The sequence below is a fragment of the Bombina bombina genome, chromosome 5 (assembly GCF_027579735.1).
Source record: "Bombina bombina isolate aBomBom1 chromosome 5, aBomBom1.pri, whole genome shotgun sequence".
NCBI lineage: Eukaryota > Metazoa > Chordata > Amphibia > Anura > Bombinatoridae > Bombina > Bombina bombina.
The window spans coordinates 530,977,697-531,121,875 of record NC_069503.1 but is presented as its reverse complement, the minus strand read 5'-3'; positions in this window follow the sequence as shown (position 1 = coordinate 531,121,875).

Genomic DNA, 144,179 nt, shown 5'->3' with positions numbered 1-144,179 from the left:
GGAGAGGAAAGATAGATTTGGGTATCATCAGCATACAAGTGTACTGGAATCCAAAGGAGGCTATAAGTTTTCCATGGCAGGATGTATAGCGAGAGAAAAGCAAGGGGCCCAAGACAGAGCCTTGCGGTACTCCAAGTGACAGAGGCATAGGATCACAAGATATGTTGTTAAAGGAAACTGAAAATTAGTGGTTTGACAGATATGATGCAAACCAGGAGAGGGCAGTGTCTCGGATGCCAAATGAATGTAGTATTTTTAGGAGGAGAAGATGGTCAACTGTGTCAAAAGCTGCGGACAGGTCAAGAAGATTTAGTAAGGAGTAATGGCCTTTTGCTTTAGCTGATAACAGGTCATTTGTTACTTTAGCAAGAGCGGTTTCTGTTGAGTGTTTAGGGCGGAAACCAGATTGTAGTGGATCAAGTAAGGAGTTAGTTGTGAGAAATTGAGTTAGCCGATTATAGACTAGTCGTTCCAATAATTTTGAAGCAAAGGGAAGTAAGGAAACTGGTCGATAGTTAGAAGGGGTGGAGGGGTCAAGGATTGGTATGATTAATGCATGTTTGAATGTGTCAGGAAATGTGCCAGCGGTGAGAGATTGGTTAAAGAGATGAGTTAGGGTAGGGGTTAGTGAAGCAGAGAGAGAGGGAATAAGTCATGAAAGAATAGGGTCAAGTGGGCAGGTTGTGAGATAAGCCAAGGATAGGAGTGCAGAGACTTCTTCCTCTGTTACAGGAGGGAAGTAGCATAGATTTTTGTTAATAGAAGGGGTGGGTAGGATTGCTGGGTTTAAGGGGTGTGAGGTGCAGATCTCTTTTCTAATGGTGTCAATTTTATTTTTGAAGTGATCAGCAATAATTTGAGCAGTGAGGTTGGTTGTGGGCGGGCGGGCGGACGTAGAAAGGAGTTAAAGGTTGAGAACAGCTTTCTGGGGCTGGATGCGTGAGATGACACAAGGGAGGAGAAATAGACTTGTTTGGCCAGGCTGAGCGCAGAGTTGTAGGACTTAAGGGTGAATTTATAATGCTGGAAATCAGCACAGGTGAGTGATTTCCTCCACTGCCATTCAGCAGCCCGTGAGCATCGCTGAATATTTCTGGTCTGTTTAGTGTGCCACAGTTGCCGTCGTGTAATTGATGTACGTCAAAGAGTGGAGGGTGCAGTTTTGTCAAGTGTTGATTTTATTGCCGAATTATACTGTAGATTCACGAGGTATGGACAAGAGAGCAGAGGACTCAGTTGAGTGGAAAAGTCTGTGAGATCCAAGTCATTTAAATTCCTGTAAGGTAGCAGTTTTTTGGGGGCTTGCAAAGATGTAGCAGGTAGAGTAAGAGAGAAAGTTAGTAGATGGTGGTCAGAGAGAGGAAAGGGGAGGTTAAGGGAGTTGGAAACAGCACAGAGATTTGTGAAGACCAGGTTTTTGGAGTTGCCTTCACAGTGTGTTGGAGATGTTTTCCATTGGGACAGGCCTAAAGAGGTGGTAATGGATAGAAGTTTAGAGGCAGCAGGCATGTTAGGATTATCAAGGGGTATGTTGAAGTCCCCTAAGATGAGAGAAGGGACATTAGAAGAGAGAAAATGTGGAAGCCAGACTTCAAAATTGTCCAGAAATTGTGATGCTGGGCCAGGGGGCCGATAGATAACTACAACACGAAGAGCTATAGGGGAGAAGAGACGGATGGCGTGAACTTCAAAAGATGAGAAGCAAAGAGAGGGGGGTGAAGGAATGCCATGAAAGGTACTGTGTGGAGACAAGAGAATTCCTCCTCCTCCTCCTTGTTTGTCTCCAGGCCTGGGAGTGTGACTGAAATGCAGGCCGCTATAGGACAGAGAGGCTACAGCAGTTGTGTTAGAGGAGGAAAGCCACGTTTCAGTGAGGGCTAACAGGTTAAGTGAACGTGAAATAAATAGGTCGTGAATAGATGTAAGCTTATTGCATACCGAGTGTGCATTCCAAATATATTTATATACCACTTCAATTCTTTGTTTTTTTTTTTTTATGCTATAAACTGTCAGCAGTCTAAGCAGTGAAAAAAAATCTTCGGTTGTACCTTCCAGCAATTCCTGACCTTTCACATAACATCTTGCATGTTGATGATCAAAGTAAAAAACTGTTTATTGAAATGAGCATCACCAATCGTATTAGAGGCATGTGAGCTCAGTTGTTTACTTTTGTTTTACTGATCAGTCAATAATCAGTGACCTAGCTCAATGTTTTAGTCTTGTTTTGCTGATCAGTCAATAAACAGTGACTGTTTGTGCTAGTGTCAAAATGGTAATGTTAAATCACATTTACAGTTTTAACACAATTGTTCTGAAAAAAACATTTTTTGAAAAATCATAATGAAAGTACACTGAAGATTAAACAAATGTTGTTTTAATTATTGTTGCTAGTCTATGCTAGTGGGATGAACAGGGGCGTTTTTAATAAAATGTATCATTTATTACTTTATTTATTGTTATAGATTTCACTGTTTCATATCGCAAACTCAAAGGTGGTGGGATGGTTTAAAAACACAAAACACTTATCACCTTTATAGGAAAACACATGCATGCACAAATAGAGGTTATAGTAAATACTATACACTGAAAACAGAGTAATCCAAGACTGGATTGGCCTATCAGGATACTGGGAGATTTCCCGGTGGGCCAGAGCTGGCTAGCTACAATTTAGGGTGGTGGTGCTACTGGTGAAACAATGCAATTGTATTGCCCCTCTTTTGTCCTCTGACCTAAAAGTATTAAGGTCACAAGATATTTGTTTGTAAGTTTTATCTACTAGACTATATACCATTTTAGTAGTTCTCCTTTGAATGGGTTCTAGGGTCTAGTCAATTCACACTGTAAGACAGAGTGACACACTGTTTTGAGTGTCTTCTCCAGATCACACTATGGATAACCATTTTCACACCCTAAAAGGGAGTCATGGATGAAATTGGGTTAGGTGTCTAAATAAGAACATTTAGCCATTTTTTTTATCTTACAAACTGATATAATTTTATTCTGAAAAAAAAAAATTGGGGAAGGAGTATCTCAGTAATCCCCTTGAGAAAAATGGTGCGTATGCATTTCAAGAACATAAAGGAAAATAGGGCTGGTCGTCCAATTTTTACACAGCTGCTTTTTTAAAGAAAAATTGTTTATTTCTGTTTGAGACATACATATGTAGAAAAAAAAGTGTGATAAACAATTGCAAGATGAAAGATACAGACGTAGTCCCCATTAGAGAAGTAGAGTCCATATAAAGCTCAAATAAGTGAGTCAATGGAAAGTTCAATAGGGAGCTAACTATATGGATCTTTTGAAGGGGGAGCAAGTAAAGTTCCATCATTGTGGGCCATACATTTTTACAATCTTTCTTTCCTTTTATAACATAATAAACTAGTAACAATAAACAATAAACAGTTGTAATCACCATGTATATTTGTTAATTCCTGGTCAAAGTATATTAGTTAGCATGTGTCTTCATCAAAGCAAGCACAATTTTTGCCTATGCCTTGTGGCGCTTAGTAGTAATTACGTCCAAGTCTAAAGTGTGAGGATCTATGATATCTTGCGAGGCCTATTGTCACCTTATACAGGTAGTGGACATTGTCTTGAATAGTCTATATATAGTAGGCCAGAGTATATAAAGGAGTCATGACATAGCTCTTAAGTGGGCCTGGAGTCCCATAGAAACACTATTTCTGCATGAGTATCTAGTTTGTTCAATAAAAGATAATGATATCTTTCTAGTTTAAGGTTGAGCTGTACCTCTTGTAGCCACATCGCTAATGTAGGAACTGAATCCTTTTTCCACATTCGTGGAATTAATTGATGTGCACTATTAATCATTATTTTCAATAATCTATAGTGTAATAGTGAATTGAGTTTAGGGTATTTGTGGAACAGGTATGTAATTGGGTCGTGTGGCATCGAAGTGCCAATGGTGTTCTGAATATATGGTATAATAGATGTCCAAAATGTTTGAATTTTGGGACAAGCCCACAAAATATGGAATAGCGTACCTTCTTCTCTACATGGTCTCCAGCAACAATTGGAGGAGCCAGGGAAAAGGTGTTTAAGTCTCTGTGGCGTGAGGTACCACCTGGTTAGTAGTTTTGTGTTAGTTTCTATAAGTTTAGCCGAGTGTGAAGACTTTTTTACAGCTAAGAAAATGGAATGCCAATCTGAATTTGGAATTAAAAATGGTAAATCTCTGTCCCAAGCCTTGGTAAATGATGGTAAATCGGTCTCAATTGGTGTTGTAAGAAGTTTATACGTACGGGATATAGTGTGGGAGTTGGGAGAGGTCAAACTACATAAAATCTTTGACTAGTTAAATGGATTTTGTGTGATGACTGGAAGTAGTGGTTGAGTTGGTGGTACCGGAACCACATATTAAAAAACCCGTCACCTAAAAGTTCTATAGAGTGTCTAGGTAATAAGTCACCACCTTCTGTCAGTGTATAGGCCGGTAATAACAGGTGAATGTCCTTAACACCTGTGGGAGTAAAGGTGAGTCCTGGTATAAAGCTATCATTCTGTAATATGAGCGTCAAAGGGGAGGGAATTGTGGACAGGTTAGGGTGCAGTTTAACTATCTCTATCCAAGTGTTAAGAGTCTCATATATGATTGGGTTATTAAGATACTTGGTTTTGGATCTGTTTATATCAGTCCAGCACAAGGATCCCAGCTGGGTGCAACCGGAGAGTTCATGTTCTAGTTTGACCCATTGTTTGTGATGATGCTCTTCAAACGAGCACCAATCTATAATTCTGGAAAGGAAAATAGTATTTCTATATTCGCGTATATTAGGGACCCCTAGGCCTCCCTGTATAGGGTTTCTGTATAGGGTTGACTTAGCTATCCTTGGTGGCTTAGTTTTCCAAATGTAGGCATTGATGATTGATTGGAGTTTTGGAATCATGGATTTTGGGAGAGGAATGGGTACTGTCTGTAAAATGTATAACATCTTAGGGAGTAGTGTCATTTTAGCTGCTCCTATTCTACCCAACCAAGATATAGATTTAGGGGACCAGTTCTCAGTGTTTGAAAGTATGTGTGATGTTAGAGTATCATAATTGAGTCTGATCAACTCTTCCAGAATGGGGGATAGATATATGCCTAAGTATTTGAATGATTGGGAATTGAATGTAAATGGGGCGATACTTTGGAGGGTCGTTAAGTCTGTCTGAGTAACACAAACTGGGAGGATGACTGATTTCTCGTAATTAACAGAAAAATTTGACGTCTCCATAGACCTTGAGAATTGAGTGGGCAGCTGCGAGTGAGCTCACAGGGTTTGTGAGCATCATGAGAAGATCATCAGCAAATAGGGCCAATTTATACTCTGAAGTTTTAATTTTGATGCCCTCTACTGAGCTTGAGGTGCGTAGAATAGTCGCCAGAATTTCCATAGAGAGAACAAACAGAAATGACGAAAGAGGGCAGCCTTGACGGGTGCCATTTTGAATTGGGAAGGGGTCAGATAAGAGGCCATTGACCTTGATTTTGGCTGTGGGGACAGTGTATAAAACGCTAATTTTGGATATGAATTCTTCAGGTAGGCCAAATTTGTGGAGAATACATGTCAAAAACGTCCAGTCTAGCCGGTCAAACGCATTTTCAGCGTCTGTGGAAATAAAAAGGGTCGAAATTTTCTGTCTGTGTGAGTAGTGAAGTAGGTGCAAAGCTTTAACTGTATTGTCCTTGGCTTCTCTTTGCGGGACAAACCCTGTTTGGTCATTATGAATCAGATATGGAAGTACTAAATTCAGACGATTAGCCAAGATCTTAGAAAAGATCTTGAGGTCTACATTCAGTAGTGATATAGGTCTGAAATTTGATGGCGAATCTGTTGTTTTACCCGGCTTGGGCAAAACTGTAATAAAAGCCTCCAGCATGCTTGATGGGAATGTGTGATTTGGGCCCATGGAATTAAAGAGGTTTAAAAGGTGGGGAGAGAGGGTCTGTTTATAAGTTTTGTAGTAAAGATTGCTGAAGCCATCCGGCCCGGGGCTTTTACCATTTTTAAGGGAATGGAGAGCCAAATCCAACTCCTGAGGAGTAATGGCCTGGCTTAAGAGCTGGGAATGTTCCCGGGTGGACCTGCAGAATTTGGTATAGGTATTTTTTGCATTTTTGGGAATGTTCCTCTATAGAGCGGGAAGGATGCAAATTATAAAGTTTATAGCTATTGTTTTAGAGCTTGAAGTCTTCGTGGATGCATTAACCTTTAGGGACTGTACATAAGTAGTGGATTGTTTACTTTTGAGGGCTCTATCTAGGAGTTTGCACGGTTTGTTCCCCTGTATGAAGTATTTTTGGCATAGAAGAAAAGCAGTATTCTGAGCTTTAATATCTAGAAGGTCATTAAGTTGGAGTCTATCCGCGTTTAACTTATTTAGGGTATCTAAGTCTGTAGGGTGTCCTTTGTGGGAGTAGTCTAATTTATTTATTTCTTGTGAGAGAGTGAGATATTTCTGTCTATTTTGTTTGTTTTTGATGGCTTTCTGCTTAATTAATATCCCTCTGAGGACACATTTGTGCGCTTCCCATGTAATAATTGGGGTAGATACACTAGGGGCATGGATGGTAAAGTATTCCTGGAGATCTTTCTCTACCTATGATGATACTATGGGGTCTGACAATAGTAATTCATCAAGCCTCCACAAAAATGGGTGTACTGGTATTGAGGGCCAGAAAAAGGAACTGCTAACAGCAGAGTGGTCTGTCCAGCTAATAGGAATAATACGAGAATGGCGTAAGTTTAATAGGGACAAGTTGTCGGCCATGATGTAATCAAGTCTAGAATAGGATTTTTTTGGATTAGAAAAAAACGTGTAATCCCTTTTCTGTGGATGCAAGTGTCGCCATGTGTCATGTAGGGTGAGTAGTGATAGATTGTTCCAAACAGAGTGTAGAGTAGTGCCCAGGAGTTTTAGAGTTTGGTTGGAACTGTCTAGCTTTGGGTCCAATGTAAAGTTAAAGTCCCCCGCCAACAACAGTGGCCCCTTTAGGTACATAAGTATGGAGTTAGTTGTGCGCTGAAAAAAGGGGGCTTGATTTGTGTTTGGGGCATAGATGTTTACAAGAGTTATTGGTTTCCCATATAATAGCCCATGTAAACCCAAATATCTCCCATCCTCATCTTGGTCTTTGTGTAGAAGTTCAAATGGGACCGATTTATGTATAAGTATACTAACTCCGTTGACTTTTTTCTTAGTGTTACTGCTATGGAAATGATTTGGGTAATGTGAAGAGAAGTATTTGGGTTTGCTGCCTTGTTTAAAATGGGTTTCCTGCAGGAACAGTATGCTGCCATTTATGGTGTAGGTCATGAAACGCTTTGGACCTTTTGAAAGGAGAATTTAAGCCTTTGGCATTGATTGTGAGTAAAGTAAACAGTTGGTCGGGAGTCTTTCGATTCATTATGTCAGTATATTATAGAATAGCTATAAGAGATGTCAAAAGAGAAGTCATGATCAAAAGAGATGTTCATTTTGTGTACTCTGTGAAGAAGTTTTACAAGGAATAACAATGCATAATACAACAAAATAACAATAAACATGTTAACAATAAGTATAACCTTTTTGAACAAATGGTGAACAAACAGATAACCCCGCTTGTATTAGCAAGGGTAATGATTAGATAGAGAATTTGTAACCTAGCATTATGGTTCATTTAAGTAACATAGAGTTCCTAGAAGGGGGCTAGTGGAGCCCCAGATTATAGTGGATCAGAAGTCTGTGTAGGCACAGTAATAAACTTTTAGTAAAAGGCATAATGCAACAATATTATTAAACATAAAGCTAGTTATATTAAATTGGGATTAAAGTCACCTGAAAGTCAAGAAAAGATCATATAAAACTAGTACATTGGATTGATCTCACCCGTTTTCTGTTGTGGATGCTGTAGTATTCTTCTGTCTTCGGAAGAGTTTCTAGGAATGCTTGTGTGACTTACATAGATTCAGGAGCTTTAGCGGCCATGCTGGCCTGGAGTTGTGGTATATCTTCTGCATAATCCGTGGCTCCTGGTGATGAGTCTGGATTTTCAAGCGGTTTAAAAAACCTGTTCACAGAAGCTGTTAAGCTATGATGACTTTTATGCACTCTATCTTGCTTTGCTTGTCTTTTTGGAGACATGTCTGGGCTGTAGAGAGTATATTTGCTTGTATAGCTGAGGCTCAGTTGCAGTAGTGTGCAGCACGGTGATTTAAAGCAAGAAAATATGCAGATAAAACAATATTCATGGATTGATCAGCTTTGCAATTATCAATATAAATCTGCCAAAACAACCAACAGCAAGGATTGATTTGATATATAGGCCCGAGAAGTATTAAATCACCCCATATAGAAGTGGATAAGTGCTGCTAATAGCTTTCAGGTGTTGGGCATAATAAAAAGCTGCAAGTTATGTGATCTATAGTGATAGAATAAGTATAACAGGCTTCATAAGCATGGTGATGTACAGCACCACACACTGATAAATCTCCTATGAATAAGTATATTAATTATTATTATTATTATTATCGGTTATTTGTAGAGCGCCAACAGATTCCGCAGCGCTGACATACAGTTTCACCATCATTGCAGCCTTACTTGGTAAGATTGATTGCCTATTCTGATGAAACATCACAGTGGGAGCTGATCCTGCTGAGACTTGATTAGGACATTGTAGGCCTAGAAAAGCCTGGATTCAGTTAGATGCAAAGTCAACGTTTCAGTCATGAAAAAACAGCCTCGGGCATCTTGAGGAGCAGTAGTGACCTTGGATGTCGTGCTGGAATTGATGCAGGCCTTTTTTCCCCGATTTTCAGCAATTTTTATGTTAGGCCCAAACTGAAGCCGGGGACTGTAGTAAACGGCCAGGGCCAGATCCGAACCGGAAGTGCGATCGCGTCTTTTTTTAGGCAAAAAAAGGGTCCCAAGGGTGAGGATTAGCCTTCAGATGTATTCATCCATACCTGGAGTGGGATCCTTGTGCCTAACACACCTTTTTAATTGTTTAATCTGGGGCTGCCTCAGGAGCTCACTCAAAGTGCAGCCATTCACCTCAACGGCTGGCTCCGCCCCCTACACAGCTGCTTTTTATTCCCAATCCGGCCCTGGAGTAATCTGATTTGTATTGGTCACATTATTTAATTTTTAAAGTGCGCCCCCTGCTCTCTGCTAACTTTCCTCTCCCTAGCCTAGTTTCCCTTTCCAGCAAACTCTGTTACGTTCTAGGGGAGACATCTTGCAACTTTAGAGAATTTGCTGATTTCAGCCCTGCAAATGTTGTCAAGGTATTTCACATCCAATGCTGGGCTGAGAGGTAGGTGAAAAATCCTGTACACACCTCTTTCCACTGACTTCTTTATTATAGAAAACATACGTGAATAATTTACAATTACAAACATTTACATAAATTGTTTTAAAATTGTGTTTCCAAAATGTGTGGGTTAAAATCATTAATTTCCCACGTTGCTAAGGGTTCTTGTTTGATCAATATTATGCTTTGGGTCCTTTACACAACTATAGATGACAGGATCTCTCACTTACGAAACACAATGCACAATTGCACAATAAACTTCAGACATGATCTCATTTTTACAAGGCCCCTCAGCAACCTCAAAAGTGTCTATGAATCTAAGCCCTAGAGGATAAGACACAGTGATAGGGGGCTTGATGGGGGTGAGAGAAAGGGCTCAGTGTCTACTCAATTCTTTACACCTATCTTGAACTGATGTACCAGCTGCAAAGCAGGAATATAGTCACTGCAGACAGAAATATATGTATTCTCCATAGGACCTATTTAATGGCCACACCACTCTGCTGTTTTTACTGATCATCCAACAAAATTTAAGCCAATATTATTTTTTGTTTGTTGCACAAATAATCATTTAAACTGTGTTTTGGAAAGCTTAAACAACATTTACAGTATCAATTTCAGAACATTTTATAATATTACAGTATTACTTAATCGCTGCTATGAGTATAAGTTAGTATGTTAATACATGTATACTGCTTTTAACGGACCAGACGTATTAGTAAAGTTATCTGATGGCCAACCAAGATAATACAAGTCCTCCAGTTTAAATAAGCTTAAAGTATTCAAACGAAATGCCAAAAGTACAATTATTTGGCAATGTGTGTATATGTTAACCAATATAAAGTAAAATTGGCTTTTAAATTGTTTGAGCCATACGTATTATTTGTGCTTCATTTGGCTCGTAATTCAAAGTGTTACCACAAAGTGAAAAGTATCTCACAATAGACAAGTATGACTCACTATCCGTAGTCTTCTAAGTTTAATAGATTCTTGGTTAAGAATTATTCACTAGTGGTAAGCGTGCTCACCTCCTCAGACGCCATCCGATGCAGCCATGCTTCACAATCCGTCCAAACACAGTGATGGCTCCGGAGCATCTTCAGGAGACACGCTAAAAGATGACATCACCAGGAATGGGGAGGAGCAGCCTCAGCTCCAAAATGTAAACAATGTAAGAGAAAGTCCACAGACGTCAAAAGAGGAAAAAAAACTACTTATTTGATGTGCATTAAAATAAACGCCAACAAGAAAGCAGTCACTAGAGCCAGCAAGTCCTAGAAGCGGACCAACAGTCTAAGCATTTTGTGCCACAACTGGCACTTCGTCAGGGCTGTACATGGTCCACTAAATAGAGTTACCACTGGCAGCAATGTTATATAGTTATCTGTGATTATTTAAACAAAAGCGAGATAAGTGCAAACTCTAATGTATTCATGTATTTTTAAATGTAATGGTATAGGCACTAATTAGTGCTGCCTAGTTAGAAATATGGAGATATATGCTTGATTATATCTTTATATATAAGAATACAATAGGTGTGGAGTGTGTTTCAAAAAGAGGTTAAAATTAATATCTTTATTGATAACCATAAAAATCTCTGTCAGAGAAAGAGGATCACATTCCTTCATACCCTCCTGCCAAATCGCTACTGCGTGAGATTATGTAATGAAACTGTATGCATGTGTATTAGATAAAGTATAACACCTGATAACACGCTAAGCACTTGAGAGCGAGAATGACCATTTGAAAGGGTTCTCTCTGTATAATTGACTTTTAGGAGCAAGAGTATCTAGAAGCAATAAACTAGACTTGCCAATCATCAATACTAAAACAACAGAGTATCCCCTCACATATATAACTTATGGCATAAGCCCCTGGCAACTTTTTAATATTTTTTTCCTGAAATTTCATTCCTTTGTATATGTCTGATTAGCGATTTGGCAGGAGGGTAATGAAGGAATGTGACCCTCTTTCTCTGACAGTACAAAGGGTTTGCACCTAAATCTTTTTTCTCTTCTTAAGAGATTTTTATGGTTATCAATAAAGATATTAATTTTAACCTCTTTTTGAAACACACTTCACACCTATTGTATTGTTATATATTACTATGCCCAATTTAGAATAGCGGAGTTAATATCCCTAAATTGTGTTGATTGTATTTTTATATCTAAATACATATTGATATTTAAATAGAAACATAACTTCAACTAGTCCTAGGCCAGGAATAAATATTACAAATAACAATACAGTTATAAAGTGAAACACTTCTACTGTTTGAAAACTTCAATATCTCAATAGAAAATATGCCTCAAAAAGCTTATTTTTTCCCTTGTACACCTTAATGCTGTAATGTCTGAGATCTTATCAACAGCTTCCAACAGTGGACTAGTTTCCATTGAGGTGGAAAAGTTTGGAAACTGTTTTTATCACCAGTTTCCAAACGTTACCACCTCAATGGAAACTAGCCCAGTGTTTTACCTGTTTGTGCTTTCAATGGAAACCTGGTGTAAATTTGTGCTTTTCAGCTTCTATTATTTTCTATGGGACGTGTAATTCTGTTTCGGCAGCCAAAGCTGTTAATAATGGAAAACGCACCCTCGTGAACTGTCGATAAACATAATGGCTTCCAGCAGCAGGTTTTTCATTTTACAACCTCGCGGAAACCCAATTGAGGTTCAATGGAAACAAGCCCTAAGTGTGCCCCCTTTTTGTTTAGGCTAAGTAGTTTTAGGGTGTGTATCCATGAACTACCCTTTCTGTGAGGAAGAGCTTATGCAAATTGCTCCTGAATCTACTACCCTTCAGCTTGAGATCATTACCCCTAATTCTGGAATTGTTCTTTTAATGAAAAATATTCACTATCTCAGCTTTATTATGCCCCTTAATATACTTGACAGTTACTATGATATATATTTCCTTCTTTCCTCCAAGCTATACCTATTTAGGTCATTGAACCTTTTTTGATAAGTTTTATTTTTAGACCATGTACCATTTTAGTAGCCCTCCTTTGTAAAAATTCCAATTTGTTTATATCCTTCTGGAGATATGGGGGCAGATTTATCAAGTATCGGGCGGACATGATCCGCTGTAGGCATTTATCATTGCACAAGCATTTCTAGTGAAATGCTTGTGCAATGCCGCCCCTGCACATTCGAGGCCAATCGGCTGCTAGCAGGGGGTGTCAATCATCCCGATCGTATCTGATCGGGATAATTGCTATCCGCAGCCTCAGAGGTGGAGGACGAGTTAAGGAGCAGTGGTCTTAAGACCGCTGCTTCTTAACTCCTGATTGCGGCAAGCCTGAAGGCTTGCACGGAATTAGAAGCATTTGGGGGTTGATAAATCAGCCCCATGGCCTCTAGAACCGTACACTGTACTTTAGTATTTATATGCCATGCATTTGCGTGCTGCACACACTGACATTTTCTGAAATATATTGCTTTTACTAAAGCTACAATAAACCAATTGCAATTTTACAAACACACGATGCTTATCATTTTCACTAGAAAATTGTCCTGCGGAGATCTATGGTGTTATTTTTAGCCTGGAAAGATGAAAGGTTTTGAACTTTAATAAATCCAGCTCAAACAACATTGTTGTGTCGCATGGATTTGTGAAACTATTGCTTAGATAGGTTTTATTTATTTATTTGCTTTATCTATAAACAGAAACTGACATACAGTTTTTCCAGCAGTATATTATTTTCAAAACTCCATCATTTATGAAAAAAGAAAACTGTTCTTGGCTTCATTATAGATTTTTCTTTTTTATTCTCTCTATTTTTTTTTGCTTGGGTCAATTTAATTTCAATGTGCTTGCAAATAATTATCTATCTCTGCCAAAGACAATCAGCTGTGACAGATGAGGAAAATTCATTTTTTTAAGAATCCTGGCTAACAAAAGAACACTAACAGTCACTAAAATCCACACAGTATGCTGATAATTCTTGTGGCTACAGGTAGGTCAAGGACGCATGAAATAAAAGAAGCCAGGATCTTGAATGAGTCAAAATGAGATCAAATTATTCAAAAACATAGAACAAGATCAACATCAGCTATTCAACACAATAAAGTATTTCTTGTTAGATTATTGTTTTTTTGTTTTTTTTTTATGAAATAATTTTTATTTATTTATTTCAGAGTTTTACAGTACAATCACAGTACCTTTGCAAGAAGAATTATTAGTTAGTTAACCTTCTATTTGATAATAAAGATTCAATTATTGTCAAGACATCACATAGTTTATGCAATAGTTCCCTGTCTTGTGTTACTTCTCATTTCCTCATAATACATAATGTATGGTTCCCAACTTTCAATGAATTGATTTTGTTTATGTAGTAGAGTTGCAGTTAGGCTACTCATATGATAATGATGTTCTAATTTTCGTAGTATATGTTAAATGATCGGGGTTCTGATCTCCATTATCTGGTGATGCTTAATCTGGTGACTGTACAGATCATTGCTGTTAGATTATTATGATGTGTAAGAATGTTCTCTATCGGAAAATGGAGGAGGGATTATTTTATTTTAAAAGAAATTCTCTTCTTTTACAAAAGTGTTTAGCTGCTATAAAATGGTTTAACACATAGGGCTAGATTACAGTTGGAGCGTAAAATAGCATTTATGCAAAGCCGTAAATTGCACTGGCGATATTGTGCTATCGTGAACCTTGTGTATGGAACTTTGGCATGGGATTACAAGTTGAAAGTAGAAACATCACTTGCTAGCGCCATTTATAGGTTTGCATATATTATCATGAGGGGTTTTTCTACAGTATTAAGTTTGTGCTACACCACTTACACACACAGATGTCTGCTTGTTCTGTGACATCATTAATTCAGGGGATAAGAACACGCTTTTTCAATTAAAACAGTTGAATTAAAACAAATTAATTAAAATGGTGACAACCATTAATGTGTTGGAAAAACGCTTAGAACAATTGCATATTAACACATCTACCTGTGCATATGCATATACAAAATGTATTTATAGGGTTAGCACAAGAAAGGACATCGGTCATTTTAATTTGATATACAACTTTAGCACAATTTACAATGATCGCTGGAGTGAGCCTGTGGTTGACACCTCAGCCATGTTTTTATGGACACCTGCGACTTATACATGCTGCAGGGTGTGAAGAGGGGAACAGGAATAGTCATCCCCAGCCTCAATATACGTGTGCTGAAACATGGGTAACTCAGAACACTGCTACTGAAACTAGTACACTGAGCAAACGTCATGTTGGAGACTACTACATAAACGTGTGTGCGCATTATGATCACATGTTAAACATGGCAGAGGCATTATATAGTTTTCAAACAAACAACTTTTTAGACATGCTAATCTTGAATAGAGGTTTATACTCTTACATTTGCTATATTTAAAAAAAGAAGTCATCTCTATGTAAATACATAGGCCACTATAGGGACAGTCTAGTAGAATAATTGCTCACATCCTACTAGACATTTTCATTTTGTATTATTACATTGAATTGGATTATTTTAAATATTTAAACATCATAGTGTTATGAATTAATAACAATATTTTGTTCAGATTGCAAGATATAGCCAAATATTTTTTTCTTTTATTAAAGGGACAGTGAACCGAAATTTTTTCTTCCGTGATTCAGATAGAGCATGCAATTTTAAGCAACTTTCTAATTTACTCCTATAATCAAATTGTCTTCATTCGCTTGGTATGTTTATTTGAAAATAGATGCCGTCCGATTTTTAGTGAACAACCTGAGTTGTCCTTGCTGATTGGACAGCACCAATAAACAAGTGCTGTCCATGGTTCTGAACCAAACATTTGCTGTCTCCTTAGATTAGATGCCTTCTTTTTCAAATAAAGATAGCATGAGAACGAAGAAAAAAATTATACCAGAAGTAAATTAGAACGTTGCTTAAAATTGCATGCTCTATCTAAATCATGAAGGAAAAAATTGGGTTCAGTGTCCCTTTAAGAAATAGATCTACACTGCAGCTGCTACAAATCAAACTGCAAACAGATAAAGGATGTACACTACGCTGTACCTTAAGTTGTTGTCATTAAAAATTTCCCATTATTATAAATAAATAAAGACATAGATGTATTATCATTTGGCCATTTATTTAAATATTTGTAGCACTGGCATATTTTAATTAATATACCAGTAAATAAGGTTACAGGACAGTGTTCACTTAGAAGTTCTAAGGGATTAAAGACTTACTGATTGTTACCAGCAAAACAGGAAAAATTACACTATAACTTATAAACACACAACAATTTCCTAATGGGAAATTGACCATCACAGGTCAAATTTTATTAAGACATTAAATATATATGTATATAAATATATAAAACTGATAAGTTAAACTATGATGGCGGCAACAGAGAGTTCTAACTAACATAGCACTACTGGAGGAAAGAGGCCAAAACAGAATCAGCAACAAAGTACCCTCTGCTCAAAGGAGATGCTATGAAAGATCATGTGACCTACCCACATAGGGGGGCTATCCACCCCTTCCGTCAGTTCAGCAATCTTTCCTCCTTTTTACCCTCTCCAGCATAACAGGCCCACAACCTCCCGCAGCCAGGGTGCAGAAGATTCTCCTCCAACGAAGGTTGTCTGACACTCAGCCAATCAAACCGGTTGATCAGAGATGGTAGAGTCATACATTACCACTATGGTCTTACACGGATTAGATTGACTAATTATACCAAAGCCATTGGCACCTATGAGAATGTTGATGAGCCACCATCAATACTAGGGAGGGAGGGAGGGCAGATGTCTCAGCTTCGGGTCCAGGTGGAGAAGAGGGCAAGGAGACTGTGGTTACAGCTTATAAGGTAAGGTGGGACCACTCCCTAACTCTAGCAACATTGTTGCAATTACCCTTCAACCAGTCCTCTTCTACTATCTCGCTCCCTACAACCTTAACCCTTAGCTCGCTATAGGCCCATACTGGTCCCTACACTGCCTAAAGGGAGTGTTGTGGGTTTCAATACCACCAAAACCAAGGCAAAAATGCTGTGTCCATTCTGTTGTGCAATATGCCATACTTCCTCCCTTAGGCTTTATGGTTAATATAAACTAGGCTTCTGCTAGAATCATTAGATGTAAGGAAATCTCAAGACAGTCCCAATAATGCTAGTGATCATGATTTCATTAAGCATATTTTTTCCTCTGATTTTTTATGTGTTTGGTAATCGTCTGTAGTTCTTATTTTGTGGTTTTAGAATCCATAAGCAGCATTTGTATGGAGTCTTTTGTTGTCTTCACTAATAAAGTATATGGTCATTATTAGCATCTGACATATGCATAATGTAATACAATTAATTTGCTTTTCTAACTGCACAACACTTTTCAATCAATCACAGTTTATTTTATTTTTAACAAAACACACATCAACCATAATTCAGTGAAATGTTTATTTTAACCAAAAATACAATTATCATCCCTATTAGCAGCCAATGAGAATTTAAAACACATTTCACTCATTGCACGAAGAAAAATATATAAATTGGACCACTTCCTTAAATCCCATTAGTCTTGAAAATTATTGCCATTTTGGCATCACGCTTTACCTTGGGAGAAAAGTGCTTGTGGCTGCCACAATTTATCTACCTAATGGGAAATTATGTCATGTGGAGTGACATCACAGATATTTTTCAACTTAACTGCGCAGAATGAGAAATCTGTTACGCAATGTCAAAAAAGAATTTCCGATATCAAAATGGAAGTTCAGTCATGGAAGAGGGACATACAAGTCTGGGACTTAGGCAAATATTGGTTGTAGGAGACTCTACTATTAGGAAGGTTCATAGGGTAATTTTTCATCCATATCCCTTAAATATAACAGTTTCCTGTCTTCCAGGGGCTCGTGTTAGGCATATTGTGTAGCGTATTTATAGATTGTTAGAGGGATCTGTGTCTGATCCTGCAGTCATGGTACATATTGGCACTAATGAAGAAATCAGCTGGAGATGGAGTGTCCTAAAAAATGACTTCAGGAAGTTAGGTAGAAAGTTTAAAGCAAGGACCGGACCTCCAAGGTGATATTTTCGGAGATATTACCAGTGCCATGTGCCAACCCAGCTAAGGTCAGTTAATTCCTGGTTAAAAACATGGTGTAAAATGAGGGGTTCCACTTTTTAGACAGGGGAAAACAGGGAAAAAAAAGCAGCACAGGGAAAACGAAAGACCAGCCCTATATTCTGGCCAATCTATATCTATATATCAATATCTATCTATCAATATCTATTTATCTATCTATCTATCAGTATCTATCTATCAATTTCTATCTATCAATATCTATCTATCAATATCTATCTATCTATCTATAAATTTTTATCTATCTATCAATATCTAGCTATCTATCAATCTATCTATCTATCTATCAATCAATATCTATATATCTATCAATATCTATCTCTCTATCAATATCTATCTATCAATATGTATCTATCTATCTATATATCTATCATCTATCTATCAATATCTATCTATCTATTTATCTGTCTGTATATCTATCAATCAATAGCTATCTATCAATATCTATCTACCTATCTATCAATATATATCTCTCTATCAATATCTATCAATCTATCTATCTATTTATCTAACTATCTCTCTCTCTTTATATATATATATATATATATATATATATATATATATATATATATATATATATATATATATATATACAGTATGTATATAAAAAAAATGTCATTCACAGGCAATAATAATTTTTATGTATTTAAGATGAATATACAAAGGTGCTTTGCTTGCAATAAATAATTTACGGCTAGATTTGGAGTTTTGTCGGTAACGACCCAAAAAACTAACGCCGGCTTTTTTCTAGCCGCACCAAAAAAATAACTCTGGTATTGAGAGTCCACATAAAGGCTGAGTTAGGCTCCAAAAAAGGAGCGTAGAGCATTTTTAACGCAGCTTCAACTCTCGATACCAGAGTTGCTTACGGACGCGGCCAGCCTCAAAAACGTGCTCGTGCACGATTCTCCCATAGGAAACAATGGGGCTGTTTGAGCTGAAAAAAAACCTAACACCTGCAAAAAAGCCGCGTTCAGCTCCTAACGCAGCCCCATTGTTTGCTATGCGGTAACACTTCCTACGTCTGCACCTAACACCCTAACATGTACCCCGAGTCTAAACACCCCTAACCTTACACTTATTAACCCCTAATCTGCCGCCCCCGCTATCGCCGACCCCTGCATATTATTATTAACCCCTAATCTGCCGCTCCATAAACCGCCGCTACTTACATTATCCCTATGTACCCCTAATCTGCTGCCCTAACATCGCCGACCCCTATATTATATTTATTAACCCCTAATCTGCCCCCCACAACGTCGCCTCCACCTGCCTACACTTATTAACCCCTAATCTGCCGACCGGACCTGAGCGCTACTATAATAAAGTTATTAACCCCTAATCCGCCTCACTAACCCTATAATAAATAGTATTAACCCCTAATCTGCCCTCCCTAACATCGCCGACACCTAACTTCAATTATTAACCCCTAATCTGCCGACCGGAGCTCACCGCTATTCTAATAAATGTATTAACCCCTAAAGCTAAGTCTAACACTAACACCCCCCTAAGTTAAATATAATTTTAATCTAACGAAATTAATTAACTCTTATTAAATAAATTATTCCTAATTAAAGCTAAATACTTACCTGTAAAATAAATCCTAATATAGCTACAATATAAATTAAAATTATATTAGAGCTATTTTAGGATTAATATTTATTTTACAGGTAACTTTGTATTTATTTTAACCAGGTACAATAGCTAAATTAGTTAAAATAATTACAAATTTACCTGTAAAAGAAATCCTAACCTAAGTTACAATTAAACCTAACACTATACTATCAATAAATTAATTAAATAAACTACCTACAATTAACCTAACACTACACTATCAATAAATTAATTAAATACAATTCCTACAAATAAATACAATTAAATAAACTTGCTAAAGTACAAAAAATAAAAAAGAACTAAGTTACAAAAAATAAAAAAATATTTACAAACATAAGAAAAATATTACAACAATTTTAAACTAATTACACCTACTCTAAGCCCCCTAATAAAATAACAAAGCCCCCCAAAATAAAAAAATGCCCTACCCTATTCTAAATAACTAAAGTTCAAAGCTCTTTTACCTTACCAGCCCTGAACAGGGCCCTTTGAGGGGCATGCCCCAAGAAATACAGCTCTTTTGCCTGTAAAAAAAAACATACAATACCCCCCCCAACATTACAACCCACCACCCACATACCCCTAATCTAACCCAAACCCCCCTTAAATAAACCTAACACTAAGCCCCTGAAGATCTTCCTACCTTATCTTCACCATACCAGGTTCACCAATCCGTCCTGAAGAGCTCCTCCGATGTCCTGATCCAAGCCCAAGCGGGGGCTGAAGAGGTCCATGATCCGGATGAAGTCTTCATCCAAGCGGGAGCTGAAGAGGTCCATGATCCGGATGAAGTCTTCTATCAACGGCATCTTCAATCTTCTTTCTTCCGGATCCATCTTGCAGACCTCCAAAGCGGAACATCCTGCTGGCCCGACGGACTAACGACGAATGACGGTTCCTTTAAGGGACGTCATCCAAGATGGCGTCCCTCGAATTCCGATTGGCTGATAGGATTCTATCAGCCAATCGGAATTAAGGTAGGAATATTCTGATTGGCTGATGGAATCAGCCAATCAGATTCAAGTTCAATCCGATTGGCTGATTCAATCAGCCAATCAGATTGAGCTCGCAATCTATTGGCTGTTCCGATCAGCCAATAGAATGCAAGCTCAATCTGATTGGCTGATTGGATCAGCCAATCGGATTGAACTTGATTCTGATTGGCTGATTCCATCAGCCAATCAGAATATTCCTATCTTAATTCTGATTGGCTGATAGAATCCTATCAGCCAATCGGAATTCGAGGGATGCCATCTTGGATGACGTCCCATAAAGGAACCGTCATTCGTCGTTAGTCCGTCGGGCCAGCAGGATGTTCCGCGTCGGAGGTCTGCAAGATGGATCCGGAAGAAAGAAGATTGAAGATGCCGTTGATAGAAGACTTCATCCGGATCATGGACCTCTTCAGCCCCCCGCTTGGGCTTGGATCAGGACATCGGAGGAGCTCTTCAGGACGGATCGGTGAACCTGGTATGGTGAAGATAAGGTAGGAAGATCTTCAGGGGCTTAGTGTTAGGTTTATTTAAGGGGGGTTTGGGTTAGATTAGGAGTATGTGGGTGGTGGGTTGTAATGTTGGGGGGGGCTATTGTATGTTTTTTTTACAGGCAAAAGAGCTGTATTTCTTGGGGCATGCCCCGCAAAGGGCCCTGTTCAGGGCTGGTAAGGTAAAAGAGCTTTGAACTTTAGTTATTTAGAATAGGGTAGGGCATTTTTTTATTTTGGGGGGCTTTGTTATTTTATTAGGGGGCTTAGAGTAGGTGTAATTAGTTTAAAATTGTTGTAATATTTTTCTTATGTTTGTAAATATTTTTTTATTTTTTGTAACTTAGTTCTTTTTTATTTTTTGTACTTTAGCAAGTTTATTTAATTGTATTTATTTGTAGGAATTGTATTTAATTAATTTATTGATAGTGTAGTGTTAGGTTAATTGTAGGTAGTTTATTTAATTAATTTATTGATAGTATAGTGTTAGGTTTAATTGTAACTTAGGTTAGGATTTCTTTTACAGGTAAATTTGTAATTATTTTAACTAATTTAGCTATTGTACCTGGTTAAAATAAATACAAAGTTACCTGTAAAATAAATATTAATCCTAAAATAGCTATAATATAATTATAATTTATATTGTAGCTATATTAGGATTTATTTTACAGGTAAGTATTTAGCTTTAAATAGGAATAATTTATTTAATAAGAGTTAATTAATTTCGTTAGATTAAAATTATATTTAATTTAGGGGGGTGTTAGTGTTAGGGTTAGACTTAGCTTTAGGGGTTAATACATTTATTAGAATAGCGGTGAGCTCCGGTCGGCAGATTAGGGGTTAATAATTGAAGTTAGGTGTCGGCGATGTTAGGGAGGGCAGATTAGGGGTTAATACTATTTATTATAGGGTTAGTGAGGTGGATTAGGGGTTAATAACTTTATTATAGTAGCGGTGTGGTCCGGTCGGCAGATTAGGGGTTAATAAGTGTAGGCAGGTGGAGGCGACGTTGAGGGGGGCAGATTAGGGGTTAATAAATATAATACAGGGGTCGGCGGTGTTAGGGGCAGCAGATTAGGGGTACATAAGGATAACGTAGGTGGCGGCGCTTTGCGGTCGGCAGATTAGGGGTTAATAAGTGTAGGTAGGTGGAGGCGACGTTGTGGGGGGCAGGTTAGGGGTTAATAAATATAATACAGGGGTCGGCGGTGTTAGGGGCAGCAGATTAGGGGTACATAAGGATAACGTAGGTGGCGGTCGGTAGATTAGGGGTTAAAAAAATTATTCGAGTGTCGGCGATGTGGGGGGACCTCGGTTTAGGGGTACATAGGTAGTTTATGGGTGTTAGTGTACTTTAGAGCACAGTAGTTAAGAGCTTTATAAACCGGCGTTAGCCAGAAAGCTCTTAACTACTGACTTTTTTCCTGCGGCTGGAGTTTTGTCGTTAGATGTCTAACGCTCACTTCAGAAACGACTCTAAATACCGGAGTTAGAAAAATCCCATTGAAAAGATAGGATACGCAATTGACGTAAGGGGATCTGCGGTATGGAAAAGTCGCGGCTGAAAAGTGAGCGTTAGACCCTATTTTGAGTGACTCCAAATACCGGCGGTAGCCTAAAACCAGCGTTAGGAGCCTCTAACGCTGGTTTTCACGGCTAACGCCAAACTCTAAATCTAGGCCTATGTTAAGTGCTTCAGTGTAAAATAAAATATCTAAAGGCAGCACAGCCGCCCTTTAGATATTTTTTTTACACTGAAGCACTCAACTACCTTATTTATTGCTATGGTCAAGGCTGCATGCACTATATATATATATATATATATATATATATATATATATATTCATCTTAAAACCATATAAAGTATTATTGCCTGTGCAGTGGATATTTCTACTCCCCTCGCCAACCCATTTGCCTACGCAATTTTATAAACGGAAATCTTTTTACCATTTGGATTATTAATTACACTAGCATCACTGTTTAACCTTAGTATAAAATACTGATGGTTGGAACAGAAATGTACAATGATTAAACAGGAATAAAATTAATACATTTGAAATAAGAAATTAACATATTTACAACTTGGACACACAATTTATAAATTATAAAGTATACATCAGTTTACTAATAAACATGTTTATGAAAAAAAGAGAACTGTGTTATTTGGAGATGGCTTCCTACTTAACCAATATCTTGGTTTAAAGTAATGGTAAATTCACCAAAGTCATTTTGCATAGTTTTAAAATTACTTTTAATTTTGATTATATCGATGTGATTATGTCAGAAACACAATATATCTTTTTAAGACCCCTTTTTATGAGGCTTCGTTACCTGCTTCAATTCAGAATTTCTTATTCATATGTTTTACAGGCAGCTGTTGTAACCAATAGAACCTGCACCATACGGCCTATGTAAGCTACTGCCAGGACGCTCCTGTCCTAGTAACTTGAATCTGTAGACAGTGAATCACTACGGTAAAGCAAGATTCCCTGTTTAAAACGCTCAAATAGTGTAGCAAACTGCGCTTGTGCAATTCTACTTCAAGCTGAGTCGGCTTCAAGTTAACAGCACAGGAGTCTGCTGACAGTAGCTTACATAGGGCGTATGATGCTTCTCCTATTGGCTGCAACAGCTGCCTGTCAAACAGAAGAATAAGAAATTCTGAAACAGAGGCAGCATTAAAGCAGGTTACAAAGCCTCATAAAAAGGGGGTCTTAAAAAATATATATTATGTTTCTGACATAATCACATTGATATGCTCCAAATGAAAAGTACCTTCAAACTATGCAAAATTTCTTTGGTAAATTTACCATCACTTTAAAGAGCTGTTGCACTGAGAGGTGATACCAGACCACACGCAAACATTTGATAAAGCTTAACATCAAGACGTGTCTACTTTATCCTATATTACATCTTCCTAATATTTTTAACCTTTGTTTTATGCACCATTTTCTTGCTCTGGGTAGAGTTCTGGGCATCTCAATAGGTCAATAGCCACTAGCAGGCACTTTATTTTTTTATTTTATTAAGTTTCAAGCAAATAATACAGTCAGCCACAAGGAGATGTAACAATAGGCATAGGCTAAAACAAGTGTCCCAAGATAATAATGGGACCATCGGCATATAATGAAATCAAACAAGGCAATAGGACACTTTAGCAGGCACCTTTTTATTCATATGTGATAATGGAGGGAAGAGCATAGAATCATCTAGCACCATTATAACCAGTACAGCGGTGCTGCTGCTACTTACTTGATGTGTGCTTGTGGCTGTGGCCTGCTGCTCCCTATGTGCCGGCCTGCTCCCTCTGTGTTGCGTGTGTTTGCATAGGCTCATGTGATGTCCCCCCTCCCACCATCTCAGCAGTGCTATTGCCTATTGGAGCAGAGTGGCCGCCTCTCTCACTATGACAGCTTGAAGCTTGAGCCTCTGTGTGCTCAAAAAGCAGGTTGCCCTGCTCCCTCACCTGCTCACCGTGCTGTGCTCTCTCTGCCAGGGCAGCCTACCAGTATTTTTCCCCGTATCCTGGCGGCCCATACCTGGCTTGTACTGGGCTGAATTTTCCCTTGGGTAAAATTTGTGTAGTAAGGATGGACTGCACCTGAATGAAGAGTCAATCCAAAAGACAAGCACCATGGGGAATTTCCAAATAATCTTCAATGATTAGGATAAGAATAAAATGGTGTAGTATATCACATGATATAACTTCAGGCAAAATGAGATAGAAGGGAAGTCTTTTATCTGCTGAAACTTGTGATTGAATAACTGGCTGCCATATTTGGGACACAATCACTTTAAGTGAAATATGGGACTCCCTTCTTGATCTATGCAATAACCTTTCTTCATATGAGGTGATCTGAATCTATTTGGAAAAGACTGGAATACTGAATTGCTTCATGTGGTAATAATGTATGACTGTTCTATTTTTTTAAATATTTTAAAGCAAATACATTCATTGTTGCTACAGTCTAATTACAGTTAGTACATTTAAAAGGGCACTTTGTATTTTAAACTCATATTCACAGTCCTGTGTAGTTTTAAGCTAGCCTTTTGTATGCTAAGTAATTTATTTCAGCTCAGATAAATTGGCATATAATTTGGTTGTTTGCATTAATAATATATATAATTCCTGATGTATATAATTGGAGTTATATAGGATCAATTGTGGCTAAGTAGCTTAATTGTACTGGTCTGAAAGTTAGCGACCCATACTTCGGTATTTCATTGTGGTGATGTAATGCAATTCAATTGTGAATAAGGTTAATTCTAAAGATACATTTGGTTTGATTTGTATAGAATATTGTAACAGTTTAACCCCTTAATGACCACAGCACTTTTCCATTTTCTGTCCGTTTGGGACCAAGGCTATTTTTACATTTTTGCGGTGTTTGTGTTTAGCTGTAATTTTCCTCTTACTCATTTACTGTACCCACACATATTATATACAGTTTTTCTCGCCATTAAATGGACTTTCTAAAGATACCATTATTTTCATCATATCTTATCATTTACTATAAAAAAAATATAAAATATGAGGAAAAAATGAAAAAAAACACACTTTTTCTAACTTTGACCCCCAAAATCTGTTACATATCTACACATCCATGCTAAAAAGTTTCTAAATTTTGTCTTGAGTTTAGAAATACCCAATGTTTACATGTTCTTTGCTTTTTTTGTAAGTTATAGGGCCATAATACAAGTAGCACTTTGCTATTTCCAAACCTTTTTTTTTTTTCAAAATTAGCGCTAGTTACATTAGAACACTAATATCTTTCAGGAATCTCTGAATATCCGTTGACATGTATATATTTTTTTTTAGTAGACAACCCAAAGTATTGATCTAGGCCCATTTTGGTATATTTTATGCCACCATTTTATCGCCAAATGCGATCAAATACAAAAAATCGTTCACTTTTTCACAAATTTTTTCACAAACGTTTGGTTTCTCACTGAAATTATTTACAAACAGCTTGTGCAATTATGGCATAAATGGTTGTAAATTCTTCTCTGGGATCCCCTTTGTTCAGAAATAGCAGACATATATGGCTTTGGCGTTGCTTTTTGGTAATTAGAAGGCCGCTAAATGCCGCTGCGCACCACACGTGTATTATGCCTAGCAGTGCAGGGGTTAATTAGGGAGTTTGTAGGGAGCTTGTAGGGTTAATTTTAGCTTTAGTGTAGTGTAGTAGACAACCCAAAGTATCGATCTAGGCCCATTTTGGTATATTTCATGCCACCATTTCCCCGCCAAATGCGATCAACTAAAAAAAATGTTCCCTTTTTCACAAACTTTTTCACAAACTCTAGGTTTCTCACTGAAATTATTTACAAACAGCTTGTGCAATTATGGCACAAAGGGTTGTAAATGCTTCTCTGGGATCCCCTTTGTTCAGAAATAGCAGACATATATGGCTTTGGTGTTGCTTTTTGGTAATTAGAAGGCCGCTAAATGCCACTGCGCACAACACGTGAATTATGCCCAGCAGTGAAGGGGTTAATTAGGTAGCTTGTAGGGAGCTTGCAGGGTTAATTTTAGCTTTAGTGTAGAGCTCAGCCTCCCACCTGAAACATCAGACCTCCTGATCCCTCCCAAACAGCTCTCTTCCCTCCCCCACCCCACAATTGTCCCCTCCATCTTAAGTACTGGCAGAAACTCTACCAGTACTAAAATAAAAGGTATATTTGGGCTTTTTTGTGTGTGTTTTTAGCATATTTACATATGCTGCTGTGTAGGATCCCCCATTAGCCCCCAACCTCACTGATCCCCCACAAAAAAGCTGTCTAACCCTCCCCCTCTGCCTTAATGGGCGCCATCTTGGGTACTGGCAGCTGTCTGCCAGTACCCAGTTTAGAAAAAAGTGTGTTTTTTTAAAAAAAAAAATCCCTTTTCTGTAGTGTAGCTCCCCCCCACCCCTCCAAGATCCCTTTGATTATTGTTTTATTTTTTAAGTATGCCCTTTTCCCCCACATATGTACTTGCAACTTTTCTGTAGTATAGCGGTTCCCACCCGCTCCCGCCAGTGCACGCGCCCACCCGCCGCCCCTGTGCACGTGCGCGTGCCCGTGCACGCACCCCTGTTGCCTCTGCCCCCGATCCCACCCCCCTCCACCTTACACGGCCCACCAATGGCTGCCCACCCGCCTCCCAAGTCGGCTCCCACCCACCAACGATACCGGCCATCGATGTCCGGTGCAGAGAGTGGCTCTCTCTGCATCGGATGGCCATGTAAGGTTATTGCAGGATGCCTCCATATCGAGGCATCTCTGCAATAACCGGAAAGCAGCTGGAAGCGATCAGGATTGCTTCCAGCTGCTTTCCACACCGAGGACGTGCAGGGTACGTCCTCAGGCGTTAACTGCCTTTTTTTGAGGATGTACCCTGCACATCCTTGGTCGTTAAGGGGTTAAGCTTGTATAGTTTGATTCATATCTGGTTTCTATAAATATAATTCAATGTGTTTATTACTGTAACTAACATAAAGAATTTAGGAATTTATATTAATTTTAATTGTTTCGTATATGCATTTTATTGGGGGTTTGTTTTAAAAAATAATTATTAAATATATTGTATTATAACCCGGCCATATACTGACATATTATTTGTAGGCACTGCAGTAGATATTATTAATATTTATCACATTGATATAATATATTTGCAGTAAATAGAGATTTAAAATATATATATTACATTTTTTTTTTTTAAAATTATAAAAAAATATTAATTTTTCATATTTCAAAATTAATATTAATATTTTTAAAATATTTTTTTCTTTCTTCTTATTGGTCAAAATTGTATTAGCGTTTTAATTTAACTAAATACTAAGCCAATATAATAATGTCTGTTACTAGAAGTGAATCAATTAATTCTATAGATAGTGTTGAAATATGTTCCCCAAAATCGTCAGGTAGAAACGCTGTACCCAAAAAAATTCTTTCGTGATTCAGATTGAGCATGAAATTTTAAGCAACTTTATAATTTACTACTATTATCAAATTTTCTTCATTCTTTTGGTATCTTTATTTGAAATGTAAGAATGTAAGTTTAGATACCGGCCCATTTTTGGTGAACGACCTGGGTTGTCCTTGCTGATTGGTGGATAAATTCATCCACCAATAAAAAAAGTGCTGTCCAGAGTACTAAAACCAAAAAAAAAGCTTAGATGCCTTCTTTTTCAAATAATGATAGCAAGAGAACAAAGAAAAATTGATAATAGGAGTAAATTAGAAAGTTGCTTAAAATTGCATGCTCTTTCTGAATTACAAAAGAAAAAAATTGGGTTCAGTGTCCCTTTAAAACAGAAGCGATTTCTCATCTTAAAAATAAATTAAATATTAAGGGAGAATTAGGCGCTAACATTAAGATGCTGAAGACTAAGGCCAAAAATATTGCAGATAATATATGGTGTGGCGAAAGTGAAAATATTTCAAGGGCTGTTAAAATTGGGCCAAACTCAAAAGCGAGGAAAACACAATGAAATAATTTTCAAAACTTGGGGCCTGCTCCTCTATGTGAACAATGAAATGTACAATAAAATAGAATTACAAAATTCACAATTGGAGCAACTGAGGGGTGAAAATTATTCCTTAAGGTAAGATGAGGAAGAGGCAGAACAAATCCAGGATAAAATTGATGAGTTTGCCCAAAACATGGCCACTTTACAAAAATATAACCAATGTTTAGTAGCTCAGGTAGAAGATTTGCATAAGGAACTCGCACAAAGCCAGAGAGAAGTGATTTAAAAAGGCTGTATTGTCATAATGAAAACCCCTCTATTAGCAATGAGGATAATGCAGATAAATCTAACTCCCTTAAAGAATACATCAGAAATGAACTGCAGACATTTAGGGAAGAATTTAAACAAAGGACCCCTATTGGGTCAGAAATTAACTTCCCACATAGACAATCACCTCATGTTTTAAATTCAGAGAACTGCTACACTTCAGAGGGGGAGGCCAGTGATTATAGTGAGTCAGAGGGCGGAGTCAGCTACCCAAATAGCCCACGTAGTAATAATGTACGCAAGGGGTCTCCCCATAGTGAATATAGGACAGATAGGGGGTGCTCCAGTCCCAAAAATAACGCCCCAAGATATGCCAAATAAGGTATATGACACCCCTAAAATAATTACTTTCTTAAGGGATTCAGTGCCTAAGTTTTCAACAAGGGAACCAATTCTATAATTGGCCACTTAGTGACTTATGAAAATGCTTTTTCCATTATGAATGTTACTAGTGAGCAGTCAAAAAATGAATTTTTGCCCTGGGTATTGGAGGGTAAACATCACAAATTCTTTGCTTCACTAAAGAAAATGAATATTCATTCCTGGGGTGAAACAAAAAATCAGTGCAGAAAAGAATTTGGGCAATATCGCACTAAAACCGCTGCGAAAATAACTGTATACGGTTTGAAATGTGGCGCGAATCAAAGCCCAATTAAATTCCTTTCTGTACTGAAAAGAGCATACAGTATGGCCGAAGACTACCCCATATTTGAAAGCTCAGAATTTGTAAATTTATTCTTTGAAGCATTGCCTGCGCACATCAAAATGAATTTAGCTAGAGATTTTGATGAGCACTGCTCACTGGACTGGCTGATCAAAGAGAGTACAAAGTTATACTCTATTCCGCAGTCCAGTGAACAGGGGGTTAAAAAGGAACCACGGCCCAGCCCCAATATTGTGGCAGAAACTAGGGTGTCACCTAGTCCCCTCAATTTGGAGTCTAACAAGAAAACCTATGCGTAGGTGGCCCGAGAAAACAGGCCATCCCCATAAAGTTTTAACTCTGCCCATCCCCCAACATGGGCTGAAGCGCAGAGAGACTATACTCAAAATGGGGGCATACCCAGGTAAATAATTATCCCCAAAGAGATGAAAACCCACAAGGTTATCAGTATCCCCATAAAAGTAAATACCAAAAGTGGCGAAAATACTCTCAGGGTAACCAGACACCCCAAGTAAATAGTGATCCCCAAAATATTAACGCTGAACAAGTTGAACCCCAAAGACAACCGCGTAAAAATAGGAGAAATAGCTATGATTCTGAGGGATCCCAAGGATCCAGGAATCAATACCCTGGGATATCAAAAAATCCGTCCATGGGTAAAGATAGCTTGTCCATTCAAGTAGACCAACTCAGTACGTGAGTTAGTCAATTATGTACACTATTTACTAATATGAGCCAAGCTTTTATGGCTCAGCACCCTAATAATCCTTTTTTAGGGGTACAGCTAGTGGCCAGCAGTGGGCCACAGGCACAGTCATAAATACTGCAGTATTACCTGAGAGAGGGGGGAAAGATTTACTAAATGGAATAATAAATGTCAATAATGGTACTAATCATTTTCTCCCTACAGACCGGAAATGGACGATTTAGCTGTGATGACGAGCAACCTCATCATGAAAGCACTAACAAATCTCTTCCTTTGCAGTATTCTCTTAACCTAATTTCAACAGATACAGTACACAGGAACCCTGTTGATCCTATTACAGAGGGATGGACTGGTAAGAATAAAGTTTCTTCTGCATCAGGTAACGTGGCAGATTCAGGTAACATGTGGTGAAGCCCACAGATGTGTGATAATGCCAATTTTATATATGAAATGGTAGAAACTGCAGGGAGATATTATATATTAGCTGAGCTCCAGGATTCAGTCTCCAACCCTATCATGGGATTAATTTATACTGGATCTCAGGCAACTATTTTATCCCACAGGTACTACACACAGCTAAATGAGCTAACACCCCACAAACCTAAAATAAAAGAATTTGATGGTTCACTAATAAGTGTTGAGGGTGACTCTCTAAAAGTCTACGGTAAGGCATGGTTAAAATTGAAACTGGGGAACAAGGTAATAAGACACCCTGTCATTATAGTGGATCTGGCAACTGATCCTTTAATAATTGGTAGTGATCTCCTGAAGCGATTAAGCACCATAATTAATTGCATAAATAATGTATTTTGATCACAAGTAAAAAGGCCAATTAATTATGAGCAATCCGGTGTATCTCGCACCCAACATAACTGTCACGTGGTGGAAGAGAAGCCAGATGCTGTGGAGATTCATTTCAGGAATAACTCTGTACCTGAAATCACTATCTTACAAATAGATGAGCAGACTCCTTTAAGTGGTTCTGATGGTAATACTTTTAAAATTTCACCTGGAAAGATAGCAAATATTTCCTTAGATGGTGATGTATTAACCATATCTCTCCACAAGGGGGATCATAAAATCCCTAAAGGGGGAGGCCACACTCAATACCTCGCAGGAATTGAGAGAGTTAAGGATGATCTATTTATCCATATGCACATGCATGACCTTGGTAAAACCAAATATGCTAAATTGAAATTAAAACAGGAAGCTAGCTATATAGGCGAAGGCTTATTTGCGCAGATAGCTGAACCTAAAGTGATTACATATCTTTCTCCCCAAGACCACTGTGTCCATGGCCTGGATGACAGGTCTGAAAGCTATAATGTCACAGCTAAATGCTTATTATCTATCTCCATAGGTAATAAATCAGCAAAGCACTTGTTTTTAGTTTTTAAATACTCCCCATAATCAAATATATGTTGGCAATGATCTCTTACATAGATATGCCATACAAATAGATTTGATTAACTCTTGCCTCTAGAGCAGGTTAAAGGGGGACCCTGAAGTATTTCAGGATGACAATGCTGCCCTGAATTCAAACCAGCATATGCCATCTGCTGTGAATATGCAGGTGTCTAACGATGTTATAATTCCTGCTGGGGCTGATAAATTCCTATTATCCTTACAGGTAAAGAGAGGTCAGAAATTAAAAACTTCTGAAACACTAATTTGCCTCTCTCCCATAGAATGCAAAATCTGGGTATAAAACCCATACTCCTATGGTAAATATTGGAACTATTCTAATACATGTCATTGTGCATAACATGATCCCACAGTATATAACCTTATCCAAGGGAACTACCATAGGATATGCGCTGGAATCAAGTTAACACACTTTTGGATTCCAGAATAATGTAATTGGGCTAATACCTGAAGGATACTTAACTGAAGGACAATTAATAGAACAAACCTTTGCATCTATGCCAGAGGGACTATTTACAATTCAGTCTATTTATCCCTTCAGCTCAGAGGAAGGCATCTGTAAAATTGATGAAGCCTCTCTAGTATTTGATCAGCCGATCAAAGAGCAAGAATACCCCAATACCCAGAGTCATGGGGACAATGTAAATTATAATCAAGGGGATCTTACCTCTAGGTTGGAAGAAGCCTATGAAATAGGACAGCCTGAAATCTTTCCAGGATTTCAGCAAATAGTCGAAGAGCAAATATCTTTAGCTAATGGCTGTTCCAGTGATGATGAACGCCGGCAGCTACGAGAACTCCTGATGGAGTACAAGGATATTTTTGCTAGGGATTCTTATGACTGTGGGACAACAGACTTACTCATTGCAAGGATCCAAACAGATCCCAATGCACCACCTGTCTTTGTTAAACAATACAGACTTCCGTTAGCCTCATATGATTCTCTTGCAGAAATCATAAGAAACTTGGAAGAGAGGGGTATTATCCGACAGGTGCATAGCTCTTATAGCAATCTTATTCTAGGTGTTCTTAAGCCCAATGGACAATGGCGTTTGTCTGCTGACTTAAGACAGCTAAACAAATGAGTATACATGTCTGGCTGGCCTGTGCCATACATTGACCAGTGCCTAGCACAGATGCAGGGATCTAAAATATTCACTGCCATTGATGGTGCACAGGGATATTGGACCATAAAGATACATGAAGAGGATCAGTATAAGCATGCATTCTCGTTCCAAAAGGTCCAGTATGCATTCCAAAGACTCCTGTTTGGATACATAAATTCAGGACATGAATTTGCTGTATTCATGCATAAGGATATGCCTGATGCACTGGAAAGGGGGATCTTATCTTATGTTGATGATGTTTTAATCAAAATCACAGACTTTGAAAAACACATCACAGAGCTTAAACACATCCTCAGCCAACTTAAAAGGGCAGGTGTCAAATTATCCCTTCAAAAAACTCAATGTTGCCCCACTCATGTAAACTTCTTGGGACATGAAGTTACCTCTGAAGGGTTAAATCCTCAGAAGAAAAAGGTGGAAGCTATAATAAATTCTAAGAACCCAACTAACTTAAAAGAATTGAGATCATTCCTAGGTATGACAAATTATTCTCGCAAATGTATTGATAATTATGCAGAATTTGCTAAACCACTACTACTCCTTCTAAAGAAAGATGTGAAATGGCACTGGAGTGAGGCTCAAGAGACAGCCATTAGAGAACTGAATAGAAAACTCACTCAAGCACCTTGCTTTGCGTACCCTGAAGGGGGTAAACCTTTCTACTTAGAGACAGGTTACACAGATATAAGCATGAGCGCTGTTTTGTACCAAAAGCATGATAATTAAGGCAAAGTCATTGCTTATTTGAGCAAAACTCTATCCCCAGTAGAAATAAAATTTAGCGGTTGCAAAAAAGCCCTCTTATCTACTGTATGGGCTCTACAAAATTTCCGCAGCTATATACAGGGCGAGAAAACTATTGTAGAAACAGCCCACCAGCCTTTGCTATATCTGCAAAGCTAGAGAATAAGAGATGGGATTTTGTTTAATAGCCACATAACAGCTTGGACTCTTTCCTTACAAGGTTGGCCTTTAGAAATTTGCTACAAGCAGAATAAAAAGAATCCAGTCGCACAGGGGCTTGCTGAGCTCCACAACTGTACTGCTAAAGATCATGGAGAAGAATTATCAGAAGATGATTTCCTGGAGGAACAATTGCTTTTCCCGTATAAAATATACAATGAGGACCATTGTCAAACATTACCTACGGGTATATGTTGATGGTTGTTCTTACCATGCCACTATTGATAATGAGCACAGATTAGTCACTGGCATTGGTATAACTTGGGCAAATGGATTCCCAAATATATCTATAGGTTTCAACATTGGACCAAGATCCAGCCAAGTTTCGGAACTAACTGCTGTTCTAAAAACAATTGAGATAGCTATTGAACACGGTATTCATGAATTTGTGATCATTACTGACTCAAATTACGTGCGTGACAGTTTTGTTGATTACCTGCCAACTTGGAAAAGAAATGGCAAGCAGAAAACCAACAACAAACTAGTCAAACATGGCAAGTTGTTCTGCAAGATTGACAATCTGGTAGTGACCAATGGGTTAACCATACACTGGAAGAAGACCAAGGGTCATTCCAGGGTTCTAGGTCCTGATAAGGAAGGCAATGATTCATTAGCCAAACAAGGAACCATAACTGGAGAAATCCTTAATATCGACCACTTAATGGGTGCAATTCTGGTAGAAACCATTATCAGAAACCAGGCTAAACAACAGAGTGGTCATAACTTGGTACAATGGAGTCAGGATTCTCCTAGTGAGGACCTGATCACTAGTCAAAAAGAAGACCCCATTGTAGGCATCTTCTATAAACACATAGAAGATCCTAAAAACAACCCCATCTCAAAAGATGATTGCATTGGTGAGGAAGATCTTAGAATCTTAATGAAGTCAAGATCACAATTCAAGTTACAGGATGGTTTGTTAATTAGAACCTCCAAAACTGGCATCCAGCAATGGGTAGTACCCACCAATTTCAGAGGTCTCATGCTTCAACATGCCCATGATGCTCCCACATCTGGCCATCGTGGTGCCAAATTAACATATGAAATATTGCATGACTACGCCTTTTGGCCACACATGTTGAAAGATGTTCAAACCTATTGTCAAGGTTGTTTAATCTGTCCACAGATCCAACCCACTGCACCAACACATAGAGAGCCATTGCAGAAAAGGGGGATGGTAATGCCATGGTCAGATATACAGATTGATTTTATTGGTCCAGTGACTAGGTCATCAAGAGGTAATAAATACATGTTGGCAGTAACGTGCCTATTCACTAAATGGGTAGAGTGCATCAGTGCACCTAACAATAGTGCTGAAACATGCGCAGCATTGCTTATCAACCACGTTTTTTTCCAGATTTGGTTTACCCCATCGAATCCGATTGGGGAACCCACTTCACTAGCGAAGTGATGACCAAAATGTGGAAAATACTAGGGGTCAAAAGAAAGCTCCATATTGCATATAGAGCTGCCTCAAGTGGTGGTGTAGAGTGTTACAACCAGTCCATTGTGAAAATCCTCAAAAAGTTTGTGAGTGAAACGGGTAAAGACTGGGATGTAAAATTATCTCTAGTCCTAATGGCATTAAGAGCAACTCCAAGTAGTGCTACCAAGATGTCACCTTTTGAGTTGATGACTGTTAGAAGAATGGTTCTACCTCAGCATCTACTGTACCATACATCAGACCAGAACTTGATAAACGCTGCCAATATGCATCAATATGTGCAGAACCTAAGGCCTAGATTTAGAGTTTGGCGGTAGCCGTGAAAACCAGCGTTAGAGGCTCCTAACGCTGGTTTTAGGATACCTCCGGTATTTGGAGTCACTCAAAAAAGGGTCTAACGCTCACTTTTCAGCCGCGACTTTTCCATACCGCAGATCCCCTTACGTAAATTGCGTATCCTATCTTTTCAATGGGATTTTTCTAACTCCGGTAATTAGAGTCGTGGCTGAAGTGAGCGTTAGAAATAAAACGACAAAACTCCAGCCGCAGAAAAAAGTCAGTAGTTAAGAGCTTTCTGGGCTAACGCCGGTTCATAAAGCTCTTAACTACTGTACTCTAAAGTACACTAACACCCATAAACTACCTATGTACCCCTAAACCCAGGTCCCCCCACATCGCCGCAACTCAATTAAATATTTTTAACCCCTAATCTGCCGACCGCCACCTACGTTATCCTTATGTACCCCTAATCTGCTGCCCCTAACACCGCCGACCCCTATATTATATTTATTAACCCCTAATCTGCCCCCCTCAACGTCGCCGCCAGCTACCTACACTTATTAACCCCTAATCTGCCATCCGCACGCCGCCGCCAGCTACATTATCCCTATGTACCCCTAATCTGCTGCACTAACATCGCCGACCCCTATATTATATTTATTAACCCCTAACCTGCCCCCCACAACGTCGCCGCCACCTACCTACAATAATTAACCCCTAATCTGCCGACCGCAAAGAGCCGCCAGCTACATTATAGCTATGTACCCCTAATCTGCTGCCCCTAACACCGCCGACCCCTATATTATATTTATTAACCCCTAACCTGCCCTCCCTAACATCGCCGACACCTAACTTCAATTATTAACCCCTAATCTGCCGACCGAATCTCGCCGCTATTCTAATAAATGTATTAACCCCTAAAGCTAAGTCTAACCCTAACACTAACACCCCCCTAAGTTAAATATAATTTTAATCTAACGAAATTAATTCACTCTTATTAAATAAATTATTCCTATTTAAAGCTAAATACTTACCTGTAAAATAAATCCTAATATAGCTACAACATAAATTATAATTATATTATAGCTATTTTACGATTAATATTTATTTTACAGGTAACTTTGTATTTATTTTAACCAGGTACAATAGCTATTAAATAGTTAAGAACTATTTAATAGCTAAAATAGTTAAAATAATTACAAATTTACCTGTAAAATAAATCCTAACCTAAGTTACAATTAAACCTAACACTACACTATCAATAAATTAATTAAATAAAATATCTACAATTACCTACAATTAAACCTAACACTACACTATCAATAAATAAATTAAATACAATACCTACAAATAACTACAATGAAATAAACTAACTAAAGTACAAAAAATAAAAAAGAACTAAGCTACAAAAAATAAAAAAATATTTACAAACATAAGAAAAATATTACAACAATTTTAAACTAATTACACCTACTCTAAGCCCCCTAATAAAATAACAAAGCCCCCCAAAATAAAAAAATGCCCTACCCTATTCTAAATTACTAAAGTTCAAAGCTCTTTTACCTTACCAGCCCTGAACAGGGCCCTTTGCGGGGCATGCCCCAAGAAGTTCAGCTCTTTTGCCTGTAAAAAAAACATACAATACCCCCCCACAATATTACAACCCACCACCCACATACCCCTAATCTAACCCAAACCCCCCTTAAATAAACCTAACACTAAGCCCCTGAAGATCATCCTACCTTGTCTTCACCATACCAGGTTCACCGATCCGTCCTGGCTCCAAAATCTTCATCCAACCCAAGCGGGGGCTGGCGATCCATCTTCCGGCGGCTGAAAAAGTCCAGAAGAGGCTCCAAAGTCTTCATCCTATCCGGGAAGAAGAGTAGATCCGGACCGGCAACCATCATCTTCCAAGCGGCATCTTCTACCTTCATCCGATGAGGACCGGCTCCATCCTGAAGACCTCCACCGCGGACCCATCTTCATCCGGCGACGTCCAACTGAAGAATGACGGTTCGGATCGGAACAGCCAATAGAATGCGAGCTCAATCTGATTGGATCAGCCAATCGGATTGAACTTGATTCTGATTGGCTGATTCCATCAGCCAATCAGAATATTTCTACCTTAATTCCGATTGGCTGATAGAATCCTATCAGCCAATCGGAATTCGAGGGACGCCATCTTGGATGACGTCCCTTAAAGGAACCGTCATTCTTCAGTTGGACGTTGCCGGATGAAGATGGGTCCACGGTGGAGGTCTTCAGGATGGAGCCGGTCCTCATCGGATGAAGATAGAAGATGCCGCTTGGAAGATGATGGTTGCCGGTCTGGATCTACTCTTCTTCCCGGATAGGATGAAGACTTTGGAGCCTCTTCTGGACCTCTTCAGCCGCCAGAAGATGGATCGCCAGCCCCCGCTTGGGTTGGATGAAGATTTTGGAGCCAGGACGGATCGTTGAACCTGGTATGGTGAAGACAAGGTAGGATGATCTTCAGGGGCTTAGTGTTAGGTTTATTTAAGGGGGGTTTGGGTTAGATTAGGGGTATGTGGGTGGTGGGTTGTAATGTTGGGGGGGGGTATTGTATGTTTTTTTTTTACAGGCAAAAGAGCGGAACTTCTTGGGGCATGCCCCGCAAAGGGCCCTGTTCAGGGCTGGTAAGGTAAAAGAGCTTTTAACTTTAGTAATTTAGAATAGGGTAGGGCATTTTTTATTTTGGGGGGCTTTGTTATTTTATTAGGGGGCTTAGAGTAGGTGTAATTAGTTTAAAATTGTTGTAAGATTTTCCTTATGTTTGTAAATATTTTTTTATTTTTTGTAACTTAGTTCTTTTTTATTTTTTGTACTTTAGTTAGTTTATTTCATTGTAGTTATTTGTAGATATTGTATTTAATTAATGTATTGATAGTGTAGTGTTAGGTTTAATTGTAGGTAATTGTAGATATTTTATTTAATTAATTTAATGATAGTGTAGTGTTAGGTTTAATTGTAACTTAGGTTAGGATTTATTTTACAGGTAATTTTGTTATTATTTTAACTAGGTAACTATTAAATAGTTATTAACTATTTAATAGCTATTGTACCTGGTTAAAATAATTACAAAGTTACCTGTAAAATAAATATTAATCCTAAAATAGCTATAATATAATTATAATTTATAGTGTAGCTATATTAGGATTTATTTTACAGGTAAGTATTTAGCTTTAAATAGGAATAATTTATTTAATAAGAGATAATTAATTTTGTTAGATGTAAATTATATTTAACTTAGGGGGGTGTTAGTGTTAGGGTTAGACTTAGTTTTAGGGGTTAATACATTTATTAGAATAGCGGTGAGCTCCAGTTGGCAGATTAGGGGTTAATAATTGAAGTTAGGTGTCGGCGATGTTAGAGAGGGCAGATTAGGGGTTAATACTATTTATTATAGGGTTAGTGAGGCGGATTAGGGGTTAATAACTTTATTATAATAGCGCTCAGGTCCGGTCGGCAGATTAGGGGTTAATAAGTGTAGGCAGGTGGAGGCGACGTTATGGGGGCAGATTAGGGGTTAATAAATATAATATAGGGGTCAGCGATGTTAGGGCAGCAGATTAGGGGTACATAGGGATAATGTAAGTAGCGGCGGTTTACGGAGCTGCAGATTAGGGGTTAATAATAATATGCAGGGGTCAGCGATAGCGGGGGCGGCAGATTAGGGGTTAATAAGTGTAAGGCTAGGGGTGTTTAGACTCGGGGTTCATGTTAGAGTGTTAGGTGCACACGTAGGAAGTGTTTCCGCATAGCAAACAATGGGGCTGCGTTAGGAGCTGAACGCAGCTTTTTTGCAGGTGTTAGGTTTTTTTTCAGCTCAAACAGCCCCATTGTTTCCTATGGGGGAATCGTGCACAAGCACGTTTTTGAGGCTGGCCGCGTCCGTAAGCAACTCTGGTATCGAGAGTTGAAGCTGTGTTAAATATGTTCTACGCTCCTTTTTTGGAGCCTAACGCAGCCTTTATGTGGACTCTCAATACCAGAGTTATTTTTATGGTGCGGCCAGAAAAAAGCCGGCGTTAGCTACGCGGGTCCTTACCGACAAAACTCTAAATCTAGCCGTAAGGAAGCACCTGCAATATGATTTTGCATTTGCTCAAAGGAACTTTTGCATTTGCTCAAAGGCTGCAACTGCCACTAAAACCTATTATGATCTCAAGACATCCAAAAAGGAATATGAAATAAATGACAAAGTTTATCTTTATAACTTTGGAAGAGATCAGGTTAAGGAGAAGAAATTTCTTCCATCATGGAAGGGTCCTTTTGTCGTTACTGACAAAATATCTCCAGTTGCCTATAAAATTAGGATACCCAAAAATTATACTTTTATGGATAAATGGGTCCATATTAATCAGTTGCGAGCGTACCATCCTAGATCCCAACTACAAGTCATAGAGGGAGAATGAAATGTCATATTCCCAAATGCACTAAAGAAATATTGTAGTTTAAATATGCCTAGCTAATGAGCATAAGGGATCAAAATTAAAAGACTCTCTTCATAGAAGGCTGTCTATAATGCATACTATCAACACACATTTAACAAGTACCACTGACTTTAAGCCAATTTAAATACATGTGTCCTACATCTATTTAAAATTGGAAGGGGGAATTATTTAAACATGTGACTTATTAATACTAATTAGAAATTAAGAAATTATGGTATGTTGAATAAAAATATATAAGTACTGTATGTTAAATGAACACTTTAAAATGATATATTAAGCTGTGGCAATAATTGATGGTGAAACTGCATTTCTGGTCATTTGCTGCCCCCTAGGGGATTAAAACTGGTATGACAGTCAAATAAATTAACTATTGGAACACATGCAGAGCCAGATGAGGCAATAAGGGAGGCGTCTCCCAAATAACCAATCAATGCTAAGCATCCGAAGGGCCAATCTAAAAGACAAGCATTTCCAAATAATCACCAATGATTAGGATAAGAAGGGTCTGGTATATCACATGATATAACCTCATGCAAAATGAGATAGAAGGGAAGTCTTTTATCTGCTGAAACTTGTGATTGAATAACTGGCTGCCATATTTGGGACACAATCACTTTAAGTGAAATCTGGGACTCCCTTCTTGATCTATGCAATAACCTTTCTTCATATGAGGTGATCTGAATCTATTTGGAAATGACTGGAATACTGAATTGGCTCATGTGGTAATTTATAACTGTTCTAGTTTTTAAATATTTTAAAGCAAATACATTCATTGTTGCTACAGTCTAATTACAGTTAGGACATTTAAAAGGGCACTTTGTATTTTAAACTCATATTCACAGTCCTGTGTAGTTTTAAGATAGTCTTTTGTATGCTAAGTAACTTATTTCAGCTCAGATAAATTGGCATATAATTTGGTTGTTTGCATTAATAATATATATAATTACTGATGTATATAATTGGAGTTATATAGGATCAATTGTGGCTAAGTAGCTTAATTGTACTGGTCTGAAAGTTAGTGGCCCATACTTTGGTATTTCATTGTGGTGATGTAATGCAATTCAATTGTGAATAAGGTTAATTCTAAAGATACATTTGGTTTGCTTTGTATAGAATATTGTAACAGTTTAAGCTTGTATAGTTTGATTCATAGCTGGTTTCTATAACTATAATTCAATGTGTTTATAACTTTAACTAATATAAAGAATTAAGGAATTTATATTAATTTTAATTGTTTCGTATATGTATTTTATTGGGGGTTTGTTTTAAAGAATCATTATTAAATATATTGTATTATAACAAGGCCATATACTGACAAACCAATAACCTTGTCTATTGCAGTCAGGTATTGAAATACAATACCTGAGTTGTGAATGTTTTTGTATGCTCAGGAAATTTCAAAGAGTGCTGACACAAGGCCATTAAAATAAACAAATAGGAGCTAGATTACAAGTGGAGAGCAAAAATATTAACACTATTGTGCTCGATCATTGCTCAATAGCGCTTTTATTTTTGCACTCGTAGTGCATGTTGAAAGTAAAATTTTATCACTTTATCACTTTAGCAAAAGTCTCTGGTGCTCTGACATCTGGATGTTGGATAGCTCGTTACTTCACATAATTTACTTCTGGTGGGGGGTGGTGCTGAAAAGCTAATATCAGCTATCTCTCCCTTAAAACCTCCGCTCAAGTAGTGGAGTTTTTAACTTACTTTTATACAATGGTTTTGCATTGATATAAAAGTTAAAAACACTGCATGCATACTACATACACATACATATATATGTATACACACATTCACATATATACATACACACAAATATAAACACAAATACATATACACCTTTGAGCCCTTTAAATACCAGTGCCTTGTCATAAACAATATCCCTTTAAATCAGTGTTAAAGCCTTTTTCCCAATAATAAATCTTTAATTTAAAATTAATATATATATATATAAATAGGAGTGAAATACCTAATTTTCATATATTTTGCTCATGTGTTTTGTTATGCATATTTGTAAGCGTTAACATTTTATGCCAGGTCTCCAAAAACGCAAAAATGTTCAGCTCTATTTTGTAATACTCTTGAGTGTAACATTTAACGAACCACTTGTAATATGTAAATAGCGCCCCCTGCACTATCCATTAAGCGTATAATGTGCGCTAAAATAGTGTCAACCGCATTGAGATTCTCTAGTTAAAAGATTTTAACATTTACTTGTAATACAAGATTGTGTGTTATTATTTGCACAGTTTCGCATATGATGGGGTCAATTTATTAAAGTCTGGTGGACATGATACGCTGTAGCATATCATCTCCGCCAGACATTGCTGAATGCGGACAGCATACGCTGTCCGTATTAAGCATTGCACAAGCAGTTCTAGTGAACTGTTTGTGCAATACCGCCCCCTGCAGATTCGCGGCCAAACTAGCAAGGGGTGTCAATCAGCCCGATTGTATAGGATCAGGCGGATTGCTGTACACAGCCTTAGAGGTGGCGTATGAGTTAAGGAGCAGCGGTCTATAGACCGCTGCTTCTTAACTCCTGTTTCCGGCGAGCCTAAAGGCTCACGCAGAAACAGGGTGAATTGGCCGAATTCGACCAATGATAAATTGACCCCGATAACTCACCCTAGGCTAAAGATGTATCTTCACTTGTAATCTAGCACTAAATGTTTTAATTAGGATTTAAACTTCTGTAACTTCTATAAATCAATCAATTGCCTCTTCTATATAAACCTTTAAAGGGACATGAAACCCAACATTTTTCTGTCATGATTCACATAGATCATACAGTTTTAAACAACTTTCCAAATTACTAATTTGCTTCATTCTCTTGGTATCATTTGTTGAAGCAGCAGTAATGCACTACTGGGAGCTAGCTGAAAGACCAGATCAACAGGCATATATGTGTAGCCACCAATCAGAAGCTTCTGATGCTACTTTTCAACAAAGGATACAAAGAGAATGCAACAAATTACATCATAGAAATCAATTAGAAAATTATTTAAAATTGCATGCTGTCTGAAAATTACACTCCTCAATGTTCATATTGTTTACTTGATACATTTTTTGTCATGTGGCTATGTGGGGGGTTTTGTGTATGTTTTTCTTCGTTAAAATTTGAGAAGCAATCTTATTGTTTGCTTTATTTGCTCTTCAAACAATCGTACATGTGTCATCTCTTATCAAGTTATATGCAAAGCTGACTTCAACAACTGCAGTAAAAGTTGCATACTCTATCTGAATCCTGAAAGAATAAAATTGGGTTTTATGTTCCTTTTAATACCATGTCCTTTTGTTCCTTAAAGGGACACTGAACCCATTTTTTTTCTTTCGTGATTCAGATAGAGCATTACATTTTAAGCAACTTTCTAATTTACTCCTATTATCAAATTTTCTTCATTCTCTTGGAATCTTTATTTGAAATGCAAGAATGTAAGTTTAGATGACGGCCCATTTTAGGTGAACAACCAGGGTTGTTCTTGCTGATTGGTGGATTAATTCATCTACCAATAAAAAAGTGCTGTCCAGAGTTCTGAATCCAAAAAATAAGCTTAGATTACTTATTTTTCAAATAAAGATGGCAAGAGAACGAAGAAAATTTGATAATAGGAGTAAATTAGCAAATTGCTTAAAATGTCATGCTCTATCTGAATCACAAAAGAAAAAAATTGGGTTCAGTGTCCTTTTAATTAAAGGGACATGAAACTTTTTTTTTTTTTCTTTCATGCTTCAGATAAATCATACAATTTTAAACAACTTTCCGATTTACTTCTATTATCTAATTTGCTTCATTTGCTTGGTATCCTTTGTTGAAAGAGCAGCAATGCACTACTGGGAGCTAACTGAAAGCCAATAACAAGAGGCATTGTGTAGTCAACAATCAGCAGCTTCTGAGCCTATCTAGGTATACTTTTAAAAAAAAAGGATACAAAGAGAATAAAACAAATTAGATAATAGAAATACATCGGAACATTGTTTAAAATTGCATGCTTTATCTGAATCATGATAGAACAAGTTTGGGTTTCATGTGCCTTTAACACCATGTCCTTTTGTTCCTTAAAGGGGCATGCAACCCAATTTTTTTCTTTCATGATTTAGATACCATACCATTTTAAACAACTTTCCATTTACTTCTATTATCTAATTTGCTTCATTCTCTTGATACCCTTTGTTAAAAAGAAGCATATCTAAATAGGAACAGTAACTGCTGATTTTTTGGCTGCACATAGATGCCTCGTATGATTGGCTCACCCATGTGCATTGCTATTTCTTCAACAAAGGATAACTGAAGAATGAAGCAAATTAAATAATAGAAGTAAATTGGAAAGATGTTTAAAATTGAAATCTATCTGAATAATGAAAGAAAATTTCTTTCGGTTTCATGTACCTTTAATTAAGCCCCTGCCCTATGAATCTATAAATAATAAGATTATAGGTTACAATCCTTACTTTTTATAACAAAATACATCGTTTAGCAATATGTATTAGCATCCTTCAACCAATGAGACACAAAGTATATGAAGCCAAATATATGATCTACCAACTGAAAAATATACTGCTTATTACATTCACTTGTTTTCTTTTCCCAACTACACTTGCAAATGTTTACCATGACTGAGATTCCATGTTGATTTTTGTTTCCAGTTAAAAACTACAAATAAAGCTTGAACAAATGTAGCCCTTTCTGCCTGGTTAACAACCATAATGTATTTTTAAAACATTTATTAAATTACAAGGCACTTGGCAAAAGACTGTAGTATGTGGGTTGAGCACCTAGCAATCTGCTTGTCAAGCTGGTTAAAAGTCTCAGATGAGTAACTCCACAGTTAATCAGAAAGCCATAATAATGATTTCTGGTTAATTAATATCAGGAATTAAACCATGCAGATCATTCAACGATGCATATTAAAATATTTAACTGCAAATATTCTGCCCAGATCAGAAAAAAACAGCCCTTCTTATCGTATACACTTGAAAGGCTATAACTCCCAGATTTGAAGTGTACATTAGTTTGTTTCAGTTTTGAAATAAAAAGTATTTCTGCAGTGTAAATGTCCTTGCAAAAATACTTCTAGCAATGATATCCCTAGTATCTTAAACCCTGCAGATAGGGTTCTCCACAAAAATACTGAACAATCTGTCAGTGACTGCGCATGATTGCAGGCAGGGGTCACACAATGCCTCCCAAAAAGTTCGATCTTAGACCCCACTATTGATTACACATGTTTTCTTTTTACAACTGAGCAGTCATTTTACACCTTGGCTGCCAGTGATATACAAATCAATAATTTAACCTCTTTAGCTGCCAGTAACATAAATAAAGTTGATTTGACCCACTTGACTGCCTCCCACCTCACTATTCATCTTTAACTTAAGGAAAAAATACCTGCCTCACCTTTTGCAGTTACAAGCACTGCAACAACCCTATACCAATTGCATTCTCCCCTGCTGCAGTCACCACCCTCCCACTCCCTGCAGCAGGGGAGAGTGCAATGGTATAGGGTTGTTGCAGTGCTTGTAACTGCAATATGTGAGGCAGGTATTTTTCCTTATGTTAAAGATGAATAGTGAGGTCGGAGAATGGTGCTGCAGTCACACCACCCTCCCACCCCTGCAGCAGGGGAGAGTGCATGGTAGGGTATTCTGTGTTATTTTGAGGTAGGGAAGAATTCATAAAAGTTTTTTTTTTTACAGCACCACATGCGTGCATGGGAGTTTAGCACTTGCATGCTAACAGTTGTGCTTGAGCATTAACTGCGCTAGAAGTAAGCTTTTTGCGCACGTCGGGTTGTGCTCATATTGACCTAGTTTACAGGTTGTGCACTAAACCCGGTACGTAAATAACACTAAAAATTTAGCGGTACCGCACTTTCTATAGCGCTGCCATTACAAGTTACAAAAAAAACTTCTTGTGCTGTGCGGTATGGTACGATAAGCTCCATACTGCACAAAAGCCAAGTCTTGACTTGTGGTGCTCGTGCACATTTTCCCCCATAGACATCAATGGAGAAAAAGATGGATGTCCGGTCTGGTGAGTAAATTTTTTGGGGTTTATTGTTAGTTTTTTTGTTTTCTGGGGGGTGTTTTTTTTTTATTAAGATTAGGGTTTTTTTTGTTCATGGGCACTAAAAGAGCTAATTGCACTTTTAAGGGCAATGCCCATACAAATGCCCCTTTAGAGGCAATGAGTAGATTAGTTTTTTTAGTTAGATCTTTTTTATTTTGGGGGATTGGGTGGGGGGGGGTTGTACTGTTAGGGGGCAATTTTTATGGCAATCCCCTTTTTTGTTTTTAAGAGGGTATTAGATTGGGAATATTCTTTATTTATTTTGGATAATGTAGTTTGTTTTTGCCTGTAATCTTAGCTTTTTTATTTTTTGTAATTTTAGCTTTTTCGTTTTAATTTAATCTAAAGTTTTTTTATTTTTATGTAATCTTAGGTTTTTTTACTGTAATGTTAGGAATTTTTATTTTAATGTAAAGTTAGGATTTTTTATTTTGATACTTTGTAATTAATTTTTATGGTAGATAGTCATTTTTATTTTATGTAATTGTATTTTAATTTTGGTTAAGTTAGGGGATGTTAGGTAAGGGGGCTTAGTTATTATATTATTACTTTGTATTGTGGGGATGGGTAGTTTAGGGGTTAATAGTTTAATGAGTTGTTTGCGTTGTGGGTGTGGCAGTTTAGGAGTTAATAGTGTAATTATGTTCTTTGTGTTGTGGGGGGGTTGGCGAATTAGGGGTTAATAACTTTATTAGGTAGTTTGTGATGTGGGGGTTGGCAGATTAGGGGTTAATAGTGTAAATAGGTAGATTGCATTGTGGGGGGTTGGTGGTTTAGGTATTAATATTTTTATCAGTTATTGCGTTGTTGAGGGATGGCGGTTTAAAGGTTAATAGGTTTATATAGTTTTTTGTTGTGGGGATGGTGGATTAGGGGTTAATAACTTTTATTAATAGTTGTGATGTGGTGGGATGGCAGGTATAGGGGTTTTGACGTGTTTTTTTTTTAGGTTAGGTAAGTCACTGGCAACTCCAGAAATGTGTATTTACAAACATTTTTGAACCTCGGCAGTTTATCCGATTTATGGCAGTATATGATCTGCCGGCACGGTTTATGTGATTTACCCGATGTGCAAGGTTAACTTACGGGCAATGAAGGTTTCAGCACTGGCACTGAAACCTATGCCGTATATGTAATCTTGCCCATTGCGAACCTAAAAGAAGAAGAAGGAATGTGGATAGGTTGCTCCTCCAACATGAGGCAATATGCATATTTACCCACATACACATATTTAGACACACATATATATATATATATATATATATATGCAGTATCTCTCTCTCTCTCTCTCTCTCTCTCTCTCTCTCTCTATATATATATATATATATATATATATATATATATATATATATACAGGTGGCCCTCGTTTTACAACGGTTCAATTTACACCGTTTCAGAATAACAACCTTTTTTTCCAGTCATGTGACTGCTATTGAAAAGCATTGAGAAGCAGTGCATTTATTAAAATAGCCAGTAGGTGGAGCTGTCCGCTTCTGTTGCAGCAAAGCCGTGCAAGCTGAAATTAATCAGTTTAACCAGACCTGAGCTATCGAGCAGATTTCAAAGGAACAAGATCTTCCTGTCTATAAATCAGTCCAGATTGGAATGCATAGAAAGAACTGTTTGCAGAAAAGTGCAAGTGAAGTTTGTGTTGTGTGATTGTTTTATTAGGTTTATAATGCTGTTTAGCAAATGTTTTTGTTCATTTAACTTAGTTTAATTATATATTCTGTGTTGTGTGATTATTTTATTAGGTTTATAATGCTGTTTAGCATTTAAAGTCTTCATTTCAAAGCTTTAAAAATAATGTATTAGGTGTTACTTATGTCAATTTTGAGAGGGGCCTGGAACCTATCTCCCTCACTTTCCATTGACTTACATTATAAACTGGGTTTCAATTTACAACGGTTTCGATTTACAATCATTCCTTCTGGAACCTAACCCCGGCGTAAACTGAGGGCTACCTGTATATATATATATATATATATATATATATATATACAGTATATATATAATGAGAACAACTCTGCTCTAAGTGGCCCTATGTTACAAGAGGCAGAGTTACCAAATGGAGCTATATCCATAATGCTCTCATCCAGAATGCCCTACTAACAACATTAAACATGAACAAGGCCATTAATCTAACCCTACCACATACATTTCTAAGAAATAAAGAGTGATTGACCTCTTGGTTATAGTCACATAAGGCTTACATGATTAAACGGACACACACTCATAAAACAGTGATTAAACGACCACTAAAATCAAAATTTTACGTTCATAATTCCCATAAACCATGCCATTAAAAAAACAAAAACAAAATTTTCAATATACTTCCATTATCAATATGTGCACACTTTCTGAGGCTCTAGCTCCTACTGAGCACAGTATATACGTATATGCATCTTGTGATTGGCTGATGACTGTCATATGATACAGGGGGACAGAAAATTGAATTAACTTTGAAATTTGCCAGAAAAAATTCTATTGCGGATTTCAAACCCCCTATAACAGTTATTAAATTATAATCTTGAACCTTGTTTTCAAATAGGCCCCAAAATATATATCTAGATTGCAACAAACTATTTAAAAAAATTTAGTCCCAGAAAAAAAAAATGTGTTTGCTTTATCTCTCTATGGGAACATGTATACTAATTATTATTCCTGTTTAGTGCAATATTTGTCTGTGCAATGTCATGTAGCACAGAACAGATTTCAAAACAAGATGTTTTATTAATGTGTCTTCTACACAGAAACATATTTTAAATGAAAGTTTGGATTTTTAGCAGATACAGTTTCTGCCTATTAATTTCAGAACCATATTCCAGGACAATTAATTCTGTCCATCTGTGCTTGGGTTTTGCTTCTGGCTGCAATATTTTAGACGATAAAATAATGTTTTTATGTCTTCTGTTAATTACCAGAATGAAGTTATGATAGCACACTCTAATGGATTTTATGGATCTTCAATGTCATATTTTATTCCGTGGTTTGTTAAAGGGCCATGAAACCCCAAAAAATTATTTTATGATTCAGATAAAACATACAACTTTAAACAAGTTTCAAATTTACGTCATTATGTTTGTATCCTTTGTTGAAGAAACAGTAATGCATATTTGGAGCTAGCTGAACACATTTTATGTGCCAATGACAAGAAGTTTATATGGGCAGCCACCAATCAGCAGCTAGCTCACAGTAGTGCATTGCAGCTCCTGAGCCTACCTAAGAATGCTTTTCAAGAAAGGATACCAATAGAACAAAACATAGGGTGCTGATTTAACAAGCCCCGAATCTGGCCATCTCGTCCTGTTTCTGCGCGAGCCTTCGGGCTTACCGGAAACAGGAGTTAAGAAACATCGGTCTTAAGACCCCTGCTCCTTAAAGGGACACTGAGCCCAATTTTTTTCTTCTGTGATTCAGATAGAGCATGAAATTTTAAGCAACTTTCTAATTTACTCCTATTATCAAATTTCCTTCATTCTCTTGGTATCTTTATTTTAAATGCAAGAATGTACGTTTAGATGCCGGCTCATTTTTGGTGAGCAACCTGTCCTTGCTGATACCAATAAAAAAGTGCTATCCAGAGTTCTGAACCCCAAAAAAAGCTTAGATGCCTTCTTTTTCAAATAAAGATAACAAGGGAACAAAGAAAAATTGATAATAGGAAATTAGAAAGTTGCTTAAAATTGCATGATCTATCTGAATCATGAAAGAAAAAATTTGGGTTTAGTGTCCCTTTAACTGTATCCGCCACCTCTGAGTGGCGTACAGCAATCAACCCGATCCTATATGATCAGGTTGATTGATACCCCATGCAGGCGGCCAATTAGCCGCAAATCTGTAGGGGGCGGCATTGCACAAGCAGTTCACCAGTGTATGATGTCTGCATTCAGCGATGTCTGGCGGACATGATACGCTGCATCATATCATGTCCGCCAGGCAATAATAAATCGGCCCCTAAAAGTAAATTGGAAAATTATGTGTTTCATGTCCCTTTAATGAAGTTCAGGGAAGAACTTGGCAAACTATTTTGAGTTCAATCATATAATACAATTTACTTAAGAAGAAAACAAAAGAAGCACCCCAAAAGTACATTTAAATCTCATAAAACAACCCTCCAATTTTCAAAAACATATTATAGGTGCCAACCATCCCTGATTGTCACAGGTAGAAAGCTCTTCTCCCTGTCCCTCTAGCAAGCTTAAAACGAAAGATAGTATCCAGCACAGAGACCCAAGAGGAGGGAGACCAAATGCAGGCAACTGCCAACCTGCCACAATTTGATAATACTCTCCACAGTCATTCTGTGAATGAATTGGCACGGAATGAATGTGGAGAGTATTATCAAATTGTGTATTTTTTAAGAGAAGTTAGCTCTAAGGAATTAATTTTTTGGGGTGACTTCATTTTATTATTTGTGAAAAGATCAAATTGAAAGAATAAAGAATAATTTTGAATATTTTAGTACGCCGGAATCAATTCTTAAGGAAACCTTTTTTAGAAATTGAACCAAGGTATAATCTTATATTTGTGGCATAAATTTATGGTATAAGCAGAGACCTATAGTCTAATTATGGATAAGTATTTATTTATTTATTATTTTTTAGAAACCCACAGCTTTTAGCACCATCTGAATTCAATTAATTTAATCTTGTACTAATATTTACTGCTTAGGAAGGAGGCAGTTACATTAGATTGGCTAGGTGGGAAGAGTCTAGCGCTTCACATCACAGTATTTTTAAAAGAGAATTTTTATTTAAAAGTTCATTTTTACAGAACGTCGTTCCTTGCTCTACTGAGCGGGTCTGGTTTTTCCTCAGCGCAGAATTATATAACATTAGTTTGTAAGTTTACTGCCCCTTTAATGCTAAATGGGCAGTGCAGCTTTAAAGGGACATGAAACCCAAACATTTTCTTTCATGATTCAGATAGAACATACCATTTTAAACATCTTTCTTATTTACTTCTATTATCTAATTTGTTTCATTCTCTTGTTATCATTTCTTGAAGGAGCAGCAATGCACTAATGGTTTCTAACTGAACACATGGGTGAGCCAATCACAATCGATATATATATATATATATATATATATATATATATATATATATATGCAGCCTCCAATCAACAGCTAGAACCTAGGTTCTCTGCTGCTCTTGAGCTTGCCTAGATAAACCTTTCAGCAAAGGATAACAAGAGAAGAAAGCAAATTAAATAATAGACGTAAATTGGAAAGCTGTTTAAAATGTTATTCCCTATCTGAATCATGAAAAAAAAAATTTGGGTTTCATGTCCCTTTAGGTCAGCTGAAAGGACTCTTAAATTCCTGACATCATGGTTGCCTTGGTTCCCCTGTACGCTTCCTTCCTCTTGCTGATTCAGACTGTTCTGTTCGGCTCCACACACTGAAAGTGTGACTAGACCTCCTGATCTGTGTGATCCCTATTATAGCTGTCCTAACATTGTTGGTATTTACACAATACAGGCATTGTATGGTAAGAACAATTTACTGGCTGTACCAGTAAAACACCAACTGGGTGGGAACCCTAGTTAGGAAGTTAGCACTTAGTGGTTTAGATTGTACAAAATCACATTATTTTAAAAACATTTATTTTGCAATACAGTGCTTAACTGCTCATATATGCTGTGAATTTCAATGTCTTTTTAAAGGGATATTAAACATTCTGGTTTTTTTTTGTTATTTTAGATTTAGCGCTGCAGAATCTGTTGGCGCTCTACAAATAACCGATAATAATAATAATAATAATAATAATTGTTGTAATACAAAAAAGCACATAGTGGTATATACTTAATATAAATCATTGCAATATATATTCTTCATCTATTTACTTACGCCTAGATTTAGAGTTTAGCGCTGGTTTTGGGCTACCGCTGGTATTTAGAGTCAGTCAGGAAAGGGTCTAACGCTCACTTTGCAGCCGCGACTTTTCCATACCGCAGATCCCCTTATGCCATTTGCATATCCTATCTTTTCAATGGGATCTTTCTAACGCTGGTATTTAGAGTCTTGGCTGAAGTGAGCGTTAGAAATCTAACGACAAAACTCCAGCCGCAGCAAAAAGCCAGGAGTTAAGAGCTTTCTGGGCTAACGCCGGTTCATAAAGCTCTTAACTACTGTGCTCTAAAGTACACTAACACCCATAAACTACCTATGTACCCCTAAACCGAGGCCCCCCACATCGCCGCCACTCTAATAAAATTTTTTAACCCCTAATCTGCCGACCGCACACCGCCGCAACCTACGTTATCCCTATGTACCCCTAATCTGCTGCCCCTAACACCGCCGACCCCTACATAATATTTATTAACCCCTAATCTGCCGCCCCCAACGTCGCCGCCACCTACTTACAATTATTAACCCCTAATCTGCCGACCGGACCTCACCGCTACTATAATAAAGTTATTAACCCCTAATCTGCCTCACTCCCGCCTCAATAACCCTATAATAAATAGTATTAACCCCTAATCTGCCCTCCCTAACATCACCGACACCAAACTTCAAGTATTAACCCCTAATCTGCCGACCGGACCTCACCGCTACTCTAATAAATTTATTAACCCCTAAAGCTAAGTCTAACCCTAACACTAACACCCCCCTAAGTTAAATATAAGTATTATCTAACGAAATAAATTAACTCTTATTAAATAAATTAATCCTATTTAAAGCTAAATACTTACCTGTAAAATAAACCCTAATATAGCTACAATATAAATTATAATTATATTGTAGCTATTTTATCATTTATATTTATTTTACAGGCAACTTTGTATTTATTTTAACCAGGTACAATAGCTATTAAATAGTTATTAACTATTTAATAGCTACCTAGCTAAAATAATTACAAAATTACCTGTAAAATAAATCCTAACCTAAGTTACAATTAAACCTAACACTACACTATCAATAAATTAATTAAATAAAATACCTACAATTATCTACAATTAAACCTAACACTACACTATCAATAAATTAATTAAATAAAATACCTACAATTATCTACAATTAAACCTAACACTACACTATCAATAAATAAATTAAATACAAATAAATACACTAACTAAAGTACAAAAAATAAAAAAAGAACTAAGTTACAAAAAATAAAAAAATATTTACAAACATTATAAAAATATTACAACAATTTTAAGCTAATTACACCTACTCTAAGCCCCCTAATAAAATAACAAAGCCCCCCAAAATAAAAAATGCCCTACCCTATTCTAAAATAAAAATAGAAAAGCTCTTTTACCTTACCAGCCTTTAAAAGGGCCTTTTGCGGGGCATGCCCCAAAGAATTCTGCTCTTTTGCCTGGAAAAAAAAACATACAATACCCCCCCCAACATTACAACCCACCACCCACATACCCCTAATCTAACCCAAACCCCCCTTAAATAAACCTAACACTAAGCCCCTGAAGATCTTCATACCTTGTCTTTACCACGCCGGGTATCACCAATCGGTCCAGAGGAGGCTTCGAAGTCTTCATCCAAGCCCAAGCGGGGGCTGAAGAGATCCATCATCGGGCTGAAGAGGTCCATCATCGGGCTGAAGAGGTCCATCATCGGGCTGAAGTCTTGATCCAAGAGGCGGCTGAAGAGGTCCATCATCGGGCTGAAGTCTTTATCCAAGCAGCGGCTTCAATCTTCTTTCTTCCGGATCCATCTTCCTCCCGCCGACGCGGAACATCCATCCTGCCCGAAGACTTCCCGACGAATGACGGTTCCTTTAAATGACGTCATCCAAGATGGCGTCCCTCGAATTCCGATTGGCTGATAGGATTCTATCAGCCAATCGGAATTAAGGTAGGAAAATTCTGATTGGCTGATGGAATCAGCCAATCAGATTCAAGTTCAATCCGATTGGCTGATCCAATCAGCCAATCAGATTGAGCTTGCATTCTATTGGCTGATCGGAACAGCCAATAGAATGCAAGCTCAATCTGATTGGCTGATTCCATCAGCCAATCAGAATTTTCCTACCTTAATTCCAATTGGCTGATAGAATCCTATCAGCCAATTGGAATTCGAGGGACGCCATCTTGGATGACGTCATTTAAAGGAACCGTCATTCGTCGGGAAGTCGTCGGGCAGGATGGATGTTCCACGTTGGCGGGATGAAGATGGATCCGTAAGAAAGAAGATTGAAGATGCCGCTTGATAGAAGACTTCAGCCCGATGATGGACCTCTTCAGCCGCTGCTTGGATCAAGACTTCAGCCCGATGATGGACCTCTTCAGCCCGATGATGGATCTCTTCAGCCCCCGCTTGGGCTTGGATGAAGACTTCGGAGCCTCCTCTGGACTGATCGGTGATACCCGGCGTGGTGAATACAAGGTAGGAAGATCTTCAGGGGCTTAGTGTTAGGTTTATTAAAGGGGGGTTTGGGTTAGATTAGGGGTATGTGGGTGGTGGGTTGTAATGTTGAGGGGGTTTTGTATGGGTTTTTTTCCAGGCAAAAGAGCAGAATTCTTTGGGGCATGCCCCGCAAAAGGCCCTTTTAAGGGCTGGTAAGGTAAAAGAGCTTTTCTATTTTTATTTTAGAATAGGGTAGGGCATTTTTTTATTTTGGGGGGCTTTGTTATTTTATTAGGGGGCTTAGAGTAGGTGTAATTAGCTTAAAATTGTTGTAATATTTTTATAATGTTTGTAAATATTTTTTTATTTTTTGTAACTTAGTTCTTTTTTTATTTTTTGTACTTTAGTTAGTGTATTTATTTGTATTTAATTTATTTATTGATAGTGTAGTGTTAGGTTTAATTGTAGATAATTGTAGGTATTTTATTTAATTAATTTATTGATTGATAGTGTAGTGTTAGGTTTAATTGTAACTTAGGTTAGGATTTATTTTACAGGTAATTTTGTAATTATTTTAACTAGGTAGCTATTAAATAGTTAATAACTATTTAATAGCTATTGTACCTGGTTAAAATAAATACAAAGTTGCCTGTAAAATAAATATTAATCCTAAAATAGCTACAATATAATTATTATTTATATTGTAGCTATATTAGGGTTTATTTTACAGGTAAGTATTTAGCTTTAAATAGGATTAATTTATTTAATAAGAGTTAATTTATTTTGTTAGATAATAATTATATTTAACTTAGGGGGGTTTTAGTGTTAGGGTTAGACTTAGCTTTAGGGGTTAATAAATTTATTAGAGTAGCGGTGAGGTCCGGTCGGCAGATTAGGGGTTAATACTTGAAGTTAGGTGTCGGTGATGTTAGGGAGGGCAGATTAGGGGTTAATACTATTTATTATAGGGTTTGCGAGGCGGGAGTGAGGCGGTTTAGGGGTTTATACATTTATTATAGTGGCGGCGAGGTCCGGTCAGCAGATTAGGGGTTAATAAGTGTAGGTAGGTAGCGGCGACGTTGGGGGCGGCAGATTAGGGGTTAATAAATATAATATAGGGGTCGGCGGTGTTATCGGCAGCAGATTAGGGGTACATAGGGATAATAAGAAAAAGAGAAGAGGCGCCAAATGGTGTGTATCGTTTTAACTTCAGCAGGCCAAAGCCCCCAAATCAATCTTACTTACAAAATTTCCAGCACTTGAGAAGTGCCACAAATGCCTTCTGAACTGTTAGCAGCCGTCCAGCTAGCTGTTTTTTACCAGTACTGCTTCAATATTGTGCTGTGTAAAACAAAAAACACAAAAGAGCCACAATAGTGTATATCAGTGTGATCACTATCAAAAGCGCAAATATTGAAATGTACTCACAGGATATGGGGCACTTGAGAAGTGCCACAAAGACCTCCTGGACACTTATCAGCTGTCCAGATCACTGCGTTCACCGGTATTCCTCTGGGCTAAATTGTTCAAGTCACAATGGCTCCAAAAAAGCACCTTGGGATTGCTTTCAGCTAGGTATAAATATCAGTGCATAAATGGCCAGTAAAATAAAATGCCAAAAATGCCGTGCTACTCGTATAATAAAAAAATGTTTATTAAAAACAATGTTACACAAGTGTAACATTGTTTTTAATAAACATTTTTTTATTATACGAGTAGCATGGCATTTTTGGCATTTTATTTTACTGGCCATTTATGCACTGATATTTATACCTAGCTGAAAGCAATCCCAAGGTGCTTTTTTGGAGCCATTGTGACTTGAACAATTTAGCCCAGAGGAATACCGGTGAACGCAGTGATCTGGACAGCTGATAAGTGTCCAGGAGGTCTTTGTGGCACTTCTCAAGTGCCCCATATCCTGTGAGTACATTTCAATATTTGCGCTTTTGATAGTGATCACACTGATACACACTATTGTGGCTCTTTTGTGTTTTTTGTTTTACACAGCACAATATTGAAGCAGTACTGGTAAAAAACAGCTAGCTGGACGGCTGCTAACAGTTCAGAAGGCATTTGTGGCACTTCTCAAGTGCTGGAAATTTTGTAAGTAAGATTCATTTGGGGGCTTTGGCCTGCTGAAGTTAAAACGATACACACCATTTGGCGCCTCTTCTCTTTTTCTTTTTAACAGAACCTGTGACTGCCAACATCGATCTGGAATGAGTCTGCTGCCTGGAGATTTGCAAAATATCTCTTAGAGTGTGGACTATCTTTGTTACAACTTATTAGGAGATAGTCATATCATTGTAGTATATTATATATTTATTAATTGCTTTGTCGTCTATCAATTTATATATATTTATATAGGTTGTTATATTGTGTATATACACGTTTTATTGCATTGATACATATCATAGCAAACAGTGACAGGTCTCACAATTATCACATTGTTGCAGTGCATATCACATCAATACTAGCAATATACTTGCAGCTAGTATTTGAGGGCGCCTCTGATTTCACTTTGTATTATAGTACATAGGGATAATGTAGGTTGCGGCGGTGTACAGAGCGGCAGATTAGGGGTTAATAATAATATGCAGGGGTCAGCAATAGCCGGGGCGGCAGATTAGGGGTTAATAAGTATAAGGTTAGGGGTGTTTAGACTCGGGGTACATGTTAGGGTGTTAGGTGCAGACTTAGGAAGTGTTTCCCCATAGGAAACAATGGGGCTGCGTTAGGAGCTGAACGCTGCTTTTTTGCAGGTGTTAGGTTTTTTTTCAGCTCAAACGGCCCCATTGTTTCCTATGGGGGAATCGTGCACGAGCACGTTTTTTTAAGCTGGCCGCGTCCGTAAGCACCGCTGGTATTGAGAGTTGCAGTGGCGGTAAATATGCTATACGCTCCCTTATTGGAGCCAAACGCAGCCCTTCTGTGAACTCTAAATACCAGCGGTATTTAAAAGGTGCGGGAGAAAAAAAGTATGCGTAGCTAACGCACCCCTTTGGCCGCAGAACTCTAAATCTAGCGGATAGATTTTACCTTTTATTTTTATTTTTTAGACTTCATTTGTGCAGTGTCCATTCCTTCCTGTTGCAGCCCTACAAGGAGGATGTGGTCTCTTCAGGAAGCTTATCTAGCATGATGTCATAAAACTTCCAAAGTAGGTTTAGTATTAAGTGAATAGACACATGGGGGCCGATTTACCAATGTCTGATGGACATGATACGCTGTCAGCATTTAACATTGCACAAGCAGTTCTGGTGGACTGCTTGGGCAATACCGCCCCCTGCAGATTCACAGCCAATCGGCCGCTAGCAGGGGGTGTCAATCAACCCGATCGTATAGGATCGGGCGGATTGATGTCCGCAGCCTCAGAGGCGGCAGACCAGTTAAGGAGCAGCAGTCTTAAGACTGCTGCTTCATAACTGCTGTTTCCGGCAAGCCTGAAGGCTCGCGCAGAAACAGGGGCATTAAAAATAATAAAGAATAATAAAGAATAAAACTTAGGTTTCCAAAATGTTTCACTCTTATCACACTGGGGATAGGTGCTACAGTGAGAAATTCTAAGTGCTAATTTTGCAAGAAAACAAGTAAGCAGTTTTACACAATCTCTTTTTTTATGTTTACTTTGGTTTAACATATTTTACGAAAGGAGCACTGTTTAATATTTCTTTAAAGCTAAATTTGCAGTACTGCTCATAATAAAAACCAGACTTGTGAAAATACCAACAGAAACTTCATAAAGTAAGATTAATCTTTAAGAGGAGGGTCTTTGATAACTTTAAGACATTTCATGTAACAAGAATAGTGTATAACATAATAATCAAAAAAACATCAGCTGTCCGTAACTAACATATATATGGGACTTTGAGTTGATGGAACTTTACAAATAGGGTATTTGAACAAGGAAGGTATATTATTATATCAAGAGCTTTATTTACTGAAGGTTGATATTTTGACTCCCTGGTAATAAATAGTTTTAAGGACAACTAGGATAAGTTTTAGACCTGGCTCTAAAGCTTTTTGGAGAAAAATAAGGCTGTCAGATAATAGCTGTAGACGTGTAGAAAGCTTACTTTGTAACGCCCAGATTAAGATCACAGAGATATCTCACCCTTGCAAGTATCCCCCCATGTTGACAATGTTTGCAGAGTGCTGCTGAGGTGTAGGTGGAAGGTCCCTGAAGCATAAGGTAGACTAGAGATCAGTAGGTGAACTGTAGACAGGTGGGAGTGCAGAATACAGCAGGGAATTGTTTATATGTAAGACTATCTGAGCAAGAGACATCACCAAGGTGGTAGACTTTAGAAAACCTTGGAGCTTTGCCAGGATCTAATTTCTTTGTAAGGAACAAACAGATGCAATTACCAATCACTGGCTGGGCAACCACTCAGGCTTTTTAAAGTGCTATCTGGTTTCATAATGTCACAGTCAAGGGCCAGATCTGTCACAGCTTTGCGCTGTGACAGTGGCCCCTCATTGGTATACCAAATTTTAACCAGTTACTCAACTCCCTCCAAAGCATTACACCACTATTCTAGTTTAAAAAATTTTCAAATAGATCACCGCCATAACATTATAGCATATTTTTGAGTTAGGAGCATTGGAGGAAAAGGCCTTCTAGATCAGCGGTAGCCAACCAGTGGTCCGTGGACCACTGTTGGTCCATGAGAAGATGTTGGTGGTCCTTGACACCATTAAGCAGGAATTAATCTCTTCTGATGGTGTCACCCCTGTCGCGCCGCATCTCCCTAAAGTGCCTCGCTGGACATCAGTGAAAACCGACGGAGAAGTTAAATTACAGTCTACGCACGTTGCGTAGTACTGCGCAACTTGCGTAGCTAGATTGTATTTTTATCTCCTCTCTTCTTTTTTTCCCACTTTCTGCCTCTCTGTTTCCAGCTTAAAAGTTGTCACTCACCCTTAATTTGTCATTTGGAAGTATTCTCTCATTTCTGTCATTCAATTAGTTAATTCCAAAAATTATTCTTAAAAATGTGTAAATATATACATAATGAAAACTTAGCTATGGTTATACTAGTTATGTACTGTATGTGTGTGTGTGTATATATATATATATATATATATATATGTATATATACAGTATATATATATATATATATATATATATATATATATATATATATATATATATATATATATATATATATATATATTCAAAATAGGACTGCACTCGCTGGATTTAAGCATAAAACTTATTTTATTTTATTGTGGTAACGTTTCAGAGTCCACAGACTCCTTCCTCAGACCAGTACAAACATGCAAGTGAACACAGTGCCTTATATATACAATAAGCCCCACCCATCTAACAATACCTGTGTGAATTGCGCCAAAAACATGGTTGTCATGGTGATGACCCCCTCAACCAAACAATATTGCCATACTACTAAGCTAATAAAATAGTAAAATATATAGAGCAGAAATACAAACATATCATTATAGCAATGTATATCTATGTAGACCAACATTTGCAGTATCAGGTTACACTGTGTTAACAATAATTCAGCACATGATTCATGTTATAAAGTCACATTAAGCATGGAACAATTGAGTCACAATAATCTATCCCTACTTTATAGCTAGTTGGTTACTTATATGAGTCTGTATGTGTCCATAATTGAGATTATTACACAGTCATCATATCACATATTGTTTAAATAAGCGTTACCCAGAATTGGAGAATCCTAGTAAATCTCAGCCACACAAAAGAATTTACGCATGGATCCATGGTGGTAACCAAGGAGGCCCACAGAGACAGAGACGTCTACGGAACTACAGATCAAGATATCTCAATACTATTGACAGTAGCTCAGGCTCTGATAATGAGACCGGGAACTACGAACAACGCCATCAAGACCAGGCACCCACACCATCACAGACACCTTTTTTAGGGGTAACCACAAGATCGGCAAACACAAGAGGTCGAGGCCGCACCCGCGGAGGGGGAACTACTGTAGGCAGAAGACCCCCCCTGCCACCAAGATGAAAAACCCTGATATAGTCATCAACCTTAGTCAAAGGACACTGGAAGAAGGTGAGATTAGTTTACTAAATAAGGGTCTCACATTTATCCCCACATTTACTAATGATGACTTTGAGAATTACTTGGATATACAAAGATTCCAAAGGAACCTCAAATTAAAGGAACACTTTAAGGATATATCCATAGAAAAGGAAATAAAGCAATTTAAACCTAAAAGCAAATTTGAACCCAAAACCTGTGGCTCAAGCATTAAAACCTACACCAGATTGATTGGTAATGACACTAAGGAGCTAGAGCAAATGAAACACAGACTTAACCTCAATAAAGCAGAAAGAATGGCACTAAAAACCTTGGCCAAAGACACAGACATTATCATACGCCCAGCGGACAAGGGAGGAGCAATCATAGTCATGGACTATGTACAGTATCGCAAGGAAATCTTAAGACAACTGGATGATCACCAGACCTATAAGAAATTAACCCGGGACCCAACGAATGAGTTCAAAAGGGATATAGACAGTACACTATTAGAAGCACACCAGATGAACTGGATCAACATTGATGAATACAACTTCTTGAGGACCACTCATCCGATTCATCCAATATTGTACACTTTACCGAAGATACATAAAGATCAACAGAATCCCCCAGGAAGACCAATTGTGTCAGCCAGAGGGTCCTTACTACAACCTATAGCACAGTTTGTTGATGCCCTTTTACAACCCCTTGTAAGATCTATGGACTCATATATTAGGGACTCAGGTGACCTCATTTCCATCCTCAACATGGTGGATAAAGTTGATGACAATGACTTATTAGTCACACTGGATGTAAGAAGCTTGTACACGGTCATTCCCCATAGGGAGGGACTTAAGGCAGTAGCAGTGGCGTTGACACGATTCCCATATGTGGGACCACCTATCTCTCTGATCCTGGACCTATTGGAAAAATGCTTAACCTTGAATTATTTCCGTTTTGAAAACACATTTTACCAGCAATTGACGGGGACAGCCATGGGATCGAACATGGCCCCGTCATATGCCAACTTGTATATGGAACAGTTTGAACGTGAAACCATTGACATCTATAATATCGACACAGTGAAACACTACAAAAGATACATTGACGATGTCTTTTTCATATGGCATGGCACAAAAGACACTTTGGTGGATTGGGTCACACACATAAATGCGCTTGAGACCCCAATCAAATTTGAACTTAAATACGATGGGAATTATATTGACTTTCTAGACCTTATGATTTACAAAAAACAAGGCACATTATGTACAACTCTCTACACTAAACCAACTGACCGGAATTCAATACTCGAAGCATCCAGTAACCACCCTCCCCACACCAGAAAAGCAATTATAAAGTCACAAATGATTAGAGTGTTAAGAAACAATACTGAAGCCAGCAATCGTGAAACACAATTAAACATGATGGCTGAAAAGTTCTTACAAAGGGGCTACAGTATGGAACTCATACAAAATCTTATTGCTGAGGTGGTCACTCATGGAATGAATCCGGTAGACCAACGGGAGCAGCCAAAGAGAGACAGGATGGTTTTCACCACAACCTTCAACAAAGGAAAGGACAAGATGGCTGATAATATCAGGAAGAGATGGGAGATCTTAACTACAGACCATACTCTACCATTTAAGCATATGGATCCTCCCATCATGGGTTACAGACGGGGAAGGAGCCTAAGAGACCTGCTCATGTCCACAGACCCCCAGCAGTGCTATAATAAACAACAATGGCTAAAGACTAAGAAAAAGGGTTGCTACAGGTGTCTGGGATGCACAACATGCAGTGGGATGATCACGTGTAAAGTCTTCAGACATCCACACACAACCCAGAAATATACAATAAAACATTTCATTACCTGTACAACCTCTCATGTTATTTATCTGCTCAGCTGTTGTTGTGGCCTATTTTATGTAGGAAAAACGACGGACAACGCAAGACTCAGGATGGCGAACCACAGATCAGCCATAAGGAGTGCCCTGGACAAAGGGGTATCGGACCAACCCGTGGCACGCCATTTCCTTATAGCCAAACATAAGGTAACGGACCTAAGATTCGTCTTGATTGACCACGTTCCACCACTTAAACGAGGAGGTGACAGGGACAAAGCCTTACTTCAGTGTGAAACGAGGTGGATACACAGACTTGGTACCCTACATCCTAAGGGCCTAAATATGTCTAACGATTGGCATTGCTTCCTCTGATAACAGTGTGGTGTGGTTATATACCACTGATCCCATACTTGTGAGGATTCACCCGTGGTGAATCACCCGCTATAGTGGGACACTTGATAGAGCTTGATATCCAACCAGGGATAGTCACTTGTAGCTCTGGGATACACACTAAGATGGACCACCTCGATCTTGACTATACATGAGGGTTGGAACACTAACCAGTGTGTTTCATGTTACACAATGTGATACACACTGGATTAGGTATCCGTGCCACTCATGAGTGTCTACTGTTGCCTTATCAGAGGTGGTTGAAACATGGGATTGAAGGGCACTTGGATAATGTTAGGGTACCATGACATCTCCACGAACCTAGTATGAATATAACTCTCATCTCTCTATGGAGTCACCTGTCACCATCATGAATGGAAGTCTATGACCACTATAATACCACCACCTTATAAAAGGAGTTAACACCTTATAATGACTTATGTATGGACCAGAACTAAACTAGATTACATGCCCTTCCTTGATTGCCAATTATGAATAGTGAACCAATGATATTATTTGAGGTTCAGCTATATGGACACAATGGTATCCAGACACAAGGAGGTAATACTGTTAAACGAATGTGATGCTAATAAGTATCCTGAGATATATACTCATTGTGTTAGTCTGTATCAGATATATGCTTAAAATTGGAGTAACAAGACAATATGCTACCTTATTTGATGAGGTATGTGGGATACAATAATGTGTTGGACCATGTTATGTTGCTTCTAGTGGAAGCCTTAGTTGTATCTGTATTTACATTTAGTTTTATCTTTATGTACATTTTTGTTTCTTTCTCATATGACCCATTTGCCACCACAGCTGCGGTAACCTAACAAGGGATTTATTACTAGAGCCTTAGCAACTACCCCACAATAGCTATATGGGTGACAATACACTTTAACTATGCACTATAAGTTGTGCACTATGTAAATTATTCCCCACCGGTGGAAGCCTTAATACCTTGCCCTTTTACATCTGTTGTAACCGTTCTGGTAACATTGGGTGAGCTACTGCTGTATTGTTACATGGCCACCTAACACTCACTAATGTGTTCAAATCACTCTGATAATACTGACAGGGCTTGAAGCTGTATAAACGCACCGCGGTTACCATGACTACAAGCAGTAGCGCAAGCCGGGTGACGTCAGCCGCATATGCTAATTAGCCATGCGGTTTGAGGAATTACACCACAGATGCCGGAGTTCACTGCACAGCATCTCTGAGACACATAACTTGGCACTTGACAGCAACACATCTTTTTGGCAGATCACTAATCAGACTGGGGATACTGGCATTTTTACATAAGGTATGTTCCTATACGGAGGTGTCTGCTATGAGTATCAGCAATAATCTAGATCTGTTATGACCTGACAAACATGATGCGTTTACAAAAGCAGTGGCAGAGATTTACTAGGATTCTCCAATTCTGGGTAACGCTTATTTAAACAATATGTGATATGATGACTGTGTAATAACCTCAATTATGGACACATACAGACTCATATAAGTAACCAACTAGCTATAAAGTAGGGATAGATTATTGTGACTCAATTGTTCCATGCTTAATGTGACTTTATAACATGAATCATGTGCTGAATTATTGTTAACACAGTGTAACCTGATACTGCAAATGTTGGTCTACATAGATATACATTGCTATAATGATATGTTTGTATTTCTGCTCTATATATTTTACTATTTTATTAGCTTAGTAGTATGGCAATATTGTTTGGTTGAGGGGGTCATCACCATGACAACCATGTTTTTGGCGCAATTCACACAGGTATTGTTAGATGGGTGGGGCTTATTGTATATATAAGGCACTGTGTTCACTTGCATGTTTGTACTGGTCTGAGGAAGGAGTCTGTGGACTCCGAAACGTTACCACAATAAAATAAGTTTTATGCTTAAATCCAGCGAGTGCAGTCCTATTTTGAAAATACTGTGAATATTACTGACCTGGCACCCTGGTTGATGACTGGAGGAGATTGAGAGTGCAGATACACATGGAGGATATATATATATATATATATATATATATATATATATATATACTGCATATAAATTATAGAGGTTTGTACTTTTAAAAAAAATTAATGTTAGTGGTCCACGGGATTCAGAATCGTGAGTTTAGTGGTCCCTAAGGTCTGAAAGGTTGGCAACCCCTGTTCTAGATCATACAGTTCTCATCTCAAAGTTTACAGGGTTGTTCATTCTGTATGCGGTACACAAAGCAAACCTACAAAACATTTGAGGTTGACACTTGACTCATGCACATTTTCAGTTTGAAAAAGGTTAAACCATTTTTTTAATGATGCTTAACAGTAGCTGTTACGTAATTGAATAATATTCCATATAGCCTTAATATACTTAACCTTTTATTGCCCCTCTTCTATTTACCCCCTTTTGTATTGAACTTTCTATTGCTAAATAAATTATCGTTCTTTACCAGGCCTGTACAGTAAGTTGCTTTGCTGAAAGAGACACATTCTATGCAGCTGTACAGTGTAAGTAAAATCAGTTGATTAACATAACCATTAATATGTTTAAGGTTTATCACGCACTGTGGAAATGCACATCTACTAGCACATAAAATTCGTCACTCTTTTTACGTCATCATCTGCCCACACAGATTAGTGAATCACAGTCTTTTAGCACATGTAATAAGCAGTCACTGCGTCACCATGGTAATTTATAAACACATTTGCCTAGTATGATTAACAGAGACTCATTCACTACATTATCTGAATCAACAGATATTGTATCTGATGGTTTATTTCTCATCACTGAATGTGACAGATTTTAACCTAGAATACATTTCTAAAAGGATATAAAACTAAGGCATTTTCTTTGATTTTATCTTTAATTTAAATAACAGGTTTTTGTGAGTGATTCACAATCCTGTAATGTAATGCAACAATTTCTCTAGTAGAATAGTTATGCCAGGGGCAAATATATTTTGGCTTAGGCAAACAAGGCACTTGCCTAGGGCATCAGATTGGAGGGGGGCAGCACATTTTTTGAGGTTATGCAATGGCTAATAAACTCTTCAAATGTTGTACTGGAGGAAAACTTTATTTAAAACTGTAAACACTGGTTGCTGATATTAAGATAGTTAACATTAAATAGACAAGAGTATTTTGCAGCTGAGAAGTCAAGAATGCAAATTTTCATGCACCTCACACTGTGACCCACCCCAAAACGTATGTATGTAAATTGCACACAATATCCACAAAATATTAAACATTGCATAACTGTGTTATTTATTCTAATGTAAAGGGACACATTTATCTTTATCTGAACCTGTCTGCCCAAGATTGCAAAATTTGGGGAACATATTTCTCATTACACAAGCAGATGTTCGTACAATGGCAACCACTGCTCTCACGCAATTGGTTGTCAATCACCCCGATCAGGTCAGTCCAAGGTGATTTTATTCCGCCAGCTCTGAGGTAGTGGAGAGGCCATAGAACGGTGTGGTATAAAACGATATAGGCATATGCCTTTTGATAAATCTGCCCCAAAGTTTAGGCGACACAGATACCTCAAAATTAGGAGTGGGTGGATGTTTTGCAAAATTTGAAATATGAAACTAATTTTATCACATTTGTTTGTTCGTTTCAAATTTAGAATATTTGCACAACATTCTAATATTTGTTTAATGTAATAGTATTTCTAATGCTCTCTTTAAATGTAATATTCGAATTATGCAATATTCGAAATACAAAAAATTGAATCAATATATTGGTATCTATTATGTATCATTTTACTAAATTTCCTACCATATGAACTATTGAACTTCTGAATATTATTTGTTAAATTGAATGTTACATTCAAAATTTAAAATGTGGATATTCGTTCTAATTAAGAAGATTCGAAAACTAACATAACATTCGAAATTCAGAAATAAAATTTTTGAAAAGAATTTTAAGGGTTTTTCATCCTTTCATCTTCAACATTTGTGTGTCTAAAACGAATATCCACGGGACTATTCATTCAACCAAACTAATTGTACTTTCCACACGTTTGCCAATCCCTACTCAATATGCAGGGTAATATATGAATAAGATCAAAAAATATTTAAGGTCATATTACAAGTGGAACGCTAAATATCGCTTGCATGCAAGTGATATTAGCGCTCCACTTTATAATACCAGTGCACAATAATGTGTGCTTGTATTACAAGTTAATAACGATTGCTAGGAAGCATTGCGCTCATGAGAGCACGCTGTCATAGGCTCCTATGGAAGCCTCATTCTGATGCCGTCATAGATGGCCTCAGAACCTTGCACAGCGAAGGAGATAAGTAGCGAAGCAATGGGAAGCATTTTTAAATATACACATATATGAATATATACATATATATTTATGTGTTAAAATGATCAGAGGGATCCCAATGATAAAAATAAAAAAAATATATATAAGGTAGAAAATAAAAAATGTCTGATAAGATGTGCAAATAATGTGAGAGAAAAAAAGTTGCCAAATATAAAATTTGCCCATTAGCGGGAGCGCAATAATTTAGCGCTCCACTTTTAATTTTGCCCTTAATGTTGTATTCCCATTGCCAGGCACCCATACCAAGCACACATCTCAAGACAATTTCACAACGTGTGACAGATTCCTAGGACAGTTATACAATGAAGAAGAAGAAGAAGAAGAAGAACAACAACAAAAAATTGGATTGTCTTGGGAAAATCAAGACAGTTAGCAAGTAGGTAAGAAGCTTTAGAGTATAACATTGTAAATGTAAAAGGAAAGTAGTTTTAAATTGCCTAAATAACTTTACATAGTGGATGGCCAAAGCCAGTCTCTCCCACGCCTGATTAATCCTTCTCAAATAAGGTTAACCCCTTTAGGGCTAGAATATGAGTTGAGTGCTATTTTGTCCTCCCGCTTGCCCATTATTTCGCTAGATGGAGGCTATTTGCGTGTGTCGGGTTACACTCGTATTAACGTATTAACAAAACCCAATGTGCATAAAAAGATAGACTTCACTAGGCTGTAATCGCTTTAACATATTCCCCCATAGACTTTAATGGAGCACGCAAACTGAAAAAATCTAACACCCATACTCACGCGCTAACACGATCGTGTTTATTCCAGTGCGCTAAACCCAACATGAATTATGAAAATCTGTATATATTTCTATATAATCTATATATACCTATACCTGTATATCTATTCTTATTTAAATGAACAGTATAAGATAAATATAGGAATATATGTTCAACAATAAAAAATACATTATTTTATATGTGAAGAACATCGGAATGTAAAATATGTGTAATGTGCATCGGGGTTCGCAACTTAGGACTAATGCGGTTGGGTTAACACTCATGAAGAATTACTATCTTCAATGCACGTTATTGAAATATTAAAAATAAACTACTAAAAAATATTATTAAAAATTATTTTAAATTATACATTTTGTAAATATTATGTTGCAAACTCCAATTTTACAATCCTTTGTTCTTCACATAGAAAATAATGTATTTTTTATTATTAAATATATTTTTTTATTATTATATTTACTGTTCATATAAAATAGATCTCTATAAGAATAGATATATACTGTAGGTATAGGTATATATACTATGGGGCCTATCTATCAAGCTCCGTATGGAGCTTGAAGGCTCGTGTTTCTGGCGAGCCTTCATAACCTGTCCGTCTGCTCTGAGGCAGAGGACATACCTAGGGAGGACGTGTAACGGCCATGCTCACCACCTCGTCTGCGCCACCACCGCCGTGCTGGTAAGAAGGAAAAGAACCAGTCATCCTCTCTGATCCATTGTCTGTGTCCTACAGTCCGGTAGGTGTGGCGCTCCAAGCGCCCTTCTTCATGGTACGTTCCTGTACTCACTTTCCAGAAGCTAGGAGTCGTCAGTGATGACTATCGTATCACTCCGCCAATCGCCTATCTCCAGTGCACCACATGATCCATCTGAGTCACCAATGAGAATACTGGAAACACGATTCAAAAATAAAATGAAAAAGTGCCTTGCTTAAGGGGAAATTACAAGCCGTAGAGAAAGAGAAAAGTCAGCACAGCTTCTTAAAATTCCAACATTTTATTGTACAAAAATATATATTAAAAAATTAACAGCGACATCAGAAGCAAGGGTCTGACATGTTTCGCCTTGGGCCCTATTCATAGACATAAACTTGATAGAACTTCCACCATATTTAAAAGCAAATACTGACATCTCATTGGTTGATACCTTAACAGGTAAGTTAATTACAACAACTGCCCGCAGCATAATTTAAATGATTATTTAGTGAGCTACCACTTAAGGTTAAACTTTACTCAGAATAGACAATATATATATACAAATAGGATAAGGGAAAACATATCGGAATAGACATGAACATTAGCATGTAAAATCCTTAGGGGTGTGGAAATATTGCAAATGTCAGCGTCATACATATGCTAATGCATAATGTAATATATGCATATTGGGATAAAATGAAGTAGAATAGGGTACATCACTTGAGTATATATAGTAGCTGCAAGAGCTTGCTCACAACGAACCTATGTCCAGACTTTAGACTATAATTTCAAATTAATGATAATAGTCCTAATGTTCTATGAAGAAGAACAATGTAAATGAATATCAGGAAAGTATCTTATATTAAATAGTCTCTTATACTAAAAGGGAGATAAAAATCTACCAGACTTAGATATGTTGCGAAGAACTATGGGTTCTCCTATAGGAGAGGGGTCACCATTAGAAATTAGATCTCGCCTAGTGTGTTACCCACACCATGTACTAACAGTTCATGGCTCAATTCAAAGGTTATGTACAAGTGCGGGTATAGTGCCTGTATACCCTGTACCATTATCCAAAGAGGAGACTCATTTCAATCCTATTCAACAGGGAAAGGATATACTGTGACATCATGTGTCAATTTCAAAAAAATGCTGTGTATCTCATATGGTGTACTTGTACAAATAGGCAGTATGAGGGATGCACCTCTAGGGAGGTTAGGGAAAGGATAAGGCAAGATATCAAAAGATCCGATCCCTGTTCTGAGATGTGAAATATTTCACATTCCAATGTTCTTCACATAGGGAAACATTATAAGTAATTTTAAATAGATATTCCCATATATATCTGTAGAGAAAATAACTCATTGTGTAGTTCATTAACAAATCTAGACAAGTCAGAAGTCTTGCTTTTCCCACAGAAAACCTCTATATACATTGTTTCTAGTGCAGCAGATGATTCTGGGTAAGATATGCAAATGAGGTTCACAATGACTAACTTTTTTGCTTAAAGGGACATAATACTCATATGCTAAATCCCTTGAAAGTGATGCAGCATAACTGTAAAAAGCTGACAGGAAAATATCACCTGAGAATCTCTATGTAAAAAAGAAAGATATTTTACCTCACAATTTCCTCAGCTCACCAGAGTAAGTGTTGTGTAAAAAAGTTATACTTTATCATCTGTCTAGCTGCAGGTAAAGAAAAGTAAGGAATAAATGAACAGCAGCCAATCAGCATCAGCAGTGCTGAGGTCATGAACTCTTATACTGTGATCTCATAAGACTTCACTTAACTCTCATGAGATTTCATAGTAAACTTCCTTAAACTAAATAGGGAAATAAGATGAGTGTGCACGAGGCTCACTCCCTTGCCTGTCCCGGGACAGAAATACTGATTTGCTGCTTAAAGTCATTTACAATGGGGTGTAAATACTTAGGACATTTTAAGGTAAAATATCTTTCTTTTTTACATAGAGATGTTCAGGTTATATTTCTCTGTCAGCTTTTTACAGCTATGCTGCAGCACTTTCAAGTGTTTCAACATTTGTGTATTATGGCCATTGGAAATAGTGTATCCAGATGTTTTCTGTGGGTAAAGCAACCTGACTAGTCTAGATTTGTTAATAAACTACACAATGAGTTATTTTATCTACATTTTATGCTTAGTGGAGGATTTTAACCCCTTACCGACCAGCGCCATACCCTGTTCTTCATATAGGGGAATATTATAAGTATTTTTAAATAGATATTCCCATATATATCTGTAGAGAAAATAGCTCATTGGCCCATATTTATCAAGCTCCGAATGGAGCTTGAAGGGCCGTGTTTCTGGCAAGTCTTCAGACTCGCCAGAAACACAAGTTATGAAGCAGCGGTCTAAAGACCGCTGCTCCATAACTCTGTCCGCCTGCTCTGAGCAGGGGGACAGGAATCACCGGTAATCAACCCGATCAAGTACGATCGGGTTGATTGACAGCTCCCTGCTGGCGGCTGATTGGCCGCGAGTCAGCAGGGGGCGGCGTTGCACCAGCAGCTCTTGTGAGCTGCTGGTGCAATGTTAAATGCGGAGAGCGTATTGCTCTCCACATTTAGCGAGGTCTTGCGGACCTGATCCGCACTGTCGGATCAGGTCCGCAAGACCTTTGATAAATAGGGGCCATTGTGTAGTTCATTAACAAATCTAGACAAGTCAGAAGGCTTGCTTTTCCCACAGAAAACCTCTATATACATTGTTTCCAGTGCAGCCGAGGATTCTGGGTAAGATATGCAAATGAGGTTCACGACTAACTTTTTTACTTAAAGGGACATAATACTCATATGCTAAATCCCTTGAAAATGATGCAGCATAACTGTAAAAAGCTGACAGGAAAATATCATCTGAGAATCTCTGTAAGAAAGGAAGATTTGGGTCTCATGGCCCTTTAAGCCTGCTTTTAGGCAGACTCTCTTTACGCCATAGCATCGCTGTATACACAGATTTTAAGCTTAGCTAGGGTTAGTACAGCGCATCTGATTCAGAACCATCCCAATCTGAATCACTGTACTAACCCTAGCTAAGAGAAACTAAACCCACATTTTTTATTTCATGATTCAGATAGAGCATGCAATTTTAAGCAACGTTCTAATTTACTCATATTATCAAATTTTCTTCATTCTCCAACGCCTAGATTTAGAGTTCTGCGGCCAAAGGGGTGCGTTAGCTACTCTTGCTTTTTTTCCCACGCACCTTTTAAATACCGCTGGTATTTAGAGTTCACAGAATGGCTGGGTTTTCAGTGCGTTAGGCTCCAAAAAGGGAGCGTAGAGCATAATTTAACGACACTGCAACTCTAGATACCAGCGGTGCTTACAGACGCGGCCAGCTTCAAAAACGTGCTCGTGCACGATATCCCCATAGAAAACAATGGGGCCATTTGAGCTGAAAAAAAACCTAACACCTGCAAAAAAGCTGCGTTCAGCTTCTAACGCAGCCCCATTGTTTTCTATGGGGAAACACTTCCTACGTCTGCACCTAACACTCTAACATGTACCCCGAGTCTAAACACCCCTAACCTTACACTTATTAACCCCTAATCTGCCGCCCCCGCTATCGCTGACCCCTGCATATTATTTTTAACCCCTAATCTGCCGCTCAGTACACCCCCGCAACCTACATTATCCCTATGTACCCCTAATCTGCTGCCCCTAACACCGCCGACCCCTATATTATATTTATTAACCCCTAATCTGCCCCCCTCAACGTTGCCTCCACCTAACTACACTTATTAACCCCTAATCTGCCGAGCGGACCGTACCGCTACTATAATAAAGTTATTAACCCCTAATCCGCCTCACTCCCGCCTCAATAACCCTATAATAAATAGTATTAACCCCTAATCTGCCCTCCCTAACATCACGACTCCTAACTTTAATTATTAACCCCTAATCTGCCGACCGAATCTCGCCGCTACTGTAATAAATGGATTAACCCCTAAAGCTAAGTCTAACCCTAACACTAACACCCCCCTAAGTTAAATATAATTTAAATCTAACTAAATAAATTAACTCTTATTAAATAAATTATTCCTATTTAAAGCTAAATACTTACCTGTAAAATAAACCCTAATATATCTACAATATAAATTATAATTATATTATAGCTATTTTAGGATTTATATTTATTTTACAGGTAACTTTGTATTTATTTTAACCAGGTACAATAGCTATTAAATAGTTAAGAACTATTTAATAGCTAAAATAGTTAAAATAATTACAAAATTACCTGTAAAATAAATCCTAACCTAAGTTACAATTAAACCTAACACTACACTATCAATAAATAAATTAAATAAAATACCTACAATTACCTACAATTAAACCTAACACTACACTATCAATAAATTAATTAAATACAATATCTACAAATAAATACAATGAAATAAACTAACTAAAGTACAAAAAATAAAAAAGAACTAAGTTACAAAAAATAAAAAAATATTTACAAACATCAGAAAAATATTACAACAATTTTAAACTAATTACACCTACTCTAAGCCCCCTAATAAAATTACAAAGCCCCCCAAAATAAAAAAATGCCCTACCCTATTCTAAATTAAAAAAGTTCAAAGCTCTTTTACCTTACCAGCCCTTAAAAGGACCTTTTGTGGGGCATACCCCAAGAAATTCAGCTCTTTTGCCTGTAAAAAAAAAAATACAATACCCCCCCAACATTACAACCCACCACCCACATACCCCAAATCTAACCCAAACCCCCTTAAATAAACCTAACACTAAGCCCCTGAAGATCTTCCTACCTTATCTTCACCTCGCCGGGTATCACCGATCGGTCCTGGCTCCGATATCTTCATCCAACCCAAGCAGGGGCTGGCGATCCATAATCCTGCGGCTGAAGAGGTCCAGAAGAGGCTCCAAAGTCTTCATCCTATTCGGGAAGAAGAGGCGATCCAGACCGGCAACCATCTTGATCCAAGCAGCATCTTCTATCTTCATCCGATGAGGAACGGCTCCATCGTGAAGACCTCCAGCGCGGATCAATCTTCTTCCGACGACGTCCAACTGAAGAATGACGGTTCCTTTAAGGGACGTCATCCAAGATGGCGTCCCTCGAATTCCGATTGGCTGATAGGATTCTATCAGCCAATCAGAATTAAGGTAGGAAAATTCTGATTGGCTGATGGAATCAGCCAATCAGAATCAAGTTCAATCCGATTGGCTGATCCGATCATCCAATCAGATTGAGCTTGCATTCTATTGGCTGTTCCGATCAGCCAATAGAATGCAAGCTCAATCTGATTGGCTGATCGGATCAGCCAATCGGATTGAACTTGATTCTGATTGGCTGATTCCATCGACCAAATCAGAATTTTCCTACCTTAATTCTGATTGGCTGATAGAATCCTATCAGCCAATCGGAATTCGAGGGACGCCATCTTGGATGACGTCCCTTAAAGGAACCGTCATTCTTCAGTTGGACGTTGTCGGAAGAAGATTGATCCGCGCTGAAGATCTTCACGATGGAGCCGTTCCTTATCGGATGAAGATAGAAGATGCCGCTTGGATCAAGATGGTTGCCAGTCTGGATCGCCTCTTCTTCCCGGATAGGATGAAGACTTTGGAGCCTCTTCTGGACCTCTTTAGCCGCAGGATTATGGATCGCCAGCCCCCGCTTGGGTTGGATGAAGATATCGGAGCCAGGACCGATCGGTGATACCCGGCGAGGTGAAGATAAGGTAGGAAGATCTTCAGCGGCTTAGTGTTAGGTTTATTTAAGGGGGGTTTGAGTTAGATTAGGGGTATGTGGGTGGTGGGTTGTAATGTTGGGGGGGGGTATTGTATGTTTTTTTTTACAGGCAAAAGAGCTGAATTTCTTGGGGCATGCCCCACAAAAGGTTCTTTTAAGGGCTGGTAAGGTAAAAGAGCTTTGAACTTTTTTAATTTAGAATAGGGTAGGGCATTTTTTTATTTTGGGGGGCTTTGTAATTTTATTAGGGGGCTTAGAGTAGGTGTAATTAGTTTAAAATTGTTGTAATATTTTTCTGATGTTTGTAAATATTTTTTTATTTTTTGTAACTTAGTTCTTTTTTCTTTTTTGTACTTTAGTTAGTTTATTTCATTGTATTTATTTGTAGATATTGTATTTAATTAATTTATTGATAGTGTAGTGTTAGGTTTAATTGTAGGTAATTGTAGGTATTTTATTTAATTTATTTATTGATAGTGTAGTGTTAGGTTTAATTGTAACTTAGGTTAGGATTTATTTTACAGGTAATTTTGTAATTATTTTAACTATTTTAGCTATTAAATAGTTCTTAACTATTTAATAGCTATTGTACCTGGTTAAAATAAATACAAAGTTACCTGTAAAATAAATATAAATCCTAAAATAGCTATAATATAATTATAATTTATATTGTAGCTATATTATGGTTTATTTTACAGGTAAGTATTTAGCTTTAAATAGGAATAATTTATTTAATAAGAGTTAATTTATTTCATTAGATTTAAATTATATTTAATTTAGGGGGGTGTTAGGGTTAGGGTTAGACTTAGCTTTAGGGGTTAATCCATTTATTACAGTAGCGGCGAGATTCGGTCGGCAGATTAGGGGTTAATAATTGAAGTTAGGTGTCGGCGATGTTAGGGAGGGCAGATTAGGGGTTAATACTATTTATTATAGGGTTATTGAGGCGGGAGTGAGGCGGATTAGGGGTTAATAACTTTATTATAGTAGCGGTGCGGTCCGCTCGGCAGATTAGGGGTTAATAAGTGTAGGCAGGTGGAGGCGACATTGAGGGGGGCAGATTAGGGGTTAATAAATATAATATAGGGGTCGGCGGTGTTAGGGGCAGCAGATTAGGGGTACATAGGGATAACGTAGTTGGCGGCAGTGTACGGAGCGGAAGATTAGGGGTTAAAAAATAAAAATATAGTGGCGGCGATGTGGGGGGACCTCGGTTTAGGGGTACATAGGTAGTTTATGGGTGTTAGTGTACTTTAGAGCACAGTAGTTAAGAGTTTTATAAACCGGCGTTAGCCCAGAAAGCTCTTAACTACTGACTTTTTTCTGCGACTGGAGTTTTGACGTTAGATTTCTAACGCTCACTTCAGCCACGACTCTAAATACCGGCGTTAGAAAGATCCCATTGAAAAGATAGGATACGCAATTGACGTAAGGGGATCTGCGGTATGGAAAAGTCGCGGCTGGAAAGTGAGCGTTAGACCCTTTCCTGACTGACTCCAAATACCGGCGGTAGCCCAAAACCAGCGTTAGGAGCCTCTAACGCTGGTTTTGACGGCTACCGCCCAACTCTAAATCTAGGCCTTAGTATCTTTAATTGAAAAAGCAGGAATGTAAGTTTACGAGTCGGCCCATTTTTTATTCAGCACCCTGGATAGTGCTTGCTGATTGGTGGCTGCATTTAAGCTGTGTATACAGCGATGCTATGGCGTAAAGGGAGTCTGCCTAAAAGCAGGCTGAAGTAAAAAAGTTAGTCGTGAACCTCATTTGCATATCATACCCCAAATCCTTTGCTGCATTGGAAACAGTGTATCCAGATGTTTTCTGTGGGAAAAGCAAGGATGAATTGTCTAGATTTGTTAAACTACACAATGAGTTATTTTCTCTACATTTTATGTCTAATGCAGGATTTTAACCCCTTACCGACCAGTGCTGTACCCAGTACAACGCTGGTCCTTATGTCCTTAAGGACCAGTGATGTACCCTGTACGTCACTGCAGTCCTGGGCTTCTCTCTGCCGTGATCTCGCTAAAAATAGCGAGATTGTGCTATTTCTGCATGCCCCACGAGTGGTTCACTGCAGAAATAGATTTGCAGAGTTACTGATGCAGAGAGGGCCACTCTGTAGCCCTCTCTGCTTTGGACATCGGTGGTGCCGATCATTAGTGGGTGGGAGAGTAAGGAGGGAGGTGAGTGGGTGGTCCATCGCTGTATGGCACCGCTACCCCATGCTACAGGGAATAAAAAAACAAACAAAAAAAGCTCTATTTCTGTTTAAATGTAGTGATGGCAAAAATGCTAAAAATGTTCTGGTCTTTTGGGGAAGTTTTTGTCTGAAATGCCTGGTCCTTAAGGAGTTAAGCTAACTTTTCCTCCCCATAATTTTAAAAGTTGTTATATATATATCTGTATATCTTTAATGTGGTAGCAATATTTGAAGTTCTGCATTTTGCGCATTTCAGGTTAGCGCTTCTTCTAAAACTTTTTTCTTTCAACTTTTAATACGCACACTACACGACGCATGCAAAAAGATTACTTCTAGCGCAGCTAATGTATGAGCGGCAGTGATAAATGGCACTCCACTCGTAATCTTGTCCTATATTTGTTCCACTTCCCTCAAGAGAGGCTGGAGCCCATACTAGGAACTTAAAAGGAAATTAAACATATCCTGCTTTTTATAAAATATTATGTTGGGTCTAAACTCCCAAGTGAGGCCTAAACACAAATTCTGTTAGAAACAGTGTGTAAAATGAGCGGAGGGTGAGACCACCAGACACAAATTCTGTTACCTACAAATACTGCAAAATCAAATATCTGGTTTAGACAATTGCAGCATTTTGAAAGCCCAGGTTACAAAGGTTTTTCTTTGGCTTCTCTAGGGAGCGTGGAGGAGTAAACGTTATTTCTTTGAGATATTTTTGCTTTTGTTATTTGAACTCAGAAAAACATAAGTTAGATGTAGGTGGTGTAGATCACAAAAGAAAACAGTTATTTCTAGATTGTAGGATGCTGCCTAAACATTCCTGCTGCTCGCAGCATGAGTGTGAGAGCTTCATTTTGTTGATGTAAATAAAATTGAAGTCCTTGTATGTTTATGTGACAATCTATCCTCCTGTGTTGTTTTTAGTATTTATATTTTTTTTATAAAATGTTATATCCTTTTTCTGTGAGGTATGTGGAACTGTGGAACCACCAATCCAACTTTAAAATATGCTGTCAAGACCTAGAGCTGGGTAGAATTGAATCTCTATTTGTAGTTATTTAAAGGAACAGTGAATGAGTGAAGTCAAAATTAAACGTTCATGATTTGAACAGGGCATGCAATTTTAAACAACTTTCCCTTAGAGTTTGGCTAAAATGCAAGTCCGCCAAAGAACTGAGATAAGGGAGCAGTCTACAGTGGCTTAAATACAAGGTAATCACAGAGGTAAAAAGTCTATTATTATTACAGTGTTGGTTCTGTAAAACTGGGGAATGGGTAATAAATGGATTATCTATCTTTTTTAAACAATAAGGGTCAGGTTACAAGTAGAGTTGTAATTTTGCTTTTTCGCTATAGCGAAAACTCAGCTAGAATTAAGATTTTGTGCTAGATGGGTTACGCTGTTATTATATGAGTATTTATACCCTGATGAGTAATTTTCTCTGTATAAATATAATGAGTATTTATACTGTGATAATAATAGTGGACAGGCTGTAGTGTATAATGATGTATTTATACCCCAATGGGTACACTGTTCTGTATAAATATGATGAGCATGTATACTGTGATAAATATTATGTGCTTTATAATGGCGGAATATCTATACACTAATAGTGAACACTCTGCACAGTATAATGATGTGAGTATCTACAGGGAGTGCAGAATTATTAGGCAAATGAGTATTTTGACCACATCATCCTCTTTATGCATGTTGTCTTACTCCAAGCTGTATAGGCTCGAAAGCCTAGTACCAATTAAGCATATTAGGTGATGTGCATCTCTGTAATGAGAAGGGGTGTGGTCTAATGACATCAACACCCTATATCAGGTGTGCATTATTATTAGGCAACTTCCTTTCCTTTGGCAAAATGGGTCAAAAGAAGGACTTGACAGGCTCAGAAAAGTAAAAAATAGTGAGATATCTTGCAGAGGGATGCAGCACTCTTAAAATTGCAAAGCTTCTGAAGCGTGATCATCGAACAATCAAGCGTTTCATTCAAAATAGTCAACAGGGTCACAAGAAGCGTGTGGAAAAACCAAGGCGCAAAATAACTGCCCATGAACTGAGAAAAGTCAAGCGTGCAGCTGCCAAGATGCCACTTGCCACCAGTTTGGCCATATTTCAGAGCTGCAACATCACTGGAGTGCCCAAAAGCACAAGGTGTGCAATACTCAGAGACATGGCCAAGGTAAGAAAGGCTGAAAGACGACCACCACTGAACAAGACACACAAGCTGAAACGTCAAGACTGGGCCAAGAAATATCTCAAGACTGATTTTTCTAAGGTTTTATGGACTGATGAAATGAGAGTGAGTCTTGATGGGCCAGATGGATGGGCCCGTGGCTGGATTGGTAAAGGGCAGAGAGCTCCAGTCCGACTCAGACGCCAGCAAGGTGGAGGTGGAGTACTGGTTTGGGCTGGTATCATCAAAGATGAGCTTGTGGGGCCTTTTCGGGTTGAGGATGGAGTCAAGCTCAACTCCCAGTCCTACTGCCAGTTTCTGGAAGACACCTTCTTCAAGCAGTGGTACAGGAAGAAGTCTGCATCCTTCAAGAAAAACATGATTTTCATGCAGGACAATGCTCCATCACACACGTCCAAGTACTCCACAGCGTGGCTGGCAAGAAAGGGTATAAAAGAAGAAAATCTAATGACATGGCCTCCTTGTTCACCTGATCTGAACCCCATTGAGAACCTGTGGTCCATCATCAAATGTGAGATTTACAAGGATGGAAAACAGTACACCTCTCTGAACAGTGTCTGGGAGGCTGTGGATGCTGCTGCACGCAATGTTGATGGTGAACAGATCAAAACACTGACAGAATCCATGGATGGCAGGCTTTTGAGTGTCCTTGCAAAGAAAGGTGGCTATATTGGTCACTGATTTGTTTTTGTTTTGTTTTTGAATGTCAGAAATGTATATTTGTGAATGTTGAGATGTTATATTGGTTTCACTGGTAAAAATAAATAATTGAAATGGGTATATATTTGTTTTTTGTTAAGTTGCCTAATAATTATGCACAGTAATAGTCACCTGCACACACAGATATCCCCCTAAAATAGCTAAAACTAAAAGCAAACTAAAAACTACTTCCAAAAATATTCAGCTTTGATATTAATGAGTTTTTTGGGTTCATTGAGAACATGGTTGTTGTTCAATAATAAAATTAATCCTCAAAAATACAACTTGCCTAATAATTCTGCACTCCCTGTATACACTGATGAGTATGCTGCACTGTATAATAATGTGAGTATCTATACACTGATGAGTATGCTGCACAGTATAATGATGTGAGTATCTATACACTGATGAGTATGCTGCACAATATAATGATGCGAGTATCTATACACTGATGAGTATGCTACACTGTATAATGATGTGAGTATCTATACATTGACGAGTATGCTGCAGTGTATAATGATGTGAGTATCTATACACTGATGAGTATGTTGTATATTATACTTATGTGAGTATCTATACACTGATGAGTATGTTGTACAGTATAATGATGATGAGTATCTATACACTGATAAGTATGCTGCAGTGTAAAATAATGTAAGGATCTATACACTGATGAGTATACTTCTCTGTATAATGATTTTATTATCTATACCCTGATGAGTATGCTGCACAGTATAATGATGTGGGTATCTATACACTGATGAATATGCTGCACAGTATAATGATGTGAGTATCTATACTCTGATAAGTACACTGCTCTGTATAAATATGAAGAGTATGTATACTTTAATAAATATGCTGTGCTGTATAATGAGGCAATATCTATGTTACGGTTACCCTTAGTCTCGCTGAGAGATGGACCGCTTAGTAGCCTGGATCCCTATTGCTAAAGAGGGGAGAAGCTGCTTTCCATAGTATTCTATATGAGTCTCGCAAATATAGAATAATCTCCCTTAGCTGCAGTACAGCTGGGATACCCTTCTGCCCACAAAAACGAGTCAACGCTGCGATTGAGGGTCAAAACAAGAACTCAGGACTGGGATGCCCAGCCTGCTTTTTATTAAGGTTACATGCACACAGGGCACTCCCAGGGGGAGAGGGGGGGAAGCACAAAATCCCCCATCACACATTTAGATAGAGAGCACTGTCCTTTGACAGGCCACAATAGGATTACAGTACTTAAGATAACAAGTTTACAAGTTCATCTTATCAATTAGCAGTCTGGCTCCAGAGGTGATTAGACAATAGTTTCTAAAAGCTGAAAAAAAAGAGTTAACTCTTTATGAAATGAAACTTGTTACGGTTTTCTTGGAGCCCTTCTTAGGCGCTGGCTTGCTGGTTCAGGCATTGCTGCTGGGAAATAAGCTTTTCACAACAAAATAACTAATGCTTCTGTAACATTGCTCCCTTTCTGTGGAACACTCTGGCAGACACGGTCTGACCCCTTTTCGGGGCAGACTAAGGCTGTCCAGACCGCTGGTTATGCGGGGCTGAGGTCGGTTTGTCTGGACAACCCGTCGGCGTTGCCATTCTGTTTCCCAGGTCTGTAAGTAATGGTGAAATTGAAGGTTTGCAACGATAAGCTCCAACGTAATAGCCTGCCGTTATCTCCAGAGACCCGGTTCAGCCACACCAACGGGTTATGGTCGGTGACCAGAGTGAACTCCTGACCATATAAATAGGGAGTCAATTTCTTTAATGCCCACACCAAAGCCAAACACTCCTTTTCGACCGCTGCATAGCTGACTTCGCGGGGCAGGAGCTTCCGGCTGATGTAGGCAACTGGATGCTCCCCTCCATCTTCGCCTACTTGGCTGAGGACGGCTCCCAGCCCGAACATGGAAGCATCGGTATGGACGATAAAACGTTTGTTAAGGGCTGGGGCCGCCAAGACAGGAGCGTTAATTAGAGCATTTTTGAGAGCCTGGAAAGCCGTTTCACAGTGGGGAGACCACAGGACCTGTCGAGGTAAGTTCTTCTTGGTCAAGTCAGTCAGGGGTTTGGCAAGTGTGCTGTAGTCTGGTACGAACCGTCTATAGTACCCTGCCGTGCCCAGGAAGGCTAGGACCTGAGTCTTAGTGATGGGGGTGGGCCAATTGGCGACAGCTTCTATTTTGGCCGGCTCTGGTCGCTGCTTTCCACACCCCACCCGGTGACCCAGGTACTGTACCTCGGCCATCCCAAAGTGGCATTTTTCTGGCTTCAGAGTCAGGCCAGCAGCCCGGATCTGATCCAGAACCATTCCCACATGAGCTAAGTGGTCCTCCCAGGACTCACTGTGGATCGCTATGTCGTCCAGGTAGGCGCAAGCAAAACTCTGGAAGCCATCCAGGAGCCTATCCACCAAGCGCTGGAATGTAGCTGGGGCATTCTTCATCCCAAACGGCATTACCCTAAACTGATATAAGCCGAATGGGGTGACGAATGCCGACTTGGGGATAGCCTCCGGGGCCAGGGGAATCTGCCAGTAACCTTTGCAGAGGTCAATAGTGGTCAGGTAATTTCCCCTGGCTATACGATCGAGTAGCTCGTCTACCCTGGGCATAGGGTAAGCGTCCGTCACGGTATTTTCATTGAGCCTCCGATAGTCTACGCAGAACCGGGTGGTCCCATCTTTCTTGGGCACCAAGACAACTGGGGAGGCCCAGGGACTATCGGAGGGCTCAATTACCCTGAGCTGGAGCATCTCATCGATCTCCTTCTTCATTCCTGTCCTAACTGCTTCGGGGATTCGGTACGGAGCCTGGCGCAAGGGAGCTTGTCCCGGAGTATCTACCTGGTGGGTGGTTAAAGTAGTGTACCCTGGCTTCGGGGAGAAGGTGAGGTGTTTGGACTGGAGGAGTTGGTTGAGCTGCTCCCTTTCAGTGGGGCTAAGTCGGTCCCCTATCTGAACCTGAGCCACTATACCTGTGGGGAGGCTCTTTTCTAATAGGTCTGGAATGGGTAAACTGTCGGGGTCTTCCTGAGGGGAACAACATATGGCCGTCACGTTCTCTGGTCGCTCAAAATATTCCTTGAGCATGTTTACATGGAATGTCTTTCTAAGATTGTTGTCGTGGCAGCTAGCTATCACATAAGTGGTGTCTCCCCTTTTCTCTACGATCTGGTAGGGACCCTGCCAGGACGCCTGCAATTTGTCTGTCTTCACCGGCTTAAGTACTAACACCTTTTGTCCTATGGTGAAGATTCTCTTTCGGGCCCCCCGATCGTACCATACTTTCTGTCTTCTCTGGGCCAACTGGAGATTAGCCCGCACGGATTTGGCTAATTGCTCCATTCGGTCCCTGAGTTCCAGCACGTATGGCACAATTGGGACACCGTCAGCCTCCATCTCTCCCTCCCAGTGCTCCCGGATCAGGTTTAGGGGTCCCCGGACCTTTCTTCCGTAGAGCAACTCGAAGGGAGAGAACCCTGTCGTTTCCTGGGGCACCTCCCGATAAGCAAATAGGAGGTGCGGCAGGAAGCGTTCCCAGTCTCGGTATTCCTGAGTGAACGTCTTGAGCATTTGCTTGAGGGTCCCATTGAACCTCTCACACAGCCCGTTCGTCTGGGGGTGGTATGGGGAGCTTAGGAGGGACTTAATTTTGCAAACCTGCCAGAGTTGTTGGGTCAATTCAGCCGTAAATTGGGTGCCTCGGTCGGATAGGATTTCTTTTGGAAATCCTACCCGGGAGAACACCTGTACTAGTGCATTCGCTACCGTATCCGCTTGTATGTTGGATAGGGCGACAGCCTCTGGGTACCTGGTAGCGTAGTCCACTACGGTAAGAATGTATCGCTTACCGGAGGGACTAGGGGTAGCCAGTGGTCCCACTAGGTCAATAGCAACCCGGCTGAAGGGTTCCTCTACAATGGGCATATTTACTAGCTGGGCTTTAGGGTGATCGCCTCGCCTTCCTACTCGTTGACACACATCGCAGGTGTTACAGTAAGTTCTAACGTCAGCGTGCACCCCTGGCCAAAAGAACGTGTGAGTAATGCGGTGTAGGGTACGGGTAACGGCTAGGTGGCCTGCTAAGGGGATGTCGTGGCCTATTTTGAGGATTTCTTGACGGTATTTGTGGGGCACTACCAGCTGTCGCCTACGCTGTCCCCTTTTCTCTGTCCAGCGGTATAGTTTCCCTTTTTCCCATAAGAATGTTTCGTTATCTGCCCCGCCCCCTCCGGTCTCTGCTCGTTCCCGGTACTTTTGTAAGGTCGGGTCAGTCTTAGACTCTGCCTCGAAAGCATCTGGGGTGTCCCAGGGTATGGGGCCTAACCTGTCAGGCAAGGTCGGGGTAGGTCTTACCTGTGTCTCCCGCACTGGTGAAAGCTCTCGCTCCGTCCGGGCTTGGGCCCGTGTAGTCACTGGGTCCGCCTCGTTGTTGCATACTGGAGCATAGGCAGAAGTCATGGGGCCCAAATCGTTGCCCAGTAGTACTTCGGCAGGTAAATTATCCATTAGGCCCACGTTCACAGCCCCCTTTCCCGCTCCCCAATCAAGATGCACTTTAGCTGTTGGAATTTTGTACACATCCCCCCCCGCCACTCTAACGGCCACAGTCTGTCCGGATCGCTTGTGCTCTGGCACCAAATGACTCTGTACCAGCGTGATAGTAGCCCCTGTGTCTCGCAATCCCTCGGTAGATCGCCCCTCGAGCCATACCCTCTGCCGATGGTGCTGGCGGTTATCTGAGGCAGCATATACAGGGTCTGCCTCGTGAAGCGGCCCCACATATCCCTCCATAGGGGCCTCTTGGTTAACACAGAGGGCCCGGGCCGGACGATAGGACCCAGAGGGGTCATTGTAATTCCTGGGTGTCTGGTGCGTATTAAGGGGGCAGCTAGCCATGAAATGCCCTGGTTGCTTGCATCGGTGGCAAGTCGGTCTGGGACGCTCAGAGCTGTTATTGGGTGGTCCTGAGTGTCGGACGGGCTCTGTGGGCACCGGGGCTCGGAATTCAGCACGAGGGGGTGCACGGTAAACCTCTCTGGGTTCGACCCGTGCTGGAGCTCGGTAGTTCATGGGTTCGTGAAGACGGGAGTCATAATGTTCATCGGCCAATTTGGCTGCTTCTTCTAAGGTAGAAGGCCGCCTGTCTCGCAGCCATTCCTTCCCTTGCTGTTCCATGCCATTATAAAAATGTTCTAAGAGAAACAATTGTAAAATTTCCTCCCCAGTCACCGCTTTACTTCCGCTCAGCCAGTGATTTGCCGCTCTCCGCATTCGGTGCGCCCATTCCATATGGGTATCGTTAGGCTTCTTTTCCGTGCCCCGAAACTGTCGGCGATACGTGTCCGGAGTTACAGCGTACCGTCGCAACAGTGTCTCCTTAACTAGCTCATACTGTGTCACTTCCTCAGCACCCAGAGTACGAAAGGCTTCCAGGGCTCGCCCGGATAGTTTCCCAGACAATATCGTGGGCCACTCTCTGTTGGGAATCTGGTGCAGGGCACATTGCCTTTCGAAGTCCGCCAAATATTCATCAATCCCTGTCTCGCTCTCTAGGAAGGGTCGAAATGCCGCATAGGGTATCTTGGGCCTCCCAGCATTTTCGACAGGGATGATTACCTGCGGGGCTTCAGCATTGCGGTGTGCGTTCGCTAGGTTGAGTTCGTGGGCTCGAGTCTCTCGTATATCCTCGTCCGCCTCCGCCATCAACTGCTGTACCAATTCCATGGAGGGGTTCGGCCCGTATAATGAGAGCCTTTCCCGAACAATCCTGGTTTTTTCGTCACTAATCGTGGTCGGTGTTTCCGCCATTGTGAAGCTCTGATCCAGTTCGGTCAATTCTGCGATCAGCTCTCTCCTCGGCCGGTTGCTGGCGTACCCCCCTCTGCTTTCAAGTAAATCCTTTAGGGTTGTACGCTTCAATTTTTCGTAAGCGCTCTCCATCCGTTCTGTACCTCTCCTAGGAAATCCAGGAAAATCCCACCGCTGCCGCCAAATGTTACGGTTACCCTTAGTCTCGCTGAGAGATGGACCGCTTAGTAGCCTGGATCCCTATTGCTAAAGAGGGGAGAAGCTGCTTTCCATAGTATTCTATATGAGTCTCGCAAATATAGAATAATCTCCCTTAGCTGCAGTACAGCTGGGATACCCTTCTGCCCACAAAAACGAGTCAACGCTGCGATTGAGGGTCAAAACAAGAACTCAGGACTGGGATGCCCAGCCTGCTTTTTATTAAGGTTACATGCACACAGGGCACTCCCAGGGGGAGAGGGGGGGAAGCACAAAATCCCCCATCACACATTTAGATAGAGAGCACTGTCCTTTGACAGGCCACAATAGGATTACAGTACTTAAGATAACAAGTTTACAAGTTCATCTTATCAATTAGCAGTCTGGCTCCAGAGGTGATTAGACAATAGTTTCTAAAAGCTGAAAAAAAAGAGTTAACTCTTTATGAAATGAAACTTGTTACGGTTTTCTTGGAGCCCTTCTTAGGCGCTGGCTTGCTGGTTCAGGCATTGCTGCTGGGAAATAAGCTTTTCACAACAAAATAACTAATGCTTCTGTAACAATCTATAAACTAATAGTAAACACACTGCACTGTATAATTATGTGAGTATCTATACACTGATGAGTATGCTGCACAGTTTAATGATGTGAGTATCTATACACTGATGAGTATGCTGCACAGTATAATGATGTGAGTATATATACACTGATAAGTACACTGCTCTGTATAAATATGAAGAGTATGTATACTTTAATAAATATGCTGTGCTGTATAATGAGGCAATATCTATAAACTAATAGTAAACACACTGCACTGTATAATTATGTGAGTATCTATACACTGATGAGTATGCTGCACAGTTTAATGATGTGAATATCTATACACTGGTGAGTATGCTGCACAGTATAATGATGTGAGTATCTATACACTGATGAGTACACTGCTCTGTATAAATTTGATGAGTATGTATACTTTAATAAATATGATGTGCTATATAATGACGGAATATCTATAAACTAATAGTAAACACACTGCACTGTATAATTATGTGAGTTTCTATACACTGATGAGTATGCTGCACAATATAATGATGTGAGTATCTATACACTGATGAGTATGCTGCACGGTTTAATGATGTGAGTATCTATACACTGATGAGTATTCTGCACTGTATAATGATGTGAGTATCTATACACTAATGAGTAAGCTGCACCATATAATGATGTGAGTATCTATACACTGATGAGTATGCTGCACTGTATAATGATGTATCTATACACTGATGAGTATGCTGCACAGTATAATGATGTGGGTATCTATACACTGATGAGTATGCTGCACTGTATAATGATGTGAGTATCTATACACTGATGAGTACACTGCTCTGTATAATGATGTGAGTATCTATACCCTGATGAGTACATTGCTCTGTATAATGATGTGAGTATCTATACACTGATGAGTACACTGCTCTGTATAAATATGATGAGTATGTATACTTTAATAAATATGCTGTGCTGTTTAATTATGTGATTATCTATAGACTGATAAGTATGCTGCACAGTATAATGATGTGAGTATCTATACACTGATGAGTATGCTGCACAGTATAATGATGTGACTATCTATACACTGATGAGTATGCTGCACAGTTTAATTATGTGAGTGTCTATACACTGATGAGTATGCTGTACATTATAATGATAATGAGTATATATACACTGATAAGTATGTTGTAAATTATAATGATAATAAGTATATATACACTGATGAGTATGTTGTACATTATAATGATGATAAGTATATATACACTGATGAGTATGCTGCACTGTATAACGATGTGAGTATCTATACACTGATGAGTATGTTGTACATTATAATGATGATAAGTATCTATACACTGATGAGTATGCTGCGCTGTATATTGATGTGAGTATCTATACACTGATGAGTATGCTGCACATTATAATGATGTGAGTATCTATACACTGATGAGTATGTTGTACATTATAATGATGATAAGTATATATACACTGATGAGTATGCTGCACTGTATAACGATGTGAGTATCTATACACTGATGAGTATGTTGTACATTATAATGATGATAAGTATCTATACACTGATGAGTATGCTGCGCTGTATATTGATGTGAGTATCTATACACTGATGAGTATGCTGCACATTATAATGATGTGAGTATCTATACACTGATGAGTATGTTGTACATTATAATGATGATAAGTATCTATACACTGATGAGTATGCTGCACAGTTTATTGATGTGAGTATCTATACACTAATGAGTATGTTGTACATTATAATGATAATGACTATATATACACTGATGAGTATGTTGTACATTATAATGATAATGAGTATCTATACACTGATGAGTATGTTGTACATTATAATGATGATAAGTATCTATACACTGATGAGTATGCTGCACAGTTTATTGATGTGAGTATCTATACACTAATGAGTATGTTGTACATTATAATGATAATGAGTATATATACACTGATGAGTATGTTGTACATTATAATGATGTGAGTATCTATACACTGATGAGTATGCTGCACAGTATAATGATGTGGGTATCTATACACTGATGAGTATGCTGCACTGTATAATGATGTGAGTATCTATACACTGATGAGTATGTTGTACATTATAATGATGTGAGTATCTATACACTGATGAGTATGTTGTACATTATAATGAGAACAAAGGGAATAACCCAATAGGGGGCGCTACTAAGAACGGTGTAGAATATATATGTAGGCCCACGTGACCATATATGGATGTTTCAGACAAACAATCAACAAAGTACTAATATAACATAGATACAATGTAAGTGTGTGTATTCACAATATTATACCCAATCCTAGATCAGGATGATAGACAAATATACAAAGTCCAGGATAACCCAATCTGGTATAGGTATCTGTCTTCTATTGGACTGGAGGCAGCACTCGATCTTCACCCTCCAAAGGTTATAAATCTAAAATCAAACACAGGAAAGAGGCGCCGTATGTGTGAATCTGAAGAAGCCAACGACAAATATAAGACATGTGCAGGGTACTCACAATGTGAAAAGGCACTCCAATGTGCCTATAGGGGCAGGCTGGTATTCACAGCAAACCAGCTGGGAACAGGAGCAGTTTCCACACTGCAGCAAAAGTTTGCTGCAGTGTGGAAACTGCTCCTGTTCCCACATTGCTGGATCCAGTATACACAGTCCATCAAGACATAGAGTCCTCTACCTTGGGTATCCTGGTTAGCCGGTTCAGCCAGCTGGTTTGCTGTGAATACCAGCCTGCCCCTATAGGCACATTGGAGTGCCTTTTCACATTGTGAGTACCCTGCACATGTCTTATATTTGTCGTTGGCTTCTTCAGATTCACACATACGGCGCCTCTTTCCTGTGTTTGATTGTACATTATAATGATACTGAGTATATATATACACTGATGAGTATGTTGTACATTATAATGATGTGAGTATCTTTACACTGATGAGTATGCTGCACTGTATAATGATGTGAGTATCTATACACTGATGAGTATGCTGCACTGTATAATGATGTAAGTATCTATACACTGATGAGTATGTTGTACATTATAATGATGTGAGTATCTATACACTGATGAGTATGCTGCACTGTATAATGATGTGAGTATCTATACACTGATGAGTATGCTGCACTGTATAATGATGTGAGTATCTATATGCTGATGAGTATGCTGTACTGTATAATGATGTGAGTATCTATACACTGATGAGTATGCTGCACAGTTTAATGATGATGAGCATTTATACACAGAAAATGATCACATGGGCACATGCCTATGTATAGACTGAATGCTATGGGCCCCTCCAAGCACTTAGGCCCTGGTGCCACTGCACCGGCTGCACCACTGGTAGATCTGCCCCTGTTCCCCACCCTCTCTTTCTGTGCTAGATTATCTAATTTGATTAAAAAAACAACCAAAAAAACACACTGACACTTGCAGGAGCTACCCTTAGGAAATTATCTAACAAAAAAGGGTTGGTCTTTGTCATCTGCAGGATGTCTTTTATACAAAGTAATAGCGCAAAGGGGGTGAGCGAAGATAGCAGGGAGCAGCTAGTGCACTTTAAAAATGAAATCCTGCAGCCAATACAAATTAGATTATTCTGTTTCAGCAAAAAGTTGGTGGTACTGGTGCTGCAGTTCAGGTAATATACTGAGGTTTACTTGTAGCGCTTATATTTAACACTGGTGGAAATACAACCATTCAGATGCTCTTTAGCGGCATATACCAAGTTACTCTATTGTAACTATATATCCACAATGTATACAAACAATATATGTAGAAGAGTCAGAACGACTTACCGCTCATATAACCGCACACCTAGTAATACTCACTGCCTTCAGTATAGAGACTACTTCCAATCGGTTCCGTGAGTATTGTGCGCACACAATTGCGTGTCGATACCTCAGCATGCGTCCTCTTCCAATGCTGGTCTCATACAACCAGCTTACGGCTTACACTTGCGCTGTCAAAGCTTGCAAGAGACAGCGTGCAAAGTGTTCAAAGAAGGTATAGGCAGCAGGATATCATAAGAATAAAAAATCTCTTTATTGGTACATAAAGTTTTAAAATCCATTATAGGGCACAGCACACACAGTACTTAGCATCCACAGCTGACGTGTTTCACGCCCACACTGCGTTTCATTCTGCTTTCAGCCTCCATATTTGTATACATAGGTTTTTATTTTAAATTAGTAAGTGTTTGGTGTATGCTGGCACAATCCCGTCATCTTTCAGTTTGAGAGACAAAACTGCAAGTTCTGCAGGAGGGAAATGTTTAGAGAATGCACCAAATCTGCAGAGCAATTTCAGTGACACACATGACCCCCCCTGTTTAGCCCACTAACAGAGACGTGGTAATTCATTTTACAAAAAATACGCTTTGAATGATATATTATAAATATGAATTTTTATTATGATTTCTACAGTGCATCTTTTCTTCTGCTTAATTTCAATACGAATTTCAATTTCTCCATAAAATATGATTTTTGCAGAATAATTTTAATTATTAACAATACCATTTTTTAATTTCAATATTTAATTTATTCATTTTATATAACTTTTAAATTACATTTTTTGTGAGCCCTATTGTAATGTATACATCACCTTTAAATATTTTAAAGCAGTGAACATCCCTTTGCAAGACACACTGTTCTTGTTGTAAAAACTGCCTTGAGTGAGATTTGTAGAAATGGAAGATATATAGAGGGCGACTCCTAGTGCAGATCAGTTAGCTTTAAATTCTCCCACTAACAACTCCCCTTGGAAGAATACTCACACAGTGGGAAGCACACTATAGTGCTAATGCAGCCTGCTGGGTATATTGCAGTGGCCCAGCGCACATATACACTCTGGTAATGAACAGTTCCAAGGTTTTTGTGCAGGATGTTCCAATAAAACAACAGGAGACTTCAGTGGATAAAAGGAACTTTATAAAAATCAATATATCATATAAAAACAGTCAGTAAAACACGCTATGCGTTTCTCAGAGTTAACCACTCTGTTTCCTCAGGCAAGTACTAGACCTGAAGAGCCGCAAACTGACTACCTTCATTAAACCGGTAGGTTGGTTTTGCTTTTGCAGACTCCCCTTTGGGATATCCTCTGCCCCTTACATTTTTCAAACATAAATGAGTTCCCTCCTGAGGGATCATGAGGGCACTGTAGTTGTTATGGATGATATTCTGGTGTATGGGTCCACCCTGGAAGAACACGATCAGCGGTTGAGCTGTGTGCTGCAGACCATCAAAGAGTCCGGGCTGAAATTAAATAAAGAAAAATGTAATTTTAGAAAATCTGAATTATTTTACTTCGGACGCATCATTAATAGAGATGGTATCAAGCCGGACTCTAGTTAAGTCCTTGCTATTGAATTGCTATTGAATCAGCCAATCAGAATTTTCCTACCTTAATTCCTATTGGCTGATAGAATCCTATCAGCCAATCAGAATTCGAGGGACGCCATCTTGGATGACGTCATTTAAAGGAACCGTCATTCGTCGGGAAGTCGTCGGCCAAGGAGGATGTTCCGCGTCGGCGGGATGAAGATGGATCCAGAAGAAAGAAGATTGAAGATGCCGCTTGATAGAAGACTTCAGCCCGATGATGGACCTCTTCAGCCCCCGCTTGTATCAAGACTTCAGCCGGATGATGGACCTCTTCAGCCGGATGATGCTTTATTATAGTAGCGGTGAGGTCCGGTCGGCAGATTAGGGGTTAATAATTGTAGGTAAGGTGGTGGCGACGTTGGGGGCGGCAGATTAGGGGTTAATAAATATAACATAGGGGTCGGCGGTGTTAGGGGCAGCAGATTAGGAGCCCCTAACGCTGGTTTTGACGGCTAACGCAGAACTCTAAATCTAGGCGTATGTGTTTATTTTATAGGTAAGTATTTAGTTTTAAATAGGAATAATTTAGTTAATTGTAGTAATTTTATTTAGATTTATTTAAATTATATTTAAGTTAGGTGGGGTTAGGGTTAGACTAGGTTTAGGGGGTTAATAACTTTATTATAGTGGCGGCGACATTGGGGGCGGCAGATTAGGGGTTAATAAATGTAGGTAGGTGTTAGGGGTTAGGGCAGCAGATTAGGGGTAAATAATATTTAACTAGTGTTTGCGATGCGGGAGTGCGGCGGTTTAGGGGTTAATATATTTATTATAGTGGTGGCGATGTCCGGTTCGGCAGATTAGGGGTTAAAATATTTATTTTAGTGTTTGTGATGTGGGAGGACCTCGGTTTAGGGGTTAATAGGTAGTTTATGGGTGTTAGTGTACTTTTTAGCACTTTAGTTAAGAGTTTTATGCTACGGCGTTGTAGTGTAAAACTCTTAACTACTGACTTTTAAATGCAGTACCAGGCTAGACAGGAGAGGGTCTACCGCTCTTTTTTGGTCAGACTCGTAATACCGGCACTATGCAAGTCCCATTGAAAATATAGGATATGCAATTGACGTAAGTGGATTAGCGGTATTTCCGAGTCTGGCCAAAAAAGTGAGCGGTACACCTGTACCTGCAAGACTCGTAATACCAGCGGGTGTTAAAAAGCAGCAACGCTGCTTTTTAAGCCTAACGCAAGACTCGTAATCTAGGTGAATGATTTTTTCTTAATTTTAAAATTGGTGAAACAATAATATGGGTATACATAGGATAATATAATTAAAAACAGATTGAATAAAATATTTTTTAATTATTTTATTAACATATATATATATATATATATATATATATATATATATATATATATATATATATATATATATATAATATGAACAAATGAATAAGGGTAGTCTCTCTCCAAGTACATTCCAATCTTATCCACTTCAATAATTTCTGTAATAAAGAAAAATAAATAATAATTAGTATAATAAATTATAAGAAAAAAAACAAATTAACACAATTTTTAAAGTATACACTTACAGGTAAAAAAAATCTTTCAATTATTTCCATGCTGTTTTGAACACCTGCTCTAGTTGTATGCCTTTTAATATCTCTTGTGGTACATATACATCATCAGGACCATCACCAAGACACACCTCCTCTAGGTTCCCTTGTGCAATGGCTATATTGTGCATAATGCATGTAACAAGAATGATGTCATTGCATTTTTTTGGTGAATATTGAAGGTCACCTACAGAACGGTCCAAAACTCTGAAACACATCTTTAATACACCAAATGTTCTCTCAATTGCACTCCTTGTGGTACGATGAGACTCATTAAATTTAATTTCAGCACGTGTGTGAGGCATTGGGACTGAGGTCAAAAGCCAGGGCCTACACAGATAACCACTGTCACCTAAAAAATATTTAAAATAAATAAATTAAACATAACATTTTTATAAATATTGTTACATATATAAAATGGATGTGTAAACAAAAAGCATTATGAATCAGATATAGAATAGCCATTTTTAAATATTTCTGTTTCATAATATTATTAAATTATCTTCAACAGATTGATATCTATGGCTGAAAGGTCGATCCAGGTAAGATAAGGAGAAGTTAATAACATAGGTTCAAGAGTAGTAATTATTGAGGGATATGTATAGCTTCAATAAATAAAATCTTGGTTACATGTTCATTTAAGACATAAACAAAATGTCAATGGTACAAACTACAAATTAGTAGTAAATATATTCACTCACAAGGAGCACACTCAATCTCACACATTTATGACCTAATCATACAGAACAAAGCTGAGGAAATCACACAACAGATGAGTGACAGTTGGAATGGCCTTCCGAGCATAGATATAGACAAAGAGGTCTTGACTACCAGCTATGAACTGGTGAGACAGGCCACGTTAGCATTAGATCTTAGAGAATCACACCTCAAACTCATGCACCCCAGCTATATCACACCCAAGCTGCGGGCTAAATGGGTCCCCAACACGAGCAACAGTTGCCCTAAATGTTCCCTACCTGACCCGGACATCCTGCACCTTTTCTGGGATTGTCCCAGGATATTCCAATACTGGGCTAAGATACAATTCTGGATGTCAAAAATATGTGGGAGCCGCATCACTTTAACAAAACGTGACACCCTCTTTCTAAGAGGCCACACTCAGTCTTCCCCCCAGGACCACTTTCTAAACTCAATCATACTCCTAGCTAGGAAACTAATCCTCAAAAATTGGCTCTCCGTCAAACCTCCACACCTGACCCAACTTACACGACTAGCCCATACCCAACTCTTAAAAGAGCAAGCAGATGTTAAGGGAGACAGGGAAAAAAGAATTAAGTCATTCATGACCAAATGGGAACCATACTTGCTACATCTTTCCCCCAAGACTAGACAGCAGATCTTAACCCCCTTTCTAAACAGTAACTTTCTAATGACGGAACAATTAAAAGTCCACTGGTCTATGGACAGGAGAGATCACAGAAATAACTCTTGAAACTTCTAACATCCCACACCCCCCCACTCCAACTTTATAATGTAACTGAAGCCATGACATGAAAACAGACGTCAGAGCAGCTGGCTGGACTCGGAGGCTCTCCCCAGACACTAGACCCTCAGACACAAGCTTGGAGGGTAAGTTTAACGCCTTCCCACGTCAAATCATAAATAGATTAAAATCAGTTTATTACTGTTAGTTAACTTAACTATGTTATGTACAGTTTGTTATTAAACATGTTTTTTAGTTCCCCTGTTAGGTACCTTAAAATGTTATAACTGCAAGCACCCCAGGCTCAGATTGCAATTGTCACGCACTGGAAACTAACCTGGCTATCATCAGTCTATTATGAACCACTCTTGGAAAACACGAGTATCTGGCATCTTAGTCAGGAAAAGACAAACACAATTTCTGGGACAAACCTACCCCATCCCACTCACGCCTTCCCTTCCTTTCCCTTTCTCTTCCCACAAATTCCTCCCCTCCTAGTTTTCCCCTCCACCCTTCCTCCCTCCTCCCTCTCCCCCCTTCTCCCTCCCTCTCCCATTATCCTCTCCTCCTTCAGTTTATAAAATGTTTAAAACTGTTCAGTAAAGAGTTCTATGCATATTGACTTTGCACTTGTCTATCTAACTTATCTTACCCAAGTGTATGTACATGTTATTGAAGCAAATCATATTTATTTTGTAACTCTGTCTGAACTTTGATAAATAAAGAAATTAAAAAATATATATATATTCACCCAATAGCCAAACATGTGGAATGTAACCATGTTAAAATGATGCAAATAATGCTGATTGCTTTAGAATGTGATAATCGTGGCATGAACCTGGAAATCCTGAACACACAGGCCAAATTGCAAGGTTTGCATCATACACTGCCTGGACATTGAGTGAATGGAAGTGTTTTGATTTCTATATTGCTCCTCCCTTGAAGCAGGTGGTCTTAGTGCTATATGAGAGCAATCTATTGCACCAAGAACATTTAGCATACCAGCTTGTCAGAGTATATGAATATTATGATGAATATTACATGTGTGTACATATATATATATATATATATATATATATATATGTATATTTTATACACTGTATATGTTAGATGAGACCTCAGGATTAATTGAACATGAGTTTGTTGAACACAGCTTCTAATACACGTCTATCAGGATTGACAATCAGTAGAGCCTTTTTGAAGCACGACCCCTGTAGTGTAAAACACACAAACATTTCTTTTCTAAAGGAAATAGCTCAGTGACCCTATTCATTTGACTATATATGCAGATTTTTATAACTTCAGAACATTTGGTGAGGTGAGAAAAGAATGTGTTCAAGGACCCCTTTGGAATTTGACACGTGTGATACAACAGTTCTATCTCACTGAATCTCTATTTGAAGACGTACTGCAAAAACCCCATCTTGGGGGAAGGTGACACAAATAAAATTAAATACATTTTGCAAGGGGAACAATGCCAGTTTTCCATGTATGTTTAGAATGGTTCATGATATATATATTGAAATTAAGCACATTGTATTAAATAGATAATTGCTGCAGGGGATATTTTTATAGGAAATAAATTCAGATATACATAGAAATGATATATATGTTTTGAAAACATAAAAGATCTTACTTAGCCTCTGTGTTTTTTAAGAATATAAATAAATACTTATGGACCATACACATATTAATGCTTGGATCATCTCTAATAATTATTTCTATTTTTATTGCAGACAACCATTGGTCATGAGCATCAATCTTAGAAAGAGACGGAATGCCGCATGAAATGAATTAAGTCATATCATATAAACGTGCAAATAAATGTTTATAAAGTTTCACATACATCTTTTAAAATATAGTGAGATGAAAATATGGAAGTTACTTTGATGTGATATGACTATGAGATATATATTTGATGTGATATAACTATGAAATATAAGTTATTTTAATATAATGCTAGATGTATTTGATGTTTCATATCAAAATGATCAGAAAATTCATTAAGATATAACTTATCCAAAACAAATATTGTGAATAGTTGTTGCAATAAATTATGATAAAATGAATAACCATTTAATAGAAATACTGATTTAAGTTGATTCAAATGTTGCTATGCATGTTTGTAATGATGCCACCCAGTGTTGCCATGAGAGAACTACAGCCAGAAAGCTTTTTGGCTGTTGGAAATGGGATATTCAGATTATCCAATAGAGGGACAAGGTTTCGAAGGGACACCCATATTTCACACCAATGATTACACTAATAAGTTGATGCAGAAGGAGGGAAAGAGACTGGTCTAAAAGGTTTTTGAACTGACTGAAACTGTTTTGCGTGGGACACAGTCAAACTACAAAAACAAAGTGGGCCATATTTCTCCTATTCCATTGCAATTACACTTATTTTATATGAGGTGTGAAATTGGATCCGTTGCGAAAATTGGGAACTGGATTGCTGTTTATTTGGGTGATGTATACAAGGTTTTTGTAAGATAAGTTATAAGCATAGCCACTACAGAAAAATTACAATTTTTGAATTGGAAAGAACAAATTGGGCTTTTAGATTGTATTATATAACCTTAAATAGCTCTTAGCCTGCCTGTTTGTATGCAAGCATTTAAATTAAACATTTATTATTGCTGTACTTAGCAGAGTTAAGGAAATATTTCAAGTTAGCATTTCATAGCCTATGTATTGTTATACTAATCCCAATCCTAAATTGTTTATCTATGCAAATATATAATAATAATTCAGAAGTGTATATTGTATTTCAAATTGCTAGTCACAGCCTATATATTGTATTGTTGTTTAAATCTGTGTCTGATTGGCTAAGTAACTCATCTATACAAGTTCTGATATTGTCAGTTAATTTTGTATTAGGATAAATTGCAATTAAATAGCAGAATATATATTATCCTATTGTTTTATAAACACTGTTTAGAATTGTATTGCTTGGATGTTAAAGGTTTTTAGTCCCATTGTGTTAAATAAATAAAAGGCTGAATTGTGAAGGTATATTTTTCTGGGTTTTGTAAGAAGGATAGCATATCTTAAGAGTTGGTTTTAACGCATATAAACATTTGTTTCATTTCCTTTTATTGCAAATATACTTCAATATGTTTATGGATATTAACTAAATAAAAGAATTCAGATATTTATATTAATTGTATGGTCTAGTAGGTGCATGGTTGATAAGGGTTTCTATTTCTTTGTATTGTGTTTATAACCCTGCCATAAACTTATATATATTATTTGGATAGCACTGCTAAGATTTTCATAAATATACTGACAAGCTACTTGGTAAAAATATGCCTTTACTGTGTGGCATTCATGCACATTCCTGGGTACATAAATAAACTTATTGAAAGGCTTGAGAATAGATTTTAAAACTATCCTTAAATGTCTGCAAAATGAAGGCTGGCTCATGCCCATCACAGCATTGGACACAGCCTGAAATGAACCTGTTGCCAGGAGATGCAACAGAGTCAATAATTTTAGCATTCCTGGAATTGCCCTTGTTCTTCTTGTGCTAGGCTCAAGGTCATTTTGTATAAAAGCATAAAGATTGAGTATGCTCTCCCTATTAATCCTAAATCTTTTATTAATATTGTGATCAGACAATGCCTGTAGTCCACAATGGGGTAGAAAAACTCTGGGCACCAGTTGGTGTCTCCGTTAGGGCATATTTCAATCCTCCTAATGACTTCCGCAGCACCTTGCCAATGAAATAGCTGCCAAAAGCAAAAAATATTCCATCTTCTCTCGACAAAAAAGGCAGTAAATTCAATGTTCTCCATAGAGGTTATGGAGAACTGCTGTGAACGTATTAGTAAGATAACTTTCTGTTCTTTTAAGGCGCAAAATAATGATAAATCTGTATTTGGGCGATTTAGTAAAGCGGAGTTTTGAAAATACGACTACTACAATGTATTTTTAAGCTTTCTTAGGCGCACAGGTGCGCCTAGGAGAGCGAGAATTTAGTGGGATAATTTTTCAGTCGAATTTGCTTTATTTTAGGCGCACTTTAAGATGTTAAATAGGAGAAAAAAATTGGCAGCATATTTATAGGCGCAATTGAAGGAAAATTTGAATGATAAATCTAGCCCATAATTGGGCAAGTTTGACTGTAAAATTCTCCTACTCTTTTCCCATTCTCCTTGGAGAACATGTGCTCCAAAAAAAGGGTTAAATTAGATCCTTTTAGTCGTATTTCCTATAGTACTTTTCATTAAATCTCCTTGTTACAAATTTATCATTTATATTTTTCTATAGAGGACTGAAAGCTCTCCTGCAAATGTCTGCATGAAAGTTCTCCATAGCCAATCTACTATTTGTAAAAGCAATATTACAAAAAAAAGTGCTCTACAAGGTGCTAAAATAATATATAACAAAGCGCAATAATATGTTTATTGGAAAGCAATAATAATCTATATTGGAATGCAAAAATAATATGTATTGGGGTGATAAAAATATTTAAAATGGAGGGTAAAAATAATATATAACAGAGCACAAAAATGATATCTATTGGGGCATAAAAATAAGATATAAAATAAGCTCTAAAATATAAGCACAAAAACAATGAAAATGTAGAACTATTTTCTTCCATGAGAGTTTGTTGAAGAGAGGCTTATTTTCAATGATAAATAAGGCGCAGATACTAATCATACTAGAGATATTTATCTTCAGTTCTCCTAAGCTCTCCTATGGATAAGCGCAAAGAAAAAACTATTTGTTGATAAATTTGAGAGCACAGATGCGCTTCTCTAAAGAAGAGCTAAAGAGAACATATAGGAGAATTACACAGAGAATTCTCCTTTTGTTTGATAAATTGAACCCAGTGTCATGTGTGTAATGGAAACAGGCAGCAAACAATGATGTTAAAAAAATATTATTAAAAAGGCTTTTCAATGGTGCCTAATATGTTGCATGCAAGCACAAATAGCAAAATTACTGCACCACTTTTCCCAATATCTTTTTAATTTAACAGCAGATGGTCTATTTTTCCCCTGAAACCAGGAATTCCCTTCCTCATATTTCAGTGAGAACTTAAGCTTGCATGTCTTTATTTTCTTTCTTTGAATTTCTCTATTTTTTTAAAGCTATATTAGAAATAAAAAATGTCCTTAACTACTTCACTACAAAAAACAGGCATCTATTTGCTGTAAGAAAAGTGATTGTCATTTATAATGATATATTATCATCACTAAAGATAAATGGTAATGATTACTCAAACCAAGAGTTTTCTATTTATTAAATCACACAAATAAAATTGAGGTGCAAGGCCCATAGTTATCAAGGTCTGTCGGACCTGATCCGACAGTGCGGATCAGGTCCGACAGACCTCGCTTAATACGCTGAAGCGTATTGCTCGCCGTATTCAGCATTGCACAAGCAGCTCACAAGAGCTGCTGGTGCAACGCCGCCCCCTGCAGACACGCGGCCAATAGGCCGCCAGCAGGGGGGTGTCAATCAACCTGATCGTACTCAATCGGGTTGATTTCCGGCGATGTGTGTCCGCCTGCTCAGAGCAGGCGGACAGGTTATGGAGCAGCGGTCTTTGTGACCGCTGCTTCATAACTGCTGTTTTTGGCGAGTCTGAAGACTCGCCAGAAACAGGGACCTTCAAGCTCCATACGGAGCTTGTTAAATAGAGCCCTAAGTCTGTTAGCAAGGTGTGATCAGTCCTGTATAAGCGCTAATATGTGGATATGAAAAAATATTCGTTGAATGTGATTTGACCCTTGATCTACACATAGGAGTCATTAATCTATTTCCTCTCAGTCCTTCACAGACATAGGTTAAATGTGTTAAGAAGCAAACTCTATGCAAATTATAAATTTTGTTTTAAAAATATTTTGTTTTAGACATTTGAGTCTGAACTCTGAGATAAATCTATTAAATGAAAACAATCAAACTATATGGCATCAAAATGGGACTCTCTTAGTTTGTCAAACATGCAGATAACATGTGTTTAAAATTAGCTCTTCGGGGGGGGGGGGCTGTCTTGTCAAAAGAAATAACATAAAACACTACACTCATCTGACAAAATAAAGCTGCATTATTATATGCAAACATTCTCCTCAAATATGAATGATAAGGATGAACATTTAGATTACAATGATTAGAAAAAAATGCAAAAACATTGGGAAGTTCTTTTTTCACATCAAAGAGGAGCATGAGTGTTCAACATCTGACAGTTGATGGTCAACAATATTGCACCATCCACAAGATATGGCTGCTGCAATCTCAATTTATCATTATTATTAGTTGTTTTGTCCTTTAAATGCATATAAAGTTTCTCTACATGCATATTGGGTCAGAAGTGGAGCGTAACAAATTTTTGGGCTTCATAATAATTTTGTTAGCAGTGTACATTGTGCTAAAGCAAATTAAAGGGACATGAAACCCAATTTTTTTATTTCATTATATGATAAGAAAATGCAATTTTAAACAACTTTCTAATTTACTTCTATTATCTAATTTGTTTAGTTCTCTTGATATTCTTTGCTGGAAAGCATATCTAGATAGGCTCAGTAGCTGTTGATTTGTGGCTGCACATAGATGCCTCGTGTGATTGGCTCACCCGTGTGCATTGCTATTTCTTAAACAAAGAATATGTAAAGAATGAAGCAAATTAGATAATAGATGTAAATTGGAATCTTGTTTAAAATTGTATTCTCTATCTGAATCATGAAAGAAATTTTTTGGGTTTAATGTCCCTTTAAGTAGTTTGCACTAGCACAATGTCTAACAACAACACAAACAATCTAAGAATAAAAAGCTCTATTTCGCAAACTACTGCTTCTATCATACTATTAAAGGGACAGTCTACTCAAGAATTGTTATTGTTTAAAAAGATAGATAATCTCTTTTTTTTATTTTTTTAAGGAATTTTTATTTGTGTTGTTAAAGAATAAATATAACAGTTGGGGACTAGCAGGACCCCTTCACATACACAAAAACTCGGTGAGAATTTCAGACCTTGTGGTCCTACAGGAAATATGTATTACAAACAAATCAAGTTGTTTTCCGCTTGTGCAAAGTCAAATATAATAATCAAACTAAGCAGTGTTGGGAGAACCAGAAATTACTCAGTGCTGCACCTCAGTTCACGTGTAGTTATTACAAGATAGAGGATGGGGGAGACGGGGAAGGGAGGAACATAGGTGGGGGGGGAGAGAGAGAAGGGAGAGGGTCTCAACTGTCCTGTTTAGGAGTACAGTCCGTAAGGCAGGGTGTGCGGGCCACCTATTAGGTAATGTTTAGGGTGTCCTGTGTCGTGGCAGATGGGCTCCATGAGGTATCATATTTATCTTTCCAATCGGCCCATGTCATTTTAAACAGATCAGATTTGTTTAAATCAAGGTAAATGGCCTTTTCCATATTGTACAGGAAAGCCATTGTATTTGCAATGTCTTCCCACTTAGGGGGGGAGTTCCCTTTTCCAGGCTCTAGCTATATTGGTTTTAATAGCGGACATTAAATACACACTAAATAGGCTTTGATGTTTGGGCATATTATGGAAGTCCAGATGAAGAAGGGCAGGGGCCGGGCTGTCAGATACCCTAATTCCGAAGTCAGTAAGGGTGCAAAGTCCTAGTTCCCAAAGGGGTTTAATTTTGGGACAATTCCACCAAATGTGCAGCATATTGCCCTGTAGGCCACAGCCCCTCCAGCAGAGTGGTGAAGTACCCGGGTAAATTTTAGACAATCGGGTGGGGACCAGGTACCAGTGACAGATAACTTTGTAGTAAGTTTCAAACATTGTTATGCAATGTAGGTTTTTTTTAGTCAATAATATGGCCTTTTGCCACGAGTCAGTGGAAGTATGGGTGTAAAGAAGAGTGTCCCATCTAGTCAAATGTGGGGCTAATACCGGTGGTAATGTTCCTTCTAGCAAATTGTAGTGGATCATTAGTGGCTTAACAAGCCTGCGCCCCCTGCGCCAGATGGACTCCCAAGGGGTGAGAGACTAGGAGGAGGAAGGGAGAAAGCCCCAGCTTTTCAGGAAGCTTTTAACCATAAGCAATTCAAAGAAGAGTATTGGAGGGATGTCTGTGTGCGGATCTAAGTGCACCAGGTCTATAAAGCCATCTGGATGTGATACAGACCAAAAATCCGAAACTTGCCTAATCTCCAGCTAAGCCCATATATTAGGGTGAGTTTCCGCCAGCCGAGTAAACAGACCAGCTGCCGAGGTGATGGGGGAGGGGTGGGAGGCAATCATATGGCGGTGTTGAACCCTGTCCCAGACAGATAAGCATTCTAAAATAATCAGATTGCGGATGCCTAGAGTTCTGCGGATATGTGGTGGGGTCCAGATCACATCTTTAAGAAGAACATTAGAGGTTAAAGAGGCCTGCTCAATTTCTCTCCATCTGTCATTAGATTGGAGTATTTCCCATTGGGAGATATGTGTGAGCATAGCACCCTCATAGTATTTTACTACCGAAGGGGAGGCTAGTCCTCCCAAGTGAACGGGGAGTTGTAAGGTTTTATGGGTGATTCGGGGAGTCGTACCCTGCCAAATAAATTTTGTTATCTCGCTCTGGAATTGGGACAAGAGGTGCTTGGGAACTCTGATCGGAAGACAACGGAAAAGATACTTGAGTTTAGGGAGGAAGGACATTTTAAGGCAGGCTATTCGTCCCATCCAGGAGATAGACTTGTGGTCCCACATATTTTTTAGATTGCGCAGCTCTGATAGAATAGGGAAATAGTTATCTTTTACCATTTGTGATACATTATTGGATATCTTCACGCCCAAGTGAGTGACCCGCTCATTTGTCCATTTGAAATTAAATTGATCCTTCAGTTTAAGGATATATTCTTGTGGGTATCCCCACCAGTATATTTCAGTCTTGAGCACATTGAGCTTATAGAATAAAAGGTCTCCAAAGGCCTTTAAGACATCCAAGAGCCTAGGTATGGCTGTGAAAATAGTAATGTCAACTGCAAAAAGTGTGATTTTTTGCATCGTGCCTGACAGCCTAATACCTGGCAATGACGCGTCTGCTCTGATTCGTGCAGCTAGGGGCTCGACCGCTAGAGTGAACAGTAAGGTGGAGAGAGGACACCCCTGTCTGGTACTGCTCAAAATGTAGAATGGGGACGACTGAAAGCCTAATCCCCGGACAGTAGCAGTCGGGGCAGAGTATAGAGCTTGGATAGCCATGCAAGTTGCCGGAGGGAAATTAAAAGCTCTGAGGGTTTTCCATAGATAGGCCCACCTAACCTGATTGAACGCCTTCCTGGCATCCAAAGAAATGACCAAGAAAGGCTTGTTCACCCTAGTTGATTCGCAAACACCGCCTTGTATTGTCCGGTCCCTCGCGATTATGGATAAATCCCACCTGGTCTGGGCCAATCAAGTCTGGCAATAGCTTGCCAACATGGTTTGCTAGTATTTTAGAGTAGATTTTAACATCAACATTGATCAGGGAGATCGGCCTGTATCTAGAGCAAAACAAGGGGTCCTTATCCAGTTTGGGCAATGTGACAATGGCAGCTTCCAGAAACTCCTCTCTGAGAGTGCCATCTTTTCCCACTAAGTCAAAGAACCTGAGCAAGTATGGGGAAAGTTCATGAGTTTATATCTTATAGAATTGGGCAGGGAATCCATCTGGCCCGAGAGCCTTAAAAGGTTTTAGACGTTTTATTGTTTGTTTAACCTCTAGTGGTGAGAGTGGGGCTGTGAGTAAATCTTGTTGTTCTACTGTGAGTATAGGAAGATTCAGAGTGGACATGAATACCCTGATATCATGTGAAGAGGTGGGTGTTAGGTTTTCCACGTTTTCTATATTGTATAATTTATAATAGAAGTCAGCAAAACATTCTCCTATTAGGGAGGGTTTCCTATATGTTTTGTTATTGTGCCTAATTTGGGTTATAAATAGCTTGTGCAATTATGGCACAAATGGTTGTAAATGATTCTCTGGGATCCCCTTTGTTCAGAAATAGCAGACATATATGGCTTTGGCATTGCTTTTTGATAATTAGAAGGCCGCTAAATGCCGCTGCGCACCACACTTGTATTATGTCCAACAGTTAAGGGGTTAATTGGGTAGCTTGTAGGGAGCTTGTAGGGTTAACTTTAGCTTTAGTGTAGATATCAGCCTCCCACCTAACATATACCACCCCCTAATCCCTCCTTGACCCCTCTCAAACAGCTCTCTTCCCTCCCCCACCTCACAATTTTCACCGTCATCTAAAGTACTGGCAGAAAGTCTGCCAGTACTAAAATACAAGGCTTTTTTTAAGCCTTTTTTGAATATATATTAATAGTTTCAGCAGTGTAGGTTCCCCCCTATCCCCCCAACCTCCACGATCCCCCCAAACAGCTCTCTTAACCTCCCCCCTCTTCCTATTTGTGGCCATCTTGGATACTGGCAGCTGTTAGCCAGTACCCAGTTTGCTAAAAAAAAGCCAATTTTCTGTAGTGTAGCTGCCCCACCTCGATAGTCTACCCCACTCCCAGATGTACAGGATACATCATTGGTCGTTAACTGACCTTTTTGTAGGATGTACCCTGTATGTTCTTGGTCCTCAGGGGTTTAAAGCGCTGAAAGCGACCGTGATCGCTCCAGCCCCTTTTAGTGTGTTTCAGTGATGACTCGATATTAAGGCATCCTGCAATACCCTTTTTTTAAGCATCCAATGCAGAGAGATCAGCCAGCGATGGTGCCGATCGTTGGTGGGTGGGAGCCATTGCAGGGAGACGGGTGGGTGGCCCATCGCTGGGAACCTCCGGACGCTGGGGCAATCTAAGTTACGGGTGAACCCGCAGGTGCGTGTAGGAGCGTGCGCGCACGTGTTAAGCAAGATGTGATGGAAGAGGAGGGTGGGAGAGGAATGTGGGAGAGGGAGGGGGTAATAATGTTGGGAAAGGGATCTGGGAGGGGGGTTGGGTATTGAGGGGGGGATTTCTGAACAAAGGGGATCCCAAACAAGCATTTACAACAAAAAAATGAACGATTTTTTTTATTTTATCGCATTTGGCGGTGAAATGGTGGCATGAAATATACTAAAATGGGCCTAGATCAATACTTTGGGTTGACTACAACACTACACTAAAGCTAAAATTAACCCTACAATCTACCTAATTTACCCCTACACTGCTGGGCATAATACTAGTGTGGAGCGCAGCGTCATTTAGTTACCAAAAAGTAATGCCAAAATCATAAATGTCTGCTATTTATGAACAAAGGGGATCCCAGAGAAGCATTTACAACCATTTGTGCCATGATTGCACAAGCTGTTTGTAAATAATTTTGGTGAGAAACCTAAAGTTTTTGAAAAAGTTAGTAAAAAAGTTAATGGTTTTTTTTATTTGATCACATTTGGCGGTGAAATGGTGGCATGAAATATACCAAAATGGGCCTAGATCAATACTTTGTGTTGTCTACTAAAAAAAATATATACATGTCAAGGGATATTCAGGGATTCCTGACAGATATCAGTGTTACAATGTAACTATCGCTAATTTAAATTAAAAAAAAAATGGTTTGGAAATAGCAAACTGCTATTTGGAAATAGCAAACTGCTATTTGGAAATAGCAAACTGCTATTTATTGCCCTATAATTTGCAAAAAAGCAAAGAACATGTAAACATTGGGTATTTCTAAATTCAGGACAAAATTTAGAAAATATTAAACTTGGCTGTTTTTTCGTGGTTGTAGATTTGTAAGATTTTGGGGGTCAAAGTTAGAAAAAGTGTGTTTTTTCTATTTTTTTCATCATATTTTATCATTTTTTTAGTAAATTATAAGATAAGATGAAAATAATGATATCTTTAGAAAGTCCATTTAATGGTGAGAAAAATTGTATATAATATGTGTGGGTACAGTAAATGAGTAAGAGGAAAATTACAGCTAAACACAAACACAGCAGAAATGTAAAAATAGCCTTGGTCGCAAACGATAAGAAAATTTAAGTTTTGTGTTCACTAACGGGTTAAAGAAGTCAGGGCACTGTAATTTTTTTTCTTCTCTTGAAAGTGTTCCTATTGATTTATGTTACCTGGTGGAGTGTATTAAATTGTTTTAATTTATTTTGTCATTTGAAATAGCTGCTTTAGTCTGTTGTACCAACACCTACAGTATACTGTAAATTCCAATACTTTTATATACAGTGAGAGAAAAGATAAGGAGGATTTTGTGTAAATATAGAGCTAAGCTAATAACATCTTTTCTCCCTGCAAACTCAGCAAATTAGATTAGGATGTGGATTCAATTAGCAGAGACAGCTATTTCATGTACAAAAAATAATTAAAAAGATAGTCTAGTCAAAATGTAACTTTCATTATTCAGATAGAGCATGCCATTTTAAGCAACTTTCTAATTTACTCCTATTATCAATTTGTCTTCATTCTCTTGGTATCTTTATTTGAAAGTAAGGGTAGGAGCTGGGCCATTTTTGGTTTAGCACCTAGGTAGAACTTGCTGATTGGTGGCTACATCAATCAGCAAGAGCTACCCAGGTGCTGAACCAAAAATGGCCAGCTCCTAAGCTGTAAGAGTATTTTCATTGTGTTTTCATCTGACCATACTACTTTTACCTGTAAAGAAAAACGATTTAGTACAATAATTATGGATAAAAATATGTTATTAAAAGCTTCTGTTTCAGTTCCCTACTATTTTACAGAAAATGCTATAATCCATTTGTTTCCTTTAATTACAGGCAAAATAACAAAGTCAATCAATTGTGTCAAACAGAGAACACTAATTGAAGAAAATGGAAAATGCAGCATTGCATCATTAGCTCTGTAATGAGACCACATGTGTTTGTTATTTCCAGTTTTTGGGATAGAAAGGAGGCTGATGAAAAATAGGTTTGTTTACATATTACTTCCTTAAAACAGCAGTTTCTTATGATGATAGTGCTATGCTGTGGTTTATTCTGTGTGTGCATAATGAAAATTACATATTTAAAATACAACTGCACAGTCCCATAATTCTAAAAGAAAATCTTGCAAAAAAAACCAATTACCAGAATTCATAAAATCTGTAAACTAAATCCTAAAGAATATCTCTCTCTGTTTAGAATTAGTGTGTATGGTGGCCATTTGAAATACTATCATGGTCCAAAACATTTTTTTTTTCAGAAGAATTTATTATTTCCAGTTTGTTGGGACAGAAAGGAAGTTGATGAAAATTAGGTTTGTATACATTTTACAAAAATATTAATTCCTTAAAACAGCAGGTATTTTTTATAGTGACTAGTGTTATGCACAACGCAAATTACAAAAAATACCACTACAATCCCATAATTCTAAAACAAAATATAGCAACAAAACAATTACCAAAATTCATAAAATCCATAAACAGCTTAAAGAATATTTCTCTCTTTTTAGAATTAGCATGTATGACGACAGCCCCAGAAAAAGATTGTTCTAAAAGGGACACTGAACCCAAAAAATTTTCTATTGTGATTCAGATAGAGCGTGCAATTTCAAGCAACTTTCTAATTTACTCCTATTATCAATTTTTCTTTCTTCTCTTGCTATCTTTATTTGAAAAAGAAAGCATCTAAGCTTTTTTTTATTGGTTTAGAACTCTGGACAGCATTTTTTTTATTGGTGAATGAATTTATCTACCAATCAGCAAGAACAACCCAGGTTATTCACCAAAAATGGTCCGGCATCTAAACTTTCATTCTTGCATTTCAAATAAAGATACCAAGAGAATGAAGAAAATTTGATAATAGGAGTAAATTAGAAAGTTGCTTAAAATTGCATGCTCTATCTGAATCACAAAAGAAAATATTTGGGTTCAGTGTCCCTTTAAACTAACCTGTTTTAGTTATTGTGTATTATGGGTTCCCTGGAGTGGAGTATTCGGAAGAGACGGGCGGGTCTACTAATTGTACAGAATCCAGTCCAGGAGGTACATTTATTAAGCAGCAGATGCTGCTTTGGAGCCCCATTGTTTCAGGTCCGCCTGAAATGGAAGTTAAAGGGACAGTCAACACTAGAATGTTTGTTGTTTTAAAAGATAGATAATCCCTTAATTATTCATTCCCCAGTTTTGCATAACCAACAAAGTTATAATAATACATGTTTTACCTCTGTAATAACCTTGTATCTAAGCCTCTGAAGACTGCGCTCTTATTTCAGTTCTTTTGACGGACTTGCATTTTAGCCAATCAGTGCTCACTCCTCGGTAAATTCACATGCATGAGCTCCATGTTATCTATATGTGTAACATCTGTTCCATTGTATCTGCACCTTTAAGTGTGTGTTAACTTCACTTTCCACTCTTACCAATAAATGGCAGCATCATACCATTCAAGCATTGCTTGGTATTGAATGTGAATGTGGGTTTGCTGCTCACATTTGTATCCTTCCTGTTTGGATTTCTCCTTCCAAGCCCTTCTACCTCAATCTCTAAAGAGTGCTCTCTAATTTAGCAAGTTATACAGGAGATTCTTGCTACCTTGTTACTCAGAATTTTCTGTTTGTTTAATCTCAATGCCAAACCAGACTCCGGTATATTAGACCTCCTTCCTCCGCCATTCTCTGCAGGTAACGTTATCACAGCTGTGCTTCTTCTCCCTACGAAACTCAGATTATCTGATAGCTGCTTACAAGCGTGTCCGACACATCTCCTGCAGATGCCTGCTTCCTTCCCTCACTGTGCCGCACACACTTGGCTGCTGTATACCCAGGACGCTTATCCTGCTGTTGAATCGCCATCTCCTTGAATTGCGGTAAGCCTACCAAGGTCTTTCCATATACTTCCAGCGGTTTGTGCACTTTACTATCTTTCTGCGGTTAATCTATTTAAGTTTGTTACTACTCACACACACCTCTGAATAGACTCCACCCTACATTCCTTCTATCTGTAGAGGACGTGTGTGAGCAATTAACATAGATACACTGCTACATAACTGGTGTAAGTTTATATTCAGCTCTATGTTCTTATACCTGTGTTTAGCAACAAACTATTACTTTCCTGAGTTCCACAGTTGTGATCTGAATCACTACAACTCTTCCTCTCACTGGGTGTCATATCACAGTATTTCTCTCTCTATACTTCATGATTACCACTTTTGACTGTCTCTTTAAACATAATATCACATGACCGTTATGCCTTTATAAGCCCTCCTCTCTAATTCAACTGTGCTTGGTAATTTGATTCGCATGAGGAGTGAACATAACTTTCAAGAAGCTCTGTCTCTAACATCAAGTGTTTTGCTAACCTTCAATCTGCAAATGTTCTTTTGAATTACAGGACACCATTCTTTGTTCAGCAACGTTAACTGACATTCAGCGTGTCTGCAGGAGTTCGGCGTCTGACGTCATCAGCACTCCGGGAGTCAGTGTCGCAGCTCCTCTCTCTTGTCGGATTCAGTTCTGCATTCTCCGGACAACTCATTCACCAGCTTAGCAAGGACTCCACAAGTACACGCTGGACAAGAAGTCAAGGGTATAGTACATTCCATAAAGTTATCACCGTAGTAACGCTAATATCTTATTAATCGAAAGACTGTTTAAACTAACAAATCAAACCTTTGCTTATACGTTACTAATGGAATGATTGCCTGATTAACATCCTCTGCCTATAACCTGGCTATTTCTGCATGCTACATAATTCTATAACAATCTTGTTGTTTCTATGACTAAGTTTGCATATGAACTCTTTTACACTAATCATTCAAGTTCTGTATATGAGTGATACGCTACATTCCGAATGAAGTGATACTAACAGAGCTACAATTACACAAAGTTTGATAATATATCACATTCTCATAAGAGATTATCTCATTATTTAGCAATTAGCTAATATATTATTTTGGAGAGTATTTGCACATACATTGTATCAGACTTCAAACACATTGTTGTGCATATCTCCTGCAACTAAAGTTAGTTGTAATTTACTTCTGGGTGTTTTATTACATAATACCAAGCCAATTTTAATGATGGATCCAGTGGAGCTCACCAACCATGTTATGGCTCTAACTCAAAAATTAGATCTCCTCAACCAAGGTCTCAGTGATCTCCAAATAGAAAATCAGATTCTAAAAAATATAATAAAGGAAGGGTTAAGTACAATTCCTCCTCACATAAAAAATACACCAGAGCCCCCTGTTAGTCCTCCAGAAAAGTTTTCAAGAGATAGAAACCAATACAGGCAGTTCTTGTGCACTATTATTCTCCCTAAAACCTAAAACATTTCCTAATGACTGTATTAAAGTCCTTACCGTCATATCTTTCTTAAAGGGACATTAAACACTTTGAGATGGTAATATAAAATGATAAATTGTATATAATAAAACAACTCTGCAATATACTTTTATTATTTATTTTGTCCTCTTTGCCTGTAATTCCATTCTAAAATTGTGAGCTTTTCAGTTCCTGTTAGAAATGGAAGTGCAGAACACTGTTAAATCCAGCACAACCATTGGCTGCACACTCTAGTGACCTATTTATAACTGACCCTAATTGGTCACAGCAGAGAAGGTAACACGAGTTACAACATGGAAGCTCCCAGTGTTTTATAGACACTAAGGCCTAGATTTGGAGTTCGGCGGTAAAAGGGCTGTTAACGCTCCGCGGGTTTTTTTCTGGCCGCACCATAAATTTAACTCTGGTATCGAGAGTTCAAACAAATGCTGCGTTAGGCTCCAAAAAAGGAGCGTAGAGCATATTTACCGCAAATGCAACTCTCGATACCAGAGTTGCTTACGGACGCGGCCGGCATCAAAAACGTGCTCGTGCACGATTCTCCCATAGGAAACAATGGGGCAGTTTGAGCTGAAAAAAAACCTAACACCTGCAAAAAAGCAGCGTTCAGCTCTTAACGCAGCCCCATTGTTTCCTATGGGGAAACACTTCCTACGTCTGCACCTAACACTCTAACATGTACCCCGAGTCTAAACACCCCTAACCTTACACTTATTAACCCCTAATCTGCCGCCCCCGCTATCGCTGACCCCTGCATTACACTTTTAACCCCTAATCTGCCGCTCCGTAAACCGCCGCCACCTACGTTATCCCTATGTACCCCTAATCTGCTGCCCTAACATCGCCGACCCCTATGTTATATTTATTAACCCCTAATCTGCCCCCCACAACGTCGCCGACACCTGCCTACACTTATTAACCCCTAATCTGCCGAGCGGACCTGAGCGCTACTATAATAAAGTTATTAACCCCTAATCCGCCTCACTAACCCTATCATAAATAGTATTAACCCCTAATCTGCCCTCCCTAACATCGCCGACACCTACCTTCAATTATTAACCCCTAATCTGCCGACCGGAGCTCACCGCTATTCTAATAAATGTATTAACCCCTAAAGCTAAGTCTAACCCTAACACTAACACCCCCCTAAGTTAAATATAATTTTTATCTAACGAAATAAATTAACTCTTATTAAATAAATGATTCCTATTTAAAGCTAAATACTTACCTGTAAAATACATCCTAATATAGCTACAATATAAATTATAATTATATTATAGCTATTTTAGGATTAATATTTATTTTACAGGCAACTTTGTAATTATTTTAACCAGGTACAATAGCTATTAAATAGTTAAGAACTATTTAATAGTTACCTAGTTAAAATAATAACAAATTTACCTGTAAAATAAATCCTAACCTAAGATATAATTAAACCTAACACTACCCTATCAATAAAATAATTAAATAAACTACCTACAATTACCTACAATTAACCTAACACTACACTATCAATAAATTAATTAAACACAATTGCTACAAATAAATACAATTAAATAAACTATCTAAAGTACAAAAAATAAAAAATAACTAAGTTACAGAAAATAATAAAATATTTACAAACATAAGAAAAATATTACAACAATTTTAAACTAATTACACCTACTCTAAGCCCCCTAATAAAATAACAAAGCCCCCCAAAATAAAAAATTCCCTACCCTATTCTAAAATACAAATATTACAAGCTCTTTTACCTTACCAGCCCTGAACAGGGCCCTTTGCGGGGCATGCCCCAAGAATTTCAGCTCTTTTGCCTGTAAAAAAAAACATACAATACCCCCCCCCCAACATTACAACCCACCACCCACATACCCCTAATCTAACCCAAACCCCCCTTAAATAAACCTAACACTAATCCCCTGAAGATCTTCCTACCTTGTCTTCACCATACCAGGTTCACCGATCCGTCCTGGCTCCAAGATCTTCATCCAACCCAAGCGGGGGTTGGCGATCCATAATCCGGTGCTCCAAAGTCTTCCTCCTATCCGGCAAGAAGAGGACATCCGGACCGGCAAACATCTTCTCCAAGCGGCATCTTCTATCTTCTTCCATCCGATGACGACCGGCTCCATCTTGAAGACCTCCAGCGCGGATCCATCCTCTTCTTCCGACGACTAGACGACGAATGACGGTTCCTTTAAGGGACGTCATCCAAGATGGCGTCCCTCGAATTCCGATTGGCTGATAGGATTCTATCAGCCAATCGGAATTAAGGTAGGAATTTTCTGATTGGCTGATGGAATCAGCCAATCAGAATATAGTTCAATCCGATTGGCTGATCCAATCAGCCAATCAGATTGAGCTCGCATTCTATTGGCTGATCGGAACAGCCAATAGAATGCGAGCTCAATCTGATTGGCTGATTGGATCAGCCAATCGGATTGAACTATATTCTGATTGGCTGATTCCATCAGCCAATCAGAAAATTCCTACCTTAATTCCGATTGGCTGATAGAATCCTATCAGCCAATCGGAATTCGAGGGACACCATCTTGGATGACGTCCCTTAAAGGAACCGTCATTCGTCGTCTAGTCGTCGGAAGAAGAGGATGGATCCGCGCTGGAGGTCTTCAAGATGGAGCCGGTCGTCATCGGATGGAAGAAGATAGAAGATGCCGCTTGGAGAAGATGTTTGCCGGTCCGGATGTCCTCTTCTTGCCGGATAGGAGGAAGACTTTGGAGCACCGGATTATGGATCGCCAACCCCCGCTTGGGCTGGATGAAGATCTTGGAGCCAGGACGGATCGGTGAACCTGGTATGGTGAAGACAAGGTAGGAAGATCTTCAGGGGATTAGTGTTAGGTTTATTTAAGGGGGGTTTGGGTTAGATTAGGGGTATGTGGGTGGTGGGTTGTAATGTTGGGGGGGGGGTATTGTATGTTTTTTTTTACAGGCAAAAGAGCTGAAATTCTTGGGGCATGCCCCGCAAAGGGCCCTGTTCAGGGCTGGTAAGGTAAAAGAGCTTGTAATATTTGTATTTTAGAATAGGGTAGGGAATTTTTTATTTTGGGGGGCTTTGTTATTTTATTAGGGGGCTTAGAGTAGGTGTAATTAGTTTAAAATTGTTGTAATATTTTTCTTATGTTTGTAAATATTTTATTATTTTCTGTAACTTAGTTATTTTTTATTTTTTGTACTTTAGATAGTTTATTTAATTGTATTTATTTGTAGCAATTGTGTTTAATTAATTTATTGATAGTGTAGTGTTAGGTTAATTGTAGGTAATTGTAGGTAGTTTATTTAATTATTTTATTGATAGGGTAGTGTTAGGTTTAATTATATCTTAGGTTAGGATTTATTTTACAGGTAAATTTGTTATTATTTTAACTAGGTAACTATTAAATAGTTCTTAACTATTTAATAGCTATTGTACCTGGTTAAAATAATTACAAAGTTGCCTGTAAAATAAATATTAATCCTAAAATAGCTATAATATAATTATAATTTATATTGTAGCTATATTAGGATTTATTTTACAGGTAAGTATTTAGCTTTAAATAGGAATCATTTATTTAATAAGAGTTAATTTATTTCGTTAGATAAAAATTATATTTAACTTAGGGGGGTGTTAGTGTTAGGGTTAGACTTAGCTTTAGGGGTTAATACATTTATTAGAATAGCGGTGAGCTCCGGTCGGCAGATTAGGGGTTAATAATTGAAGGTAGGTGTCGGCGATGTTAGGGAGGGCAGATTAGGGGTTAATACTATTTATGATAGGGTTAGTGAGGCGGATTAGGGGTTAATAACTTTATTATAGTAGCGCTCAGGTCCGCTCGGCAGATTAGGGGTTAATAAGTGTAGGTAGGTGTCGGCGACGTTGAGGGGGGCAGATTAGGGGTTAATAAATATAACATAGGGGTCGGCGATGTTAGGGGTAGCAGATTAGGGGTACATAGGGATAACGTAGGTGGCGGCGATTTGCGGTCGGAAGATTAGGGGTTAATTATTTTAAGTAGCTTGCGGCGACGTTGTGGGGGGCAAGTTAGGGGTTAATAGATATAATACAGGGGTCGGCGGTGTTAGGGGCAGCAGATTAGGGGTACATAAGTATAACGTAGGTGGCGGTCGGCAGATTAGGGGTTAAAAATTTTAATCGAGTGGCGGCGATGTGGGGGGACCTCGGTTTAGGGGTACATAGGTAGTTTATGGGTGTTAGTGTACTTTAGGGTACAGTAGTTAAGAGCTTTATAAACCGGCGTTAGCCAGAAAGCTCTTAACTCCTGCTATTTTCAGGCGGCTGGAATCTTGTCGTTAGAGCTCTAACGCTCACTGCAGAAACGACTCTAAATACCGGCGTTAGGAAGATCCCATTGAAAAGATAGGCTACGCAAATGGCGTAGGGGGATCTGCGGTATGGAAAAGTCGCGGCTGAAAAGTGAGCGTTAGACCCTTTAATCACTGACTCCAAATACCAGCGGGCGGCCAAAACCAGCGTTAGGAGCCTCTAACGCTGGTTTTGACGGCTACCGCCGAACTCTAAATCTAGGCCTTAAACTTTACACTTATTTTGTCACTTTTTAAACAACTAATGAAACTTTAAAAAATACATCTACATGTTAGTCATGGACTAATCTTTTCTTTGAATGCATCATTCTATATAGCATGAATTTAGTGTTTAATGTCCCTTTAAGGGCAGAACCAAGAGCATGGGCTGACTCATTATATGAGCAAGATGATCCCATTCTAAACTGTTAATTAATTCCTCAAGGCTATGTCCTCTTTATACAAGAAATCTCACAAGCAGATTACTGCTGAAAATAAATTAAGATCTTTAAAACAACATAAGAGACATGTAGAAGATTATATATCCAAATTCAAAATATGGCAAAAGGATTCAGAGTGGAATGAGGTGCCACTAAAAAAATCAATATAGATTAGGTCTCTCTGAAAGTATTAAGGATGAGCTTTGCTAGAACAGAGATTCCTGACACCTTAAATGCCCTCATGCCCCTATCTTTAAAGCTTGACCGTATAATTAGAGAAAGAAAGCAAGAGAGATATTCCTCTGAATATGCCCAAACCCTCTGTATATTGTGCTCTTCAAACAACCACTAAAAGCACAGATGAGCCAATGGACATAGGAGTAATTATGGGACCACACTCTACAGAAGAGAGACTTTGAAGACGCACCCAAAGACTATGCATGTACTGCGCTTCCAATAAACATACAGTAACTGAGTGTCCAATACTCAAAAGACAAAAAATGGGTAAGCCAGCTACTGATATACCTTGTATGTCTTTAAATAATTGCCAAACTTCTTATCTTTTACTCCCTGTCTCTCTACAGTGGGGCCACCACCACCTCAAACTTGACGCTGTTGTGGATTTAGGAGCTTATACGTGCTATCTTGATCTTGCTGTTGTATGTACAAATAAAAAAAGTTGAAAAAATTAAACCTGTGTTAGTGCGTCTCATTGATGGAAAACCTTTAGATACCAGCCCAATCACACACCAAACCATAACATTACTTATCACTACAGCTGATAATTACTATGAATATATATCATTTGACGTCATACCTTCTCCTATTTTTCCCATAGTTCTAAGGTTATACTGGTTATGTCTACACCAACTTAATATACTTTGGTCTGAAAACAAAATAACCTTCCAATCACCTTTTTGTAATACTACCTGTTTCCCTTCTCTCCCGTTACTCACTACCACAGAAACTCCCATTCTATCGCAATACATTGATTTCCAACATGTCTTTGATAAAAAAAGAAGCAGAGTCTTTACCACCCCATAGGGTTTACGATTGTCCTATTGAACTCATCCCCAGTTCAGACATACCAAACGGACACATATTCCCTCCTTCTGAACCCGAATTACAAGAACTTAAATCTTACATTTATGAAAACCTTCGTAAAGACTTTATAAGACCTTCCACTTCTCCAGCAGGTGCGGGAATATTCTTTGTAAGAAATAAGGATAATTCCCTGCGGCCTATAGTGGATTACAGAGAACTCAACAAAAGGACAGTCAAAAATCACTACCTTTTACCACTCATTCTTGAATTTATCGAGAGATTAAAGGGTGTCACAATATACACTAAACTCGATCTAAGAGAGACCTATAATCTAATATGTGTAAGACCAGGGGATAAGTGGCTCACAGCTTTTCGAACTCGCTATGGTTAATATGAATATACGGTTATGCCGTTTAGGTTATGCAATGCCCCAGCCACCTTTCAGAGGTTCATTAAAGGGACACTGAACCCAAATATTTTCTTTTGTAATTCAGAAAGAGCATGCAATCTTAAGCAACTTTCTAATTTACTCCTATTATCAATTTTTCTTTGTTCTCTTGCTATCATTATTTGAAAAACAAGACATCTAAGCTTTTTTTTGGTTTCAGTACTCTGGACAGCACTTATTTATTGGTGGATGAATTTATCCACCAATCAGCAAGGACAACCCAGGGTTGTTCACCAAAAATGGGCCAGCATCTAAACTTACATTCTTTCATTTCAAATAAAGATACCAAGAGAATGAAGAAAATTTGATAATAGGAGTAAATTAGAAAGTTGCTTAAAATTTCATGCTCAATCCGAATTACGAAAGAAAACTTTTGAGTACAGTGTCCCTTTAATGATATTTTCAGAGACCTCTTGTACACATGTATAGTTGTATACCTGGACAACATTCTAATATATTCTCCTAACTTACATGAACATGTAAAACATGTAAGAACTGTTCTTTCAAGACTACATTTTCACCATTTAAATGCCAAACTGGAAAAATGCATTTTTCACACAACATATATTACTTTCTTGGGTTACCACATAACTCCAAAAGGTATTCACATGGAAAATGACAAGGTTAAGGCAATACTAGAATGGCCTACCCCTAAGACTAAAACACATGTCCAGAATTTTATGGGATTTGCAAACTTCTATAGAAAATTCATTAAAAATGTTGTCACCATAGCAAAACCATTAACAGACCTAACAAAACAAAATATAAATTTCACTTGGTCAACAGCAGCAGATAAGTTTTTTTCATATTTGAAAACCTGTTTCACAACAGCTCCAATACTAAAATTTCCCAATCCAATGCTCCAATATGTATTAGAAGTAGATGCATCCAACTATGCAATTGGTGCTATACTTTCACAAAGACAAAATCTGAAAGAACCGCTTTATCCAGTAGCCTTTTCTCCAGGGTAATGTCACCCTCAAAACTCAACTACCATGTGAAAGAAAAAGAATTACTAGCCATGAAAAGTGCTGTTGAACACTGGAGACATCTTCTGGAAGGAACAACTGTTCCCATCCTAATTTATACTGATCACAGAAATCTCCAATACCTCAAAACCAACCGTACCCTAATGGCTAGACAAGTCAGATGGACTTTGTTCTTCTCTAGATTTTCTTATCTTATAACCTACAGACCAGCAGCAAAAAATGCCAAGGCTGATCATTTATCCAGAATGCCTAAAAAAACTGATAACCCTTTAAATCAGGGAACTGTCATACCAAGAGAACAATTCCTTGGATTTACCTCTGGAATTTGTCAACTTTTGAAAGAAGAACAAACCAAGGATACAACAAAATCCACCTACGAACTAACTGAACATTCTAACAGAATGTTTTACCATAATGACAAATTGTATATACCCCTAAACCTGAGGTTATCATTATTACATAATATACATGAATCCTCTCTTGCAGGACATCCAGGAATGCAGAGAACTCTAAAACTTCTCAAAAGATCATATTGGTGGCCAAATATGGTAAAGGTACCATAAAACACATACAATCCTGTGAAACCTGTACCTCTTGCAAGATTGACAGAAAACAGCCCTCTGGATACTTACTATCTCTACCAGTTCCAGAAAAACCTTGGAAACAAATTGCACTTGATTTTATAGTCAACCTACCTATATCAGACAAAAATAATACTATCTTGTTAGTTGTAGATTTATTTACAAAAATTGCTTACTTTATCCCTTTCCATAAATTACCCACCTCCCTGGAAACTGTAACCTTGCTCATTAACAATGTGGTAAAACTACATGGATTTCCTTCCTCCATCACCACTGACAGAGGAACCCAGTTTACATCCAAGTTATGGCATCAACTTCGTTTGGTCCGGAAGATTGAGCAGAGATTAAGTACCTCTTTCCACCCACAAACTAACGGCCAAACTGAAAGAACTAACCAGTGGTTAGAAGAATACATACGTTGCTATACCACCTATCAACAGGACAACTGTTCCACGTTACTACCGTTAGCAGAATTTGCTTACAATAACTCTCACCAAACTTCCCTCAAAACTAGCCCTTTCTACTCTAAATATGGTTTCCACCCTACATTCCATTTATACCCAGAACTGCAGAGTTCTTGTCCAGTGGTAAATGATATGACTAATACCATATCTGAAACTTTCTCCATCCTAGCAGATAACATTAAAGCTGCTCAAGATCGTCAGAAATGGTATTACGATCTCAGAAGGAAGCCAGCTCCTGAATTCCCTGTAGGGGAACTAGTTTGGTTATCCACCAAAAACTTGAGACTTGCTACACCTACCAGGAAATTTATCCTTTTTTTATTGGACCCTTCCCTGTGAAGAAAATTGTTAACATAAACGCTGTTACACTTGAATGTCACCCTTCGAGTTCCACTACAGTTTGCATACATATCTAATAGATCTGTGGATCTCCAAAAGTACAGGTTGTTCCAATAGTCCAGGTGTCTGCATTCAAATGGAGCTGCAAATTTTCACACTTTCAGCATCTATATTGGATGCAAAACCAGACCAAGAACACAACTTCCACTGAGCAATTTAATAAAAAGCTTTTAATAAAAAAGCCAACATATAGCTATTTAAAATCAAATAGAAACTGCTACGTGTTTCTCTACCTTAATACAACTGGTAATTTCATCAGACAGTAAAATACACAACATCAAAACAGAAGCTTAAGTACCCATTCTTTATTTTGAACTAATATAAAACATATGTGTTAAAATCATTGTATTTGGGGGGGGTCGGAGCTAGCCGCGTTACTGAGCAGTCGCATCCATAACTTGCTCCGTAGCCCAAGTGCTGTATTTCATTTTTTATTTAACTTATTCTACACCAATTTTATATGTTTTAGTATTCCCTGTTGCTTTACGATCTCCTACTACTCCGGACTTACAGATAAGGAGGATCTTATTGATTGAGTGTCGCATAGACACACCCGCGCTGCCGACCTTCAGTACATCTGCTTACTACCAACCAGAGCCGTAGTCATTAGCAGCCCGGTTCTCATCGGAGGTGACAGCTTCTAAACCTACCTGGATCTCTCCAGCTACTTACCCTCTCTCACCTCCCGTAGCCGCAATACCGCACCCGCCCGCGTCACAAACTTTGTCTGATTAGCTCAGAGAGTGATCGCAATCTGACGACTCAGTTCACAGGCTCCCTTTAGCAAGCGCCTTCACATACCCGATCCTTGAGCCCTCGGTTGTCTGGCCTCATCTACCCGGACCTCCGGTTCAGACTTTACCGCTCCTCACTGCTTGAAAGCCTCCTACAAGACCGCAACGAGTTTACCCATAATTGAAGCCTATTGAAGGTTAGCAGAGACATACCCACGAGCAGCAGCAGGAGGCCTTATCGGAGCCAGACACACGCAGTAAGTTAACAACAGTTTCCTCCTCACTATACTAAGGGATTTGGAACCCTGTTATTCCTAATATTTAAATGAGAGTGTCTACTGTATTGGGGTCAGAGGAAGATTTTATTTTACTGTGATGAACTGTAACCTGGTTTAAAATACCACTTGAGCTGAACTGCAGTTACAACACAGTTATTATCACCCTCTTATGTGACACTTTGAGACTAAGCCACCAATCTATCATACTATAGAAGCTTGGATTATACCTACTGAGCCTATTTCAAGTAACACTCATTTAGATTAAGGGGCCTCATTCATTATCTATGCAAGCGGCTACTAAATAGTTGTGAACAGCAAAACTTTATCCCATTGAGACTTTCTAGTCAAGACTCTATAACGCTCATGGACATTGTAATAATAACCTCAAGATACATAATTTGATGAACTGTACCTAATGGTTTAAGACATTAACACCTCAGTTTCAAGAAATAGAGTCCTCCTTTAACAAACATCTATCTCATACCTGTAAGATGAAGCTTTGATGCATTGGAAATTTTGACCTAATACACTCTCACCGTATTGACTGTATCTGCCTCCCCACCTCCCTTTCCCGTGGGCCTCCTTTACCCACGGGTCATATCCCACGGTCCTTTTTCCTAACCTGCTCAGGGAGAGCACACGCTCCTGGTGAGAGAGGCAGAGCTCAGTCAGTGATATCTAGCTACCCATATCCAAGGTATAGATAAGACACGACTTTAACAGGCCGCATCCCCCATTTCAAAATTTACTTTCTAGACATGATGATGTGCTGAGCGCACTCTGCTGGGGGGGTGCCGAATCTCTGTTCTCCAACTGCTACATAACATAGGAGACTATTGTGTCCCTATCTCATTGGAACTTTGGTCACCACTATCTATCCTAGTCATAATATGTCTCGCTCTCAGAAAAAGAAACCCAAACATACAGATCTACCAAAGAGGACCCTTTCGGATCAATTCCTGAATAAGACCCCATATGAGCAAGATCTATCAGATGAGGATTCTAGAGAGTCGCTGACCTCTACTAAAGAGCTCCATAGATCAACTTCTCATTCAGCTGAAAGGCTACAGACCCTGCACTCTTCTATTTTGGATTCTATTAAAGATCTCTCAGACAAGATGGACTCCCACCATTCTTCTCTTAAACAAGAGCTCAAAGCCTCAGTCTCGGAACTTAAAAGAGATATCTCCCTATTGGGGGAAAGAACTGAAAATTTGGAAAAAAAACAAGAAGACCTCCACTTGGACCATTCTAACCTCTTAGCATACACACAGTCCCTAGCAGAAATGATCACGGACTTAGAGTCAAAGCTGGCGGACCTAGAGGATAGGTCCCGTCGTAATAATATCAGAATCCGTGGTATCCCGGAGGAAGTGGGCACAACTGAGCTTACCAAATACTTAGAGCTGTTTAAAGAATTACTCGGCTCAAGAACAAGAGGCTTTGATTGATAGAGCCCACCGAGCCCTGCGGCCAAGAAATGCCCCTTCCGTTTCTCCCAGGGACGTAATTCTCAGACTGCACTACTTCACGTTCAAGGAGAAATTACTTAGAGCTGCATACCAAAACAAACAACTAAAAGACCCATACCAATCTATCCAGATCTTCCCAGACTTGTCTACACTTACACTAAATAAAAGTCGTTCTTTTCAGCAAGTAACCCAGACCCTACGCAAAAACAATATTAAATATAGATGGGGCTTCCCAGTCAAGTTATTCTTCCAGATAGAGGACCGGTCACACATCGTTTCCACTCCTGAACAAGGATGCAAAATTCTTCTCTCTGCCGGCCTTCTTCGCTCTCAAAATGAACCCAAAAGTTCTTTGGCCCAACCTGAGAAGCTTAATGTTGCCGCCCTGGAGTGGCGTCCTCTCCCACAACGATTCAACTATCAAGCTAAAAGAAAAGAGATTTCCTCCATACAAGGGGACCCTTGACTTTATCCACAATGTGAAAGATACTCTGCTTCTTAATAACTGGTCCTTCTTATCTTTCCTAGTGAGATACACATGATAACCTCACCCTCTGGAGTCCGCATGATCTTTCAGTTGACAGTGGGTAATGTAATGTGTTGTATTTGTTTGTTTCTTATGTTGCCAGTTCTTATACTGTTGTTTTTTTTTTCATGCCAATGTTCTTATGTTGTAACCCAGAAATTCTATTTCTATTTTACACGCCAACACCCGCCATCTCAGGCTCCTCGGATTATTTAATTCATTCCCCTACCTGTTTAAGGCTGCTTGATACCTTTTTAACCTCCACCTCAATTATGCTAGTTTAACACAGGTTAATCTCATACTATCAATGCAACAACCTTTTATCAGGTTCACTTATGACTGTGTTCTTCTGGTTTTCATAATGTATCCTGAATTGTTTAACGTTATTTATGATACTTTTCTGCTGAGTGTATGTAATATTCTCCATGCAAGAGATAACCATTATAAGTCTAAATGTTGGTTATACCCACACACCCACCTTTGTTTTTTTTCTCCTCCAAAGGTTCATACCATATAGTAAGGCTGCTTGATACCTTTTAAACCTCCACCTCAATTATGTTAGTTAAATACAGGTTAATCTCATACTGTCAATGTAACAACATTTTATCATGTTCACTTATGACTGTGTTCTTCTGGTTTTTATAATGTATCCTGAATTGTTTAGCGTTATATATGATGCTTTTCTGATGTGTGTATGTAATATTCTCTATGCAAGAGATAAACATTATAAGTCTAAATGTTGGTTATACCCACACACCCACCTTTACTTTTTTCTCCTCCAAAGGTTCATACCATATAGTTCCCTAGACCATAATCCCTCATAGTTTTCTCCTTCACTCTGATATTTGACAATTTCGGAGAACTCCCCTTCTATTATTATATTTAGGCACCCCCCCTTCCCCGTATGTTACAGCTCATACCACCCTCCCTTAATTTTCAGCTTTAGCTGCTTGATATAGCAAGGATCTTCATCCCATATCCCTATTACCATACTCATATAGCACTTGGTCTACCAATCCTTACACCACATTGCGTACTGCTCACGCTACTCTCTTTGACTTAATTGTCATTATATATACGTATTACTCTAACCCCCACCACCACCCCCACTCCCTCAATTTATGAGCGGCTCTCGCCCGCTGAATATCCAACCCCCCTACTTTTGGTTTTTATAGTGATAATATGCATTCAGTTTGACTTACTGTTCTCGTAGATACCCTAACGTTATATATATATTCTCTCCCCCCCCTCTCCCCCTTCTTTCCCTTTTTTTTTTTTTTTCTTTTCTTCCTCTTTCCTCACCCCTCCTACCCTCCCCGGTTGTTCCATATTGTAGGTATGGCCCAATTACGCATTCTAACTCCCAACGTACAGGGCCTCAATTCCCCTAATAAGCATAGCCTTATGCTAAACATGATACAACACACCAGAATAGATGTCGCCCTGTTGCAGGAAACACATTGGCTCACCAACGCTGTCCCCTCTCGTAAATATAAGAAGTTCCCAATAATTATTGAGGCTTCATTTAGCTCCAAATCTAGAGGGGTCGCAATTCTTATTAATTCCTTAGTAAACTACGAACCAATCTACACAGAAATCGATCCGCAGGCTAGATATATTGTATTAATATGTAGATTAAATGAAAAACTAGTTACCATTGTGAACGCATATGCCCCTAACACAAAACAAATTAGATTTCTCAGACACCTACTAGATCTCATATCGGCTATCCAGCAGGGTGAGCTGATATTGGGCGGTGATTTGAATTTGATATGGGATTCCACACTAGACAGATTAGGCCTGAAAATCTCGTTAGAAGAGAGATCCACACATCCCCTTTCTATTGCCTTTCAAAAATTATTTGCCCAATTTGACCTGTATGATGTTTGGAGAGCATTAGACCCTTTTGATAAGGAATTTACCTTCTACTCCCCACCACATAGATTCTATACTCACATTGACTTCTTCTTTATGAGCTCACGGGCACTAGAACAGGTGACGCAAGCTAAGATCTACCCAGTCTCTTGGTCGGATCATGACTCAGTTGTCCTTACATTAGGTCCACATCCCACTTTCTCGTCTCCTCATACTTGGCGACTCAAAAATTACTTAATCACCCACCCAACTCTCAAACTTCAAACCCATGATTTAATGAGGAGCTTTCTACAAGTAAACGACACTCCTTGTGTCTCCGCAGAAGTCGTATGGGCATCCCTTAAAGCTTTTCTTAGGGGTTATTATATTACTAAATCTGCACAGATCCATAAAGCACAAAATGCATCTCTAGCCACACTGACTTGCCATCTCAGATCACTTAAAAGCTGTCTTTCTACCTCTTACACTATTAAGCTGAACACCCAAATATCTGACCTTATGAGACAGATTAAGGACTTAGAACTTCAGAGAACGCAGGTAAATTTAGAAAAATGTAAACAAATTTACTACTATAAAAGTAATAAGACTTTCTCACGTTTAGCTGCAAAACTGCGACACCAAACAGCACAGGCGAAAATAGTGCAACTTAACTCGAGACACGGGGTAGTCACTTCACCAAAGGAAATTGGGGAAACCTTCCGGGCATACTATGCAGATCTATACAACCTGGAGGATTAAGATCCGACCCCTCTCCTTGAGATACAGGAGACCCATAGGCTCTTAGAGGCTCTTAAACTCCCTTCAGTTACTCTGGAATCCTCCCGGGATCTCACTGCCCAGATCTCCCTGAAAGAGGTTAGCGATAATATTAAAGAACTCAAACTAACTAAGTCTCCGGGCCCAGATGGGTTTACCGGCCAGTTTTATAAAACTTCTGATATCACAGTGGCCCCTATTCTATGTAGAGTTTTCAATGAGGTGATGGGAAAGGGTTCCTTCCGTAAAGAATACTTAGTAGCGACTATCACCACCATCCTTAAGCCAGGCAAGAACCCTCTGGATTGTGGGAGCTATTGCCCTATTTGTTTGTTGAATCTCAACACTAAACTGTACGCTAAAATATTAGCTAATCGCCTCTCTAAAATAATTCCTTCCTTAGTACACCCTAACCAGGTGGGCTTTATCCCCATGAGAGAGTGTCCTGACGCGACCAGATATGTATTAGACGTCCTAGTCCAAGCAGCCGACCTGGGAATTCCCATGCTCACCCTGTCGTTGGATGCCGAGAAGGCCTTCGACAGGGTGAGATGGGCTTATTTATGGGAAACCATGAAAGTTTATCAGTTTCCGACCGCTTTTATCACGGCCATACAAGCACTCTATTCAAATCCCTTGGCCTCGGTCAAAGGTGTGGGGTTTCAATCTGATCCTTTCCAAATATCCAATGGGACTAGGCATGGGTGTCCCCTATCAGCTCTATTGTTTGCGCTCTCAATAGAACCCATGGCTCAGGCAATTAGATTAGACCCGAATATTGAGGGGTTTTGCGCGTCTGGAACACAGCATAGAATCTCACTTTATGCTGATGACATTACACTACTTTTAACACAACCCTTTAGGTCTCTCCCCGCTGTTTGACCTCCTCAAGCACTTTTCCTCTCTAAGTCATTACAAACTGAATCTCTCCAAGACGGAAGCCGTACATTTAAACATCCCACCCGCTGACCTAGGCCGCTTGCAGAGGCTATATAAATTTCACTGGTCTGATCAGTCCGTTAAATTGTTGGGTATTCATCTTAGTATGGACACTTCCATTGTTATTTCTAAAAAAAATTCCAACAGGCTCCCTGAGTGGCGTAAGCTCCTAGATTCATGGGAATTCCGAGAGATATCATGGACAGGCAGGATAGCTGCGATCAAGATGTCCTTTAGCCCCAAAATTATCTATCTATTTAGGTCCCTCGCAATAAATATACCTAGACCCATACTAAATAGATTGCAGAGCCTTATCACATCTTATGTTTGGAAAGGTAAAAAACCTAGGACGGCCACACAGACCCTACAGAGACATGTATCTAAAGGCGGCTTAAGTTTCCCAAATATTATACTATACTACCAAGCAGCCCGCCTAACTCATTTATTGAGTTGGAGTTATTCGACTAACGCAGCCTCTTGGCGAACAGTTGAACTGTCCTTACTACCTGATGGCCTACAGTTATAAGACTTACCATGGGTACCCACACACTATTGGAAAGACCTTAAATTGACCCATCCAGTAATTTTTGATACCTTACAATTTTGGGACCAAACCAGACATTCCCCTAATATAGCCCCCCCACCCCTCACCATGCCAGACAATACCTAGCACCCTTGTATGTCTCCCAGACTCTCATATGCTTGCATGGTCTAAATATAATGCTAAATATATATCTGACCTATATGATCAGTCAAACATGCTCTCTCATATTAGCTTATGTACAAACCTCCAAATACCTCGCTCTTTGAGTTTTGAGGCGTTTCGCCTCTGCTCTATTCTCAAATCATGGGGATTCCCCAGCACAACTCTTAGAGAAATAACTAATTGGGAAGGGCGTTGGTCACTAGCTCTACAGATTAGGGGTTCTCTTTCATACCACTATAATCTGCTTATTGACCCTTACTCACTTCACAAGATATCCCAACACATAGCTTGGGAAAAAGAGTTGAATTTTACCTGTGATATAGATACTTAGCATAGAGAAATCTTGGTCACTAGAAAGATTCTACACTGTGCCACATTGTGGGAATTACATTTTAAAATTACGGTACGTTGGCATTTGGTCCCAGCCACTCTGCACACGATATATAACACCCATCCACCTACCTGTTGGAGAGGCTGTGGCCTCCTTGGCACACAGAGTTACATCTGGTGGTATTGCCCTCTTCTAACACCCCTTTGGACCCGACTTTTCAACATACTCAGACAATTAGGCATCACTCTTCCACTAAGTCCCCAAACATGTATCCTGCATTTAGATTTCCCTCCACTCACCACAGCACAAAAATATCTAACCATATATCTGCTAATGTTCACTAAACTTGAGATAGCGAAAGCCTGGAAACAGAGATCCCCCCCCCATCTATCAAACAGGTCATGTCTACTGTCACATACCTCTACAGTATGGAATCTTACGCATATATGGCCATGGACGCATTTGATACTTACCTTGACATATGGCGTCCATGGGTAGAGAAGTTTATCCCCTCAGGAGTCTGAGCTACCTTTCCCGATCCACCCTTGCCTTTCTTCCCCCTCCCTAGAATTCCCCTCTCTTCTTCTTTCCCACCCTCCCCCCCCCCCCTTTCTTCCTCCCCCTTTTTTTTTTTTTTTTACCTTTCCCTCCCAATTTATCTATGAGAACCCTTTGAATATGTGAATTCCTGCATATAATGTCTAATATCAGAAAATGAGAAATCATTTTGGTAACTTTAAGACTATCCTTTATTAATTTCTTGTCAATATTTTTGCCTATGTCCTTTACCTTTCTATTAATAGATTGTCTTAAGATATCAGGACCCCACTGCTAGTCGTCATAATTTGTTCTTGACTAACTGTCTTTTTTCTTTGTCTTAAGTTACTTGGAAATTGTGTTTATACAAACAAAATTATATCCCTGCGTGGATATTAATGGTATTCATGTTTGTACCTAATTTTCTCAATAAAAATCTTTATTTGAAAGAAAGAAAAAAATCATTGTAGTTGGGTCTATTAAACCCTACCACCACTGAAATGCTAATATATTGTATACAAGATTACATTCTTGGCAAATAGTACAAACAGTTAAAGAATCGCCATGGGTTTTAACTCGGTCAAGTGATTCCTATGCCACTGTTGACATCATGCAAAGCGATTCAATGAGTGATAACTACTGTTTGAGCGAACCCAACTTGGCTAACATTGCCATATAGCCTGTTGCGATTTAATAGGACTACATACGTTTACAAACAGACAAATACATATTATAAAAATATCCAAAAAGAGAATATATATACTTATGAACCCAATAAGATTATGATTCTATTACAAACGAGTCGGATAATAGAACATAACAGCAAATCAACCAATGATAAATAATTTGTCAATAAAAAAAGTCCACTATCATCAATCACAGTCAAATATAGTAAAAAATAATATAATAAAATATCCAAAAAAATATGTATTCACTTTGTAGACATAATGAAATTATAATGTAAACAAAACAAATAATAAGATGTGATAGGAATGAAACCACTAGTAGATGAGTAAAAAGTGTTGGTAACCCTTCCACTTAATTATTATTGGCACTTGATCACTGTTCAATCTGTAGAGGACAATAACTACACCATTGAAAATGTAATAGCCACAAAGTATATATTGGATAGAATAAATTGAATATTGGATTGAATAAATTGGAATATATATTTATATATATATGTTAATAGAGCACCCATATATATTCCTATTCTAAAATAGTGACCCGTACTAATTAAATTATGAATTATTAAAACAAGTAAAAAGAAATATATCAACAAAAAAAGAAAAGAAAATTAAACTAGGAAAGCTATATTAAGGTCATTAGGAGAAAACCAATAATCCAACCATTTGCCCACTATACTATAGGGCCTACCTGTATTAAATAAAAAGTACACATATATTAAAAGAAAATTAGGAATAAAGGAAAATAGAAAATTGCTTATAGGTAATACACATTAAAAAGCGACTAGGTCTATATTTTCATTCAGACCACCAAATGTTCAGATTTTAATTATCCAATAAGATCCATTTGGCACCCCCTATTCTTTGTTTAATTTCACAGATTCATATAAGCAAAAGAGCAAAGAAGAAAGAAAACAACCATGTGGGACCCCAGTATTGAGTAACACAGGAAATCACCCCATTCACTTTAACAAACTGTTTCTTATTAGTTAAAAAGCTATAAAGCAATTGGCATATAGACAAGGGCACATTAAGTTGTTTTAATTGATCAAAAAGTAAATTAGGGGGGAGGGTCCTAGCAGCCGCCGGGTCCAGACGCAAATGACTGAAGCTCCAGGCCTGATACTATCAGTATACTAAATATTTACTTTACAACCAACTAACAACGATATTTCGCTGCAAAATTGGATATATGAAGTGAAGCTGTACTGATTTATACTAGTTTTGAGAAGATTTCACCTACGCATCTGCTATACTAGACGTCTACACAGATCCGGTGGAGGCCCTCTACCATCAGCATACCCCCCCCCGTCTGCTGGGTGAAGCAGACCCACTATAACACTAATAAGAGGGGGGGGGGCAAATACTGCCGCCTATAGAATTGCAAATGGCGGATGTGCCGGAACACGACAGGCAGCTTGGCAATTTACAACCTCCTTCCAGTATAACGGCGTCCACATCAATTGCCCCACGAGAGCTTTCAGACGCGGATCTACCAGAGCCCAGAGCTCTGCATTTGTGCAGAGAAGGTGCCGGCGCTGCATTTGTTTGCAACACGCTGAGGAAGCATTCACTCATACGGACAGAAGCTGCGGTAGAATTGATAAGTCTAGTGAGACTATTCAGTTACCCTGCGATGATCGGGGACTTAGACTTTATGGAGAGATCCTTGCCAACAAGTCTAGCAGTGCTCCCGATTTCTTATATCTGCCGGTTATTTTCTCTCCAAGCAGATCAGATGTGTGTAAGAGAGCTTATACGAATGCATCTTTTTGGCCTGCCTTCCATCATAGGCCCACATTACACTACTGACAATTATACTTTTTGCCAAGTTCAGTGCCATCCGAAGTGGAATTGGGTAATTTCATCTATTTGTAAGCAGGATCAAAGTTTATTGTGGATCCATATCAGTTGATTTTGACTTTCAGTTCTAGCTTCTTAACATTTCAATGACTTTTGAGATACTATTCACTTAGCTCAAATGGAGGTTATATCCCTCAGAACCTCTTACAGACAACCACTTTGTTCTAGTTGTTGTACCCTTCTTTAACTTCTAACTGTGACATGTCATAGTTCACCTTCCAGTTATCTGGTGATAAATAATTGTCAAAGCTTGTATATGTTATACACTTAGTTCATAGTCAGTATTAAAAGTATGTCCCTATGTTTCTATAGATATGCATTGCCTAAGATATTAAGTCTATTAAAGATATAGATGTGCCTGTTATTTTATAACACAATCTAGGCAGTTTCCAGCTATGTGAGCAGTAATATCGTAGACACCAGTTGGGGGACTAGAAGATAAAAATGTTTTTTCATGTTTGTTTCTTATTTTTTTTGCTTTTCTAAGGGGAAAAGTATGGGCTAAACCACAATAATACTCCTATTGTTCACACTTCTGCATTACACCTCACATGAACACTAGAGGACATATACGATAGATCATAATCCTTTATTTACTCTCCACATATATATAGCATGATATTATCCTTGGGAGTTATCCTCCCTTAAAGGGACATAATACTCATATGCTAAATCACTTGAAACTGATGCAGTATAACTGTAAAAAGCTGACAGGAAAATATCACCTGAACATCTCTATGTAAAAAAGGAAGATATTTTACCTCACAATTTCCTCAGCTCAGCAGAGTAAGTTCTGTGTATAAAGTTATACTCAGCTGCTCCCGGTAAGTTCTGTGTATAAAGTTATACTCAGCTGCTCCCAGCTGCAGGTAAAAAAATTTAAAAAAATGAAGAAATGAACAGCAGCCAATCAGCATCAGCAGTGCTAACTCTCATGAGATTTCATAGTAAGCTTCCTTTACCTGATTGGTGAAATAATATGAGAGTGCACGATGCTAGTCCCTTCAGATGTCCCAGGACAAACACACTAAAATGCTGCTTACAAAATCCTTTACAATGGGAGGTGGCTACTGAGGAACTTTTGAGGTAAAATATCTTTCTTTTTTACATAGAGATGTTCAAGTGATATTTTCTAATCAGCTTTTTACAGCTATGCTGCATCACTTTCAAGTGTTTAAACATTTGGGTATTATGGCCCTTTAAGCTATTTGCACGGTAGCAGGTTGTTTCTTACTTACTAGTTATCACCTGTTATGCCTTTTCTCCAGAATAATCCATTACCTAGTCTAGTAATAGACTCACTAATGAAGATTCAAGAGTCTGACGCTAGGTTTAATAAAGCTGTGACAATGGTATAAAATGTACATCTCTACTCTCTGATGTTTCAGGACTCTGCATTATAACCGCATAAGTGTGGTTTACCTGCTACCAATATTTTATATTCACTACAGATGGTCTATTTTCCATATACTAAACATCATACCTTAGGTTGTTTCTGCTAATAAATTCTATTTGCTGTGGTATCTATGCATGGATACTTTGTAGCCTATATGATTTGACTCATAGCTAGCACTCCTTCTCACAATGACTCTTTCCCTTTTGATATAATAGATGTTTTGTATTAAAAAGAATATACCTCTGCAATATAGGTGTCAATTTAGCTCATATTACCTAATGCTATGATGTCATAGATTTGGTGAGAGGTTACTGGTCCATGTCTATTCCATTGCTAATAAGCTTCAGATCTGACCATGTAGATCCAGATGCTTAATTTTTGAAGTCTGCTTTCACATACATATGCACAAGATTTGTTTTATTGTAGTAAGCTAGAACTGGAAGGATGATAATAGTATATATACGCTTTTACTGATCATGAGACTTACTTGGCCCATTCTAAGTCTCCCCCGACCGGGCCATAATGCAGCTGTGACATGTTATATGGAGTATTAATTCCAAAATATTCCTACTTCTAAACTGTTACTGTAACTCCGTCAGATACCCAGTATTCTATACCTACTACTTTTGGAAGACAAGTAATATAATGACTCTAACTCCTGGTTTGGAGTATGTATCTCCCTACCCTGTTATGTAAATTAGAAAGACATCTTTCCTAGAATTAACTCCAATATATATATATATATATATATATATATATATATATATATATATATATATATATATATATATATATATATATATTATAACTTTATTCTACTATTTATGTCATCATACCCTATCAGCCACCCCCCCTCTCCACTATATAATTAAACCCCACTTTACTTTGAACTACTAACACCTGTTCAGTGTCCCCTATCCCCTTACTATACGCTTTAGTCCAATAACCCATATGTAAAGCGGTGTTTACCCGCTGATTGTTGTTGGCTATTCCAGAGCCCATATGTGGCTGCTAATTTGGTTATTATATGTTTTTTTCAGTTCCTAGTACTCATGAGGCTCATAAGTGGCCTTACACCTAACCAATCAGTTAAGCTAATATATCCAGAAAATGGAGGTTTCAGAAGCCTATTTATTATTTTATATTGTTAGATCTCTTGTTCATTTATGTTTCTTTTCATTTCTCTTGTTTCATTTATGAGTTTGTTTATTGTATAATGATGTACCAACCTTTATATTTATAAGGCTATCATTGTATGTTATTTTTTTATCTCAAAACCTCAATAAAAAATGATTTAAAAAAAAAAAAGTAAATTAGGAGCAATAGAATGAAAAGCAGAACTCAGACATAGGTGAGAGGATTATATAAATGTTGTAAAATATAATATAAAACTAGATTAATCACATCATCCACAGATCTATTAGATCTGTATGCAAAGTGTAGTGGATCTCAAAGGGTGACAGTCAAGACTTTTAGAAGGCACAGTTTAATTCTTTCAAAGCATTTCATAATAACAGATTTAAGAACAACAGACCTGTAATTATTCATTCTCAAAATCCCTTGTTTCTTTGGAGCCAGAATAATAATTAAAGATTTAAAACAGGCTGGTACGACACACTGTATGAAACACTGGTTAAAAAGATCAGTAAAAATAGGTGCAAGTTGGTTAACACAATGTTTCAATGTAGCAGGAGAAATATTGTCAGGGTCTGGTGTTTTCTTAAGCTTCTGTCTTTTAAAAATGGAGTTTACTTGTTGTTCAGTGACAAAAAAATACCGACTCTCTTCACATGTTAAATCAGAGATAATTACAAAATGTTCTTCATTTAAATCAAGGTATACTAGATTAAAGGGTCATTTAACCCAAAACATTTATTTCATGATTCATGGAATACAATTTTAAACAACATTCCAATTTACTTCTATTATCTAATTTGCTTATTTCTTTAGATATCCTTTTTCAGGAAAGAATATCAATAGAATTAAGCAAATTAGATAATAGAAATAAATTATAAAGTTGTTTAAAATTGTATTCTCTATCTGAATCATGAACAATTTTTTTTGGGTTTAATGTCCCTTTAAGAGAAAGGGAATCCTATTGGATCTTTAAGATGTGAACATTGTAACCTGATGGTCTGAATGAAAATGTAAATCTAGCCACTATTTAATGTGTATTACCTATAACAGATTTTCTATTTTCCTTTTTTTATGTTTCTTTTAATATACGTGTATTTTTCCTTAAAACAGGAAGCCCTATAGTATAGTGGGCAAATGGTTTGGTTATTACTTTTCTCCTAATTGTCTTACCATAGGTTCAAATCTTTGCTAGAATAATTTTTCTTTTCTTCTTTTTTTTTGTTTGTTGTAGTTTTACTTTTTACTCATTTTAAATAATTCATAATTAGTAAGGGTCCAATTTATTTGATCCAATATCCAATATATTCAATCCAATACATACTTTGTGGCTTTTACATTTCCATTGGGGTATATATTGTCCTCTACAGACTGTTGAGTTGGGATTGAGTGTCATTGTAGAATAGCTGGGTTATGTCTAGAGGATATCAGGAAAAAAACTTGATAATATTAAGGCCCAGATGGAATACACCCAAGGATGTTACGGGACTTTAGCACTGTTGTAGACAAATCACTATTCTTAAATTTTCAAGATACATTATCCTCAGGCATAGTACCCCAGGATTGGCGTAAAGCTGATATGCTGCCACTCTTCAAAAAGGGAAGCAGGGATGATCCGGGAAGCTATAGACCAGTTAGTCTGACATCAATAGTGGGGAAGATATTTGAAGGTATTATAAGAGATTATATTAAAGAGCATATTCATGTAAACAAGATTATGAGTTCCAATCAGCATGGTTTTATGAGAAATAGATCATGTCAAACTAATTAGATTCTACGAGGAAGTAAGTAAAAATATAGATAAAGGAGAATCAGTTGATGTGATATACTTAGACTTTGCAAAGGCGTTTGATACAGTGCCCCATGAGATAAATGCACAAACTTAAGGGACTGGGAATAGTGGAAAATGTTAGCTCATGGATAAATAACTGGATAAAAGATAGGGAGCAACGAGTAGTAGTGAATGGATAATACTCAGATTGGACAAAGGTAATCAATGGAGTCCCCCAGGGATCAGTGCTGGGCCCTGTTCTTTTTAATATTTGTATTAATGACTTGGAGCAAGGATTAAATAGCGACATCTCTATTTTTGCAGATGATATTAAGTTAAGTAAGGTCATTAGGTCAGAGCAGGATGAACTTTCAATACAAAGGGATCTGCAAAAATTAGAAGTATGGGCAGGTACATGGAAAATTAGATTTAATACAGGAAAATGCAAGGTTCTACATTTTGGAAGTAAAAATAAGCAATGTATTATTTAAATGGGACAAGATTTAGCCAAACAGAGGAAGAAAGGGATTAATAGATAAGCTAAAGATGGATGCACAATGCAGGGCAGCGGCTTCAAAGGCTAATAAGATACTAGCATGTATTAAAAGAGGCATTGGTTCAAGTGAGGAAAGCATAATTCTGTCACTATATAAATCCCTGGTAAGACCTCACCTTGAGTATGGAGTGCAGTTCTGGGGACCGATTGCAAAAAAGATATTGCTGAACTAAAAAAAAGTTCAGAGAAGGGCCACAAAGCTAATAAGGGGAATGGAGAATTTAAGCTATGAGGAGAGGCTAGCCAAACTGGGTCTGTTTTCCCTAGACAAAAGGCGCTTGAGAGGTGACATGATTACTTTGTATAAATATATTCAAGGCCCATATACAGAGATGGCAGAAGCTCTGTTTATTCCAAGAAAATTGTTTGTGACAAGAGGTCACAATTTAAGGTTGGAGGAAAGGAGATTTAATCTCCTGCAACAGAAATGTTTTTTCACTGTAAGAGCAATAAAATTGTGGAACTCATTACCAAAGGAGATAGTGAATTCCAATACCCTAGATACATTTAATTGTTGGATACATTTCTGTCTAGAAACAAAATTCATGGATATGAATGCTTGTATTAAATGGGTCACCGTTTAGTGGGATAAATTTAAGCTCAACTGGACCTTTTTTTTTTTTTGTAAGTATATTAGATTTGTATAGGTTGAACTCAATGGACTTTGGTCTTTTTTCAACCTCATCTATTATGTTACTATCGCCTAGATTTAGAGTTCTGCGTTAGCCGTCCAAACCAGCGTTAGGGCGTCCTAACGCTGGTTTTGGCCGCCCGCTGGTATTATATATTGTAGCTATATTAGGGTTTATTTTACAGGTAAGTATTTAGCTTTAAATAGGATTAATGTATTTAATAAGATTTAATTTATTTCGTTAGATAAAAATTATATTTAACTTAGGGGTGTGTTAGGGTTAGGGTTAGACTTAGCTTTAGGGGTTAATACATTTATTAGAGTAGCGGCGAGGTCCGGTCGGCAGATTAGGGGTTAATACTTGAAGTTAGGTTTCGGCGATGTTAGGGAGGGCAGATTAGCGGTTAATACTATTTATTATAGGGTTTTTGAGGCGGGAGTGAGGCGGTTTAGGGGTTAATACATTTATTATAGTGGCGGCGAGGTACGGTCGGCAAATTAGGGGTTAAGAAGTGTAGGTAGGTAGCGGCGACGTTGGGGGGGGACAGATTAGGGGGTAATAAATATAATGTAGGTGTCGGCGATGTTAGGGGCAGCAGATTAGGGGTTCATAGGGATAATGTAGGTTGCGGCGGTGTACGGAGCGGCAGATTAGGGGTTAATAATAAAATGCAGAGGTCAGCGATAGCGGGGGCGGCAGATTAGGGTTTAGTAAGTGCAAGGTTAGGGGTGTTTAGACTCGGGGTACATGTTAGGGTGTTAGGTGCAGACTTAGGAAGTGTTTCCCCATAGGAAACAATGGGGCTGCGTTAGGAGTTGAACGCTGCTTTTTTGCAGGTGTTATGTTTTTTTTCAGCTCAAACTGCCCCATTGTTTCCTATGGGGATATCGTGCACGAGCACGGTTTTGAAGCTGGCCGCGTCCGTAAGCAACCGTGGTATTAAGAGTTGAAGTGGCGGTAAATATGCTCTACGCTCCCTTTTTGGAGCCTAACGCTGCCCTTCAGAGAACTCTAAATACCAGCGTTGTTTAAAAGATGCGGGGGGAAAAAACACGCTTAGCTAACGCACCCCTTCTAACACAAAACTCTAAATCTAGGTGTATGTTAATAATGGCTAAGTGATAAGCACAGAGGTTAATAAAGATGGCAGCACAGAGGTTACTACAGATGTGATAGGTTTATCAACAGTTTTTAGCCATCTATTAGTGGTTTGATTGTTGTCTTATTATTTGTTTTGTTTATATTATAATTTCATCATATCTACAAAATGTATAGAAATATTTTTTTTCTATTTTATTATATTATGTATTACTATATTGAACTGTGATGGATGATAGTGGACTTTTTATTTTCAAATTATTTATCATTGGTTCGTTTGCTGTTATGCTAAATTACCCGACTCGCTTGTATTAGAATCACAATCTTATTGGGTTCATACATATACTTAGAATATCTCTGCTTGGATATTTTTATAATATTTATTGTCTATGGCCTAGATTTAGAGTTGGGCGGTAGCCGTCAAAACCAGCGTTAGAGGCTCCTAACGCTGGTTTTTACCGCCCTCTGGTATTTGGAGCCAGTCATTAAAGGGTCTAACGCTCACTTTCCAGCCGCGACTTTTCCATACCGCAGATCCCCTTACGTCAATTGCGTATCCTATCTTTTCAATGGGATCTTTCTAACGCCGGTATTTAGAGTCGTGGCTGAAGTGAGCGTTAGAAATCTAACAACAAAACTCCAGCCGCAGAAAAAAGTCAGTAGATAAGAGCTTTCTGGGCTAACGCCGGTTTATAAAGCTCTTAACTACTGTGCTCTAAAGTACACTAACACCCATAAACTACCTATGTACCCCTAAACCGAGGTCCCCCCACATCGCCGCCACTCTATTAAATTTTTTAACCCCTAATCTGCCGCTCCGTACACCGCCGCCAGCTAAATTATCCCTATGTACCCCTAATCTGCTGCCCCTAATACCACCGACCCCTATATTATATTTATTAACCCCTAATCTGCCCCCCTCAACGTCGCCTCCACCTTTATAATAGTAGCGGTGCGGTCCGCTCGGCAGATTAGGGGTTAATAAGTGTAGGCAAATGGAGGCGACGTTGTGGGGGGCAGATTAGGGGTTAATAAATATAATATAGGGGTCGGGGGTGTTAGGGGACGCAGATTAGGGGTACATAGGGATAATGTAGGTAGCGGCGGTTTACGGAGCGGCAGATTAGGGGTTTTAAAAAAATATGCAGGGGTCAGCGATAGCGGGGGCGGCAGAATAGGGGTTAATAAGTGTAAGGTTAGGGGTGTTTAGACTCGGGGTACATGTTAGAGTGTTAGGTGCAGATGTAGGAAGTGTTTCCCCATAGCAAACAATGGGGCTGCGTTAGGAGCTGAACGCTGCTTTTTTGCAGGTGTTAGGTTTTTTTTCAGCTCAAACTGCTCCATTGTTTTCTATGGGGATATCGTGCACGAGCACGTTTTTGAAGCTGGCCGTGTCCGTAAGCACCACTGGTATCTAGAGTTGCAGTGGCGTTAAATTATGCTCTACGCTCCCTTTTTGGAGCCTAACGCACTGAAAACCCAGCCATTCTGTGAACTCTTGAATACCAGCGGTATTTAAAAGGTGCGGGGGGAAAAAAGCACGCGTAGCTAACGCACCCCTTTGGCCACCAAACTCTAAATCTAGCCGTAAGTTTCTACACTTATATAGTCCTATTGTTTTGCTACAGGCTATATGGCGATTTTAGCAAAATTGGGTTCACTCAAACAGTGATTCGCCCTCATTAAATCACTTCATGTGATGTCACCAGTGATGTGAATCATGTGGCAAGGGAAGAAATCGAGGGTGATTCTTTAACTAATTGTACCATTTGCCTACAATGTAATGTTGTATATAACCTATTAGCATTTCAGTGGTGGAAGGGTTTAATAGGCTCAACTACAATGATTTTAACACACATTTTATTTTAGTTCAAAATAAAGAATAGGTACTTAAGTTTATGTTTTGACTGTGTATTTTACAGCCTGATGAAATGGCCAGTTGTATTAAGGCCAAGAAAAGCATAGCAGTTTTTATAGAATGCGGACGTCTGGACTATTGGAACAACCTGTACCATGGAAGAGCTTGCTGGATAGCTCTGATATTCCAGCCTGCTTGCAATCACCTTTTGTGGTGTTTGCTAAATGTGAGTAGAACTTCTTGTATTTATAGACAACTTCAAAATTTATGTTGTGATACGCTATGTGGCCCCCCCTGTTTTTGTTTATCTTTCTACAAAATGTATACCCTGAGCGGGAGTACTCAGCATTGGATGTGAAGCTTTGTCAGGGATCATTTTTGATTGGGACTTTCCTATATGGACTCTAAAGTATATTTTTTGGTTATTTTGTATCTCACTGCACTTTAACTGGATTCACTCAATAAGGTTTTTCTTGAAAATGTTAATGCAAAAGGAAATTATAGTACAGTACCTTAAATATATGAAAGAGATAAAAATGAATCGACCGGCTAAAGATAAAAAAAAAAAAAAAAAAAAAAAACATTTAGTTGATACTTTTGCAAATTCTTTTATATGAGAGTTAATTACAGAGAAATGTAAAGTTGAGCTATGTCCTTTGTAATCTTGTATATTATTAATTTCAGTCTTTAAGACAGAATGGTCTACCTTTTGTCATGGATATTCTAAATGACTTGTGAGTTCATAACTCTAGTAATTAAGCAGAGAGAATTGATCGTATGACTGATTCACAACTCTGTATAAATGGAATAAGTTCTATTCAAAAGACAGAGGTTTCATTGTCTTGTCTCCATTCTAATAATTAAGTCACAGGGTGCACATACATTTGTTCATGGCTGATTTACTTTTGTGAACGTCACTTAGACTTGAAGAAAGCTACGTGCATTTAAGAACATGATACAATATAGCAATAAAGCATTGTCTTTTACAATGGTATTATTAATTTTAAAAAGAGCTTTTTAAGAATGGTAACTTATATGTGCACAACCAATAGGTATACTGTACATTAATAGTTTTATTTATGCATGATCTACACAGCTCTAGATAAAGAGAAAATGGAAGTAAAAACAAACACCATCTGCTAGATTACAAGAGGAGCAATATAGAATTATTGCGGCTGCCCTAACTTGCGCTCATATTACAAGTTGAAAGTAAACGATAATAAACTAAGTTTGCCTCATTTTGTTAGCTCGAAAGAAGTCCTTGTTGAAAGGGTCAGGGAAAAACACAACATAAATATATCTAAAAACTACATGTACACTCATATATACACTATCTAATACAAATAATACTTATGAATATTAAAGTGATGGTAAATTCTAGTGTTTCAAAAATGCTTGGATTTACCATTACAAAAAAATAAAGGCACCTTCATTCATAAGTTTAAAAAAGGTACCTTTATGTGTATGTATGTATGTATGTATGTATATATATATATATATATATATATATATATATACAGTATATATAATGAGTAAGGTCAGATATTTACTTTAACCCCCCAGGCGGAGGCAAAAAATATTGTGTAGTTGGGGGAATTACCGTACATCGTTTACCCACAGCCGCTTGGGTAATGTCCGTTTTACCCGGTAAATCCTAGGATTACCCGGATATCTTACTTTACCCGCAACATATATATATATAGTGTATATATATATATTATCTATACATATTTATTTATGTGTTTATATATGTATTTATGTATATACATACATATGTGCACATATAAACACATGTATACAGTATAAACATACAGGGAGTGCAGAATTATTAGGCAAGTTGTATTTTTGAGGATTAATTTTATTATTGAACAACAACCATGTTCTCAATGAACCAAAAAAACTCATTAATATCAAAGCTGAATAGTTTTGGAAGTAGTTTTTAGTTATAGCTATTTTAGGGGGATATCTGTGTGTGCAGGTGATTATTACTGTGCATAATTATTAGGCAACTTAACAAAAAACAAATATATACCCATTTCAATTATTTATTTTTACCAGTGAAACCAATATAACATCTCAACATTCACAAATATACATTTCTGACATTCAAAAACAAAACAAAAACAAATCAGTGACTAATATAGCAGCCTTTCTTTGCAAGGACACTCAAAAGCCTGCCATCCATGGATTCTGTCAGTGTTTTGATCTGTTCACCATCAACATTGCGTGCAGCAGCAACCACAGCCTCCCAGACACTGTTCAGAGAGGTGTACTGTTTTCCCTCCTTGTAAATCTCACATTTGATGATGGACCACAGGTTCTCAATGGGGTTCAGATCAGGTGAACAAGGAGGCCATGTCATTAGATTTTCTTCTTTTATACCCTTTCTTGCCAGCCACGCTGTGGAGTACTTGGACGCGTGTGATGGAGCATTGTCCTGCAAGAAAATAATGTTTTTCTTGAAGGATGCAGACTTCTTCCTGTACCACTGCTTGAAGAAGGTGTCTTCCAGAAACTGGCAGTAGGACTGGGAGTTGAGCTTGACTCCATCCTCAACCCGAAAAGGCCCCACAAGCTCATCTTTTATGATACCAGCCCAAACCAGTACTCCACCTCCACCTTGCTGGCGTCTGAGTCGGACTGGAGCTCTCTGCCCTTTACCAATCCAGCCATGGGCCCATCCATCTGGCCCATCAAGACTCACTCTCATTTCATCAGTCCATAAAACCTTAGAAAAATCAGTCTTGAGATATTTCTTTGCCCAGTCTTGACGTTTCAGCTTGTGTGTCTTGTTCAGTGGTGGTCGTCTTTCAGCCTTTCTTACCTTGGCCATGTCTCTGAGTATTGCACACCTTGTGCTTTTGGGCACTCCAGTGATGTTGCAGCTCTGAAATATGGCCAAACTGGTGGCAAGTGGCATCTTGGCAGCTGCACGCTTGACTTTTCTCAGTTCATGGGCAGTTATTTTGCGCCTTGGTTTTTCCACACGCTTCTTGCGACCCTGTTGACTATTTTGAATGAAACGCTTGATTGTTCGATGATCACGCTTCAGAAGCTTTGCAATTTTAAGAGTGCTGCATCCCTCTGCAAGATATCTCACTATTTTTTACTTTTCTGAGCCTGTCAAGTCCTTCTTTTGACCCATTTTGCCAAAGGAAAGGAAGTTGCCTAATAATTATGCACACCTGATATAGGGTGTTGATGTCATTAGACCACACCCCTTCTCATTACAGAGATGCACATCACCTAATATGCTTAATTGGTAGTAGGCTTTCGAGCCTATACAGCTTGGAGTAAGACAACATGCATAAAGAGGATGATGTGGTCAAAATACTAATTTGCCTAATAATTCTGCACTCCCTGTAGGAGCCCTTTCAAGTCGAATACCTCAAAACAACAACAATAATTTTTAATAAAAATGTATATTTTATAATGTGTTTTACTGTGTATTTACTGGAAATATTTTACATTCTAATGTTCTCCACATAGGGGAAAATCTTCTATCTATATTTAATAGATATTCCTATATATCTGTGTATAAATATAAATATATATATATATATATATATAAATATATATATATATATATGGGACAAAGGCAATGATCCCTGCGCTATAACCCTATTATATAGAGGAATTAAAAAAGTGCATATATTATTATATATCAATAGTCCTAAAGGAAAGTATATAATAGGAAATTCAAATAGTATATAGGAGTCAGTAGATTAGTACAAATATTATCCAAATGAGGGCAGCTGGAAGTCTTTAAAGAAGGGAGCATCCCAAATCTTCAGCAACAGTAACAAGTAAAAAAAGGTTGAAATCAGCGCCACAGGATAAGGACTAGACCATAGATCACATGTGATATGGGTAAGAAACCCCAATAACAAAAAACTTACTTCAGACTTCCTCAATCCATATGAAGTAAGTAGCCGCTGTGTGGGGGATGGAGTTATACTCCCGTTGACGTGCTGTGTATAAACCTTGCTTTACAGGGTCTCTAGGAAGTCGGATCCTTTGTGTCGCTCCTTTAGTATGATAGAGAACTGTATCTGGAAGCGCTGTCACCTCGAGTGCGAGTCAGTAGATGAAAAGGCGATATCGCAATCTTGTTTTGCATATATAAATATATGGGTATAGAAATATATTTGTAAAAAATATATAAAAAGATATATATATATATATATATAACCTTTTTCTAGGTAAAGAACATTGGAATGGTTAGTTCACGAGCAATAGATGTTAGATTTTTTTTTTATTTCCACTTAGCACAGTAGCGATTTTTGAAGACCAAGAGTTAGCTTGTGATGGCTTTCGCTGTCGCACAAACATTTTACTTTTAACTTGTAATATGCTGGCTAACCCGACCGCATTAAAACTTAAAGGGACATTGAACCCAAATTTTTTTCTTTCGTAATTCAGATAGAGCATGCAATTTTAAGCAACTTTCTAATTTACTCCTTTTATCAAATTTTCTTCAGTCTCTCTGTATCTTTATTTGAAAAGCAAGAATGTACGTTTAGATGCCGGCCCATTTTTGGTGAACAACCTGCGTTGTTCTTGCTGATTGGTGGATAAATTCACCCACCAATAAACAAGTGTTGCCCAGCGTACTGAACCAAAAAATGGCTGGCTCCTTAGCTTAGATGACTTCTTTTTCAAATAAAGATAGCGAGAGAATGAAGAAAAATTTATAATATTAGTAAATTTGAGAGTTGCTTAAAATTGCATGCTCTTTCTGAATCACAAAATAAAAAATTTGAGTTCAGTGTCCCTTTAATAGTAATTTAGGATTATTTTAATTTATGTAATGGAGTTAATTTAGGGGGTGTTAGGTTAGGGGGCTTAGTTATTTGCGTTGTGGGGCCATGGCGCATTAGGGGTTAATAGTTTAAATAGCTAGATTGCGTTGTGGGGGCATGGCGGATTATGAGTTAATAGTTTAAATGGATACTTTGCGATATGGGGGTTGGCGGATTAGGGGTTAATAGTTTAAATAGATACTTTGCGATATGGGGGTTGGCGGAATAGGGGTTAATGGTTTAAATAGATACTTTGCGATATGGGGTTTGGTGCATTAGGGGTTAATAGTTTAAATAGCTAGATTGCGCTGTGGGGGGATGGCGGATTAGGGGTTAATAGATTTATTATAAATTGCAATGTGGGGGAGTGGCGGATAGAGGGGATTTGACGTGTCTGGTTAGATTTCAATGGGAAAAAGGTCTCAAAAAGCACCTTTTTCCTATTTTACACCTAGTTGAGCTGGGTGTAATTTTTGTTAATGTATCGGCAGCCTCCAACAGTGTATTAACAGTTTGCATGGGCATTGGAAACCGGGTATTTAAAGATTAGCGGCTTCTCATACTTTGCATGGAACGCAATAATGTTTTCAGCAGCCGGAGTCCGGTTGCCGAAATTGAGTTATAATGGGCCGTTGGAAGCAGTCGGTGAACAATATTGCTTCCGACAGCTTATTTAACGGTTTGCGAGCGCACGCAAACCGAAATATGGCTCAATGGAAACAAGCCCTCAGTAGGGTATAGTGTCTCCATCTACATATTTAAATTAATCTTTAGGCACTAAAATCCCCCTTGTTTCTTGCACCCATTCCGGACTGGGGTTAACTGCCTGTGGCTCTGGTGACATCACAGCTTTTTTGAAGTGCTATTTAGCACCCAGGGCTGGATGTTGCTGAGTCACAGGATGTGTACCTGATCCGGTCTTGGAGTGCAGTTCCCTTCCATGTTTTGTATTTCCTATGGGTGATTACATCCACCTGTGCACCCCTTCTTTGTTCTCAGTCTGTTTGACTTTGTGAGCTTGCATGATAGTGTCTCAGGCAATGGAAAGGACCTTGACGTGGTGGCTGAACTTTCCCATTTGGCCAGATGCGGTTACTAACCTTTCCAGTTGTGATTTTATCTTAGCTGTGAGCTAACTGGTGAGTGCTGGGTGTTTCTATGTGTTGTATTACTTTTTATTTGTAATCCCCCTTGTTTCTTGCACCCATTCCGGACTGGGGTTAACTGCATGTGGCTCTGGTGACATCACAGCTTTTTTGGAGTGCTATTTAGCACCCAGGGCTGGATGTTGCTGACTCACAGGATGTGTATCTGATCCGGTCTTGGAGTGCAGTTCCCTGACACTGGCTCATGGGTATAGCCAGAGGAGGACTGGTTATAGAATCAGTGGTATCTGCATCAGTATAATAACACCCAGCACTATATAATGACACAGTAGTGACACTGGCTCATGCGTATAGCCAGACAAGGGATGGTTATAGGGTCAATGGTATCTGCATCAGTATAATAACACCCAGCACTATATAATGACACAGTAGTGACACTGGCTCATGCGTATAGCCAGACAAGGGATGGTTATAGGGTCAATGGTATCTGCATCAGTATAGTAACAACCAGCACTATATAATGACACAGTAGTGACACTGGCTATGGGTATAGCCAGAGGAGGGCTGGTTATAGGGTCAGCGATATATGCATCAGTTTAATAACACCCAGCGCTATATAATTATGTTTTTAATTTGCAATGTACCTTGGTGTCCTTCACTAAGGTCTTTACTTTAGAAA